Here is a 144,179-nt window from a genome sequence, read left to right on the forward strand (position 1 = left end):
TAGGCATAAGTAATACTATCAAAATGTTTGTTTTTATTTTGTATTTTTGAGACTGGAACTGATAAAACTTTCTGAATTTCCATCTTTGACAGGGTGGAGTTTCATTTCCAAACTAACAGTTATCTTTTACTTGGATAACTCCATCTGTGACAACGGGAATAAAAGGACTTTCGAGAAAACCAGTAAGAGCAGCATTGACCCTAACAAGATACAACTTCAGTCCCTGTCCTTTGGACTACAATGTGGTCTAATTGGACTCAGGCATTTACATGAGGGTTTGGAAATTATCTTACCCAACAGTTCTTAACTGGGGAACAGATTACAAGCAAAGTCTCTTTCTCTCACTGAGAACTACTGATAGAATCGAATTTTCTTTTATTTCAGGTGGGAAAAGAATGACCCAAGAGAATGGATCAATGCCCAAGGTCACTTCGTCATTAATGGCAGGATAGGACTAGAATAGAAGACTCTTCTTCCAATATAGCAGCCTGTCCACCTTATACCCAGAATTCAGATGGACATTGATTGCAGCATAGAGGCTGACTCCTTAGCTTTGGTGTTGAGAAGGTCTTTCTATCCTCATCCGTTGAGGATATTGGCTCCCAGCCCTTAGTGTCTCAGTTTCTAAACTCTTTCCTTGACCAGAATTCAGCCACAGTGAAATTGGGTTTATGTGTGAGATTACAAGTGGGCCTTACCTGATGGAACAATACCGAATGATTGAGAGTGGTTGGGAGAGACCAGTACAACTCAGCAACCATGCCATATGCAGTTAATAATGTCCTCGTGTGCGAGAGGGGGAGTATCGGTCTTTTCACTTTGGGGTATTCCTTAGTCCCAGGAAATTTGGTATTTCTAGACCTAGGAGAGCCAGGCATTAGAAAGGTTTTTTGTTTTCCAGAAAATTTCACTCAAGTCCTTCCGTAAGAATGGGATGTCTGACATTTTAAAGAGTAAGGAATCTAGTGTCTTTTTATAATTTGTACTAGTTGCCCTTCTGCTGCTCTGATAGGATAGAAATGACATGATTAAAAGATAGTTGTTCCCTTCAGAACTGGACGCCCCTATTGCTCCAGCCACCAATATTACTTACAAGTGTTTTCAGTTTATTTAAGGAAATATGCCCAGAAGTATACTTCGAATTATCCCTAATAATGGTGGTAGTGAGATAAGAAGAACAAGATAAGGATATCCATGGCTAGTTTTAAAACTATATTTTCAATATTTATAATAACTTTATGAAATATTTATAGAAATGAGCTCATTAAAATCTCAAAGTAAAAAAAGATGGTATTATGCAAGTTTGGATGCTCATAACTGCACCATTTGTAACAGCCCCAAACTGGAAATTTCTCAAGTGCCTACCAACAATGGAATGGATGAACTGTGGTGTAATCACAATAGAATATTATAGAGCAATGACAAGAAAAGATCCACAATCAAATGCAACAATATAGATGAGTCTCAAAATGTAACACTGAGTGAAAGAAGCCAGACGCAAAAGAAAACATGCTAATTGATTAAAACTGATGTATGCTACCAGGAGTCAGGGCTGTACTCGTCCGTGGAGGAGAGAAGGGGTGGTTGGAAAAAAGGACTTCTAAGGCACCGGCAGTGTTTTGATTCTTAAAGGTGCTGGTTACAGGGCTGTGTTCAGCTAGAGAGAGTTCACTTTCTGAGCTGTATACTTACGTTTAATGGAACTTTTGTGTATATACTTTAATGACTTTTTCAACAAAGGTAAATGGGCCTTTTTCAAGAAGAAAACCCGCACTCATATTTGGAATAGAAATTCCTAATTTTCATTTTTGTTAGGAAATACAAGGATTTTGGAAGCACGCCCCTTTTGTAAAATGCCAATCCAGTAATGAAATTAGCCAAACCAGCCAAAAGGATGGGGAAAGAGAAGACAAAAGTCTCAAGAAATGAGTTCCTATCAGGGATGAGACAGTCCCCTCCCAGAACTCTATGTGAGTTAGGATTTTAGAAGCAGGTCTGTCCGGGGAGGGGAGGCCTCTCATCTATCTTCAGAAATGCACTTTCCAAAGCTAGACAGCTGGCACAACAGGCTTGGTGAGTAATGAGCTCACAATTTCAATTTATTATCAAAAAATTTCCATCAGATGACAAACCTGAAAAGATACGGAGATGCAGAGCTACAGAGATGCAATATTGTCCTTTTATCCTAGCCACCTCAGGGACAGGGTTTATTTTGAAAGTCCTGCCTGTAAACCACAGGTCTCATATCTTTAGACAACTGTCCAATGGCAAGTTTTAACCCAGACTTTGTGCTTAAAGCTTTTTATCAATATGATTTATAAGTTGAAAAAGTCTCAAATCTTCATCTGTACATCATTTTACAGATCTTGGTTCGTAACTATTTATCTCTGTCGGAAATGTCAATATTCAATGATTACCTATAATAATAATTACTTAGTCATAAATGTAGTTAATAATTAAATATAAAAATTATTATTTATACATTACTACAAATCTCTTAAAAAGGTCAAGTTTTGAGAGAGAGCGAGAACAAGAAATTGCTTAGAAAATTGCAGGGAGCCTCAAGAACTTCAGTATCCGTGAAAGCAGGTACAATGGAAAACAGTTTCAAGACATTCATTTTAGCCCTAAGAGTAGCTTAAAATAAAATGATCTCAGAATGAATAACTGGTGATCGGCAAAATTGGTTTAAAATTACATTAAGTCCCAAGGCCCCAACATGTATAAGAATTCTTTGGAAGAGTTCTGTAGGAGTGGAAATGTTGCAAATAAACGTAAAAAATAAGTAGTTAGGCTACGTGTTTTCAACCCTCATGCCACTGCTGTGTTTGGAGCCAACCGTATGCTTCAATCTCTTTAATCTCCCTTTGATTAGCAATCCCAGTCTACATCAAGTGGTTAACACTGTTTTCAAGAGACGACATCAAATTGGCAGATCATATGAGAAACAGAAATGAATGGTAATATCTTTAGAGATCAAGCATTATTTACACAGTGAGAAGTGATTGGATAGACGCCAGACCCCTCCCCCCACACCTTTTCCAGAATAACCTAACTTCATTTCTAATATGATGCTCTCTCATCTCTGTGCACTACCCCCATGTAATTACAGTGACTTCTGTGTCCCATTTTCTCTTCCTCAGGGTCCCCCATTTCTGTGGTGTTGGCAAGTCTAGCCAAGGGCTACATTGCTTTTTCTGAAGATCACCAAACTCGGCATTTCTTTTCTGGATTCATGTATGAATTCTTGCGGCAATGGAAGGCCTCTGAAAACTCAGGGGAGTTCTGCAAAGTCCCAATAATCCTGTGAAAGAAACAAAAGTCACTGTCAGTGTTCGATCCTTCTGCCCATACGACATAGGAGCTCTACAGAGTTCCTCTATGTGAGCCTATTGAGGGAATTTGGAAGTCACAGCTTGAGAGGAAAAAAAAAAAAAGTTCTACTCATTAACAGGATTTTTAATGGACAGGTAACAAAGGACAGGAGTTCAGAGCACAGGTTTTGAAGACCGTCTGGCTTGAATCCTGGTTATGAGTTGTATTTATCTAGCGTTTCGGTGCTTCAGGTTCCTTTTCTGTAAAATGCATATAATAATCGTGCCTGCATCTTACGGTTGTCACGGGGAGTTAACTCATAAACACCCTCTGCATGTTGTAAAATAAATAATTCACATTCCGAATTGCAGTTGTTATAAGAAGGGTTTGGTCAAAGATAAAATCCTGATTTTTCATTAGATCTTGGAAGGGCTCAGACAGTAACTTAAACATAATAGACTTTAAATAGATACGTGTTGATTTGATCTAATAAGGAAGATCATTATTTTCTTTCTTTTTTCCAAAAGAAACTTCACAGATATCAGAAACTGGATTCAGCCGGAGTAACTGGAAAGGACTGGCAAAAAGTCAATTTCTTCTTATCTCTGACCCCAATGGGCAAAAACAACACTGTCCAACCCACTGTCGGCACCGAGCAGTATTTGTGGGGAGACCTAGGTCAGGACAGTGATGCGGAGTTGATGTTTTCACATCCACCCCAAACCAGCTCCTTCCCTTCTCTACACCACACCCACCTTCGGTTGGGAGGGAGGGCAGGGAGGCAAACAGACTAGGGAGGTGGGAAGCCCTCAAGCAACTGGCAGGAGAGTATGTTCCAATTACTGAGATCTCTGTACGTGGCAGGTGTGCTAGGTATAAATATTTGCCCTCTTATCTCCTCTAACCCATTCTCCACATGGCTGAATGATCTTTAAAATTTAAATCAAGTCCCCTAATTCCCTTGTTTGATGGGGCTTGAATGAAATTCACCCTCCTTTCCATGGTCTCCAACATTCTGATGTCTCTGGCCTACCCTCCTGGCCTCCTCATAGTACGTTTCTCTTCGTGTTTCTCATTAGGCTCAAACGACACAGACCTACGTTCCATTCATCCAACCAGCCGATTTCTTTCCCTCTTCAGGGCCTACTGCTCCTATAGACCCCACTCCCTGGAAAGATATTGCCCAGTGATGACATGATTTACTCCTCCTCAGCCTTCGTGCTTCTACTTAAATACTCCTCTTCAGAGGCTTTCTTCAAATAATGTCCCAACTAGGTCCTCCCACCTGTAGTAGTCCTATCAGCTTGCAATGATTTGTTTTTCTTTACTTCCTGACATTCACCACGCTGTAACCTGAGGGCACAGCTCTGTGCATCTCTTGTTCCCTGCTGCCCCCCGCCCCCCACTCAAGTCCAGCACAGTGCTTTGTATATTGTAGGGCTTGGGATATACCTACTGAATAAATGAGCCTGTCGCTGGTCATGGTGATCACAAGTATAGGAGGGATGGGGCATTATAAAGAAAAATACTGGTTAGCATTTTTGTGTTTATTTGCTACAATGGACCAACTATGAGAAAAGAAAGCAAGCATTTCTTTTCCTCACCCCCATTCCAGGAAAGACAGATCCATATCTAATTTCTCAAAGGCTGACTTCCTAACGTGTCAACAATTACCACATCAACTATCTCTCAATCCTCAATATCACAACTTCCGTATCGTATCCTTCGGGGAGAATGTAAACTTTGTGTGTGTGTGTGTGTGTTTTAGTATTCCTAGAGGAGTCCTAAAGATTAAGAGATATCTTCTTGGTATGGGAGTGTTGAAGTGGGGTGGGGGCTAGCGCTGGGGAATTTACACCTATTAGTCCACCTGAGATGGAGAAAGCTGGCCTCCCCAGTGCTGAGGAGGGGCCCGGTATTGGTGGGTTGTGTGAGTGACCAAGACGTGCCTCCCACACTGAGCAGGGCCCTGAGAGGACCTCTGAAAGGATGGGATGTAATGTGGGGGAGCCTAAGCATCAGGAGCAGTGGTTCCTGAGGCCCTTACCCACAACCACCAGAAGGAAATGGAGCCACCTGATTTCAGATAGAGCCCTTGAACTGCAGGCATAGCAGGAGTGGCCACGGCAGACAGGAGATGAAGGCTAATTCCCTAATTTCTGGGTCTTGGGATTCCTGTATGACTCTAAAATGGAGTATACTTAAACTACTAAAATTAAACTTCTTACCTCTCTGCTTAGGGTGGGAACTTGGAATTGAATTAATTTTCTAAAATAATAATAATAATAATAATAATAATAATAATAATGTCTTTTCTTAAATCTGAAGGTTCAAGAACAAATTCACTTGATACTTGGTCAAAAATGGTCATATATGTGGGAATAAAAATATTTTATTTTTAGTCATCTCTATACCCAACATGGGGCTCTAATTCACAACCAACCCCAAGATCAAGAGTCCCATGCTCTACTGACTGAGCCAGTCAGGCGCCCCAAAGAATAAAAAGATTTTAGGCATCAGGTGTTTGTATTAGTCTTTAGTCTTTAAGTTCCTAGGCTCATAGACTCTGAGACAGAAGCTTTGATTTATTTAATTTAATCCCCTTTCCACTTGAGGAAGCCTTATGTCCTGGCTTAGTGACAGTCATCATGGTGGCCTGATGGTTCCTCAAATTGAGCAGGAAGCTCCCTGATGGACAGGGAAGGCATCTGAGAGCCACTGACTGGAAGAGCTGCACTTTTTTGTTTTCGTTTCAATAAACTTTTCTTTTTTTTGAAGAAATGTATCCTAGATGTAATCATATGGAGACAAGTACTTCAGTAAAATGTCCAGACCCATGACTTAATTCTATAGTTGTCATAAAAACATTAGGGAAATGAAAAAAAACCCAGACGCCTCAAAGAAGGGAAGTCTTGGGATCCCTGGGTGGCGCAGCGGTTTGGTGCCTGCCTTTGGCCTGGGGCGTGATCCTGGAGACCCGGGATCGAATCCCACGTCGGGCTCCCGGTGCATGGAGCCTGCTTCTCCCTCTGCCTGTGTCTCTGCTTCTCTCTCTCTATCTCTCTCTCTCTCTGTGTGACTATCATAAATAAATAAAAAATATTAAAAAAAAAAAAAAAAAAAAAAAAGAAGGGAAGTCTTCACAGAGCACCAATGGCAGTTAGCGACATCGCGACACTCAACCTAATGTGCACTCAGCTCTCCATTTCCATTTCAGCTCTTCTCTTTCCATCCAAAGGCTTCACTCAGATAATTTGGTTCTGGATAATTAGGTCAACGTTATACCAGGATTTCGCTTACCTTCCCAGCACTCTAATTAATGTCTTATAGTTCACATCAAATCTTTGGATGGATGATGTAAATAATCTATTTCAGAAAGCGGTTACATTATTTAATCAAATGAATCCCTCCTCTTAAGAGTGGGGTTATATTTCACTAATATTATATAAGCGACTTACTTGAATTCCATTGTATATGAAAACTGTGCAGTATTTTATTATAACAGAAGATAAATGGCTTTTGTTGATTATTTCTTAAAGTGATTTACTTGAAATTTTACTTTATTATATAAAATATTTTATTGTACTGTTGTTGTCTATTTCTCTGGCAAATAACCACTTGTTTTAAAAACATCTGAGCGATATGGGGTTGAACATCAGGTGACCGAGAAGACTACTCCTGCCTGCGCTTAACTGGATTTTTTAATTACTAAATGAGCTTTTTGCAATTAATAGGTCTTCTGACAACCCTTTGTTCCTTCTTTTCAATGAATGACTTGGTTACAAGGTTAACAAGCTTCATTCATAAATAAACTATCTAATCTTTACCGTTAACTGTTGTTCATGATTTTGTTAATTAATGTAAGGTCACATTGATCAGCATATGTCCCACTATAAATTCACAAAGAAATAAATGTCTGAATAGATTCCCAGATATGAAGATGAACAAGTGCTACAAGGTCCACCAAGATCCAAACTGACATTTACAAAATATCAGAAACCGAAGCTAATATTTAAGGGAAAGAGAGGAAACATTAGTATTTCAGAGGATTTAGCATGCACATACTAAATCATGGAATAGTAGGGAACAAAATCACCATAATGCTTGAAAATGTCTACATAACACACTAGAAAAAATATCTTACAAAAAGGACTAGGAATTAAGCTCTGGGAAAAAATGCCTTGCTTTATTAGTGGTGTTAGTTCTATAGAGCGTCCTTTTATTCTGACTGGAAGATGACGTTGAGCAAATTAAGCACCTAAATTAGCACCTTTTCTGTTTAGGTAGCATACACACTGATATCACTTTGTCCCTTTGGACTAGCTTTAAAAAAATTATCAGGTATACATTGTTTAGAAGTATGACCTCTGAATAACTTTAAAGACGCATTTGCAGATTATATGGTAAATTTTAGCAGAACGGCCATTCCAAGCGACTGTGGATGGTTAACAGAAGCTGAATTTCCAAAAAAGAAGCCATTTAAATTGTGAGTTCAACTTCTAAAACATCAAGGGGAAATGTTTTTATTTTAAATACTAAAGTTTTAGAAATTTATCTAAAGTACATAAGACTTCAGATAGGAGGAATAAAACAATTACAACTCAGACCCAACAAGGTTTATGGATTCAGCTTTATATCAAGTATATTTTGCCTTCTATTTTAATACTGTGGTATTTAAGTATAATGTTACGAAACCTCCCTCTATTTCAGAAATGTTTCTACAGAAACCACTATGCACAATTTCTCAATAGCAATTCAATGTCTATCAGTTTTTAAGGCTCTTTATAAAAAATGTTTTACTTTGTACAGCCAGGAAGCAGCCTGTTTCCAAAACTAAATGTAACCTCAACCTTTTGCCAAGGAAATCCCTTTACCTCCAGAGAAAATAATAATTTCCTTGACAAAGGGTTGGCATTCCATTTACCCTTTTTAAAAAACAACACATACTTTTCTTACTATAAATGAAAAATAGTCAAAGAAGCATCTTTCACACCACAATAAAGTTGCGAATAATTTTACGTATTTTATAATAAAATAATGTGTATTTTTACAGATAGCAAATTTTACATATTTATAATAAAATTGTTTTCAGTTTAAAAGTGAGAGTAGAAAACAGTTATGTATTTACCCACATATCATTTGACCAGTGATCAGTTACTGACATTCTGATTTATCCAGACATAAGACATAAGCAACAAAACACCCTTGCCTCTCAGGTAATAAAAATTGTTGCAAAGTCCAAGTATTTACTCATGAGGATTCTTATTCTGTTCATACTTATCTAAAAATAATCCTAGTACTAATTTTCAAACACATATATGTAATAGGCACTTCTTCTATGTTAACATTAATCCTCTTAACAACTCTCATGATAATTTAATCCTAATTTAAAATATCTAGAAACTGAGGGGATCCCTCAGTCCGGGGATCGAGTCCCGCATAGGGCTCCCGGCATGGAGCCTGCTTCTCCCTCCTCCTGTGTCTCTGCCTCTCTCTCTCTGTCTATAATAAATAAATAAATAAACAAACAAACAAATAAATAAATAAATCTTTAAAAAAATTTTTAAAAATAAAATATCTAGAAACTGAGATACAGATGTTAAGTAACAGCTTATAAATGGCAAAACCATGGGTGGAACTCAAGTGTTTCTTACTTCAAAGCTTGAATTCATTTATTTTTTTATTTTTTAACCATGCAAGTCTAAGGATGTGCTTTCTGAGCTAATCAGAATGACGATATGGGATGGCAAAAGGCAAGCGATGTATTAACAGAAAACAGAACTAGGGAAGAAACAAACCAACAGGAAAACCCTACTAGAGGCCCTACTTCTAGAAGAAGCCAAAATGAAAAGTCGAAAAAGCATCACCATATCCTCATTGGTGGCTCTGTAGTGTAGGAATAAATAGCTACTCATACTGTAGCTTTTGAGGATTTCACTAAACTAATAAATGCTAAAATGTCAACCAATAGTCATAACAATAGTCTGTGTCATTTAAAAAACAAGGCTAGGTTTTGTTCAGGATATTGTGTTAATAAGGCAGTAAGGTAGAAAATGTGTTTTAAACAGAGAAATTTTAATCCAGTATTTAAGATAAAAATGTTAATGCCCGAGGGACAAATTTTAGCTATCAAAAACATTCAATTTGCAAGCTCCATTTTCTGAGAATATGCCAGGTGTACCAGGTATTATAATAATATTACTTAAATTCATTAGATTTTTATGCACACACACTTTAGTTCATGGGGATATGGAGGGTAGAGCTTTGACCTATTGGATTGTTATCATGGTTTATGTGAACTTATAATAATTGCCCTCTGTTGTCTTCAGAATTACATTCCTATGTTTTCACTTCTGAAGACTTCAGGAAGGAAAAAGACAACTTCTAAAAACGAAAACAGAAAGTTTCTTGGATAAACTACCATGGGAATTGATCCAGTGACTTTTCCTGCTCATTATCTAAAAAGAAGTTAATTTGACTAGTCTAGCTAGACTGAATTTACCTTGGATTACAAACGTAATGGGCATACGATAAACAGTTGTTGAGTGAATGAATTTTGAAAGAACTGTTAAAGCAAATACTAAATGATGGTGATTCCCATGATGATGAACAAGCTGAGTAAACCCTTTAATTTGTAAATGTGCTATTTTTTGTTTCATAATTGAATTTTTTTTTCCCCAGGCAGTATGATCCAGGCAGTATATTTATGTCTATTTTAGGAAGGGATTTTAAAACTCAACCCATTGATTCTTTTTTGTTCTCAAACTTTTCCAACCACGTTTCAAAATTTTAACTTTGTTTTTCAGAGTTCCTGCCTGAGAAGTGTTGATCAGTAATGAAGTGTTACTGTATGTGGGAAGGGGAGCACTAATAATTCAGTGCTAAACTGGATATATAGGGATCCAGGATTTATCATTTAAATGCTAGTTAGAGTGATTCTCTTCCAGTACAATGCTCTCTTAGATTTTCTGGTCTCAGGACTTTGGACTTCTTCTATCTCAACCTTCCACTCTACAGAGCATTTTTCTCCAGCATCCGGTTTGCTCTCCGACCTCCGCTTCAAGGTACTCTCCCCTGTAGATCTGGAGATAACTTTATGCTGGAAAGCCTCTAATTACCTCTAATTAAACCACATTTCTCTTTATGTTGAATGCAAATCTTTCTTTGGAATGGCTACTCATTGGTGCTAGGCCTAAACTTTTCATAGCCTCTTAAAAATGTCTTTGTGCTACCTTTAAATAGGGCCACTATTCTCTGGCATCATCTTGGAATCCATCAAGCACTAAGCATAGGTCACGTGCATTCTGAGGATAAGCGCAGTCAAGGCTATGATCATGTAAACAGGACAGTTATCCTGCTGTGTTCTGTTGATCCTATCCATGACGCTCAAAAGAAAAAACAACACCTGGATTTCCACATTTTATAGTCAGAGTTAGAAAAAGCTATTTCCAAATGTGGAAATAATGGAGTCAATATTGGAGCACCTTGACTGCTGTTCAAACCCACGCACCTGAAATTCCCTGGACTGTGAACATCTGTTTTAATGGAGTTGACGGCATACTCTGGCCTGTAGGTCCCACACCACACCTAGGGATAGGAACAGAAAAAGGAAAGTAGTGTGCTTAGGTTCAAAGATTATTTGTATGGGCAGGCCAGCTTCCTACTGCAAAAATTAAATTGGAATTCTGCATTTCTCAATAATTTACTCTTCAAATAATGTTCAGTGATAGGCAACCAGGGACATAATTACCATTAATATGAGCTGATAGTCTGTTACAAACAATGAAAATCAGTCAAGTCAAATGCTCTGCCACAACTGATTAAAACAAGAAAACTCAGCATGCAGTATCTAACTAACTATGAAATTATAACTCAAAATGATTTTCATATCTATCAATCAAGAAAGGTACAATACCTGGGCAAAGTTGAGGAAGAACAGCTGTTTGTGATTTAGGTCAAGTCCAGGAAGTAGTTTTTCTTCACCGTTCTTTTTAACATAATTTTGATAGGCCTAGGCAGTTAATGAAATAGAAACATGATGTTTATCATTTCTAAATTTATGTATAAACCTGAGCAAAAGACCATGCAGTCCAGTAATTAACCTTTTATATCAGGATCACCATAATAATGTATTTACACACGGCAACCTACAACTATTACATGGATTAGAAAGAAAGCCAGAATTTATTTTACAAATGCTCTGAAAATGTCAATGGTCAATAAATGTCAGTTGAATGGATGGATGACTTAAATAAATTATTAAAAAAATTATCTAAATGTTGTTTTGTAGGTAGACAGGTAAGTCTAGCCAGTTGGAAGAATGGGTTGCCAAGGGAGTTAGTCTGGAATTGCCATATTTAGTTCAGTTACTACTCTTAGCAAAAAAGATTCATACCAGACTTTCAATGATTCATGCCAAAAGTGAAAGGATTCCTTAAGAGCCCTTAAAAATTAGTATCCTATGATTCTAAGAATAAAGATGAGCAATTATTGTGGCACCCTGGAAGACAGGGCAAAATAGACTGAACCTCAGTTACATTAGGAATTTAGGTTACCTGAAGGTCAGAGAAGGGTCTTAATTCTTAAGGCTTTATGAATACTATTGAACAATAGTTTTCCTCTACTAAAAATATTTAAGGAATTTATGACAAACTTTCTGACATGTGTTACTTCCAATTTAATACAAATGAAAGTGATCAATTAGATAAGCAGAAGATATATTTCATTTCCTCCTCCTTGCCATTAACATAGATTTATTGAGTCTCTATTATGTAAAATGTTAGGAACATGGGGAAGACCTGAGCCTGCTCCTTTCCAGAAAGCTTACAATCTAGCAAGGGGACAGGGTATTAGATGTTATGATTTCATTATAATAAAATATTTGCACACTTGTAATTTGCTTTATTATTACAAGTCTAAACTTGTCTCAGGTGAAGCTCTTCATGGAAGTACCATCATCCCAGATTTTGGCTGCATTTTCACATCAATGATTTTTAATCTGTCTGAATATTAGAATAATCATGGGAGTATTGAGAATGCCAATGTCTTCTACATCCAGGCAAGATGGAGTGAGAGGGATTGGAGTTATCTTCCTACTGAAACAATCAAATGATGGACAAAATATCTGAAACAATGGTGTGCATGGCACTGGAAATCAGGCAAAAAAAAAAAAAAAAAAAAGAGTGATTGCTCTGACATGGTAAACAAATAAAGTATTATTACCATAATTGCCCCAGCTTATTGCCTTAAGCTTTTCCAGGGTACAATCTAAAGAAGAGAAATTTAGTTGGAGCCTAAGGGACTGTCTGAGTTGAGGAGAAGGAGCTGAGAGTTCAAGGACACAAAGAACAGGGTCCTAAGGAGGAGAAAGCTACATAGAAGAGGATCTCTAGAGATCAGATGGGCCCCTCAAGTATCCAGCTGAGTATGTAGGATGCATATGAGCACAACACCAAACACTAGGGAAGGAATTATGAGAAAACATTAGAGATAAAAATACCCAGTACTCACACAGGACAAAAATAGAAGACCTCAAGATTCACAGAGTAGGATCTTGCCTCAGCATTGGAGAATAATTGTCCCTAGACTGAGCATTACCCAGTCCCACCTAACAAGTTGTAAAACCAAGGTCCAAAAGGATCAAACCATTTCTGAGGAATCTCGTTGTGTCCAAGTATAAAGCTCAAGTACCTTTGTAGGAAAACAAAAATATCTAGCACCCAAAGAGGTAAAATGCACATTGCCTGGCATCTAGACAAGTATTGCCACGCATTCAAAGAAGCAGCAATATATGACTTTGCTGGGACTCATTCTTTTGGAAAATTTTCAGGCAGTTTAATTTCCCAAGCCTCACACTTTGATCCTTGGTCACTGCCAAGTCACAGACCCTACCAGTCATCTCTCCCACCCTGCTCTGAAACTTCCCCTTTCCGGCCCAACCACTGAGGCCCTCCTTCTTCCTTCTAACCCATACATTTCTTTTTTTTTTTTTTTAATATTTTATTTATGTATTTGAGACAGAAAGAGACAAAGATAGCAAAGGAGAGCACAAGCAGGAGGAGAGGGAGAAGCAGGCTCCCCACTAAGCAGGGAGCCCGATGAGGGGCTCCATCCTAGGACCCTGGGATTATGACCTGAGCTAAAGGTAGATGCATAATCGACTGAGCCACCCAGGTGCCCCTAATACATGCATTTCTATGGTGGACAAATAATCCTACATTCTCATCCATTGCATACAACATTCCATTCATCTTTGTCTTAAAGAAGCCTGGTTCTATCCTGGGACACTTTGTCCCCTGTACCTTCTCAAGTAGATGCTGCTCATTGTCCCACATGTGAGCTACCTCAGGGTTGGGAGAAACACTCAAAATACTCTCATTCCTTCTTGTTGCTTCCAAGACCAGTACTCCTCTACTCTTGTGAAAAATCCCTACTTTTTCTTGTGTACATGGCATCAACTAGACCATCCTTTAATACCTGCTCTAATCATCAGATAATGACATATTTTATGGAGGATTCACACTGTATCTCTAGCTCTGAGAATAGTACCAAAAACACAGTAAAGTCCCCACCAAGTATTTGTTGAATGCAAGAACGAATGGAAGGCTAAATGAGATTCTAAGGGATGTTCCATCAATATGCTCCTCTGGGCATAATAGTCTAGATGACTATAAGGCCATGTGCTAGAGCTGTATCACTTCAGTCCCTCACTGAATCATTGTAACTGTTATGCTGATTATGGTTCCCAAATATTGCTTCACCTGCTGTGAAACAGCAGGGTCCTGAGGGTCTTGTTTACTACACCAATCAATGACTGAAATAATGCTTTCGACGAGACATCTTTTCTAAAACATTTACTTCAGAGCTTATTTCTTAAAAAAAAGTTGCTTCCTCTGTGGAACTTGCATGTCTCCTCATTTCTGTTGATATGGTTTCCTCTTCTCAGCTTCTCAGAAGCCTAGATTGTTCAGCTCAACCATAACCATGTTGCCCTTTCTAGTTAACATACCTACAATTCCCTTTACCCCCATGTATTTTCTACTTTCTATTTATTGTTCATTGCCTACATTATATGTGCCTTTTGCAAAAGGCTTTAAATGAATAATTAAATATGAAAAATAAACGTTCCAACCACTAAAATGGGAAAAAATATTATTACTCACTCTGTATGCTTGGCCAATACCTCCATTATCAGCGATATTTTCTCCCAGTGTATTAATCCCATTGAGCTGTTAAAAAACAAAAGATGCGTAAAGGTCCTTACTTACATTTGGATTGTTAAGAAGGATCAACAATGCACTTAAGAGTGGATATATCTATTCTTCAGAAAATTAAAAATAGAAATATTATATGATCCAGTAATTTCACTACTGAATATGAAAACACTAACTTGAAAAGATATATTTATTTACTGCTGCATTACAACAGCCAAGACATGGAAGCAACTTAAGTGTCTATGGCGAGACGAATGGATAAAGAAGAAGGGAAATGTGCACACATACGCACAATGGAATATTACTCAGCCATAAAAAGGATGGAATCGTGCCATTCGAGGCAAAATGGATGGACCTAGAGGGTATTATGCAAGTGAAATAAGTCAGACTGAGCAAGACAAACACTGTACAGCTCCACACATAAATGGAATGAAGAAAATGAATAAACAGAAAGCAGAATCAGAACTATAAATTACAAAGAACAAACTGATGGCTGCCAGAGGGGAAGGATCCAGGGGGATAGAGAACCTGGGTGAAGAAGAGAGGGAGATATGGGCTTCCAGTCATGGAATGCATAAGTCACGGTAATAAAAGCGGAGCATAAGGAACACGGTCAATGACATTGTAATAGTGACGTAATGGGATAGATGGCAGCTGTATTTGCAGTGAACACAGCACAATGTATATACTTGTCAGATCACTAGGTTGTATACCTGGAACTAGCATAACATTATGTGTCATCTATACTCAAATAAAATAGAGCAGCAGCAGCCATAGCGACAACAACAACAAAGAGTAAATATATCTAAAACGTTCTAGCACATACATGCTGTCCACCTGCTAGGTCCCAGGAGAAGTTTCCATACTGGTACACCATGCATTGGGATTGGTCTTTAAAATTATTTGCCGACTGTTGAGTCCACCAGTCAACGAGGTCTCCATCCTTGTTAAAATTTCTGCCTGAAATATAACGATTTAAGTAAAAGGGGAACTCATTACATCAAGAATTACACTACGGTATCTTTAATTCAAAAGGCAAGGACTGAACTATGAGTGTGTGAGAGAACACTCGACTGGACAGGTAATGGGAGGATCCGCCCCCCCTTTCTCGTCCTGCATTGACAAAACCTGGACTGTGAGGGTCTGCTGTGCTGATGCACCTTAATCTGGATCCCGGCATCATACCCACGTGCTTCCCGGTAGCTCAGCCAAGGCCACCCGCTCAACCACTCCTGAAACCATGCCTTGTTTCTCTTGGATGGTTTTCATATGGACCAAGTCTATTTAATTTGGTATTTTGAGATTGAAAAACACTATTTTTATTCTGAATTCATTTCATATCTCACCCCCCTCATGAGGTACTGTAGACTCATAGTTTCTACTTCGAGCACAAAGAATTACCATTCCTCCTGGAGCTTTCCTGCTCACCCTAAATACCTTGATCTTTCCCTTTTTTGAGCTACAGTGGTATTTGTTATATGCTATGTTTTAACACTTCAGTTTATCATCCTTTTAAATAGTTGCTTATGATGTGGTGAATGAGAAAAGGACTACAAAGACAAACTCCTTGAACTCACACCCCGATTCCACTAATTCCTAGCTTTGTAACTTCGAGTAAGTCATGTGCCTCTACTTTTTTCCATTAAAAAAATTGGAAGTGGTCTTAGTACCTACCTACTTGTGAAAATTATTATATACTTGAATTGAGTTCATAGACACGTAGTAAGTCCTTTTCAAGATTGCATCTTTCCTGTCAACTTTTCTTTATATGGCTCTAAAGTTTAGTCTAGTGAAGGCTTAATTATTTTCTATTATTTTCTTCCTATCTTCTCTCCACTTGCAAACCAATTTTTGTCATCGCTTCAGCTATCACTTCTCTATGTATCTCGTATCTTTACTTCTATGCCTCTCAAACTTCACTGCAACTCTAAATCTCTTTTTGCCATTTGAGGCAGTGTACAAGCATTTAAGTGCCCACTATTTGCAAGGCCCTGAACTAAGTAAAGGGTGCAAAAAAAAAAAAAAATTCTGTCCATAAGCAGTTTAAAAGTCTTATAGGTACCTTAATTTTTGATCTTACATCTGATTTTTAGACATGGACCCTGTGCTCTAGAAGTCTAGATAGATAAGACATAAGCAACCATGAAATAAGACCACACATTATCACTGGTGCTAACAAACATCACAGTGTTTTCTCAGTGTGAATATTTGTGTCATTCTGTCAGAGTGCAAAGCACACATTGCTGAACCCCACCGCTAGAAATTTCTGGTCTTCCTGAGCAACAATTTAAAACGAACACTAAGAGTCGGATTATTAGCCAACGATCCCCTGATGACTAAATGTGTTCATGCAATAATCAAGTATAATAACTCCATTCAGGTCTACTAGGATGTGTCTCAGCCGAAGGAAGTGTCCACTGCACTTTACCATTGTCATCGAAGCCATGGGTGATTTCGTGTCCTATGACCATGCCGATACCCCCGTAGTTCAAGGAGTTAGACTGCTGGGCACTGAAGAAGGGGGGCTGCAGAATGCCAGCTGGGAAGACTACAAAGAAAGAAGATGGTTAAAGATGAAGTATGGCATTCTTCAGTGATGGCAGGCCTGGGCTGGGCTTTCTGCCTGCTAAGCTATTTTCCAGTATGTCAGTTTCACTTAATTGTACGCAAAAATCATCTGGGTGATGAAACAAATGCAGGTCTTTTATGATTGATGACAACAGGAGTTCATCCCAAAGCGGCACCATGATCTATGATTTATAATCACAATTCACTTTACAAACTCGGCTAAGATTATTTTTTGCTGTAAGGAGTTTAGAAGGAGGAGAAATCATCATCTTCATTCGGAAGGACTTTTCCCCACTGCAAATACTTGGGAGAAATGGTTATTTAATAACACAAGTATTCCTTTAAAAAAATAACACAAGTGTTCCTTTTAATGTCATCTCTAACATTTTATCCATCTACAATAGTTCGTTAAACAAACAGAACTACTCGATCAAAGGCATCTCTCAATCACATTGCCGTATGTTATTTTCAACAAGGCATCTATGGCTATTTATTTCCTTGTTTTTGGTTGTTGTCCTTTTTCTTATCACCCTTATCTGCTCCAGTGCCTCAAATATCAGACGTTTGGGAGCAGGGATTTGTGTGTCCATACATACATTTGTTTGTTTATTTGTTGAGTCCATTTTTTTTTTTTTAATTATCTCAAGCACCTAAAACTAGAATGGTGCCTGGAACAGAATAGTGCTTAGGAAATATGTTGAATAGGTGAATAATCAATTATGAATGAGTGAGCAAATGAATTTACTATGGTGTCCCAGAGACTTTACTAAATAAATACAATTATTTTTAGGACTACCTTGACATCTGGATTAACTTGCTAGCTTTCTACACTTGAATGTCACACAGACTTTAAAGTTCATGTGTCAGACATCAAAGTCATCATTTTCCCTTCTAAGCCATCACTCTCTAGACTTTATTTCTCCTAATGGCATTTGAAGGGTCTCAATCACCTGACATGAACATTTCATTTATCTTAGATAGCTTTTTAAAAATTTTTTAAATATTCATTTATTTGTTTGCTTTTTACAAAGTCTTACACGGTCTACTTAGGAAAAGATCAGGTCATGTACCTTCCTTCCAGGAGCATCTCTTCCGATTATCTCCTATGGTCTTACTGCCATCATACCACTTCATATTACTATTCCTTGTCTTAAGAGTTACTTAATTTCCTACATGATCTTTCTACTTCCTGTCTCGCCCAACTATAACCCATCCTAAACCTAATCCATCCTCCAGCCTGAATTAAAGTACAACTCTGGTCATTATCACTCCCCTGCTCAAAAGCTTTCCAAAGGGTGGTTTTGATGCTTTCTAACTAAATACAGCATCTCCTTCCCAGCCTTTGACTCCATGGTCCTCTCCTCCTCTCATAATGCTCATAACTTAACAATTTCATCTTTCATGTTTTAAAATTCTAGTACCTACTGAATTATGTTCTGTAATTTAAAAAATCTTTAGTATCAACACCTATTGCAATGTAAAACCCTTAAGGAATTGCTAAGTGGGATTCCAGGAATACAAGAGAAGGGCCTTGACCTTACGAAATCTAAGATCTAGTTTACAGAGTAGCAAATGTTGTTTTTGTTTTTTGTTTTTTTAGGTGGGGCGAATGTGGCAGATCCTTGCATGGATTTCAAAGATAAATATTAGATGTTTACGGAGGAGACTTTAAAAAGATGCCGGACAACTTAAGTGCCCTCCAGAGCTTTAAAAAAATCTGGAAAGTTGCCATAGCATCCAAAATGACAAAATAATTAGAACATAAATACTTCTGTCCTTGGAGAATTTTGATGAAAGTTACACCTCACATGTAGCTGCCTGAGTTATCAACAGTGCCAAGAAATTATTTTTAGCTTAAGGTATTAAAATTATGTGCAGTACTTTATTAACTTAAAGTGAATACTATCTCCCACACTATGTACTTTGATTAAAATCCACCCTTTATATAAAATGCTCTTATGAAACGTGCTATCAAGACTAAACATTAACTGTAAAGATCCTACCACTTTAATTATACCCTGATATGTCATTCTTCAGGCAAGTGATAAGATTTTTATGGCTCATATTAAATACTAGTCTTCAAATTCAGCTTTGCAATTTATGATTTCTCCTTTTACACTGTCAGCCAAATCTCAATGATGAGGATTTTCCCCATTAGCTTATTGCGGTTACTAGTAGACTTCACAACTGTCAATAACAACCAACTACTTAGTTGTACTTTTTTTACATTCATGATTGTCAACAAGTCAGTTAATTAAATAAGTCATTGATCCATGAAACAAAAAAAAAAATGTGTTTCTCCCTACTCCCATGCCCTCCCTTCCCTGGTTTAGTTTTTTAAGGCTGCATGCAAGCAATTCAATTTCAGAAACTTTGATATAAAGTTCGATGACAGGTAAAATCAATTTGGGGTGGAAAAAGTTCAATATTATTATTTTTTACATTAAATGGAATATCAATAGGTTTGGAAACATTTACTCTTGATTTTTAAGTCTGAAAATAAGATTCCTAAGAACACGGAGGGTAACGTTAGAAAATTTAATTATTTCAAGGTAGCTATACACCACTCAGGCTGAATATATTAAATAATCCTTGGAAACTTTCTGGAACTCAATAGAGCAAATGTATGGGGAAAAGGAGACAGTGAATTAAATACTTTTGGATGCCTTCCTCTCCAGGAAGTTGATTTTTTTTTTTTAATTGACATAAAGTGGCAGGGGTGCATAAAACTTAGAATAGTCTGCCTATATGAGTTAATAACAAAAGGTTGCTGCAATTGAATTAAAAAAAAGAAATTATTAATATGAATAACTCCCTATATGATAATAAAACAACTCTTTTGCCATAACATAGAAAGGCCAATCCCAGGAAAAATTGTACATAATCTAATTTAAGATATTTGTGTGAGGAAGGGAGGATCATTTATGAGACACATGTTATTCTATACCAATTCTAATTCTGTAATGCATGGTACGAAAATCAAAAGTTGTATATCTATGTATGTATACAGACAGGCACACGTGCAAGCACACATACACACAAACACACCCACACACTCACTTCTATCAAGAAGAAGGATGGAGGTCTGGATCTCCAACTATTTTTAGTTAAGACTATCTCCACTTTGAAGATTTAAATGAATTGTCAAAGAGAAAATGTACACATGTCAAAGATTCCTCCTCTTGCATGACACTTTCCCTTCCTCTGAACTGCTGTTATTAGCAGACAAGCATATGAAAAGACATGAACAATTTTTCAGATTTTGAATTTCTATCTGATGAATTTACCTTGGGAGTCTTTAAAAGGCCTTTCTTATTAAAAATGCTTACTGTAGCCAATTTTTGATTATTTGGAAGATAACTATTTTGTGAAAAGTTAGGCCCTTTTTTACCTTCTTTTTCCTTTTGCTGTGTGCTTCTTTGGTTTGAGGATATTAAGTTCAAATTGAGAACATTCTTTGGTCTTCTCTGATCAGGGAATCTCCAAGGTGAATCAATTTAGAGCCCACTTAAGGGTTATGGAGAAATTCAGAGCCAAACAAGGTACTGTCTTGACCTAAACTCTGTGGATCTGCTCTAGAGAGGGGCTGAAGGGATGAACATGCCAAAGTGGTCCTACAGAGGGTCCATATGGGTCTTCTTGTTGGAATGAATCAGCACCAGATCTGATAGGATCCAGGGTCCTTCCTGAGCTGGTTTAAAATGAAGCTATATCCCTTAGAGTCTACCCGAATACAGAACAAAGGCCAGGCTGTCTCTATTTGCCTTGGAATTCCATTAAAAGGTCATTATCCTATTTAAGTTCACATCTAGAATGAGTTAGATCTTACACGGACAGAACTACTAAATATCAAAAACAGGTCTTCAAAGTTGGGGTTCCTGGGTTGGGGTGGTTGATTAAGTATTAGACTCATGATTTTGGCTCAGGTCATGATCTCAGGGTCATGAGACTGAGCCCCACCATGCTGAGTGTGGAGCCTGCTTAAGATTCTCTCTGTCCCTACCCCTACCCCACACCTACATGATCATGTGTGCAGGCTCTTTCTTAAACAACAACAAACCCAAAAAACAAAGTGAAGGCTCTCCAGAGAAAGGCACTTCTAAGGGTCTGAATGGTTTCTAGGAATGCATTGCATTCTGAGTTGATCATTAAACAGACTCTGGTCTGAGCTTAGGTAATCATTGCACTAATTAGGAAATGTATTAGCTTAGACTTTGAGCAAATTGATTTTAACAGGTACACATGCCTTACTTATTGTTTACATGTTATGTAAAGAAACTTTTCTGATTACTTTATATAATGTATTTTCATGTCACATACCAAAATCAATTCCAGATGGATTAAAGATTTACTCCAAAAATAAAGACCATAAAAATACTAGAAGAAAATGCAGATAATTTCTTACTTCGGCTCTTCCTGTATTTAAAAGCAATTGGGGAAACCTATAATCAGATTTTAAAATAAGGGTTATAATTTCTTTTAAAGTTTGTTTTTTAGCTAATGATAAAAATCTTGCAGTATTTTTCATCATTTTTAATCTAATTACTAACAGAATTCAAGGAAAATGAGGTTTAGGGCGGACTTTGAGAGGTTTACTTTAGAATAATGCTGAAATCATCTTCCCTTTTGATCCTTGACTACACTTAGAAATGAAGGGCTGGACTAGGTGCACCTGGAGAAGCTGATTGTACTGTTTGTTTAGTATGTCTCTGGTAGTACTGAATCTGTTGGGTGCCTTTCTACACATTTAAGATCCTTGGTGGGGGGGAAATCGGTCTACTTATGTAATACTTAAGAAAGAATTTAAAGATCTCAAGGTCTTCTCAGGAGGAGAATCAATATATTTTTGTTATATTAGGCCATTTAGTTATTCATTATATCCTTCACTCATATATTTATTTCTACACATATTCCTAAAATATTACTAATAGTGAACATATTAATTTTTTTCTCTTTTGATTAAAAGTAGTTAAGTAAATGCAATTCCACATGGTTCAACCAAATATAACTGACTTTTCAACTTTCTAGACCATTGGAGTTGTCTAGAAAAATAGGTGATACAGATCAGGACCATCCCCACTAGAGTCAGCATACAGAATTGCCTGGAGAACTGGATATCTGCAAAGCTGGTTCTTGGAACCTTAAACCTCTTTAAGTTGCTGATGCTTAGAGAGTCTTAAAGTCAATATAACTTTATGAAGCTGTAAGAGATGTTTAAAAAGTATTTAGAAATAAAATAAAAGCACTTAGACATAAATAAGATAAACCACTTAGCCACGAATGAGAACATTGCAAAAGAAAGAAAACCACTTAGTGTAATTTGTACTAACTTAAAATTTGCTATTATAGTGAAAAGAGGTACATGGATGCATTTACTTTCAAGGAGTATATTCAATAAATCAATAACTCAGCCTCAGCTGTGCTTTTATGGGAACACTATAAATTGGTCATGCAATTCACTGTAAGCTGGTAACAACAGAGAAATACTCAAGAATTATTTAGGAATAGGCCTTACCTATCTGATTTCTGCCTGAAGAATAAAATGCATTGACTACAGCTGCTCCGCTTATCCACCTATGGAAAACATAAGAACTCGTTACAAATTATACTCTTATTATTTGATTCAATCTGCTCACCACAATAAAAACAGTATTAGTATTCCAGGGTGAATATTAACTTTCTGTTTGAAATATGATAAACAAATTAAAATTAGCTCACTATGTGAGACATCTCACTTGAAAGTATTTCTACTTCTTGAAGAATCAGAATATATCCAGGTCTGCAATCCGTTACTTCGCTTGTACAAAACCCATTCAGATGTATCTTTCTGGAATTGCAATGGATTAATATTATATTGAAATATGTTTACCTTTGTGTTCCTAATACTACTAACTATACCAACAATTTTGGAGCAGGTGACAATACTGAAGTACAAGTTGTCAAAGCTTTAGATTCATGTATATTTAAATTTAAAAAAAATTTCCTAGTTTATTTTAACACTGAGATACCCTTTGTCAGGTAGTTTCAGGTAATCTGCCTCTGATTACTGTCATCTAAAACTCTTTAAATGCAGCAGCATTCCAGCTTAAGTGATCAAAGGTATGCTTTCTTATGACCACTACAAAATGAAATCCAGGTGGTTCTTTAAGTAGATTTGTCTGTCTGTCTGTGGCATACCATGACTTAGTCTCTGTATAGAATTTGGAGATTCCATAAATACAATTCCTGACTTCAGAAGACTAATTTAGTTAAAGATGAAAAAGCATAAATACTATAAGCATAAATACTATAAGATGAGAAAATGGGGAAAAAATGGCTCCCAGGCAATAGTTTGAGGGTAGTAGTAAGCTAAAGAATAGGTGCCAACATTCCCATATCTTTCTGCTCAGATGTTATGATGACAGCATAACAATAATCATTGTTGGAATATTAGTCAGCTTTAAAAAAGAATGAGGTCATGATAGAGAGAATTATGCTAAGTGAAAGATGCCAGGCAAAGAAAGACAAATATGAAATATGATTTCACTTTTATGTGAAATCTAAAAAACGAAACAAATGAACAAATGAAAAGCAAAAACATACTCATAAATACAAAGAATGAACTAATGATTGCTAGAGAGGAGGGGTGCAATGGGCGAAGCAGAGTGGGAGTTACAGACCAGTTATGGAATGAATAAGTCACAAGGGTGAAAAGTACAGCATAGGGAAGATAGTCAATGGTATTATAATAGGATTGTATGGTGACAGATGGCGGCTGCGCTTGTGGTGAGCACAGCATAATGTAGAGAGTTGTGGAATCACTCTGTTGTCCACCTGAAGCTGAATTAACACTGTATGTCAACTATACTTCAATAAAATAAAAAAAAATCATGGTTAAGCACTTTTTTTGCAACAAGAGTAATATCCCCCCAATCTTAATAGACCATTACATAAACCTTTATACAGTCATTGATAAATGGACAATGCTTGACTTCAGATAACCTTTCAAACATCAGCACACATGCATACACTTGAGAGCATCCTATATTATTAGCTAATGGCCTCACTGTAGTTATACCACTTTCAGGGCAACAATTAGTGGGCAATTATTATCCTACTCATGGAAGGAGTTTACTGTAATTAGTACAATGAGGTTAAATCAGAACTGTTTCCAGACCCTGCTTTGCAAGGTAAGCAGTACAAAGTCAGCTGCCCAAATCAGCATTTTAGCTACAATTTCAGTAACTATTGTGGGATGTCAGATGGGAGTCCTATTTTGATCTCTTAAAAGGAACTGAGAGAGGACCATATATAAAAACTGTCTGATAAATTCTAATTAAGTATGGGTTTTATCTCCAATAACATGACTAAGACATTCATATAAAAAATTGGGGAATTAAAAAAAAATCTAGAAAACATCTCCGTAACTTTTTCTTTAGAAAGAAATTCAGTTTGAAGACATGAGGGAGATTTAGTTTGGTGTCATTGTCATTTTAAGCAGAGAAAAGCATTTTAAAACAAGATGGTGTGACTGATATATCAGTTTGTCCTAAGTTCATCACCGACCGAGTCATCAGTATTTTAATTTCTTGCAGGTTGAGGATTAGAAGCACAATAGTTGTATTTATTTTAACTCCGCTCCACTTGATTCCCACATGATTTGTGACAACTCACAAAAAGAACACACAAACCCAGGGGTATTAAGACTAAAATCAAGAGATCGGGAACTATATAAAACAAGTAGATTTTGTCTGCATGGCCAAAAAGTATTACAAAAGGAAATACTTACATAAGTAAAAATCATGATCAGGAAAAATGATTTATCAGGACCATGTTTACATATATTCACATAGCTATTACGACTTAGGGTTTAAATATGGTTCTAAGGTGTCTGGCAGGAGGGGTAAAGTGGAAAATGTGCTCACACTCCCCCTGAGGAGAAACACCATTCCTTACAGTGACTCTTTAGGAAAGCGTTCCTGTTGTGTCATCAACATTTTGACAGCAAATATGGCAGGAGATTTCATGTATAAATAGCTTAATATGATTAATTTTCATTGTCATAAAATTGATTTGCTTCCAGGTCTCTGTTGTTTTAAGGTTCACTTTCTCAGTTATGAACTGATTTAGTGACAGCATACGCTGCATGGACTTTTACAGGTAATCACAAATAATATATAAATTGTTTGGTTCTGAACTCAGGCACATGCCACAAACGCCCATCCAAAACGTTTTCTTAAAACAAGTATAGTACAGAGGGGAGGAGTTAGATACACGACACTAATGTTTCAGGTGGCAACAAAACTTGAAAGCAGGGCATAGATGAAGTTGATAAACCCTTCTCATGTTTATTCCTTTTGTAAAAATAAATGTCATACCTTTGTTCAGTGCTTTTCTGCTCTTCTGTTATATTACTTTGAGGTGCTTCAGATTGCTTTTGATTCATGTTTATAACTCCAGGAGGGAGTGTTTTACATATTAAAATGTCCACAGTGAATTACACTTTCAAGAAAAATAGATAGCTATTTATGACCACAGAACTCTCAAATAATACTGGAATTATGGTGGTTAGTTTCACAGAGCACTAGTACACTGTAGTGTTTGCCGTTTCTTCCTTGAGAACTTTCACGATGCATCATTAGACCCCCCTGGGGTGATTACTCAGATTCAAAAGCACAGGGCATACTGTTCCTGGGAATGACAGGAACTTGAAGTACTATGATTGAATCATTTTTTTTTTTAAAGATGTATTTATTTGAGAGAGAGTATGTGTGCACCTGGGGGAGGGCGGGGCAGAGAGAGAAGGAGATAGAGAATCCTTAAGCAGACTTCCCGCTGAGTGGGGAGCCCGATGCAGGGCTCGATCCAGGGTTTGATTGCAGGACCCTGAGATCCCGACCTGAGCCAAAACCAAGAGTTGGCCACTTAACTGAGTGATCCATTCAGGCACTCTTGGATCATTACATCTTAAATAAAATGATGATAACAGCTCCAGGTTCAATGGTCAGTTATGAACTATCTCACTATGTTAACGTAAAGTTAGGGCAAAGAAAATATTTTTCAAGTCAAATGGTGACGTAACGAAACCTATGTATTGTTTTGATTTGGATGCAGCCTCAAAGTTTCAGGAAAAGCTTCCATTTATGGAACACAGTAAATTTGATGCTGAAGAGCAACACAGAAAAGAGAAAAAGCACAACAGAAGAGAAAAAACCAAATGGTGGTGATTCTTGCCCTAAAATAATGGATAGTGCAGGTTACCTGAAAATACCTTTCAAGTCCAGCTGGAGGCCAGACACTAGCAGCCACCTGGAGCAGGTGTCGGCCCTGAGAGATGAAGTAGTATCCTGCTCTTTGATTTTTCTTCCAGCCTCCAATGGTCTCTGTGTGTAAGAGTTCGTGTGTGTGTGTGTGTGTGTGTGTGTGAGTGTGTGTGTGTGGTATTCAGTGAAGAGTAGGAAAGCAAGAAAGAGGATTTTTTTTTTTTTTTTTAAATTTTGGAGTCATCATTTTCTCAAGTAAACTTATTCTTGTTTGGGGTCATTCAACAGAACAAAAGAAGGGCCACTCTAAGCAGCGCGGCCCTCGAAGCTGAACTAGCAGGGTGGATGGGAAAGATGACTGAGACGCCCTTGAGAGGGGCACCAGGTGTTTCTCCTCTATCTCTTATTACCCTGAAGAACCCAGGCGGTGAGGCAATGAATGCACAAAGACATCATTTTTATAGCAGGGAAGAAAGGCAGAAGTCAACAGCCTGATCCTGCTGCCTTTTGGGATGTAATAAATCCACTGGATTGCAAAAGCACCTGGAGTGAAACTCCTCTTTCACCCACTCATGTGTAACTTTCAAACTTAAAACAACAAAATTGTTAACACCTCCTTCCCTGAAAGTGTTCAGTTTCCTGGCATCTTGTGGTCCCAGAGCAACTCCTTTAAAGCCAGTAGTACAAAACAGTGATTTTCTCTACCTGTCTCAAGTACTCAAGGAAAGGAGAATTCTCATTTTGCAACTGCAGTAACCACCAGAACCCTTTACATTTATTAACATTCTCTCACCAAGACTTCTGAGTTTCCTATATGCCTTCATTCCTCTTTCAAACCAGTCATATAAGAGAGATGACATCTCCAGTTTGCGGGTGTAGAAACGAGGCAGACTTTTCTGACCTTTTCCTGATAGTCTTAAAAACTAAGCGACACAACTCAGAAAGGAAAATGTGAATGAAGGAGAAAGAGGGGCCTCTCCTCTTCCATTCCAATCCCCCACCCCTGAGCTGTTGATCTGTACGGTATATAAAATTTCAGTTATTACGACGAATACCATTTCCTTGCCAAACTCTAAAAATGCAAGCGCTCATTTTTATTTACTTATCTTCAACACACAAAACTCACTTTTACTCATATATACTAGCAATGAACAATCCAAGAATGAATTAAGAAAACAACGCCATCTACAATCCTACCAGAAGAAGAAAACATTTAGGCATCAATTTAACGGAAGAAGCACAGGATGTGTATGCTGGAAACAACAAAATGCGATTGAAAGGAATTAAGTAAGACTTAAAAACATGGAAAAGATATACCACTTTCATGGATCAGAAAACTTAATTTTTTGAGATATAATTCACATATAACATTAGATTAGTTTCAGGTATGTAATACAATGCTTCGATATTTGTATACACTGCAAAATGACCATCACAATAAATCGAATTGCCATCTGTCAGCATACAAAGTTATGAAAAAAATTGTTTTTCATCTATTTTTGATGACTTTTATTCTCTCAGCAACTTTCATACATGCACAACACATGACTGACTATAATCAGCATGCTGTGCATTACATCCCCATGACTATTTTAAAACTAGATGTTTGTACCTCTTGATCCCCTTTACCTCTATCACATATTTAATTGGATTGTATATATATATATATATATACACATATATATGAACAATTTATATATATAAACAATTATATACACATGTGTATATATATATACACACATACACATATATATACATGTGTATATAAGTGTTTATATATCTCAAATATATTCTCCCATTTAGTAGGGGACTTTTTTTTGTGTTTATGGTTTCCTTTGCTCCTTCCTTGGCAGAAGGCTTTTAGTTTGATGTAGTCCCACTTGTTTATTTTTGCTTTTGTTGTCTTTGCTTTTGGAGTCAGATCCAAGGAAATCATTCCCAAGACCAATGTCAAGGAGCTTACTCTCTAAGTTTTCTTCTAGGGATTTTATGTTTTCAGGTCTTATATTCATGTCTTTCATCTATTTTGAGGCAATTTTTGTGTATGGTGTATTTCTCTAGTTTCATTCCTTTGCATGTGGTCATTGAGTTTTCCCAACACAATTTATTGAAGAGATTGTCCTTTTGTAGTATGTTCTTGCCTCTTCGGTCATAAATTAACTACCGTATTATATGTGTGGAGTTATTTCTGGGCTCCCTGTGTGTACCATTGATCTATATATCTGTTCTTAAGCTAATACTATACATTTTTTTTTATTACTATTGCTTTGTAATACAGTTTGATATTAGGGAGCACGATGCCTCCAGCTTTTATCTTCTCTCTCAAGATTGTTTTGGCTATGTGGGATCTCTTGTGTTTTCCACACAAATTTTAGGATTGTTCGTTCTGTTTCTGTGAAAAATACCTTTGGAATTTTGATAGGGATTGCACTGAACTGGTGGATTGCCTTGGTAATATGGACATCTTAGCACTATTAATTCTTCCAATCCAGGAGCATAGAATATCTTTCCATTTATTTTTGTCTTCCTCAATTTCTGTCATCCATGTCTTTTCAGTGTGCAGGTCTTTCACTTTTATTTTTCTCCTGAGGTTGTTTGAACATCTTAACAACAATTACTTTTAACTAGAGATAAATTACTAATCTCCGTTTCACTAAGATTTTTTTCCCTGAGGTTTTAACTTGTTCTTTCACTTAGAACATATTCCTCTGATTTCTCTTTTTGTTTGTTTCTATGAAAAGAGTGGACTTGTGGAAGAGAGGAGTCTTATCTTTCAAATTTGTCCTAGGTCTCTGTTGTCTCTCAACCTTTGTAATTGTCAAAGCAACATGATTTATTCTTTGTAGGTCCCAGTTGTTGAGGGTGCGCCAAGACTCGTCAGTACTTCAAAAGGAGGAATCTCATTTAGTACCCAGGTTCAGGTTGATTGGAAGACCCTCAGGCAGCAAATTCTAAAGTGTGTAAGTAAATGTAATTTTGAGGGACTACAATTGTAAACCCTACTGGCCTCTAAACCAAGCGATCGGCAGGTGTCTCTGGGTTATAGCTATGAAAACTGGGACTTCAGAAGAGTGTATAAGCTCCTTTTTGGTAAGTACTGGAGAGATGTAGTAAGGCTGTGGGAGAGCACAAGGATAGTGTCCCCCAGCCTGCATTCTCTGAAAGCACCTCCAGAGCCTCTAGATTTGTGGTAAACCTGAAGTCTGCCCCTCAGACTGAAGCTCTAGGACAAGCAAATGGGTCTTTCTCACAGAAATACTGGAGGTGATTTTCAATCTGCTGCGTAGTGCCCTGAGGGTGGCTGCCTGCCAAAACCCATCTTTCAAATTGTTACAGCCTATGGAATCCAGGAACACAAGCCCCTTGACCACCAGAGCCAGGAAATTAAGCAAAACCCCACATGTATACTGCATGTGCTCATTGATTTCAGCAAGGCACCAGAATAGCACAGCTGAGGCACTTTTGCGTACGTTCTCAAGGTAGAGAGAGCTCAAAATTGGCACCCACCCACCCCTCCATCCCTGCAGAGTCCCAACAGGCTCATGCCCTCTGACAGATGCATTAAGATCAGCAAATGAATTTCCTTCACATATAGTCCAGGCCCTTTTCAAACTGTTCCTTTTGTGCTGGTCCCTGGAGTGAACTGAGTCTGCAAACAAGCCCGTTAAGAGAATTATCCTGGTTCCCTCCGGCCCTTTGGGTCTCTTAGATTTAAATCATATTAGTTTTCACAGCCAACATCTCTCCATTACAGGTCCTACAGGTTGGGGCGCCTAATGTGGGGAACAAACTCCTCACTCCTCAGGAAGAAGCTCTGGATTTATGAAATCTCTACTGATGGTGGGTCACTGTACCAGGAATAGGGTTTTTGGCAACACCACCTATCTGTCTCTCCCACCCATCTCCATTTGGCCATTTTACTGTTTGTCATGAGGAAACTGCCCAGCTGTTTTTCAGGTCTTTATCAAAGGGAATTGTTCCCTATGTAGCTGTAGATTCAATGTGTCCATGGAAAGAGGTGGGTTCAAGATCTTCCGGGGCCACCACTGGCCCTTTGAAAGTGCTCCATCTAAAATTGCTTCACGCTCAGGTTTCCCCCTTACCCTAACACAATTGAGGATGCTGACTTTGCCACTACATGAAGTCATTCTAGAAGAGCCATCATGACCAGACTATAACAACAGCTGCTATTTGATGAGCACCTGAGTTCTAAGACAGGCACATTATACAAAAATACAACCCCACAAGGCAAAAATAGATGCTATTTTCCTCAGTTTATAAAGGAACCACTGAAGCTCAGAGATATGCAGGTTGTCTAAGTTTATACAGTAAATGGCAGAGCAGGAATCTTAACCCGGGGCCGCCCACTCTGTCTAACTCCCACTTTCCACCATCCACCCATCCCTTCTGATTGCAAAGCACAAGCTCTTTCCACTGTTCCACTAAGTGCAAAATTTTTACCCAAAGGTAAAAAAAGCACAGTAGGACCAAAGAGCCCCTTTAAACTATTCATTGTGGTTGCATAAGAGTTGTTAACAAACGGAAGTACTGAGTGGCTCATCCGATTACCTGAGAGATAAGAGAGCCAGGACTCCTATTCTGACGTGAAATTGGGAAAATCCACTTCTCTTTCAACCAAAAGCAATAGAAATCACTAACCTGTGTGATATATCAAATTCAGAGAAATTCCCAAACTGGGAATATATAGGTGGGTGGATCGTTTCTGTCAGAATTTTCTTTTGGTGACTTTTTTCCTGATTTAGAATAATCTTGGGATCTTTCAGGAAAAAACAGAAACTTCTTCCATCCCATAGAACCCTTAGCAATGACATAACTTGACAGGATTGTCTGTCTAGCTCATTAGACAGTAGCTCCAGGAAAGCAGTGATGTTCTTTTTTTTTTTTTTTAATTGTAGTAAGAGCACTTATCAGAAGATCTATCTTTTTAACACATTTTACCACACTGAAGTATACATTATTGTAAACTATGGGTATGATGCTGTACAGAAGATCTCTAAAGGTTATCGATCTTGCTTAACTTAAACTCTACACCTGCTGATTAATAATTGCTTAAGAACCCCTCGCCTCCAGTCCCTGCTAATCATAATTCCATTCTTTGATTTTATGAATTTGACTATTTCAGATACTTCATATAAAGTAGAATCATGCAGCGTTTTTCTCTTTCTGGCTTATTTCACTTAGCATTTCACTTAGCATAACCTCTTCACATTCATTCATCCAGGTTGGTGTATATTGCAAGATGTCCTCCTCTTTAAACGTTAAATGGTATTTCATTGCTTGTGTACATCACCTTTTCTTTATTCATCCATCTGTCAGTGGAAACAGGTTGTTTCCACATCTTAGCTGTTGAGAATGGTGCTGCAATGAACATGGGAGTGCAAATATCTTTTAGGGATCCTGATTTCAATTCTTTTGGATATTGGCTATTGGATTTATATTCTAAATATAAATGTATATTTAGAAGTGGGCTTGCTGGATCACATGGTAGTTCTATTTCGAATTTTTTGAGGAACCTCCATACTGTTTTCCGTAGCAGCTGCACCATTTTGTATTCCTTCCAATGGTGTGCGGGGTCTCCAATTTCTCTACATCCTTTACCAATACTCGCTGTCTTGTCTTGTTTGTTTGATAATAACCATCCTGACAGCACTGATGTGTTAGCTTATTGTGGTTTTGATCTGCATTTCCCTGATGATTAGTGATGCTGAGCATCATTTCATGTGTCTGTTGGCCATTTGTATGTCTTCTTTGGAGAAATGTCTATTCAAACCCTTAGCTCATTTTTTTTTTAAAGATCTTATTTATTATTCATGAGAGACACACACGGGGGTGGGGGGGGCGGGGAGAAGAGACAGGCAGAGGGAGAAGCAGGCTCCATGCAGGGAGCCCAACGTGGGACTTGATCCCGGGTCACTGGGCTCACGCCCTGGGCTGAAGGTGGCGCTCAACCGCTGAGCCACTGGGGCTGCCCCCTTAGCTCATTTTTAAATTGGCTTCTTACTTTTGTTGTTGTTGCTATTGAGTTTTAGAAATTCCTTATATATTTTGACGATTAACCCCTTATCAGAAATATGATTTAGCAATATTTTCTCCCACTTCATAGGTTGCTTTTTCATTCTGTTGATTATTTCCTTTGTCCTTTGCTGTGCAGGAACTTTTTAGTTTGATATAGTGTCACTTGTTTATTTCCTGCTTTGTTCTCAATTGTATCTCTAGGATTTAGAACAGTGTTGGGGGATCCCTGGGTGGCGCAGCAGTTTAGCGCCTGCCTTTGGCCCAGGGCGTGATCCTGGAGACCCGGGATCGAATCCCACATCGGGCTCCCGGTGCATGGAGCCTGCATCTCCCTCTGCCTGTGTCTCTGCCTCTCTCTCTCTCTCTCTCTCTCTCTGTGACTATCATAAATAAATAAAAATTAAAAAAAAAAAGAACAGTGTTGGGAACATGATAGGCACTCAGTACATATCAATGGGTCCTCTAAGCTCCAAGAGACATGACCGTTTTATCCTGGGACTCTGGAGTGGGGAAAGGCACTAGACTTTGGTAAGGCACTGCTACTATGCAGGCTGTAGAGAGCCAGGCCACCAAGAACCATGCACCAACTGAATGCCATCCCCTCAAGTGTGTACACTAGCGTGAAAGTTCCAGAATTCTTTTGCAAAATTCTCCTAGTTTAAAACTTCAACCTTTAGGGGATTCCTGGGCTGCTCAGCAATTTAGCACCTGCCTTCCACCCAGGGGTGATCCCGGGGTCCCAGGATCGATTCCCACGTTGGGCTCCCTGCATCGAGCCTGCTTCTCCCTCTGCCTGTGTCTCTGCCTCACTCTCTCTGTGTCTCTCATGAATACGTAAACAAAACCTTAAAAAAAAAACAAAAAAACAAAAACTTCAACCTTTAAATTATTTAACTCTATTTCCCCTTCCTCTCTAAAAATAAAACAAAACAAAAATAAAATCTTCCTTGGATGCTAATTAAAAAGCAAAAATGCTTTTACCCTTATCATGAGGAGCACTAACTACTGTATAGAATTGTTGAATCACTATATTATGTGGCCTGAAACTAATATAACACTGTATATGTTAACTACACTGGAATTAAGATTAAAATTTTTAATTTAAAAAAAATAAAATAAAATTTTTAATTAAAAAAAAAGCAGAACTGTTTTTTTACTGATAAAATGTATTTTGCTCACAGCCCCAAAACACACTGGAAAAACACAAAGCCTGTTGGTTTAATGGGGGCATAAAAGATGGAAAGCTAACATTTTCATCTATTATAGCATGTGTAGAACATGAGTGTTCCAAAGCAGATACCACCATGGGGAACTAGAATGATCTGTCCAAGTCTGGTCTCTGTTGTTCTGTCTTTCTGGGTCAATAATACTTGATAAGCCAAATAATCATTTTTTGTAAACCTTCCCCCTATACCTATGCTTCTGGAGACTCATTTGTGTGTCAAGTCTCCAGCCCTCTGCACCTCTCAAGTGTCCACCCTGGACAGTTCTTGTCAACTGACCTCTGTGCCACCCTATTTCCCCAACCATATAGAATAGGATAGCCCTGCATACTATTTTTCTTTTGATAATCGAGCTCACTGATGCAGGACCTCATGAGAAAGAAGACTGGCTCTAGAGATATCAGTGAAGGGGAAGAAACATCCGAAGGGATATTTTAGAAAGAAGTGAGGTGCTTCCTTACCTCTGAATAGTATGTTCTTTTTCTCTTGAGTCACTGGATGTACAGAAGCCAAGGAGGAAAACTTGGCTTTTAGCAAAACTTCCCAGTTAGGGCGTAGAATTTTAATGCTGGAAAGAACCTAAGGGATGTTACAGAGTCTAAATCAACCTGCTCATTCTATAAGAAAAGAAGCTACTTGCCTTTTAAAAGGCCATGGGTAGCAAATGACAGCATTGAGACCCCGAGAGAGGTGATTCACTGCAGTGGCAAAACTACGGTGTCACTTCACGGGGTACCCATTCATTGGCTTATTACTTTTGTTGTTGTTGTTATTGAGTTTTAGAACTTCCTTATACAGTTTGAAGACTAACCCCTTAGCAGAAATATGATTTGCTCCCTGCGATTTTTGGTGGTGTTGGCTTCTCAGGAAAAACCCCCAGAGCCTCAGCTGTCGGGCTGTGGGCCTCAGGACTCCGCTGTTTCAGGTATCGCCACCACCCAATTAGCTCAGATCAGGAAACAACAGTGGGCTTGAAGGAATAAAGGAGAAGACAAGTGAACCAACCGTTTTGTTGTGTTTTGATTCTAGTGACTCCTCTGATCACATCAATATTAATTTAAATGCTGACTTGTTGTTTCCGGAGAACATTTCACTAAGAAGTAAAGGTCTAATTGTCGTTTTAAAAAAGTGCCATCTTTGTCATAGCACCAACCACACTCTGCCTTTTATCAGATTTAATTGTTACTCACTTGCTCCTTTCCCCCAGATTGTGAGCTCCTGGAGGCGGGGCCACATGTTATTCATCTGTACACTCTACAGTGTTTAGCACTGTGCTCTGCACGTGGCAGCCGCTCAATAAAAATGCTTATTGAACTGGTTCCTGTCAATGTCTCTGTGTTTTAATTTTGATGCATAACAGCGGGAAAAATAACAGCAATGAAATAAGTCTTTGTAGTTTCTGGTAAGTAACTCCGCGGCTCAGCGGTCATGATCTACAAATACTCCCCATCACAATCATATCACAGAAAGTTCTGTCCCGAGAAGCTAACAGAATAACATCAAGTATAAAAAAACAAGAAAGGGGATCCTTTTTTTGTTGTTCTTGTACATTTTTTTCTTTTTTGAGTTTTTGTGTTGTATTGACTCTAAGCGAATAATCATGTTACTGGAAGTAAATTACTATAGATCATATCTAAGTAATTTTGCCAATGGATATTACATCCTCAATTCAGCACTACTATTATCTGATAACATGACATATTTGAAATTCTTTACAGACGGGCACCAAAAGCCCAGAGAACATAATGTTTGAGCTAATTCTGGGAACACTACGCACTCAGAAACCACATGAACCAAGCTTTTTAAATTTAAATCGCTGCCCTTTGCAGTCGTCAGCTGCTCAACTGGGCAGAAGGCCCTTTGAGTGAAATGATTACATCAGGTGTATCACATACAGACTTTCTGACTTTCTCAATTTCTTGAATCTGTTCAACAGGAAGAGCAGCAGGTGCATAACTGGTGAAGGTGCATAACTTTACCAACCATGATGGTGAAATGGTTGGATGTGATGGTTTTTACCTTGGCAACTTAGTTAACCTCATCAGCATGGTCACAAACTAGCTATTGTCTCCTTTATGGACCCCATAAACACTGAGGAAGGGTCTACATTCCGTTCATCATGATTCAAGCTCTGGTGACACAAGCACTTGGTTTCTGCTTCCAACAAGAGCTAGTGCAGGCACGAGGTGAAGAGAAAAATGCAAAGGGGGTGTTATGATTAAGAAGTGACATCCCAATTGAGCCCAACAATCTGTAGATTTCTTTTAAATGGACAAGGGCAGAAAGGGTGGTCCAAGGTAAGGGACAAGGAGGAAGAAAAGATGGAGCAGTGACTTAAAGTACTTCCTGTGGCCAGAGCTCTGGGCAACACTGCGGGGTAGGATGAATCTAAAGGAATTCTGGAGAGCTAGGGGGAGGAATGCGGAGCCCTGTACCTGTTTCATGAGACAGGTAACAGGGATATACTGAAAGGTTTTCATCAGGAAATAATAAGACTCAATCTGTGTCTTTAAAAAAATTTCTAGGGCCACAGTATGGAGACTAAGCTGAAGGAAAGTAAGATGTTCGGTGATAAGATTAGGAAAAAAATTTGTAATAACTCTGGTGAACAATGAGACATGTTTGAATTTAGTCAGTGACAGTGGAGACGGTAAGACGGAGAGCCTCTCACAATACCTATATAATATTTAATTAGCAGGTGGTGGATATAAAGGTCTTTTTTTTTTTTTTTGAATGGGGATTTGAAGTAGGTATCACTATAGATGTCAGAGATGAGAGAAAGGGCTCAGTCTAGGATGATGAGTTTCCTGATTTATGTCTTGATAGATATAAGGTGAAAGTTGCTGAAAGATATGGGGAAATAGGAGGATATGGGGAGAAAGATGAACAATTTTTTTGCCCAAAATGACAAATGCTGTGTTTGTAGGGTCAATGGACCACTTACACAGAAGTGTTCCATTTGTGTTTGAACATAGACATTTGTGTTGGAAGCTCAGCAAACGAATCTGGGCCAGGTACAAATAGTCTGTGGTCATGATGGTAGAAGGTGTCAAGAAGCATACACGTTTGCCCAGTGAGGGAAAAAAAAAAAAAAAAAAAGGTCCAGAAGTTAATTATTTGGTTAACTGACTAAACTAATTTAAAGTAATTGCTGCTTTGAAATCTTAATGCATCATTTTTCTACAGTACCCTACAATATAAACTTTACATAATCAATAGTTTTTCTAATCTTTGTCCCATCATTTGTGGGTATGGACACCTATTTCTCCTGCAAGACCATGAGGGCGAGGACCTGAGCATCTGAAAATATAATTCTCTGAGAGGTAACTACAAATTATGAGAACAAAGTACAAGCGGTGGATGTTATCTGCCTGGACAAGACACAGTGAGGATTTAAACTTGGTTCTACAGAAAAAAGTAAGGAAAACATAGTGGCTTCATCGCTGTTAGCCAGGTCCCAAACGGGCCCAAAACCGTCGCTACAAGAAACCTCAAAAAATACAAGAAAACTGTACAGTCCTGAGGATTTGATGAGATCACTGTCAAAAGTGCTTCCAACAGTTAGGAAAACAAAAACTAAATTTTAAACCTAAATTGTCAAATTAAAGCATCACCCTTTAAAAAACAAAAGGTCACAAGATTAAAAACGAACAGTATCATTAACAAAAAGGAGCGAACACCAACTCGGGCTTTCACTTGAAGTTGGGGGGGTGGTAATGAAAGAGGATACCAGCACCGGGGTCCCCACCCACGGGAAGTCCATCACAGGCAGGGGTGGTGAAGTTGAGGCCTCGGTACTATTTCTAGTGCTCCCCGGGCGACTGGAATGTGCAGCCAGAGTTTAGAACTCTTGTGCTCGACCCACAGGCAGAAGAAGGGGAAGGAAGAGAAACTAGCCTGGCATGGCTGGGAAGGCCAACAAGCCATATTGCACTTGTGATTGACTATCAAGAAGCTCATGAGAAGGACTCAAAAAGTTCTACTGAGCTTTGCATGCTACTGATGAAATGTTCATTAAAATGCTGTAGGGGTGCCCGGGAGGCTCACTCACGCAAGCGTCTGCCTTCAGCTCAGGTCATGATCTCAGGGATCTGGGATCGCGCCCCACATCGGGCTCCCCGCTCAGCGGGGAGTCTGCTTCTCCCTCTGCCGCTCCCCCCTGCTTGTGCTCTCTATCGCTCTCTCTCACACACACATAATATCTTGAAAAAAAAAAAAGTCGTACACAGCGCTCACTTGTGATCATGGTAAGGGAAGAGGACGCAGGAGAAAATCAACACATATGATGAAAGGGAATGAAAAACGCACAGTATATTATAAAATGATTCTAGAACTTGGGACTACATTAACTTCAAAAGAAAACATCAAGTAATAATTCAAGCACTATTTTTAAAATTACGAAACATTCGTCTGGTGTCACATGGGTGCAGGTGATCTTAGCTGTTTTCAGAGACACTGTCTGACAATATTTCTCCGTAGATATTTCACACAGTACAGAGAATTATTAAATGTAAGCATATGCATTTTTAAAGAGATGAAAATATTCAAACTTGTAAGAAACTTCTCAGATTGTAAACTTACCCACTGAATATTTCTTTTTTTTAAAGATTTTATTTTATTATTTATTCATGAGAAACACACACACAGAGAGAGAGAGAGGCAGAGACACAGGCAGAGGGAGAAGCAGGCTCCATGCAGGGAGCCTGACGTGGGACTCGATCCTGGGACCCCAGGGTCACGCCCTGGGCTGAAGGCGATGCTAAACCCGCTGGGCCACCCAGGGACCCTCCTGAATATTCTTTTTGATGACTTTTTGCGGGTTTCTAGACATAGGATTTCACAACTGATTCTAACACAAACCTACGCACCCATTGGCCTCCCTCCTTTGCTAGCTAGGACACTGCACATTCTCTGGCACTGGCAGCCCTGTTTTCAGAACCAGATAATGTGACATTTGCCACAGTACAGACCCTCAGGTCAGCCAAAGAAATCAGCCTCTCTTTCAGGGCACCTGACGTGTTCAAAATGCTCTGTAGGGATTGAAACGTATTCGCATTGTCATTTAGGAGTTTTGTCCAACCTGTACTTGGTTTCTCCGAGAACAGAACAGCCTGTCACCAAGCAGTCCCACATCACTTTGAGCCTTTCCTGGCACATTTCCTTCCTGGTGGTAGAGTGTACTATAGCGCGTCTTTCTTACCCTCTGCTGTTGTAATGTGATATAATCAAAGCTCACCCTCAATTCTCCTAGTTCCCAATGACCACTGGACTTAGTATTCTAAAATATTAATTTAATAAATGAATAAATGAAAGAATAAATGATTGCATGAATAACCCAAGCACCTCACTGTCCTGTTACTTTGTCCGTTACCACACAAATCAAGTTAGTACATTTATTTTTCATTTGCTCACTCATTTATTAATTCACTTTTAACTACAAACCTTCTTTTTTTTTTTTTAATTGCCAACATATAGCATAACACCCAGTGCTCATCCCATCAGGTGCCCCCCTCAGTGCCCATTACCCAGTCACCCCCACCCCCCGCCCACCTCCCTTTCCACCACCCCTTGTTTGTTTCCCAGAGTTAGGAGTCTCTCATGCTCTGTCTCCCTCTCTGTTATTTCCCACTCATTTTTTCTCCTTTTCCCTTTATTCCCTTTCACTATTTTTTATATTCCCCACATGAATGAGACCATATAATAACTATAAACCTTCTATCTGTTCAGCACTGCGCTGAACAGTCAAAAAAAAAAAAAAATAGCCCCTGTTCTCTAGGAGCTAAGAGCCTAGCAAGAAAAAAGTCAACATAAGCAGTTCTAGGGATCTAAGTGCACAAACACACGTCGATAAATATGTTAGCCGCACCCACTTAGTTGAAAACTGAAGACTGAATGGATGTTAAGGTTAAGATGAAGCACTAATGCCACTAATAAGCAGCGATTCAGAGCACGTGAAGGTGACCCTCATTATCTCCTATTTGGTTGCCACAAGGTTAAGGGAAGTGTTACGGGGCAGTCTAGGAAGAGGATGGAGCTCTGGGATGACTGACCCACAGAAAACAGGTGACGCTGAGGGCACAAGGCCATTCTGAGTGTCACAAATGGGGCCCCAGAGAAGGCTTGCAGGAGCCCTGGGTTACTTAGGCCAAGGTGCTCTTGAAAAACTTGTCCACAAACAGAGTAGAGGAAATCAGTAGTCACTGAGAGCAAACCAAAGAAATGAGGTAGCCTGAGGACACCTTAATTTAAAAAAAATGTTAAATTTTGGTTAAATCTTTGACCCATCTCTAGTATTATTGTTTTACATGCTCTTGGAGGTACTCACTCCACTGAAGGACATGGTAATTTTTTCTAACATTATTCCAATTTTACTTCTTTTCCCTAACCCAACAACGAGAACGAACATATACGAAACAAATATACGTACTCATCCTTGTCCACTTTTTCTCGGAGCTTCTTGAGCTGTTTATTTTGGCTGAACTTCAAGTTTTGAATTATGTTTTCAAAGTATTCATCTTCCCTGTAGTTCAACTATATTGCATAAAATATTTTGAGAAAATTAGTCAAAATTTTGGCTGAAAATGTAGGGGATACGTTCTTGAATTCTATCAGTTAATAAAGTTAACAGAGAGCATTAAAACTTATCAAAGAAGGATTTAACTTTAATTAGCCTCGTTCTATAGTACAGGTCACTGCTGCTCTAACTGAATCACTACTTTAGTCTATTTTTCTGTGACTAATCAAATGAAACCAGGTGTCAGACAAGCTTCCTACATGGTATTAACCCTTACATGACCGGTGAGACTGGAGCCCATTCTTACTTAGCACTTATTATGTACCAGGCACTGTCCTCAGCACTTTATGTATTACATGTTTTTAATCCTTATAATCTTACGAAGATGGGCTGTTATCACCATTTTAAGGCTGAAGAAACGAAGGCAGACAATTAAGTCACTTGCCCAAGTTAGTGAGTGGTGGAGCTGGGGTTTGAACCCAAGTAGTTGTGTGTGAGTCTTTACTCTTCTAGATTCCTGACACAAAGGCCCCCAGGACTCACATGCCACAGGCAGTTCATTTACAAGAAACAGTCAAGCTTTCTACAAATGGAAAGAGAGAGGAAGGACACTGTGGCTTGCAAACCCCCATGGTAGGCCAGTAATCAATAGATTAGGAATCACCATCATCCCCAGTTGTAGGTGAGGATCATCTTGTTGTCACCAGGGTTTCAAAGTCATTGTGGGATCCATAAGGTTGGCAACAGGACCCTCAACTAAGTCTGAAATCAATAGTGTAGCGACTTGCATCAATTCTGTTCTCTTTTCATCGTTTACATGACCAGGGGGAATAAAATCGCTTCCGGTTTTCAAATAGTGGGTTTTTGTTTTGTTTTGTTTTTAAATACAGAGACATGACCTGGTTTTTAGCCAGGGGAGGAATAACTGGAAAGTGAAGGAACACTGGAGACATGACTTTTCAGGCCTGTACAGATGTGATAAGGAGACTGAGAGCTGCCTGGTGCTCGTCACTCTGATGTCGACCCCTTGATGCACTTTAAAGGACACCAGATTTTTCCACTACTTTTCTTTCCTTTTTTTAAAAAAAGACCTTATCCACTACTCTTCAATGGAATATATGGAAACCAAAATAACAAAAACCAAATATGAAGCAGGCCAGTAGACAAAAGGCTAGAACTAAAACATAGTTTCAGTTTCAGTGTAAAAGGCTTTATATAACAAGACCTTTGGCTTTAGGCTACTTCACATAATTTTTGGCACCCCATAGCTAGAAATGACATTACCACCAGCCCCAGGTATGATTAGTGCAGTCTTCATAGAGACTTACCTCCAGGTATTCATTATCCAGTTTACTATCATTTGAAATGATGTCATCAGGATAGCCAATTCTTTCTTTAATTGCTAAGGCCTATGAAAGTTAAAACATTGAATGTAAGGGCAATTATATAACTTTCGAATGCAAACCTTATAATTGGTCCATGACTAGCAGTTGAATAACTTGATCCGTATTGCTTACAAAAATAGCATTTGACAACACTTAAATAGAGATCTTTGGAATGACTTCTCCCTGGGGTTCAAAATAAACAAAAAAAACAGCTCTGAAATCTAGTTTCTAATACCCTATTCTCGTAGACTCCAGCTTTCCCAAAATGAAAACTGACAAGTCCTTGTTCCACATATATTGTACTTCTATGAACTTTTTCCCTGAATGGCTTTTTTTTTTTCCAATTTTATAGGAGGAGCAATATTTAGAACTTCCATTCAAGGAGCTTATTATTATCTTTCCACTTCACTGAGTTGGCTGAGAAAACAGATATGGGCTTATAGGTTTAGTGCTAATATTCTTTCTGAATATCGAGTCCTGGGGTTTGTATGTTCTCTTTTGGTCTCCGAGGCCAGTGTCCCTATCTTTCCACAGCTAAATGGATGGTATTATTTAAATAAGTAGAGAGCAGGATTTTCCTTGTTATACCAGCCCACGGTTTCCACTTGCTTACTATCATTCCTAATTTTTACTTTTATTATTTTAGATGTGTTTACTTTTATGATTTCATTATTACTGCTTGTTTCCTATAATGATTTCTATTTGTATTTTTCTATTTCTCTCATTTTCCTCAAAGATATTTGAGTTTTGATTCTATCATATTACATTACATAACTTAATTATGTTACGAATCTGTTTCATAAGCACAGTATTTCGGCAGCGGATCAGACAGGGTGTGTATCAATAAATCAATTAGGTCAAGCTCGTTTTCTTGTAGATTTCCACACCATTGCCCATTACAATCAGCCTCCTCTCGAAGGTTCCTTATTTTCTAGAAGACATTTCTCCGAAGAATATTTTAAGGGACACAAACTCTACAGAAATAAGTCTACATAAAAAAGGATTTATTGTCAAATACTTTGAGTAAATACTGTGACAAAAGCACCAAGCAGGCTTCTTTACTGCAGTCTAAAATGTAATGAGTATTATTAAATACGATGTCTTGAAATCATTCCCTAGGAGCATGTAATCTAGTCTAGGATGGGACCAGGGTAGCCTTCCTACAGGAACTGTTTCTTAAATTCTTGGAGGGTGGGACTCTTTTTCATGGAACTACTTGTGGGTCACTGGCTTATGATACCACCTTGGGAAATGATGGAGCGCAATCCAGTTGGCTACATCAAATAGAACCATGTCACACATAGCTAGAACATTAGAGGAACATATGCAGCCTGAACTTCTGAAGACCTAGTCAGTGACGGAAAGATAAGTATACTTCAATGTCTAAATTCTAGATCTGACTCAGCCAAAGCTTTGGGATAGCCGAAAAAGACAGCCGTTCCATGTGATTTAATCCCAGAAAAGAACTAGACTGCGGCTTGGTTTTCCTTTTGTTGTTGTTGTTGTTGTTTTCGTATTATAATAGTTTCAGAAAATCTTTCTGTATCAGTTTGAAGAATGGTGTGTTCTTCTTGCCACCTCAACTGTGGAGGAATTATCAGGTTGCAAGTGAATATTGCTTCCAAAGCATATACAGTTTCCACTGAATATGTTCCTTCTAGTTTTATATAGTTATCAAGACAAATGATCGTAGTAAGTTTAAACCTAAGATTTCCTTAAACATCTGACACCTTTGTTCTTATGCAAGGTAGTAGAAGTCCCAACAACAGGTGCACAATGGGGGTAGATAGGAATAATTATAAAAAGGCTCCCTCAACATCTGTTTAATTGTAGATCACCATGTAATACTCAAGTAATGCATCACTTTACCTTTTCTTGACAGAAATTTATTATGTTTCTCCTTGGGTCATATAAAAATCTAAATAAGGCATGTTTTTAAAAACTGAGCTGGAAATCTGTGGTAAAAATTGAAAGGATATTTTTAGGCTTTGGTAGAATCCTTTTGGCTTTATAAAAAGAGGAAAAATATGAACCACTGGTAGTATCTTTCAGTTCTTTACTTGTTCATAAAAGATTTTCCTCTTGTTATCTAAAGACACCTTTTAAAAAAAGGAAAATCAAGGATCTTTCAAAGTTTTGAACTAAACATGGAGAGTAGGAGCTTTTTTTTATAGAAATAAATGTTTATCCATAAAAACTATTCTTGGAAACATGACATCTTGAAGGAGACTGCTTTCATTTTACGCAATCCTTGAATTTTTTTTTTCTGAATTTCCTTAAAAGTTCACCTTTTCTTATAAAGAAACTGTTTAATAGTTAGCTTCACCTATTCACTTATTTCTTTTACCTTTTCCTCAGCTTTCTTTTTCGTTTCAGCATCCATCCAAGTGAGGTCATCTAAAGTCTGAATAAAAACTGCACGGATCTGTGTAATCAAATCCTCAACCTAAAACCAAAAGAACAGAAAAGAAATTTAGCCATGAATTAATTTTTTGTAACACAGATTTTTAAAAAATTGGGCTATAAGCTGTCTTTGTAGGACTCAATAATATGTTAATATGTGCAAATTTATAGACAAACTATGATCTAAACAAATGGATATATGTGGATAATTATAATTTTAAAGGAATCTTGCCACTATCAACATTAATGATTAAATAGGTCTTACCTATGCATTAATTAAAAAATCATCTTTAGAATGCAGTGGTTTCCATGATCACAAAAAGAATTTACATAAAATAGTAATGTCATCACTGTTAGTAATTCAATTAAGCATGAAGTAGCATTTTAATAGTTTTTTTTCACTTTAAGTTCCATTTCAATAACAATGAAAATGAAGTACATTTTTTTTTTAATATTTCAAATAAACGCTAGTTTACTTTGAAAGTTTTTCAGAAAACACTGATTCTTGGTCAATCTTGCTAATAGAAGAAACTACAAATGTCCCAATCAACAGAACACATGAGTGGGTATTCTGAACACACTGCTTCTGGAAAATGGACAATTGGTTTTGCACTAGACAATATTAAAGAAAGAAACAAAACCAGACCCCTGGGGGAGTGAGGAGGAGGAAATTCACCAAGAACTAACAACAAGTTATGATTCTGAGAATTTCTGCCAATTAATAAAATTTAGCCAAATTATGAACTCTTGTAATTGCACACTGATGCAAACAACTAACTGTTAGAGAACCGTGCTGAAAATATTACCACATGTTTACTCTCTCCAGCAAATGCTGCTTCCACGTACAGCCTTCCCACAGCATTTTCCATATTCCCATTGACATAGTTCGCACAACGTCTCCATGTTGCTGTTTCTGATGTTGTGCCATAAAGGGCCTAGAGGTAAGAAAAAGGAAATGGCATCTGACCACAGGTAGATGGCCACAGTAGGGGAGAACATACATTCCACAGGACTCTGTTCCTTATGACCTCTTAACTTCTTGCAAATGTTCATTGCTTCTCCTCACAAGGCATGTTGTCTATGCCTATGACAAAATGCAATCCAATTGGATTGTTTACTTATAAACAATCCAAAAACAAGGTATATTTTCGGTAGCATATCCCAGTAGAACTTTTGGCTATTACAGGTGAATATCCTTCCAGACAGCTTTAGAAGACAACAACAACAAAATGCCCCCACCCCCCCCGCCACCACCAAAACCAAACAAAAAAATAATAGTTCCAACTGCATAAACATAAATGTGAAGTAATGTTCAACTTATGTAACAGGGGAGAAATCTGGTATACAAGAAAACACATTCCTGTTTTTTTTTAATGTTTTAGCTGAACTTAGAAGAACTGTATGTGTGCAAATAAAAGTACTAACGAAGGGATTAGCTGAAGTACGGGAAATTGAGCAAAACATCATTTTTATATTGTGTAATTTTAAAAATTTGTCTACATTTTCTTTCAAAGGGTAAATGCTAAAAATTTCAAATAAATAGTTATTTCCTTCCTATAACACCAACCAGTACATTCGTCAAAATTACTTCTTCAATCCCTCTTGCCTTCTCCCCTCACCACAGGACTAATAGGATGACTGTTTAAATAATGAAGTTGCACCCTAATAAAAGCGCTTAAGGTTGTCCCCAGGTAGGTGTAGTCTCAGTGGGTTGTCTACATCAGTATAGTCCATCTGTCTGTATATCTAGCGTGCTACAAGCACCTGAAAGTCAAATGAATTGAGAGAGATACCCTGGCAATCACTTTCAACACAACAAACAACCAAGCCAGTATTCTCTCAAGAACTGCTCCAATGACCAACTGCATCTCCTCGCAGGGCAATTCAATCGTGGTGCCAGAGGTTGGCAAAGCCCATGAGAGCTGGCTTTCCTAGGCAACATGTCCTAAATACAGGCAAGTTAACCAAAATTTGGCATGTTGACTCTTGGCAAAGTTCACCACATTCTAGGAGTGGACATGGCAAGCCTTCATAACCATGTATCTCTTTACGCTCTAAGTCTTAAGAAAAGAGATTTTTTCTTCACCTTGCGGAAAGCATTTCGGGACTCCTTGTAGTTTCGGCTGAGGCTGCTTACAAGATCCATTATGAACCGCCAGGACATTAAATTTTGAAGATCTCTGTATAAAAAAACCCACCACCCAGCAACAGAAAAGATGAGGCTGCAAAGCTTCTAAAGAGTGATATTAAATGCAAATTTTGAGGACATAGGCACTCTGACATACCCACCTGGAGGAATATTTGGTAAGAATGAGCTTAAGTTTGGTTAAATATTCTGGAGCATAAACGACCACTTCTTCCTCATTTGGAATATTAATATTCACAGTTGACATGATTTCATTTGTGAAATTTGACCAGCTGAATGGCTGAAAAAAAGCAGGCACAAAACATTCAGTAATTTTGGATTTCTCTTCTTGGTTCTAAGACTCAGTTATGGTTACGGAGTCAGACATGGGTAGGGTGTCAGGTGAACCACCATATAATTATCACAATGGTCAGTTTGAGATCCATTTTCAATTAAATCCAACTATTTAAGAGCAAAAGCAAAGCCTCCAAGCATAGACAATATACAGCTAGGAATCAAGCTCAATAGCATCTCTCTGGGTCTAACTCACATAAAAGAAAAAGAAATTTAGCTTTAAAATAAAGCTTCCAAAATAAATAAATAAATAAATAAATAAATAAATAAATAAATAAAATAAAGCTTCCTTTGTTTATGCAAAAATTTAAATGAGTAAAAAGTGTTTATCTTTTAAATGTGGATATAACAGGCAACCCATTCAAACATAGTAATACACCTCAGTGGTGATCCTGCTCTACATGAAAGCATACTGTTGTCATAGGAGAGGGACAGGAATGCTATAGACACAACACAAACGGTCCAAGGAAGCCAAACAACACATGTGAAACTATCAATATTGAGTCTGTAGGAATGCAGTTTTTGGACTTTGGAGGAGCTGCTAAAACATGATATCTTATCTTTTATTCTCTAAATGGGAATTATGGTTATTCAACTGCCCGTGGATATAAGAAAAAAAAAAAAGGCACAGAATGAGATTATGCAAATCTTGCTGAAATGCCACATTTCAGCATTTGAGAAGTTTTTACACTTGTTAGTATATAAATATACTGATCACTTATTAAGTGCTGTATACTTCTCTTGATTTCCCTTCCTGGTTTGGAACATTCTTTCAAAACATATTTAATGAAGCCCTTGTTATATTAGACAGCTCTATGTGACAAATTCCTAACAATAGGACATGCCTTTAAAAAGTGCCCCCCCCTTCTTTTACTATAATTAGTGCCAAAGAGAATTCTATCACTGAATGTGATAGTTTGTAGATCTTCCCATGGATCTGGCCTTATTTCCTAATACACAAGGATATATGCATAGTCCCCCAAAGAGACTATTACATCCTAGCTAATGAATTACTACTGTTTATAAATAGAATTTGTGAGACGGATCTTTCTTCTTATTTCTTGTGTACTATTTCTCCATCATTGCTTTCGACATCTTGATAGATGGCCTTGATGAAAATATGGCAAGTTCTATAAACAAATTATCCTTTTTAGGAGTTAAAAAGAAATCTAGTAATTTTATTATTTGACTGTCCAAGTCCAATGCCTTTATAATCATCTCTCAGGAGGATTTTCCATTTTAATGTTTTCCAAACCCTTTGCTACAAGAGTTTCTAGTATCATTGTATAGCTGCCTTGAAAGGAATTTTACCTTTGAAATTCACTCTAACTTTATATAATACAATGATTTCAAGTATTTTTTTTCACGTATTTTTTTCTGGTTTTGTCATGAAGTCAAATGGCTGGTGTCATCTAAAATCATTTTGAAGTTCAATTTATTTCAATAAATAAGTAATCCCTGAATTTTAACAAACTGTATTTCAATGTTGTAAGTTTAGAAATGGCACAATAACAGAGTACGTGGAACTTGCTACTTACCTTCCCATCAATCTCTAGTGTAAAGTTATTTTGGATCTGGGCTAATGTCATTTTGTTATAAAGAAGCATGGGATCATTTCGATCTTCAGGTTTAGTTGTAGCCTATGGATTTAATTTTCAATAATTATTTTAGGACTAAGAATACTTTAGAGAAATCTAACTCTACATGAAGGAAAAAGGAATATGGAATAAGTATAATTTAAGTGCTATTTTGCATACTGTTTTTATGATTAAAATAAATACATATCAAAAAGAAAAGTGAAATTTAAGAGATTTTAAGTATATTCAGTAATAATCATTAAGATCTGGCTGCTGTGTCAAGTATAAGATTCTTCAAAAATCTTTTTATACTTTCACAATTGCTGAACCACATAAGCAGTGTCCACAGGCCTCTTTCCTTCTAAGGCTTATGGCTCAGTTGTTTCTGCGATTGTTTTCTAAGATAACTTTCTAAAATACTGTCATCTGCAATGTGTCTCTCAAATACTGTCTCCCACGTGCTCATCGCCCCCATTCAGTATCCCAGTTAAGATCCAGACAAGAAAAACAGAAAAACCTAAAAAGCCACAATGGTTTCTGCAAGAATTTAAATAAAGCAAGTAAGAGAAAAAAATTCCTAGTACACATCATAATTATCTGAGGAGAGTGCTAGCACTCCTGCTTCTGTGACTGTCCTCCTATCCTGCTGCCTCACCAGTTTAGTATACTCTTACTCAACAGCATCCAGTTTTAATTACTTGCTTATTTTTTCACTGAATCAAAAAAAAAAAATGCAATGGCAATTCCCTATCTAGGGGTGGAAATAGGAAAAGGCAAATTTAAGTCAAGAGAGACGAAAGGCGGAAGTTCAATATGGGAATTATTTCTCAGTGACGATGGCTGCAATCTCCTCTTTAGGTCACTTATTTATTCACTGCTTAAAAAATTATTCATGAACATGTGAATGGAATAATAAGCTGGATAATGCCAAAGATACACAGGTGATTCAAAGAAGACTAAGACCTCACCCCCACCTAAGTCTAAGAGAGGAGGAAAAACACAGACACAAATGATTTTGAGGTAAGATACAACTGTCAGAGAGCTATGGCTGATCAAAGGAGAACATGGTCTAGGAAGGTGCAACTGGTAGAAACCCAGGCCAGCAAACAGTTATCCTCTAATAATTCTGTTTCTGGCACACAACCACATGGAACCCATCCAGCTGCCATTCATCCAGCTGCAGCTCCAAGCAAAGTCTGGTTCCGATTGGAGATTTTTGGTTTCACGTAGCTCCAGGAAAGCTCAAATGGCCCTCTAGGGTCTTTAGTCTTCAGGACTCTGATGGCAGTGGCAAGCGCACGGGGCTGTAGGAGCACAGACCGTCTGCAATGTCAGAGGGAGCCCTGCAGATCGTAGACAGAAACTGACCACGGGTTGAATCAGTAACCTTGATGCTGCTTAGACAGAGTTCACTCCTTGAGACTCTAGACTGTCGGGGGAACAGCAGACAAGAAAGTGCCAACTCAGACTCCAGGTTCACGTGAAACTAGAGGGAACTCAGGAAAACACACTATGGGCTTTGCTGCGAACAACCCTTCCTGCCGGGTCCTTTGAGCCAGCCTGACAGTCGGACCTCGGTGACATCGCGTTGCCATGTGGCTATGTTCAGGGACCAATATTTCTAAGCAGAGGGATGCTCAATCTTCGTGATCACCCTAAACTTTAAAATAAAACAAAGTAACACTATACACATCAAAACTAAAACAGCGTTGCTGAACACTTAGCAATCACACGCGCCCTGAGTCTCGAGGACATCTCAACAACGGTTCGACTACAAGTAGTTGGGCTTTTGGTATAATCCACTTATCATAGGTAATTAAGCGTATCTTGTTTAATATTTGTCAAACTTAGCTATGTCTCCAGGATGTCAGAAACCTAGCTCACTACAAAACTCTACAGTTTCAAAGGTCCTCTTCATGTCAATGATTCATTACTGAGCTATGCATTTCTACAGGTTGGTTAAAAAGTTGCACCTTTGACCTTTACAGTATGATAGAGAGGAAAAAGAAAGAAGAGAGTGGCAACACCATGCGATGTATTAGAGGAATTGTGTTTTACACTGGCAATTTCTTTTTCCAATTCCATAACTCTGTTCATTTCCAAAGAAAGCTGGTTTTCATCGATGAGCAGTCCTTTCTCCTTACGAATCAATCTGGCCACAGAAATCATAAAATCTTTATACGCTGTGCAAGCCTGCAAGAAATAAATAGCAATGAATTGCTGGAGAACATTCTAAGTGTTTAATCATGTTAATTTAACTTAAATTTCGTTTACTAATTTTCAGTAACACATGAAACACAGTAAAGTAGGAGTCCTTTTCTAAATCCTAAAAGAAACGACCTGTACAAATTCTTAAAAAGTCATCATGGGTTTGAGTTAGAGCAGAACAAACGAGTATCACTTTGGAAATACTAAGCAATTTATAACCATTTGGTTTGGCAATTCTGTAATTTTCTATTTTTAGTCATCATTTTAAATTGCCTTACTCAGAATGCAGTTACAAAAAACACTTGATAAACAATAACCTAGCATTTTTTCTTAAATAATAGTAAGCTCCTTTCCTGAATTCCATTTCTCAAGTTTTCTCTGCTTCCATCTATCTTTTTAAACTGTTCATGAAGAGATGGCCACAAACTCACATAATATTATCAGGACATCTTTGTATCTTTTTTGGCCAAGCAGTTGTTTTTTGTTTGTTGGTGTGTGTATGTAAATGAGACTGTGTTCTCATGAGGTCCACCAACCTGGAGATTTTAATTAATTCTATAGCTGGCTCATGTTAATATAAAATTTCTAGATTTGGATATCGGCTCTTTTCTAAGAACTTAAGTTTTTCTTGTTTTACCTCCACATGCATTTTAGCTATGTGAGGTAAGCCATAAGCTGGTTATGTTATCAACCTTTTATGGAATATAGAAATGCCTTATTCAAATTCAGAATGGCGTCAACACCAGGAAACTGAATACCACCTCCGTAAGTCTCAACCCATCTAATAATAGATTATTATTAATTAATAATAATAATAACAAATTAATTAATAGAAATAATTCGACCATTATTATCCATCAGCAATTAAAATAAATTATGCTCTCACCTTGTTAAAATTTACTAAAAATTCAACTTTCTAGCACCAGCTTAATGACAGACAACCACAACTGGGGTAGTCATGCCACACAAGTGCGGGATTAATGGATTAATGGGCACTTCTAGGTTTCTAACACCATTTCCAGGATAAATGTGAAGGAAGGTTATACAGTGCTTCACACTTTGTAGTTTTGAGAGGGTTTTATACCCCCTACTCATCAATTATCACTGAGAGGGGCAACGCTATATTCACTGTGAGCACAAAGGGCACATCTGAATTTACAGTGACTCATCAAGGGATCAAACATAAAACTTACAGGGAAATAATTATTTTATCAAGCGAGGTGTATAGGTATTCTCAATCTGAAAATCGAGAGGACAACTGGAGGTAAGGTTTAGATACGGGCATTCCATAACTTTCAATAAATGGTAAATAAACAGTTCCCCAGGAAGAAGGTTTCCCTTTCCACAGATACCCTGTAATGCTGGGGTATCTCACTAGCATTTCTATGCATGGATCTGCTACTCAACTGAGCAAACTATTTTCAGCTGCGAGTCTGTATTAAGAACCTAATCACTAAGGTAACAGGGAGAAAAGGATGTTTTTATGTATATTCTCATCCAGTCCATTCTTTTCCCATTAAAAGGTAATCAGAATTCTTGTTTCACTTGGAAGTAAACAACATGTCTGAGCTCATACCTCATGGGACCAACTATTCCAAAGTATAAGCATGCGGTGTTTTGAATTAACTATATTTCAAATAATATAAATTCATCTGCATTCAGTGGGGAATTACTACCGGCTATGAAGGAAACGGCAATTTGAATTTTCCAATATCAGTCTGCTGAGATTTTTGTTTTTTTATTCTGTGGGATGCTTTTTTGTTAATGAGGTGAGAAAGCAATAACAGGAATGCTCTCCTGCACTTCACGGACTCTGCAAACTGGTTCTACTCCTACTCCTGTATCTTTATCTTTACAGGTACATTTAAGGACTATAGAACTTGGTAGAAGGCAAGCACAAGAACTTTGGATGGTGCTCCTAGTCACTGAGTAGGAAAAATTTCTCAGAAAACCAGAAGCCTGGGTTATCACCAGCTTCTGGGATGCCTGAATATTTAATACAGCTACGTGGAATGCACCACTTCTTTTAATGAGCTCCATTACTTGGCAACTATTCCAATGTGACTGATTAAAACATGTGTCTTCGTATCTTGATTATCTCTCCTGGCTTCTAAATTTATCTAGTACCTGTCAGAACCCAGGCTTCCTCCTGCTGTGAAATCCTTTCTTTTTACAAGATAGGATCCTACCCTAAGGTTTTCATTTTCTTCCTTGAGGTACTTTGTAGATATGTAATATGCCAAATGATAGTAATTGTCATGATTTGGGGAGAACGTAATCAACATGTTTTAACATTTAAATAGTACATCGGGTAGGATATTTTTAAGATTGAAATTCAATTTTCCTCTTTTGTCACCGAGAGGGCAATTAGTTACTAGGACAAGGGTCAGAGTCGACCATCTTGACAGTCATAAGGTAGCCTGGTTGAAGCCTTCGTGCGGTGATCCTTTATGTGAAAAGGAATCTACTGAAATATCTACGTAGCCCTTCTTTTAAAAAATAAAACATTGTAAATCCCAACTCCTATAACAGCAGGTTCAAAGATGATCATTGGTTTTACATGGTTTTATGGTAAAATCCATAAGAGCAATTTTGTGAGTTTGTGAATTCTGTGCTTTCAGTGAGATGATATTTACTAACACTTAAGACCACGAATTGTCACTCTAAGTAGAACCGTCTTCATTTTGCAGGACCAACCATTGGCATTTATAAATTGACTGTCTTCGGAAACTGGGCTTCTCCTACTTGGAAAAAAGCTGGTATTTGTTGGTTGCCAGAGGGAAAGACAGCAATGACATGTGACTATTGTCCTTTAAACTTTAGTATCTTTGGGATCCCTGGGTGGCTCAGCGGTTTAGCACCTGCCTTTGGCCCAGGGCCTGATCCTTAAGACCCGGGATTGAGTCCCACATCGGGCTCCCTGCGTGGACCCTGCTTCTCCCTCTGCCTGTGTGCCTCATGAATAAATAGATAAAATCTTTAAAAAAAAAAAAACCAACAACTTTAGTATCTTTGTTTATGAATGACAGCAAGACCCAGGGATGAACAGATAGCTTTCCAGTTAGACTGGCTGATATTTTGCTACTTCAGTGTGACAACCACCTAAGGGAGGATAAGGAGTTTCACTTCCAAAGATTCTTTTCCAGGACACCCAGCTCCTACCAACTTTCTGCCTTCCCTTTTCTAGGGGAGGCATGTGGAGCATGATGTAACTGAAAAGCCCAAGAACCGTGCTATCCTCAGCCACGGATGTCCGGGGATTTTTAATAAAGTTACAAAGAAAGTTCCCTGAAGGAACCCACAGGGGACACCAAGCAGGAAAGATAGGTTTCTCATCAAAAAGATTCGTTCCAAAAAAAAAAAAAAAAAGATTCATTCCTCCTCCCCCTTCCCCATTTAAGCATCATTGTCAGGGAGCGTGCAGCTGCCAGCAGGTAATGACTGGCTCCCCCAAAGAGGGAGTGCAGATACACAGAATCACACAGCCCCTCCTGGGGACCAGAATAGGGAAAGGGCATCCGATCTGAGCAGGAGAAACACAGGACACAAGAGGATCCACTGTGGACCCGCATGGGGATTCCTTGGGGCTTTCATCAGATTATTAATGAGGAGAGCCTGGGAACTGTGAGCACTTGTGTAACTTCTAAGGCCTACCGCACACGTATGAGAAGATGCATATAGTTCTTTTTATAAACCAGGGTCAATCCGTCTCAAAAAAATTCTCTTGTCAACGCCATACAACCAAGATGAGTCTTGTCATACTCGCTAAGTCTCAAGTTTCAAAGCTCCTTTGTGTTTTGTTAAATACAGGTACCTGGACTGGGTAAAACATCCTGACTGCTAGTCACCTGGTGCCCAGAGGGGACAAAATGAGGTCAGCAGTTTCCCTCGTAGGATCTGTTTTATCAAGTCAGCCCAGCAGCAGCCGGAGTGATCTTTTTAAAAACCAAAATCAAATTACATCTAAATGATCCACCTACCCCGTCCCCAGTCACTTACTTTGTACCACAGTACCTTGTTTTGTTTCCTTTCTAACACTACTGTCTGCATTCATCTTATTTCCTTAAAGTATTTACTGGTTTCTTTGTTGTCTATCTCTTTCCATTAGAACGGGAGTTCCAGGTGAACAAAGATCTTTTCTGCCTTGTTTCCTGATATCTCTATGGCTTAGAAGAGTAACTGTCACATAGTAGAAGCTCAATAATTATCTATGGTTTAAAAAAAAAATGAATTTAAAATTTCAGTATATTAAGTAAATTTCCCTCACTTTCTAGAAGTCATCAGACTTCTATTCTCAGCCCAAGTCTGGAACAGTTTCTCTCAGCTTGTATTTTGGATAAGTGGGCAAACAAAACTCTCTCTAGGTTTAACTCAGTCTCAGCTTGCACCTGCTCATCTAAAGGACTGCAAACCTCAGCTTGTGCTCTTTCCTTCTTTTCTGGTCTGCATTTTCTCTTATTCAGGCAAGCAGATCCTGGATCATCTCTTTCTGGCTTCCAACCATCCTTGGCCAGGTTCCAAGTCCTCTATCCTCAACCCTCAAACATCTCCATTATTTATAAACTCCCGGTTTTTCTAAAAGGATTAAATTCTTCATGACTCTGAACTCCTTCTTCCCACCATGCCTCAGAGCACTATGTCCTACAGTTCTAACTTCCAGTTCCTGCCTCACCTCCCCTGGCTCTCATCTGCTACCCCAGAGGTTTTCTCACTTTTCTTTTTGCCCTGAAATGCTTTGTGCAAATAAATATTTTGTTGATGTACAAGCGCGTAAAATAAATCATGCTGGATTGTCTTGAAGTATGCAGACACGAGTGTGTGGCCCCACAGACCCTCTTCTGACACCCACGAAGAGGTCGTAGGTTTGGAAACCACCACTCTGGCTGATGCTAACATCTCAGGTGAACATAGAGCATAACCATAACTATAACCCAGGGACGCTCAAATATTTAGGGTTGCTAACCTACAGAGTTCTTTACAAAAGAGGATACGGTAACAATTAGCCTTGATAATCTACAGAGGTAAAGAAAGGGAAGCCTTGAAAACAATTCCAGTTTATGCCCAAATACAGAGTTCAGAGACTCTTCTGAAGGTGAGCGATTTCTTAAGAAAATTCAGGCCGTCATTCCATTTAGTCCGTCAGTCAATATACAAGAGCTTCCTCACATAAAGCTGGTTCCATTGAAAAATCCCAAGAATGAGATGATTACCTTTTTTGGGTAATGTCTATCTCTCCTATTGTTTTCCTTGAATAGAAATTTATACCCTTGGAAGGGCTAGAATTCTTTCAAATCTCACTACTCCTGTCCTTTGAGGTAGGGGTGTATCATTCAAGTTAATCAGAGTAGGTTTCCATTGCTTCCAACTAATGTTCTTAACTGACACATGGATCTTTTAATCTGTGAGTTTAAGCAAGCCATTTAACTTCTTTGGTTCTCTTTCCTCATTTGTAAGATAAGGGTTAATGGTTTGGACCAAACTCTAATGTCCCATTTAGCTCTTCAAGTCTGCCTATGTGCAACCTTAATTATTAGGAAAATATGATCCTGGGGCACCTGGGTGTTGCAGCTTGTTAAGCATCTGACTCTTGATTTTCGCTCAGGTCTGATCTCAGGGTCATGAAATCAAGCCCTGAGTCGGGCTCTGCATTCACCTCAGAGTCTGCTTGAGTTCCTCTCCCTGTCTGCCTCTGCCTCGCTCCCCAGCTCTCCTATAGTTCTAACTTCCAGTTCCTGCCTCACCTTAAAAATAATAAATTAAAAAAAATAAATAAATCCTTTTTTAAAAAAAATAAATAAATCACTTTAAAAATTAAATCTTTTTTTAAAAAGAAGATATATGATCCTGTCATGTAAAAAAAAAAAAAAAATATATATATATATATATATATATATATATATGTTTCTGGTTTTTATTGCCTTAGGGTATGTTCCGTCTATGTGAGAGGGAAAACAGAGTAAACAAAAAGGAATGGAGGTATTTAAATTTAGAATAACCAGATGAATACAATATGCATTTCTCAAAATATAACATTTAAAATTGCCAGAATAAAAGCACATAATAAGTTGGAGAGGCAAGAAGGTCTTTTAACAAGAGAAAGAGGTTTTTCTCTTGGAGGAAGAAGGTAAGAAATAGATCTTGAAAAAAAATGCCTCATCTATTTTCATTACTTACTGGTGTAACAGCATAAGGCATTTTACTATTTTGAATGCCTTCACAACACAAAAATTCCATTTGGAGGGTATCAAAAGCAAAAAGCCCCACAAAAAAAACAAAACAAAATAAAGTAAAAAAAAAAAAAGAAAAAAAAAAGGAAAAAAAAAACAAGCTTCCACGAAGCAGAAGCAGCAAAAGCTTTCTTAGTAATTGTGCTGTTAAAAAAATAATAATAATAATTGTGCTGTTTGCATTGTTCATAAGAAGTTTGGTTTAGGATTGATTATCTGAATGAGCTGGATATCCCCAAAAGGGGGGTCAAGGAGGACCTAGAGAAATGGGCTTAGGTATTGATTTGATCAAGACCTATGATGAGGGTCCTTCTGATCAAAGAGGGGGTGTGACCCTCCCTCATCCCCAGCCCCTGAAGCATAATCTGCAAAACCAGATTCCACGGTCTAGTTTGAAAATCACTGGCTAGAGTGCCAGACAAAGAAGCCAGACTTCCCTAGTCAAAGATGGAGCACACGTCTTGGTAAAAAGTTGGTGACCTCATGTTGTACCTCAAAACTTTTCTTATTTATTTCCAATAAAATAATGTGGGACCCACAAGTCGAGGACCCACCGAATGCGTGAATATATCTCAGGCAAACTGAATATAGCAGAGGAAGAACTGGAGATTAAAAAGAGGAAAAGTGATACACGGTTTGTAAGATGTTTATAAGATGCTTGGGCAATAGAGTCCATCAGCTACTGATGTTCTAGAGCTCACGTCTGCCCCAAAGTCAAGGTTAGGAACTAGGACGGACCTCTAAGAAATGGGATGTTTCTGCCTTCCTTTTCTTTCCTCTCTTCTCTACCATCTGTCCCCTCAACCACTGATTCATCCTCTGATTCATTCATTCAGGATTCCTTTGATCATGAGTAAGAGTCAGAATCCAGGCTGGATACTGGAAATAAAACAACAAAATCAGTGAGACATGCCACTGTTCCCACTAATTTTACAGTTTCCTACGAGGGGTTGTGGGGAGGGGAAATGACTTAAAATAAAAAAGTATCCAGAAAGCCATGTGCTATGGGAACAAAAAGGTATCTTCATCTAGTTAAAAGTTCCAGGGAAGGCCTTCATGAGGAAGTACTATCTATCATCTATCTATCTATCTATTCATTCATTCATTCATGAGAGAAACAGAGAGAGAGAGGCAGAGACACAGGCTCCATGCAGGGAGCCCGATGCGGGACTCGATCCCAGGAACCCGGTTGAGGCAGACTCAACCGCTGAGCCACCCAGGTGTCCCAAAGAAATAAAATTTAATAGTTAATTTTAAAAGGTAAAGGAGACGAGCACCTGGGTGGTTCAGTTGGTTAAATGTCTGCCTTTGGCTCAGGTCATGATCCTGGGGTCCTACGATGGAGCGAGCCCCCAAGTCGAGACTGCTTCTCCCTCTCCTTCTGCCCCTCCCCGAGTTTGTGTGAGCTCTCTCTCTCTTTCTCTCTCTCAAATAAATAAATAAAAATCTTCTTTTAAAAAAATGAAAGGTAAGGAGAAAGGAAGGGGGATGGGCAGATCCAGGTGTGTGGAATGTTCCAGGCAAAGGGAACAGCATATATAAAGGGAGCAAATCAATGCAGACCAGTGATTCACTGATATAATCATATCAAGACTTCTTCCAGCTTTATGACTTCCACTGGATGTCGTTTCGTTAGCCTATCCTTTTCATCATTTTTTTTTTTTCATGAAGCAATACCACACTGAGGAAAAAGTATTTAAGGGGGTTAACTTTTTTCAGAGACAGCAAGGCAGTGGGAAAACTAGAATCAACTTTTACCTGATAGCTGGCTAGGGATGCAGAATAGAAAATAAGTGCGGGATTACAGGTGGAAGTGACTGGGAGACGGGAGCAAATATCATGGGGGCAATAAGGAAAAAATTGGAATTTCTCCTGTAGCCACATACACTCCTCTAAGGGTCCCCCCTCCCCAAATAATGGATTTTAAAAGAGGAAGAGGGTCCTGAAGTATTCTAGTAATTACCCGTTTCCAGGATGACGAATGTCATCCCACATGCCAACTCCTTTCCACTGGCTGCTGGGAGCTAGAGCGCCGACCTGAGAAGCACCCCAGGGACCGAGGTTAGCAGGAAGGGGTACAGGGACCAGTAGCCCTCTCTACGGAAGCGGGGCAAGGCAGCAAGCATGCTGTGTGTCTGTGACTCAAATCCAGATCATCGAAGGGCACCTTATTTGAACCAATGACTTCTGGGCTGCAAATGCCAGTGCTGGGTTTTCTCTACCACTCGCTCATTCAAAGAACCCTCCTGGTAAAAAGTCCTACTCTCCGCAGTTCGGAATGAATGATCTGATGGGAGGAGCAACAGACAGGGACGAAAGTTCTAGCTCTGGTTCTACGGTTGCTTTGCTGATTGTTCCAGGGCAAACCTGTGAGCCTCAGATTCCTCTCCCATATTACTCATTCTAGATTTGATCACCGATGTGTAGTTTGGGTATAAATACCGTATTTCCCAGACCAGAGGATGCAAACTGTGGCAGGACTGCTAAATGCCTTTGGGGTCCAAGATTCCCTTTTCCTAATGAGTTTTTAGCAGAACTTTTCTTCCCCATCAACCAGATTCTAAAGAGGCACCTACCCCCATGGCCACCCACATTACGGCTACGTTCCCCAGCCTCCTCGATAGTTAGCAGTAGTCACACGACAATGTGCTAACCAATGGCCTGCACGCAACTTCCTCTGCATCCCTTATATAAAGAGGAATCTTTTCTTTTCCCTGTGGCATGAAATGTGAACAAAGCATTGGGGAACCAACTCTGACCAAATAGACTCACACAAAACACGACAAGAGGTTGATGTTAGCAGGAAGGTGGTCAAAGAAGCTGTGGTTCTTTGGATTTGGAAGCTGTAGGATAACAGGAGACAGAAATACTCTGTTGGAGCTTCACTATTTTTAGGTCTCTCCGTTACCACAGCTTAGCGAGGACCCAACTAACTTACAAACTCAAGCACACACAGGGACCAGGAAGTCCATATAAATCCATCATCATCTAAATAAAGACTGTTCGAACCTGGAGAACAAATGAAGCAAACACAACAACAGCCACGTCCAACCACTGCCGCTTGGGAATATAGGCCTAGAGTTTCCAGTCCTATGAAGTTATCGAGAGATCTGGATTCTCAAGTAAAATCTTACAATTTTTAAAATTACAGGCAACTGATCCAGACTTTAAAACCACAACACAACTACAGGTTAAACAAAAATGCCTTGATATGGACTCAAGCCTATGATGGGCCAGTTTGTGACTTGTTCTAGACTACGAGAGAGCACCGAGTATAAAATGCACAAAAATACACCATCATCTTAATGCTGCTTTTTGAGGGGAAAAAAAAAAAAAAAACTTTATCACATTAAACGTATACACTGACTGCCAGGTAATCCTTGATATCAGAGACATTAAAGGACAAAAAAAAATGCACGTATTTTTAGGATTGGAAAAACCTGATGTCTTTAGGGCACAATCTTAAATATGAAAAACATTCCAGTTGATGATGCTGACAATGAAATATAATGAGTCAAAATTCCTCAATCACCCTCAACTCTGCAATAGGAAGTAGCTCGAAAACCCTATAATAGCTGCAGCCCACACAGTAACTAGGTTTATAATGAACTCAAATACCCCACCTCCATCTGACTGTCTGTGCTCCTAATTGTGGCCTTTTTTTTTTTTTTATGACACATCTTTCCCTTCATTTCAATGCAGTGGAGCCCCTCAAAAAGATAATACAGTGAAGTTAGTCCCTGTCACTGGAACTTAATAACTATGCAAAATGGGTTTTGGCATAAAGGAATTAAGCTAACAATTTTAGCTGAGTGGGAAGTTCAGCCATCCTGCTCCACTGTCCCCCATGAGGACCATCACCTTAACTTCTGAGTTACAGAGTCGTCATGAGGACGGCACTGAGAGAACGAACACCTCTCCCAGACACCTGATACACCTCACAGGGCCGCGTGCATCCTGTGTTGTGTTTGACACCAATCAGCCCAGGCAGATGGACATCGTGTGAGGGCAGCAGGGCTCTGGGATACCACGCAGCCCTGCAGGACGTCCCGCAGTCCTGGGCGGAGGATGCCCCTTGGCCCACTGACCCGTGTTGGAGGCAGAGGCTTGCCTGAACCCAAAGTTTCCACCTCGGTAGTTCCCTGAACGTCACATCCATGAGCTCTGAAAGTGCACCGTGGGCCACGATGCGTCTCCCGGATCCTCGTGGCACCACCCGACACCATGATTCATTCATCTGCTCGCTTTTTCCAAGTGATGCCATTTATAGAGGAAATGCAACACTTAACATTCACTTTTCCAAGTGGGTCACGGGACTTAATGGACTTAAATGGTTAAGCACTGAGACCCGCACATAAGGAATTTCAAGCTTCCTTATTTCTCAAGAGCATTCCATTCATTCTGTTGAGACTATCCATTCAGCCAACGGAAGCTCAACGTGATGTCTTGGTTGGGAGTGAAGGACACAGACAGCTACGTTTAGGTCTGCCTTCATCTTTTTCATTATTTCTAAGTTCACACCAATTGCTCCTGTAGCTTTGTGGTTTTGTTTGTTTACCTCTTCATATATTCCAGTGCAGACATAGTAGTCTCTGGACGGGAGGCCAAGTCGAGGCTGGTCAATCTATAAAAAAAAAATATGCAAAGAGGAAAAGAAACGGTTCAGTTGATGTGGGACAGTTGGACCAAATACAAGCCCGGCTGTCTGTGTGCGAGCAAGATCCTAGTGTCCTTGCTGTTTATAGGGGTGACGATCAGACCATGAGTGAATGAATCCAGATGGGGCAATGGTTTCCCCACTACTTGGAAGGGTTCCACTGATGGGTAATTAGGTAATCTGGAAGATTCTGCTGCAGGTATTGGAGGAAAACCAGAGAAAACTTAAATGAAAATGCACTGGGAAGGATTTTTTTAATGCAAAACAGAAGGGACAGGTGGACAAAAACATGTTAGAATCTAACATCGGGAGTTTCTAAATGACACATTTACAGGACATTTGGCTCCCTGAGATTCTAATATGCCCTCCTGGGGGACGATCTCTTCGACTCCCACCCTTAACTGGGATGGAAAACAAAACAAAACCAAACCACCCCAAAAGTGGAAACGTCTATGGTAACTCTAGAACTGTCTGGCTGGTGGAAATCTTGCCAAAGATTTTTTTTTTTTTTAACATCCCCTACTGTAGGGGGATAAAGGAGACTCCTTGGTTCTCGCCTGCTCTGCTCAAATCCTGGCAGCTGAGCGAGTGAAGGAGGAAATGAGGCTCTGCTCCCGCGGCTCTGAGAGTCCCCGGGCCTCCAGTGAGAGCCACCTGGGCACACGCACAGCTCTGTGGGATAGCTTCCTGCACACTGCAGGGCTAGACGGGTACGGGGCACCCTAGAGCACGAGCGGGTTAGCCTGAGAAAGCCGGCAGCTATAGAGTCCAGGACAATATGAAAGAAATAGAATCCAGAGGATGGGGATGGAAAGAGCCAGAAGGTGTCACCACAGGTAGGGCTCCGTCCATTCCTCTTCCAACCTCCCAACTCTCCCTTGGACATCTCTTTATGGTGATCGTGGAGGATGCTGGCACTTAAGAGCCAAAGAAGTGAATTCTTTGGAAGAAAGGGAGAAAGAGATCTGCTGTAGAAGAGAGCTGGGTTCGATCCCTTTTATGCTTTTCATAAAAATGGTCCTGAAGATTCATACAGTTGTGACATAAATATGAATCTGTGGCTAGCAACTTTTGGGGTACTTTCTTTTACAGGAAACCAAATAAAAGCTCTGTAAATTTCATTCCAAACATACTCACTAAGTATTCATCTCATCTTAGGTAGCATCTGCAGTAAACCTAAATGAATGGCTTATATGAAAAAAAAATCTAATAAGTCCATTTTAAAAGATTATTTTACTTACTTTCACTGGAAAAAAAAAGTTCAGACATTCCTAAGTAACAACCAAAATTGTATTAAAAAAATCCCTCTTCTACGTTCTTTTTGGAAGCAATTAGAAATATCTGGTTTCTAGACTTGCATTACTTATGTAAACTAAACTATGCTCCTTTCATGAACTACAGAGAAATCAAGTGCTATTTCTACATTGGAGGCCATTTCTTTACTTTATGACATGAAGGTGCAGCATCTAGACCTATGGTAGTAGAAAGGAGAGATAAATGTCTAAAGCACAACATAAGAAAATACTTCTGGGGTGCCTGGGAGGCTCACTCAGTCAAGCATCTGCCGTTGGCTCAGATCCTGGGGTCCTGGCATCGAGCCCCGCATCAGGCTCCCTGCTGGAGGGGGGAGCCCGCTTTTCTCCCTCTCTCCCTCTGCCTCTGCCCCCATGCTCTCTCTCTCTTTCTCTCTCAAATAAATAAATAAAATCCTTAAAAAAAAAAAAGGAAAGTACTTTCAAAATTGGGAATCCAGGTATCGGGGACAGAGCATGAATTTATGGCTCTACTGCTCATGCAATTCAAATGAGAATATGCATTATTTCTAAACATCAATTACAACAATGTGTGTAGACATTTTATTAAAATTTAAAGACGGCCTTGGCCGTCGGCCACACAAACTTACATGAATTATATGGTTCACAGAGTTCTTATCATCCGTGCCAACAAAAAAATTAAGAATGACTTTTTTCCCATATTTAGAATTCAGTTGTGCAATAGACTTCTCAGCTGTCCAAGAAGTACCTAAAGCAACAGAAGGTGAAATATGCTTTTAGAAGCTGTAGGGCATTAATATGATACTATCACAACACAGGTTTCACGCGGAAATTATTCTTTAAAAAAGAAGGAAAATTGCCTTACCATATGTTTGCTCCCAATTATCCGTTGCTACTGGCCAGTCATAGATATCTGGTAACAGACTGAGCAGAGGTTGTCCGCCTCTGCTATCAATAGCAGCTTTTGAAAACAATAGAAATAGAATTCATTATGAAGTCTTCACATATTTTGGCACACAGTTAATGAAATAAAATGGAGAGCACTTACATTCATTTATACAAGATCTGTACAACGTTTTTGCTTTCTGCACTGCTACTATATCCTCAGTTTTGGGTTCCTGAAGAACATCTGAAACCGAGCATTTAATAAAATACATCAATGGAACTGCTCATTTGCAGCTATAATTAACATTTTCAAAGTAGTTCCAGGAAAAAAGCTTGCCTTTGTGTGTGTGCGTTCAGTCCCTCCCTCACCCTAAAACCCTACAGGATAAACACCGCTCACCAGACCGCGATTCCTATATTCCTAGCGCAGAACTGGGAGTTGATTTCGTGAGCCAAGTTAGATGAAAGTCTTTTGGACAAGATTATCATTATTATTTATTTATTTTTGCGAACAGTGATGCGTACTGCTCTGTCATACATAAGTTACTTTTTTTTGAAATCGAGAGTAAAAAGAAATAATGCAGAGGAATATGGACTTTAATACGATAGTCTTCTTGATGGCTGGAAATAATGATCTTCGTGTGACTGTACTGCTCATGCTCCAAATACGTCGACCAAACTCTTCTACTTGTTTGGATGTTTGAAAAGTAGCAAAAAATTGTTTTTCTACAAAGTAACTGCTAGAAGAGGGGAACACAAGGTGAAGGATGGCGGACAAGACTTCCTCAACTTCCCCAGGGAGAATGTCTTAGCTGGGTTAGAATAAATATACCTATTCCGGGATGCAAATGTGAGTAACGTCTTCAACACGGTACCGACCTGATATTGACTTCACCCCAGAGCCAGGGTTGGAAAGACACTGGAGGTGGCATTTAGTGGCAATCATTAATTTCTTATTAATGTGAAATGGCACACAGAGGCCACCCCACCTCTAGGGATGACAGAGGTTTATCATGGGGGCATCGTACGTGCCCCCCCAAGTGAAAGGGGAAATGCTGAGGTGCCAACATACCCACTTCAGCGTTACCACCCTCAGAGTGACTTGGTGGCGAGCCACAAAACCTGGAGGGGTTATCGCCTTTAATCTCCTGTGACATTCTCTGTAATGGCTTAAGAGTTGCAGCTTTAAAAAACTGGGTATGTTAAGAGAGAAATCTTTGATGCATAGACACAAACTCCACTAACCTTTCAAAACGACTTCAAGTTCATCTCTTAAAATGTCAAAGTTACTGTAACGGGAGCTAGTCTCAGGAATGACGTTGCGTTTCAACCAGCCTCCACAGGCGTATTTAAAAAAGTCTGTACAGGGCTCAGCAGTGGCATCCATGTTCTGGATCAGTCGAGCGGCTGAAAGACCAGAGAAAGAAGATAAAATGAAGGGGGGGGGGGTGTTGAAGTAGTTTGGAAGGGGGAACAAGTGCTCTGTTGTTTCTCCTTTATGATCAAGTCAACTGGCCTGACACTCCCTTTCCTTACTTAATACAACCATCAATTGAAGAAAAATGATGACTATGCGGGTAAAGTCCTCCTTCCCTTTATCATACTTGGTTGGGTGTATTCCTGAGAGGTCTCGGCCCTCCCATGGTACACCTCACCCCCACCTTCAGATAGATGAGGTTCTTGCTAGTTCATAGTTCAAAATAAATAAACAAATAAAAGAATCCCAGGCCGCCTAAGCTAGCCCGAGCTTAGGGCTGACACAAGGTGACTCTTCGCCCGAATAACTTCAGCTGCTGACTCTACTCGTCAAGGTGCTGTGACTTTGGAATGTCTCTGAGACTCTCAGGGATGTGGGATTGTTTTTTGAGTCTTTGGTTTTTTGTAAGTAATCTCTACACCCAACATGGGGCTCGAACTCACAACCCTGAGACCAAGAGTCGAATGCTCCACCGACTGAGCCCACCAGGCCCCCCTGTGGGACTGTTCATGGATTTTGTCATTGTGGGAAAGATCTGAAGCTGCCATTATTACTTCTTGGACCTTGCTTACAATATTTTCTGCAATTCAAATTTGACATCCGATTTGCATTTGTTTATGTAGAGTCTGTCCTTACAAAATTGGCTGTAAGCTCGTTAGCTTTTCTTATGTCCACTCTTTTATCTTTGCAAAGTACGATGAAAATGCAAATGAGCCCACACTGAGTATTTCCACTGTGCGCAACTCTGATGTGTCCTAGGTGCTGCAATCGGTAGAAGGATGTATAAAATATGAATTGCTGCCATTGAGGAGGATATTATGGAGGCCCAACGCCCACAGTTTCTACACCTGGAAGAGTGAGAAAACCTTCCCACTGTCCTCCCTCCTGTTTTTTTTTTTTTTTCTCACACAAGTAGAACTGTTTCACAGGAAAAACAAAAGAGCAATAGAGAATTCATCTGTATCAAGAGAGTAGAAGATCTCAAACGAGCTTTTGAAAACACTTCGCTTTCTGAATAAATAAATTCAATTAATTAAAAACTTCAAAATGTTGCTGAGATGTGTGGATTTTTTTTTTTTTTTTTCAACTGGAAATGGTTAAGTCTATTTTCTGGTCAAATCGCAAGCCCCTACTTCTCACCACCTCCTGGAGGTGTTTTTGGCTGCCACCTCTGGCTCCGTGTCTTTGACGCTAAGCTATGGGTGGTCTCCAGACCACTCCCCTCCTTGTGGCCTCCCAGGTTTGAACCTTGGGTAAAACTCTGTATTTCCCTCTTCCCTTTAGGCTTTTGGGTAACTCTTCAACTTCTTTTCCATACTCTTGTCATGATCGTTTTATATTCTCACTCCCTTTTAACTACAAGTCACCCAACTCTGCATCTTGCTAGTACCATCTCCCTACTTGTCTATTCCAGACACCTTTCACAGATTAAACTTCCCCAAATGCACTTTTACTAGCTACTCTCTTACCGGAAGAATGGCAGTGGCTTGACATTGCCCAGGTTAAATTACAAAACTCTACGATTTGGCCTCTAGATCTTTCCTAGACTAATCAAAAGTCTCTTTCTACCTTCTCTCTCTCCACCCCCCACCCCTGTTTCTTGTTTGTTTTAAAGATTTTATTTATTTATTCATGAGACACAGGCAGAGGGAGAAGCAGTGTCCCTGCAGAGAGCCCGATGTGGGACTCGATCCCAGGACCCCGGGGTCACAACTTGAGCCAAAGACAGACGCTCAGGCACTGAGCCACCCAAGTGCCCCCTCTCTGCTGTGTTTTTACACAAACTCTCTGCTCCAACCAGATGGGCTTGCTCCATGTGCCACAAACTCTCCTGTGTTTCTCTACCAGGTGCTGTTGCTTCTCTCTCCCTCACCTTACCCTTCTAAGACCTCCTCCCTTTCTTCCCAAACGCTACCCACTGTGCAAGGATTGGCATATGTCCCATCTCTTCCCTGAAGTTCCCATGACTCCAAACTTCAGGGAGTATTTCTTTCTCTGACCTCCTGGGAGCTCACGACCATACACAGTACTTAATGCTCAGATGAGGTATCTCCCTGTGGACACCTACTCTGTCCTCCTAACCATGCTGCTGATGAACTTAGCCTCTTTGTATTCCCATCACCTCATAAAAGGCATGCACAAGTGGTTATATGTGATGACCGTACTGAGTCACCTGTGAGTCCTTACTCCCTCCTCCTACACATCCCCCCTCCCCTGCTCCTGCAGGCCAGACCAGTTCTCATTCATGGCCTCCAGTCCATCCCATCCTTGCAATGCCCACTGTTTCTGCTCTGTTTCGGGCCTTCCTTCTCTTAGGCTCTATCCATGCCCTTTTGCCCAAGTTATGGCCCCAGATCTCTCCCCGCTCCAATCCATCCTGTGTGCCAGTCCAATTAGTGTCGCCATAACATTTCAGTATGCCATTTCCACTCCAAGGTTTTCAGTATGCTCCGTCTGCATTTATAATAAAGTCCAGAAAATACATAAACATATACAAATGTATAATAAAATCCACACCGGAAACTAGCATAACACTGTATGTTAATTATACACGAATAAAAAGAAAACAAGTAAAATCATAGATGGAATAAATGACTCTGGGAGAAATTAAGGAAAAAAAAGAAAGAAAATATCCACATGCCACAACATATTCTCACTCTGATATATCTAGTGAAGCTTCTCTCTCCCTACTTCTTCACATGTGCCGTCTGCCCCCACTTAAATGACTGTGTTCAGTTTCTGCTGTGAACACTTTATAACTTTCTGCTCTTGTGACTTGATGATGGTGTGTTGACCCCTATTAAAAATACCCTTTTTAATCTGTTCATGTTTAGAGATTTCAGGCATTTTCAAGGCTCAGTTCAAATCCTCCTTCACGAAGGACTGTCCTTACAAAATCTGTACCAGCTGCCATCATATTCATTTTTGTTGTTTTTGGAAAAACCATTATCCCCTCATCTAGACTCTGTGGTTCTGGAAAAGAAGGGAATGCGCTTTCTAGGCCTCTTACAGAGCTTAATGCTGTACTCCATCAAGATTTGTCAGTAAAAAAAAAACTCTAACTTGAAACATCAGGTAGAGATTAGGGAATTGACTTTAAAAAGACAGAAAAAGTAATTCCCTTAAACGTTGTAGGAAATGAAGATATGATGACAGGGGAAGTGAAAATAAAGACCTTTAAACACTTGGAGAATTACCATGTAAAGTGAAAAACCAGAAAATTGGAGCCTGAAAGAAGTGCTAACCAAAGACGTTCTAAGCATACATTTTTAGTAATTTTATGTAACTCTTGTCTTGTAAAATACTTTTAAGTATTTAAACTGAATGTTGTAGAGGCAACTGCCATTTTGGGAGCACTTCCATTTTCTTTCTCTCCCTGGGGAAATGGATGGTTTATGTCCTAACACTACGTGAAGCAATAAGCTCTGAGGAGGGAAGAACAGTGAACAAGTAATGAGTAAGTAGAACGAACAAGGACAGTAACGAACAAGCCTCACTGTCAATTTGGAAATATTGCTGCTCTTTCAAACACCTTCAACGAAAAGGAAGAGCAGTGGAGCGGCTCTATGCTCACGAGCACAAATCCACTGCCATGTGCATGCCTCTACACTCTTCACATCTCCCACAAAGGGAAAAAATGATCCTTCCCCTCTTAGGTTGAGTTTGTACTTGACACCCAGTTAAACTACGTGTGTCTGGAAAACAAACCAAAGAAGTGGTATTGAAACAATCTGTGAGGACTATGCGGGCCAGAGATAGGGAGAGGCAACCGTGCAAACTCCTTCCTGCGCCACTTTCTAAATTTCCCTTTGACCAGAGAGCTCATCTGAGCATGGGCGCTTCCAATCACTTCAAAGAGAGCTCGCTGTTCTGGTGAATATTTTGGGGCCATGGGCCAAGGCAAGTCATGGGCTAGCACTTTTATGCCGGGTCTTTGATCAGGCTTCCTTTAATCTCTTATCGTGGGTTTGATTCTCATTTTGCACCTTATCCTCCGGACCTCCTCTGTGCTGACTTTTCTTTGAAGTCAGCGGTAGACTTGTGGGTAGAAGGGCTGTAGGAAACAGACACACAACTGTCAAACTGGTTGTAATTGTTTTTGTATTTTGCACTTTGTTTTGAATTACTCAACCTCTCCACATAACCACACCTGGGCTCTTCAGATGTTTCCTTATCTGTGATTCTGACTTCTGAGTAAACAAATGTGGTTTAAAAACAAATAAAATTATTCACCTTAATAAGCAGACATAGTAAAAAAAAAAAAAAAGAAAAAGAAACGACGTAGTAAAGGCAAATGTATTGACACAGAATGTTGTTGACCAGATGTTTGTGGAGTGAAAGAAACAGTATTTATGCCTTCTAAAAATCTACATAAAAGCACAGAAAGTCTAAAAGACATTTGTAGCAGTTCTATCTGGGTTGGTGGATTATGAGTGTGTTTAATTTTGTATTAGTTGCTTATCTTTATTTTCCAATTTGTATTAGATGAGCATGCATTGCTTTTGCAATAAGAAAAAAAAAAGCATTTTTAATTTAAGAAAATAGTCACATAAAGACAAGAAAAGTAATCTTCTATTAATAATGAGCTTATTTCTTATGAATGACAATTCCAAATGTTCTAGGCTGATAATATATGACACACCATTTTTTTCCCAACTAATCTTCTTGTAACATTCTCCCAACTTACTTGACTATCAGAATTTTAAAACAAGCTCAACTACCATCTGGGAAGTTATTAATTACTGTATTCATTACCAAGGGTCCGTTGTGTGGGTATGGATTAGAAGATGCTGTATAAGCTGGGAAAATGTTTGGGATCCTTAAATCGGGCGGTCCTGTTCTGAATCCTTGGGCTTCACCACTTTTCAGTTGTACAAGATTAAGTAATTTCCCCGAGATCAAGCAGCTAGTAAATGATGGAGCCCCAGGCCTTGCACTTAGGTTCCCCTGGCTCCCAGTTCACCACTCTCTTCCCTCCATATTTTGGATAGACCAGGTGGAGCTTTGTGAGAAGCAGTGATTTGCATTCTCCCTTTCTTCTTTCTCACTCTTTATTTTCCTCTTGCCCTCCACTTCCTCCCCTCCCAGCCACTCTGTAAGCACAGCTTTTCTCCTTCCCCAATGGCAATCGTATGACCAGGAAGTAGCTCTGGGTCAAAGGTAGGAGAAACATCAAGCCTAGGAGGGTCTGTAGTACCCAGGAAGAAGGAAGAGGTTAAAACAACAACAACAACAACAACAACAACGGATGAATTCTTCACAGCAGGGCAAGCAGACAGGCAAGAGGCATGGAGCCCATTTGCACTCAAAGGCACCCCCAGAAGCACATCTTCCTGAAGTGGGCATGTAGCAGGATTCCAGCCTAACTCATTTTTGGGGGTGATCCACTGGATCACGGAGAGCGAAACTTCTCAGGGACGCGTTTCAGAGCAGTACTTTTCAACTCCGGCTAACCATGTGAATGACCTCAGAAGCCTTTTAGGTATCCAGATGCCCAAAATTCACCCCTGATCAATTAAACCAGAATTTTTGAAGTGGTCCAGGCACTTTTTAAGGCTTCTTAAGTGGTTCTCATAAGCAGCCAAGGGAAAAATCATCAGATTAGAAAAAAGAGAAACATGGAAAGTGAGGACAAGAGAATCCAATATCAGAACATAAACACAGTCTCCCACTTAGATGAATCGGGCATTTTCTTCCTGCCTTTCCAGGCTGTGTGAATGGGCTCCCATCATGACAACAAATATTTCTAAGTGCACTTCGGGCCCTTATAAGGCCCCAGCACAGTATTGCAGGAAGTCACACGTGTGTCTCCTGTGTACAAGCGCACTCTCCCCAGGCCTCCACAACCTCTCACCCCAGCCCCCTCCATGAGCCAGTTCCTGGTGTAGGAACTGTGTGAAACTGCCTTTCTTTCATCTGCTATTGTCTTGGAGGCATCCCAAGGAGACTCCTGGTGCCTTCAGGTAAATAGCTGACTTATATTTTACCTCTATGCATCCCTCTCCCCAAAACCCCAACGACCAATAGGCCTGGTTCTGGGGAGACTATCATAGCAAAACTTGCCCTCTATTCAGAATTACTTCTCTGATGGGCAAGGCTTTGTTCAAGGGACATTTGTGCTGCGCTTGACTTTCTGTTCCTCAAAGATGAGCTCCCTCTAATCTCCAGAGCCTCCTAGGCCTCTCAGGCAACAGTCCAGAGGCACAGCTCCTCCACCAGTTGCCAGACATGATGAGACATGATGAAACTCCAGTTACATTGGAACTCCTCTACATGTCTCCTCAAGAAGAAGCGATCCTTGATCTGCCTTTGAATGCCAATGGCTTCCGTGCCACAAGATCCCTCTTTCCTACCTATGTGCCCTGTTTCTATTTTTTTTTTCAGATTTTTATTTATTTATTTATTTACTTGAGACAGTGAGAGAGCATGAGCATGAGCAGGGGTGGGTGATGGGTGGGGAGGGGCAGAGGCAGAGGGACATGCAGCTTCTCCACTGAGCAGGAAGCCTGATGCAGGGCCCGATCCCATAATCCTGGGACCATGACCTGTGCCAAAGGCAGACACTTAAGTGACTGAGCCACTCAGGTGTCCCTGTACTCTGTTTTCCAAAAACATCAATAGTTTGCTAACTGAAAATAAGATTTTTGGCACTAAGCACAAGAAATATTTCAGTGTTTATACATATACATTCCCTAGAGGCTAGTGCTCTGTTCGTGTGTGTGTGTGTGTGTGTGTTAAAGAAATTTCTTCATGTGTCAAGTGTTCCTGGGAAATTGTCAGTAAAATAAGAGAAATCTGAAATAAATATGATTGCTACAAGTAGCAAATAAATAAACTGGATATCATAAAGCTCTGTGCTGTGCCATTCTACTGTGAACTTAACATCTTTTTTTTTTCTTAACATCGTTTAATAGTGGTTCCTATTTAGTATATCGTTGGTGCTTCTCCATGAGAACGAATACATGGGAATTATGAATATGGCCAATTCTTTTCATTTGATGGAGTTTGTTCTAAAGTCATAACTAACACTGAATAAGCAAGTACAGAGTCATTGACCCTTGGGGAAATACAGGGTTAGGGTCTTATGAGCCTCTGATTACACAGCATTTTCATCAACTAATCAATACATAATCTTGCTTTATGTGTGTTTCTATTTAACCAAAAGACATTTTGGTTTATATATATATATATATATTTGACTCATCAATACTGAACTCACAGCCGATAACACTAGAACTCATGACTGAACAAAACTTATCTAACACAGGGTTTTTTCTTCGTAAGGCACAACACAGCTTTCTGGTGCTCAGAAACACTAACAGCACTTCAGCAGTGTGTCTGGGAGCCATTTTAAAGTGGGAAATCACCAACAAAAAGCACACAAAAAATGAAGACTATGGCACTAACTAGACCGAGAAAAGGATTCTTATTTACAGTCCTTGTTGGACTGAAGCCGGGGGACACACATGTAGGGCAACTCCCCTCTTTCACCAATCTGCTCAGGTCTACAGATGACCTCAGAAACACTGTGGGGTTGATTCGGGGGTTACAAAAATATTTTAGCCCGTAGGGGAGTTAGCAAATAGGGAATTCGCAAATAACTAGGATCGACAATACTTTTGTCTGTTTTTCCTTTGAGATTTTTAAACTACCCAGAAAATGTACAAAATAGGCAACAAAATTAGGTGGGAAAGGATTCAAATGATTTCATCCTCAATTACTAAAATTCTATTTTAGTGTCAAACATTTTAGATAGGTTAGTTATCTATTTACAACCTAAGTGCCACACGCCCTACTCTACGAAAAAATGTCTGTCCTGACCCTCTTACTCTGCATAGAGCTAAAGTTTAGGGAATGGTACGTGACAAGACCGTTTCCAGCTTGTTCTCTCCAAATCAGTCTAAGCCCTTGGCTTTTCTGACCCCAACCATGCAACATTTTCATTTCGTTACCTTAAAATCACTATAATCAGCCTGACTTATGACTGTTCTGGGCGTGGCCAGAAGAGGTCAGAGAAATGTTGGGGTGCCCAGGAACAAATGCTCTTGTAAAGACCTTAGGACACCCGTTTCTGACCCAACCTCCTGTCCTAAATGTTTGTTTTATTAATAGACACTAAGCCTGATATTACTTATGAGGCAAATTTGACAAGTTAGAAATCTCTTTTGACAACATTCAGAAAGTATTGCTGACCTCATTCCCCTGCTGCTACCCTCCTCCCACCATCCCCCAGCCAAAATTAAGGCAAAGTCAGAACGTTTTGAAAGAACACAAGGAAAATGCAATGTAATCACAATGGGTCACAAAGGACTCCATTCAAAAGGCAGTAATGTGGAAACTAGAATCTAGGGGACCATTCCTGAAGGGAAAATGATTGAAAATTAGCAAGCACACAGACTAATGCTAATAAAAACCAAATGGTTTTTGTTACAAACATTCCGGATTCTTCCACGGTCCACTCCTCACTTTTAAATGAAATCCTTGACTCCAAATTGCTTTTTTGATACCTTGGTTACAGAAAGTTTGGGGGTGAATGTAATCTAGATTGCTGGTTTATCATTTAATCAGCCACTCCCTGTCAACCACTCTTTAAGTTCCAGCTAAACCACGGTCAAATCTTATACTAGTCTGATCAGCACTAAGAAAAGCCATCACTACACATTTGTTCAGAAACTGTGGATTTATACAAGTAGATCTGAGGGAAGCACAGTGAATTTACTCTGTAGAGCTGCAATGCTCAAGAAAGGAGACCAACTGCAGTGCCTGGCTGGCTCAGTTGATGGAGCATGCAACTCTTGATCTCAGGGTTGTGAGTTCAAGCCTCATGTTGGGTGTAGAGATTACTTAAAAAATAAAAAGTAAAAAAAGAGAGAGAGAAAGGAGACCTATTATTTTGTGTTTAAGCTTGAGGAATAGTTAGTTTCTAACTATTTTATATGTGCATGTGACCAATTTACCTTAAATATATAGACAAAAACACACACGTGAGCATGCACATACTTATAAATGTTAACCTGGAATCCATTTGCTATCAGATTTACAGAAAAACTCTCTATCAGATTCACATGTAGAGTGTAAACTACAGGATCTTCAGTTGGGTTCAATCAGAGATGCTCATGTACTACTAGTACTACTACTACTACTAGTCAATGGTTGACACGTGTCAGGCACCAAGCACTTATGGCTCGAGAGGCATTTTTCTAAATTCTTTAAAAGTTGTTTTCATTAAACTGTATATAGCAACTCTGTTTTTGGCCCCATTTTAGGACTGTAGAAATTAAGGATGGTTGTTGAGCAACAAAACCAAGGTTTGACCTCAAGCAGTGGCGGCCAGAGTCTGAGCTCTTCCGTGATGTTAAATTGCCTCTCTGGATTTAATTTCTTTTCCTTATTAATTGCTCTACACAGTGAGACACATCTCCTCTATTTTAAGGAGATCTAGGCACAGAATGACTACGTGTCCAAGATCGCCAATATGACTTTAGATATGGCATAGATCTAATTTTAAGTTGATGTTTTTAATTCAGTAATATTCACAACCAAATAACATTAAGGAATTTCAGAAGCTACACAGACAGGAGGAGATAATCCAAATTAAATTACACAGCAACCAGTTGGTGGGGGCTTTTTGATGCCCAATTAAGGTTCTAATTGCTCTATAACATGAGTATAGCTATGTGAATTTTTTCACTTCATTTGGCCCTGACTTTTAGAATTTGTTGAGATAATCACAGAAATCTCAAGTCTTATGGACCCCCAATAATAATCCTTATTTGGCTCTCCCCAAATTAGTGAAATTCTTCAGCCTTGTCTTATAGCCCATTTAAATGAATGGCTCACAGCCAAGAGCGGACAGTCAATACTTTTCCAACAGGGATTCCTCCAAAACTCACAACCCAAAACATTCTGTTAACTGAAAGCCCTGAAACTGTGTTACAGTTAAAGTGCCATAGGTCTAAAAATAATTTTCCTTTTCCAGGTCCAATTTGCATTTTGAATCCTAAAAGATTCTTTGCTAGCAAAAAGCTATTAGACAATCTACTGCAATTTAAATACAATATATCGCTTAAAAATAAGTTATCAGGGCTGCATGTTGATCATAATGTTAATGAATAAAAATGATCCTTTGTGGGGAAAGAGATTGTAGGTGATGAAAAAGCCTCCATTGTGCCCTCAGAACCACCCCCCGCCCCCGGAAGCAATGAACTGACCTACCCATGCTTCTCCCACTTAAACTTTTTGTTATTTCAGATCATGTTACTGTACAAAAATGATCAGAGCAACTTCAATAATAGGTAACTACTGAGAATAACTCAAAACATTTTACCTTTGCATCATGTTTAGTTAGAGAGTGGTACGAAAAGATCACAGCAGGGAGATAAGCTGGGTTATCAGTGCTTTTAGAATACCGAAGTCAAAATCGGTAAGACAGCTCTTCTCTAGTGAGCGCTCTTCCGTTCAGTAGGTATAACGAAATAAGCATTTAGTTGACACGGGGTCAGGTTTGCCTCCACATGTTTATATTTTTTAAGGAATAAATAGCTCTTTTATATTACAAGACACAGAGGATTATGCTAAGTCATTGGCTTTCTCCAAAAAAAAAAAAAAGAAGAAGAAAAGAAAAGAAAGAAAGAAAGAAAGAAAGAAAGAAAGAAAGAAAGAAAGAAAGAAAGAAAGAAAGAAAGAAAGAAAGAAATTTCTTCTTGTGGAGCATGGAGACTCCAACACTTCTTTTTGTTTCATTTTAACAAATATTTTCGAGTACCCTTACATATCGGACACTGTTCGGAACTGAATACACAGGTGAATACACAGGTGAATACTCCCTGCCCTCACCGAGCCTGCAGGTTTTCCCCTGAAACAAGACTGTTTCTTGCATAACGTAAGCGAACTCCCCTAATGTAACTGTCATCTAGACACGCTAGCTTCTCGTTTTTGAATTGCTAAACTTAGCCAGTATCCCGGGGACGAGGAAACCTCCAATTTTGTGGGTAACCTCAGCCAAGGAGTCCCGTGCAGCGTTTCCGTGTGCCTGTGCTTGCACGGGTGAGCTGGCCAGGAAAGGAATGAGCACGCTGTGAATGAAGCAACCAGGACTAGGGAGCCTGAAGACATGGCAGGTGAAAAACAGCAAAGCTTAAGCTAATGCGGGTCGCCCCAGAGAACAACTGCACTGGGGCGTCATTGGAGAGGGGAAATGGGTTATGGAGAGGGATGGAGCTCCCAGAGAGCCAGAGGCGGACAGAAAGCGCCCCAGTAGTGGTAATGTAGGTCCTCGAGAGCTGGAAATGCTTACCTGGGTAGGAAATGATTTGACCATTCTCCCTGAGACAGGAAAAGAGCAGGGGAGAGAAATACCTCCAGAAACTGTTTCCTTGCTGACCTGATTCTAAGCTTAGGAGGGTAGAATTAAAACGTAAACGAAACAACTGGGAACCAAGTAACTGCCTCCGCTGCCAGCAGAGGAGACAGATGAGACAGAGAAGAGCTGAACTTAGGACCCTCCCTAGACAGACACAGAGACGAGAAATCTCACTTCCGTAAGCAGGACAAAGCCACCATGAGGACACTTCTTTGCTGCCATATTTGTGTATCAGGCGCCCTAACAAACCACTCGGCCTAGACTAAGCAGTGGTTTCGTGAACCTCGAGACAAGGAACACGAGAGTAAATCTAAGAGAATAAATAATTTATTTATTCAACCCACATGTATGGACAACTTACTATGTGCCCTGCACCACACTAGCTGCTGTAAACAACGATAACTAAGACAAAAAGAGTCAGAGCTTTTATTATATGGGGCAAGACTAGACACGAGGCGACTAACCACAGTTGATATGAGAGTTATGGGTGTAGAGGGAGTGCTGGGAGGGAAGGAAGAATTAGCTAGGCAAAGGTGGAGAGAAGAGCATTTCATTCATTCCTTCATTGGCCATTCAACAAATATCTGAGTCAGGTACCAGGCTGTGTTCCCGGTTGAGAAGGTGAGCGACAGCCTTGACAAAAGAGGGCAGGACTGTAAGAGGCTGTGGGTGTGAATAGGTAGGTCAACCTCTGAAGGCAGGATGCTGAATGGATAAAGGATGAAGAGCTACATTCCCAAAGCTTCAGCACCCCAGGAGGAGCCCTGCCTGTCTTTGATGGAAGCAGACGGGTGAGAACGACTTGGCAGGGGCTTAGCCTTTGTCACCTTGGCCGGTGAAGGGTAGGGATATGATCATGGGAAAGAGGATTTACTCTTGCTGAGGCTGCAGGAAACAGCCAGCCTAGTCCTGTAAGTCCTCATCACTGGGTGTCACGGAGACAGCTTTCCTTTATTTTCTATCTCTATGGCTGGTCACCAAGTCCTACAGCATAGCATCTCTTGGACACACGTCCTGCCAAACTGGCTTATGCTTCAAGAGCTCTAGCTTGGATGGATCTTCTCCATGAATCCAGAGACCTTGTGGACTATAGAAGTTCAGCTGCTGGCTGACCTCCTCCATGTTCCATACATCACATCACTTCAGATGATTGTACAGTTAGGGGAGAGGTGGATCGGATCACCGACAATGACTAGAGTTAGAGGTAGGAGACGTGCAATTCCTGAGAAATAACTCAAAGTACATTCCACAGATTATAAAAGCAGTAATAATTGTAGGTACGCTCCCCCACCCAGAGCAAGGGATCTAATCCCAACTCTTTGCACGATGAGTCAATGACGGACATTCCAATAACGGACATCCTTCTCAATTAAGTAAGCCTTCTCATAGTAAATTATCACCATCTGTTATTTAAAAGCTTTGAAAAGCACACATGTACTCTATCAGCATCCTAAAACATTTTGATGTCGGCTTCTTTTTTCTGTTACTAAACTTGAAATAAAAAAAAAAAAAAAAAAAAAAAAGCAAACTTCTAGTGTTCATTGAAAGCCAGGTAGGCAAGATCTGAAAAAAAAAATCTTTTTTTTAATTTTTTACACATAAATTAGATTTCCTCGTATTAAATAATACAAGACAAACACCTGATTCCTCCCTCTAAGTTTTTAAAATCAATAGGTGTGGTAATTGACGGGTGATGGAAACGGCGGATCCTTGGCTTCCTGTGTTGACGTACAAAATGAGTGAGCCGTCGCTCCCTTGGTAAATGAAGAAATATCTTTCTTCCATGTAAAATGTTTGTCATGTACATAACCTGGGCTCAGGTAGAAGCAGCCTGAGCCGGTCCAGTGGGACTGGATGCTATTTTAGAGAGACTATAAGGGTCAGCAACGGGGAAGTTTCCAGCTAAGAGCAACGGAGGGATGAAACCCCACAGCAGGTGTGTGACAAAGGAGCTCTAACCAGCAGCGTGCTGATCCAAGAAAGTTCTGCAAGTTCTGGCAAAAGGTAATGAAGTCAAGAGCTAGGCCACATTTCAGTCCCAGAAGACAGGAAAGGAGAAGCAGGAACTCCGTTTCCAGAAGCAGGAAATGAGCTGAGAGTGAGGTTCCCACCCCCCCAACACATACACACGTTAGGAGCTCACAGGACATGAGACTTGGAGCCAGAGCCACTGACCGTGGCCTTCATGAGGGCCTGGGCCTGCATGGAACCCAAACAGCTTGTCACCTTTGCAAATCTTTTCACCTCTTGGTGTTAATTTTGACAACCGTAGTTAAGATAGATCATGTCAAGTTTCATGGCATCTATTTCAACTATCTTATATTCCTTTTTTTTTTAAAGATTAATATTGGGACGCCTGGTAGCTCAGCGGCTGAGCATCTGCCTTCGGCTCAGGGCGTGACCCTGGGACCCGGGATGGAGTCCCACATCGGGCTCCCCGCAGGGAACCCGCTTCTCCCTCTGCCTGTGTCTCTGCCTCTCTCTGTGTCTCTCATGAATAAATAAATAAAATCTTTAAAAAATATAAAAAGCAAAAAATATATATAAAAGATTCGTATTTGCATGGATATGAGTTTATGGGGTCTTTCAAGGTATCACTTGTGCCATTTCTTCTTGACATAGTGTTATATCCTTGCTACGGGACAGTATAGATAGTGCTTTGAGAAATTTTCCATTCAGTTAATGACTTTTGCTATATTACTTCCTTTACTTGATCCACTCAAATATAATCACATTATGTCTCTGAACAAATACAATTATTAATATTTTGCTTCTTGGCTTCTAAGTTAGTGAAATCATTAATTGCTACATACATATGTTTAGGGATAATGAATTCATCTGGCTTCAGATGAGCAGACGTATCCAAACGTCCTAATTTCACTCAGGTAATTTCATCACACAAGAAAATTAAGCCCATGGATTTAACAAAAGCTTCCTTTTCTGGAAGTATTTTTAAGTAACTATTGCATCCTCGAGCACATCTTATTATAAGTCTTTAATGATTTGGGAGTTCTTTAAATAAGAATTTCTTTGAAGTTCAGGAAAGCCTTGATTAACAAAAGAAACTATTTAAATATAGGGTTTGGGGCATATCCATCATTTTATAGTTGGTTTGCTTGTTTCTGCTTTAAGCATCAAGCGCAGAGAAACAGATGCACGGCTGCTAATTGATTTTGATTTGACTTCTCAATGATCTGGTCTGTGCTGCGGACTGAATCCCCCCTTTTTTTATTTTTTAGCTTCCCAGCTAAGGTCCCACTACAGTTAGATTCCTCTGGACTGAAGTTTTTAAGAAAGGTGTTTTGGGGTGCCTGACCAGCTCATTCGGTAGAGAAGGCGACTCTTGATCTCACGGTTGTAAGTTTGATCCCCAAGTCAGGTGTAGGGATTACTTACCTATGACATCTTTAGATAAATAAATAAAAGTTTATAAAGAGATTTTGATATTTAAAATGTGACAGTTCTGGGTTTTTTTTTTTTCTTTAATTTTGAAGGAAGATCGCGCCTCTAAGAGATGTTTAAACAAATATTTTGTTTTAAGGTAAGAAGTCACCGATTCACTCTGAGTGAAAAGCTAAGTAAAAACGAATTCATTAGTAATTCTATCAAATGGAGCTGGACAACACCATGCCAGACCATTTCCTCTTGCTGGTTGCTACTTACTCACCTGAATTATACGATTACATATGACAACACGTGAGCCAGAAGCCCTCACCGGTGTGAACTAGTTTCTAGGTTAGGCGGCCCCTCCCAAGACTCTAGAATCTTACTCTTGTCAGCAAACATTTACCTGTATTCAGAAGGATATCTCCTGCAGACTTTTCTCTGGACTAGGAAAGGTATGGGTCTGGGATGTGAGATGAAACAGGGTTTCTTAACTTCTGGGGCACCTGGATGGTTCAGTGGTTGAGCATCTGTCTTTGGCTCGGGTCATGATCTCAAGATCCCAAGATCGAGTCCCGCATCGGGCTCCCCACAGAGACAGCCTGCTTCTCTCTCTGCCTCTCTGTCTCTCATGAATAAATAAAAATCTTAAAAAAAAAAAAAAAAGAATCCCCTAACCTTCTGAACTATCATGACCTTCAGCTCCACTCTCCATCAGTCCATGCATTTTATAGTAACATCCTGATGTTACCATCACCCAGAACAGTTCTACCTTTGAAATCTTCAACTTGAGTAACCTATGCTCTGACCTTCTGATCCTTACAAGTGTTTTCCTTTCTTTATTCCCTCTATCCCTGCCCTTGAACTTCCCTGAGAAGTCTCACCCCACGCCTACGCTATTTTCCCTTTGTTTTTTTTCTCTATCCAGCCTACACTGGATAGTGCCATCATTTAAACCATCATCTCATCGAAGTATTTCATTCTTTGCCCCCTGCAAATATATCTATGCTGAGTCGATCCAGCTGCCCTCCTTTCTCCTCTAACTCTAGGCTAAGATACTTAATAATGTATTTTATATATTGATTGATTGACTGTCTCCTTTTTAATTGACCGTCTCCATTTTTTATCTTGTGAGCAGGGACTTTGTGTCACTCACTTCTACATCCTCAGCGACTAGAGTAGCGCTCAACAAGTATCTGCTGAAGAAGTTATTGGCGATGCTGGGAAAATCCCATAACTGCCTGGTTTAACACCATTTCAAATAACGGCCTTCAGTTTCAGCAGAGCGATGAGCCCTGTGCACAACCTCGCCACACACATGGCCCCGGTGAGCCTTCTTCCCCTCTACACACCGCCCGTTTCCAGCCTTCGACATTCCTGCTTTCTCCACCAGCTCAGCCCCAACGGCAGATTTTGCTTTTTACTTTACAGTGAAAAGTGAAGTAACTGGGTGATGAGCAGCACACCTCCCTGTCCTTCCCAGCCTCCACATGTATTTGCATCCAGACCATTGTTGCCTCCTTCCCCCGGGTGAGAGAAGAAGAGGGGCCCTCCTCTGTCTAAGAGGAGTCCTGCCATCTTTCCCCTGGATATATCCTCTTGTGTGTCCTCAGAAACAAGACTTACCAATTTTTCCACCTTCTACCTGAAACTTCAACTTCTCTCTGCTTTCATTTCTTATCTTATCAACCACTCAGCTGCACTTAACTCCAGCAATCTAATTTTTAACATACTCTCTTCCTTTTCCTTTGGTGATTTTACACTGCACTGGTTTTCCTTTCTACCTCCCTGACTCTGACTCCTCCTCTGACTCCTCCTCCATCTCTTTTGGAAATCTTCATCTCCTTCCTGGTAAAGCTCAACCACATCGTCCATATGATGATTCCTGAATCCTTATATCCAACCCTAATTTTGCCACATGGGAGACTCATGAGTATCTTAAAATCTACACCGTCTCAAAGGGGACTTTTTTATTGCATGTGAAAATCTATTCATTCTCTCCACTTTGTGATCATTCACACCCAGGCAACCATTAGTTCTCATCCAGATGAGTGGGCAGGGGCCTAATTTCCTGCCCACAGTCATTCTTTAGTTATAGCCAGTGATCCTTCCCAATGGTTCTGATCAAGTCATGCTTCATTTAAAACCCTTCTTTCTGTAACTTCTTGGTGCTATTAAGTAGAAGGTCCAAACACTTTAACATGCACTACAAGATCTGACTCCTGCTTATCTCTGTGCCAACGCTCAACACTTCCCCTTCCCAACCTTGCTTTCACTTCCCCACGCACACCCTCTATGGCTTAGCCCTACAGCTATTCCCTAAGTTCCTCAGTCTTGCCAGGCTCCCCCCACAACATATGCACACATTTGGGACATGGAAATATTATTCCCTCGTATGGGTAAGTCTTTGCCTCCACTTTACCAGGTGTGAGCTGGATAGCAGGAAAGCTTGAGAACGCTACACCTCTGCTTCAAATCCTTCAGATTCTCCCTGTAATGTATCTATTTATTTCCTGTAGACTTCAGGAGAAATTACAACCCATATAGTACATGACCCAGCCCCCATTTGCTTTTCCTGTATCATGACTTACTAGCCAGGTGCATCCTCCGGCCATCACGAACCACGTGCAGGTCCTAAGCTCACCAAGCCCTCACTGGCATGTTCCATCTAGCCCATGTACATGCTACTCTCTGCTCCACTGGTCTGGCAATCTCTGACCATCCCTTCAGAATGTAGTGGGTGATGTTTCCCCTTGAGAATGCTTTCCTGGCCCATTACCATCATTCTACCTGCCCACTCCCATGACTGGTCTGGCTCAGGTGCTCCTTTCTCAGACAGCCTATGGCACATTCTGTCCGTCTCTGTCATAGCACTTACCCAATCCATACAGTAACTTTGTTTCTTGGTCTTTCATGCTGACTGGCTTACCACTTTCCTAAGGACAAGGGGATACCTGGGTGTCTAGACAAGTGTCTAACAGTTAGAAGGTGCTCACTCAATGTTTTGGGGGAAAAAAATCAATAAATGAATGGAGAGATGAATGAGTAAATGAATGACTGGATGAGGAAAGAAGTGGCCCTGAAGTCTCTATGAAAACATTCATGCCCACATTATTCCTGGGAAATTCAGGAGGGCATTCCAGGTTCAGCTTCTCCATTACGAGCAGACAAACAGACCCGTGGCTCACCCACTCTTACTTAGTTTTTACTGGGTGGCACAGCCTGACATTGTACCTGTTAAAGCAATTCGTTGGTTAACATACACCTTCTTTTAAAAAAATGCAAACATCCATGTCATTCTCATGGACCTAACGTCAACTGATTTACTTAACATGTTTTTCTTCCTGACACCTCACAGAGACCACTCCACTGAAGGAACAGGAACTTTTGTGTGTCAGGGAGGAGAGATGGTTTGGCATGGGTATATTTTAAAAATCTTCCCAAATTATCCTAATAAGCAGCCACAGTTGAGAATCACTACTCTTCAGCACTTCTCAGACTTTATTGTGCACACTATTCTCCTGGGGACTCTACTAACATTGCAGCTGCAGATTCAGTAGATCTGAGGTGGGGTCTGAGAATGTGCACTTGATTTTCAAGTTTCCCAGCTGACGCTGATGCTGATGCTGTTGGTCTTAGACCAGACTTTGGGCAGCAAGGGTCTAGTTATTGTCCTATTGCCGCAGGTCTCTGGCTTATTTACTTTTAGGGGTCGAACAGCGGTGAGGGAAAGGCTAAGGGTGAGGATGTGCAAGGGCAAGCATAGCGTAACCATGTATTCAAATCAGCGTACCTGCGGCTAGGTTTTGCTTTATAGCAAACATGGGTCTAAGTGCCCATTTCTGATTGTGCTCATTTTAACTTCTTCACAGGCTGACCTGTCATCCCCCGTGCTAAGATAGAGCACAGAAGTCAAGGAAAATGTTAATAAGGGGTGACAAATTTTACCTGAGGATACACAGCATGTGCTACTCTCTTGCCGTGTCTCCTTTCCCCCTCCTTCTCTCTTCTGACCCACACTTTCATCTCTAAAAATATATTGACTGCTTTTTGATTCTCAATAAGTAGCTTTAAACAGTGCATCTGTAAGTTGCAGGAGAAAACACATTAAATGGAATATATCTGTGCATTATACCTACGGGGCATCTCCCTGAAGGATGTGTCATGTGAAATGGGCTGTCATTAGTCTTTGCTGTTTCTCTGTAAAATGAGACGCTATAATTCCAATTTTGTAGATAAGGAAAATAAAATGCAGGAAGCTAAACTGACTTAATTAAGATCACACGCTAACAACACAGGATGTGGCCAAACCTTGCAGCCTAGCTCCCCCATGCTATGTTGGCTTGGTGGAAAAAGAAGCAGTACTCTTTCAAAAGATTGGGCCTTAATTATTCATAACACTTGTATCTCTTTGAAATAAAGCTTACTACTTAACAAGCCTTTCTTCTACACGTATCTACTGCTGGAATTTGTCTATATTCTATTCATGCAATTACTAACCTATTGAAATGAATTCAAAGTGGCCTTATAAGGCCACATAAATTAACTCTTATACATTGAATGAGAAAGAAAGAAAAAGGACAATAGGAATAATGCTAATGGGCCAAACGGCATACAAAGAGGTCCTATAATTACAGGGTAAAAACAAATTTGACTCTCACTAGCAGTCAAGGTGAAAGAGGAAACATTTCACAGAACCCATACATGAAACCAACACTCTTCCAAAAGCAGGACTGTCCATGCCAACTGCTCTGCGGGAGAGACCTCAGTCTGACTTTCTTTCGATAATGGCTGGTCCACCGAGCCCTACGATACCACATGCATCTCTGCCTCCCTCTGACAGTGGTGAAACCCCAGCACCTGCAAACAACGCTTCCAACGTCCGATTCCCAAGTAATTTTAACTTCCTACTTGATTTTCTGTTTCCAAAGACTTTCATCAACATCACCCTCAGAAAATCCAAGAATAGACACTTGCTCAAATGGAGAAGCTTGAGTTATTCAGTGAAGATTGGGCAGGACTGAAAATGACACATAATTATTTCGAATTGCAGAAATGGGACTCAGCATTTAATAGCAATCAGAAGATCAAAATATAATGACTTCTAGGTGGACACTGGGGAGATGAAAAAAAAGGGACGGGGGGCGGGGTTGTTCCGCTTTGTTTTTCAACAGTTGTATAGGATTCCAATTTGCATACCATAAAATTCAACCGAGACTTTTTAATAAATGTATATGTTTGTACAAAACCACCACCACAATCCAACTTGAGAAAACTTGCACCACCCAAAAGGCTCCCTTGTATCCACTTGCAATCCCTGCCCTACTCCCAGCGCCAGGCAATAGCTATTTTTCCTTCTGCCTCTGTAATGTTGCCTTCTCTGGAAATTTCCTATAAACTGAATTGTATATAATATGCTGGTTCCTGCATCTGACTTCTTCTCCTTAACATAATGTCTTTGAGGTCCATGCATACCGTTGCACGTGGCCACTTTTTTACTGTTGCGTGGTATTCCCGTTTATGGCTATACCATATTTTGTTTATTTATCTGTCGATAGACATTTGTGTTCTTTCCATGTTTGGGCTATTACGAATAATGCTGTAGTGAATAATCACGTAAAAGTTCTTACGAGGACACGTGTCTTCATTTCTCTTCGGGAAATACCTAGGTATTTCCTAGGTGTGGAATTTCTCAGGTCGTACATAGAGAGTGTGTTTAACTTTTTATGAAAATGGCCAAATGTCTTCCAAAGTGATTCTTCAATAGTCACCTGCGATGTACTGAGGTATTTTCCATTCACACCAACAGTGTATGATGGCTCCAGGCCCCACACCCTCCCTGACACTTAGTACTATTATTACTGTTATTACTTTATCACAGCCTCTCTAGTAGGTAGGAGGTGAGGGCGTTTGAAGTAGAGAGAATATATTCCAGTTTTCAGATAGTCAAAAGTGGGGTCAGAAGCAGTCTGCCCCACTCCATCACTACACTGTATCTCCTTTTCTAAATGATCGGAGAGAATGAAATCTTTCAGGATTGAAGGGTTTGAGAATTTTCCCCTTATGATTTTTTAATTCTCTATTTTTAAATTTCCCTTAAAATAATTAATCAATATTATCAACTTGATCTTCATATTCTATCAAAGGGTTGCCAGAAAGCCCCTTGCTGGCCCACGGATTTGGTGATGACCAGAACTCTATGTGGCCGAGTATGGTGCTAGGGTCCTCATCCCAGCCTCGGCTACTACTTATACCCACTCACCTTCACTTCTAGGTAATTTTCACAGCTGCAAAACAGACTTTAGGATTCCAAATGAGCTTACCCTGCTTTGCTATTTTTTTTTCCCCTTTGATCATTTCATTCAATTTACCTATGCTTTCCATGCCTTGAGAAATGACGGCGCACTCCTGCTTAACTTCTACCCAGCAGGTAAGAAAAATATGTTACATATGCTTGTATTTATCACCTAATTGATTCCCTTCTTGGAAAGGATTTGATTGACAGATGCTAAGTTTAACCGGAGAATTTTTAAAGCAAGTATAGCCAGGCAACTGTCCGGAGAATGGTGTTGGGAAAGCTGCCCAAAGCCAACTGTCACAGGCCACATTTACATTAACAAAGGTGTGGTTCAGCCGACTTGCCACTAAGACACCTGCTGCGTCCTTATTGCCCCAAGGATTTTTTTCAATCTTAATTACATAATGAAATAGCCCCATCTCCCCCTCTGAAGGGCTGCTGCGCACCTGGTGGCCCCCCAGAGCCGGTCTGCAGTCTGCCCTGTGCTGAGCCAGTGGTGCCATTTTTCTTCATGGGGACTATCTGGGCGGGTGACAGGCAAGAAAGGAGAGACCACGGACAATAGTGAGCACCCAGCAAAAGGCCAGCAGGTGCCAAGAGACTTCACCTAGGGCGTTACCAGAATCTGACCCTCGCAAACATGATCAGGAATGTGAAGGTTCATATTCAGAATATGAATACGTTATCTCACTCTGCTGAATAGATCTTCCAAGTGAACGGAATGTCTCTTTTTCTTTTTTCTATGAATAATTAAATACCCACCAAAAGTTTGCCTCGTAGGAGAAAGAAAAAGGTTTACCTGGTGAGTAGAGAATTAAAGGGGAAAGGAAATAAACAGCTCTGAGAGGTTCCACGAACCAGTCTCTCGGGGCTACCATAATTATGCAGTATACAACCTGCACAACTGTACAGACGGTCTTTCTCTTGTGCATTGTATTGCTCGTGTATCTTAACTTGGCTTCTCTATCCCCTGGGGCATCTAAGCCAACACTGTTAGTATTTGCTTCTCTAGACCCCTTAATTCCAGGCTGTATTTGGTGTACTAAAATCACAGATGAAGATGCTCAATGTTCTCAGTAAAATAGCCGGTTTCTGGATGGATGAGAGATTTCATCTCCTCCGTCTCAGTGTGGATGTAATTATTTCAACTCTGACAGTCATCTAATGCCTCTAGCATTAGGTTCTAGCAAGAGGGGAGGCCATCTGCTTTCATCCGTACGGACACAGGGTATTAAAAATTTCATAGAGTCCTAGTCTCCCCCAGGCAACATGGAGAAGTCATGAATGTAAGTTCCAGAACCAGGCTGCCTGGGTTGGAATCCTAGCCCAAGTTTGTTCATCTGTAAAAATAACATAGAATGAGGGGCACTGGGTGGCTCAGTAGTCGAGCATCTGCTTTAGGCTCAGGTTGTGACCCCAGGGTTCTGGGATCGAGTCCCACATCAGGCTCCCTACATGGAGCCTGCTTCTCCCTCTGCCTGGGTCTCTGCCTTCTCTCTCTCTATCTTCCATGAATGAATAAATAAAATCTTAAAAAAAATGATATAACGGATAGTACCTACCTCACGGGGTCATTATGAGAATCAAATGTGTTAATACATATAAACTGCTCACAACAGTGCTAGACACATATATATTCAATATTAATTATCATTATTTTATTATATTATATTCCACTATTTTTCTCCTGTATTCTATTATTATAATCCTCTAAAAATCTGTATAACGTTCCTTCCTGATACCTCCATATGACACACCTCAATGTAGTAATAAAGTAGCAGCTTCATTTATTTACTTATTTATTTATTTACTTATTTATTTATTTACTTATTCATTCACTTATTTATTTACTTATATACTCACTTATTTGCGTGTGTATGCGTGTGCATGTTTTAATTCTTCAGAGATAGCCTTAAAATAGGGAACTATGGAGGGTGTATTAGTTCCCTCTCATTGCTCTAACAAACTGCCCCAAAGCCAATGGTTTAACTGCCAAGGCTCACTGTCTTACAGTTCTAGAGGGGTTGGCAGGGCTGCATTCCTCCTGGATGCTATGAGGGCCACCCACTGCCTCCCCCTCCCGGCTTCTCAAGGCTGCTCCCATCCCTTGGCTTGCAGCTGCTTCACTCCAACCTCTGCTTCCCACGCTTCTGTGGCCACATCCCCTTCTCTTTCTAACCCTCCCTGCTCCCTTCCCGTTAAAAGAACGCTAGAGGTTACATAAGTCCACCCAATTAATTCAGCATAATCTCCCCCTTTCGAGATCAAATTTGCAAAGTCTCTCTTTTTTCCACATAAGGTAACACACTCACTGGATCCCAGGATAGGAAGTGGGTACCTTCAGGGAGGCATTGTTCCACCTACCACAAAGGGAAAAGCCCTGGATGATCTCTTGAGATCATTCAGGCCAGTGGCCACCTCATTAAAGATGATTCTACTGTCCCAAGGGGGCCATGGCAATATGTGGAGACATTTTTTGGTTGCCTCAAGTTGGGAGGGGAACGGTTCTAGACATCTAGTGGCTAAAAGGCCAGGGCTGCCACTAAACATCCTAAAATGTGTGACACAACCACTTCCCCCAACAAAGAATTATCCAGGCCAAAATGTCAACATGATGAAGCTGAGAAGCCTTGATTTATACCATGTGATTCCTTGAAATCCTCCAAGTGGGGAAGGTTATGATGCAATGGAAGCCAGTTTGAGGATTTAGATTTACACGGAGAAGTCTGAGAAATCAGAAGCAAGCTCTATAACTCCGTGTTTTTGATGATCTTATATGGTAAATAAGAGATGAATAATATTACTCATATTACTCAATATACTCATTACCCTATCCCTTAATAGTAGGGTTTTGAACACCACCTTAACTGGCTATTTGTTAAGTAGTGTTTGTTTTATTTTAGGTTTGGTGTAATCTTTCATGCTGCTGCGTCTCCTATACATGCAAATTATCCTTAAGCATATGTTATAAACATCACTTATGTATATTATAAATATTTAAATGTACAGATGCTCAGATTTTAACGTACCTAACACCAGATACATTTCAAGACGATCCACGGCCTTCTGCAGTATTTCATTTTTGGCTTAGTATGACTTGACTTTGACTTCAAAGGATCAAAGAGTTTGTTTTGGTTTTTTTCCTGGCTTATAATTTATTTATTTATTTTTTTTAGGTTGACTCTACGCCCATTGTGGAGCTCGAACCCTAAGATCAAGAGCCGCATGCCCCACCAAGTGAGCCAGCCAGGGACTCCCTGGTTTGTAATTTAAACAAATCTGGTAATCCTTCTGAGTGGCCCAGAGAGCAACAGGCAGGTAGACTGTGTGTGAGCTATTGCAGCGATTTCCCATCAGGTCACTCATATTCAGTTTACAGGGCTGGTTAGGCTGCTAGGAATCTTGTGAGTAAGGTAGTAGGCTCTTTTTCCCAGAGCTTTATTGGCTCCATAAAGTCAGCCATAAAGATGTCTGGCTATATGTGAGTCTAGGCATGTTTCTCTCAAATGTGACATTTCAGCCCAAGCCTGGGTGTCATAACCAATGTTTCCAGTCGTGTCCACGGCGGCCCTCTGAGGCAGCTGGGACTTTAGGAGCCGTGCAGCTTATTGATCACGAGCCACGGCCTCCTCATCCACCAGGAGAAAGATTTAAGTCAGAACCAGCCTTCACAGGAACGTGAGCACCTTGTCTATCAATACCTGCTTTTCCAATCCTCAAAAACGTCCTGTGCTTGGGTTGGAATTTTCTCCCAGTCTTCTTAACATTATCTAGAATTGTCGGTAGGAGACTTGCATCCTTTTCAACATCCTTTTTTCCCCCCATCTTTCTTTTCCTTTCCAGCCATTTACTCTGTCCTTCTTCCCTTTCTTTAATACTTTGTCCTGTCCAAGAATTCCCCTAGAATTTTGTTAATTTGGAACAACTTCTGAGAACAGTAGTTTTATCTTCTATGGCAGAAAAGGTTTACGACTCAGCAGGGGACTGTGGGTGTGTGAGCCTGCATGGGTGTGCATGGGTGTGAATACTGTATCCCTAAGAGTGAGTTTCATCTTCATTTTGTTCTCCCAGGAAGAACAGTAACTATAAATAATCAAAGGAGTCTACCAGCTTGTAAACAGAGCTGAATAAAAGAAAACAAGACAAAACAAAAAAAAAACGAGTTCTTCAGCAACTTTGTGTACCAGCCACACTATTTCTAGCCTATCCATTTCTCTGCTGAGAGAAACAGTGTTGGAAGGAGGTGTTTTACATTTGGTGTGATTTCTGACCTACGATGAAAGGATACACGTTAAATACGCCTTAATGAATTGAGATTTGCCAGACACTACTTACAAAAGCCAAAGCCCTACCCCTAAGCGGTAAGTCCCATATGAGATTCCAGATTCCAGATATCACACTGCTCTTGGGGGTCGGTGCCACTCGAGGAACCTGCCCAGATCTCTATGCCTACCCAGCCAAAGGATTCCATTTCCTCAAAAAAATAAGAAAAAAGAAAAAGAGAAAAACACAGTGAGAAGGAGAGAAAGAATGAAAGAGAAACTATAGAGTAAGAGACTTAGAAGACACATCAAGCATATTTAGGACAGAGAAACTTGAAGACAAGTAGAGGTCCATACATACCAACTGGGAGTTTCTGGAAACAGGACAGGGAATGAGTGCATAAGGGTAGCTGGTAAAGAGAAAAGTGGGGCAGGGTTTGGGGGAGGAGCAGATGGTAACTCTGACGGCCTGGGCACATTCGAACTCTGGCGCAGGGACCCAGGCCATCTCCTAGGCAGGCTATCTGTGTACATTTCCTGGGGGAATACAGCAACTTCTTTTGTTTCTGGGAAGGCCCGTGGATGGGCAAGTCCCTGCTAGTACGCCAAGCAGCCATTGGCCCATGTCCCAATCAGGCCTCCCTCCAGCACCCCCCCCTTAATGTCTCAGGTGTCCTGCCAGGGCACATGAGATCCAGAATGACTACAGCAATAAAAATATCAAAGAGCAATACAGAAAAAGCAAAAGGCAAAACATTTGGAACATTAGACTTTATCACCTAAAATCCCAAGATATTTTCTCATCGTTATTTTGCAAAGGTCAATGAATAGCAAAAAACCCAGATAAAGCCATCTAATAGCAAGTGGTTCAAAATCATTAGGGACAGGTTATTTCTTGCAAGAAATGTAAACATTATAAAGGGGGCTTACAATCTCCTGCCGAGGGAGACAAGAGGTAGATACCTCGTCCGTATCCCAGGGTGCTGCTCAGCGACCACCTTTCTTCTCCTGGTCACAATGCTCTTCTTTTTCACACCACACGCTAACTGATGTGACTTCTTACAACTCCACATGCTGTCTTGGTTCCCTTCCCTGGCTTTTCCTTTCCTTGCACTCTAATTCTCAACATCTTCTTAAGTTTGGCCCTTAAAAGCTCATCTCCGTCTGGGGAGCTCAAACACTCCTACGACTTCCCGTATCTCCCCCGGACAGATCCTAAATGCACCGCATGACAGATCTTCGTACACTCCCTGTCTGTCTTTCTGCTGTCTATCCCCACTGGCGTGTAACCCCGGGCTCAGACCCAACATGCCCTAATCCATATTGATCACATCTCTCCCTAAAACAAACCTACCTCCTAACTTCTCTATTTCTCTGCGCGTTGCCACCATTCTCCTGAGTCCCATAGGTTTTAAAATTTGGCCTCATTTCCAAATCATTCATGTCCTTCATTTAGCATGTGCGTTCCACCGAGCCATCCAGTTCCCTCTTCATGTTGTCACCTAAGCTCTCTCACCCCACCACGGGCTGGCTCCTCGATGCACACCTGCATTACGGCAGCAGCCCCCACCTGCCCACACTCTCCGGATCATCACTTCTTACTCAACCCACCCAACCCGGCATTTCTGGAATCACCTTTCAGCTTTTGCCTTATTGAACGATCTGTTCTGGAAAATATCCATTGCTCCTTCATTAGGACATCAAGGCTAACGTGGATTTTCAAAGCTCTCCGTAATGGGTCCCTATCTATCAAGCCTTCCTGTTCGCTGCTTCTCAACAACAGGATTTACTCCTATTGCTCTTTCACCCTGTAAGGAATTCCCTCTTCTGTACCTCTACTTCCAAACCCCAGCCCTGTTTCGAGGGCTCCCCCAAATCTCCACTTCTCCTCCTAGCTTTACAGACTACATTTCACTCCCTTCTTAGTTCTTACCCCCCCGATGACCTGCATTGAGAAAATAACATAATGACAGGATGCTCATTATTTCAATGGGTTGATTTTCTTTCTCCAACTACACAGCAAGCTCCCTACGCTGGAGATATAGTTCTCTATCACCCTACCATACACTCCAGGTATGAAAAGAGTGAATTCTTTTTTAGGATAAACTAGCTAATTAATCTACCACTTAAATATTCTTAGATTTTCCTTGGCTATAAATAATGAGGTATAATGAATAGAAGTATAAACAAAGAAAAATGTAGAGATAGTTGCCTTTCAGCATCTGATTTACCAACGTTATACATTACTTGTAAAACTATTAAATTTAAAAACCATCTTCTTACCTGATTTTATGCAGTCTGATGACTTGCAAATACCATCTAGAAAAAGAAGGGTATATACATAAATATTTGCAATCTGGTTTTCTAATTTCTCCCTATCTTTTGTTCTTTTAAAAACTGCCAACTAAATAATCAATTCCTTAAAGCAAGAGCTAAAACCTGAGTATTATATATCATTGTCAATAGCCAGAAAAACCATAGAGAAATAAAATCGGCAAATTCTAAATTTAAATTTTTTTATTATGAAGAAAACAATGCATTTACTTTATCGTCTCTACCCACTAAGACCTAGGTCTATTAAATTGAAATAATCAGTCGTTTTAGTCTGGTAATCTTTTTTTTCTCCTATTAAAGAACCAATCTTTTCTAATCCTTATTGTGAAAAACTTCTAAGACTCAAATTAGACCTCTTGGATTCCTGTGAAGCCCTTTAGAATTTCAATGACACAACAAATTTCACTAATTGAAGTTGGCCATAAAATTGTGTACATTTGAATCAAATAAAATTTTACCTTAGAATTCTTACAGAATAAGCATGAGCGTGCTAAATATACTCGTCAATTAATATTAATAACTTAGCTGAAACATAAAAGACATTGTACTTTAGTCAGAGTTAATTGTTTCAATATACTGATGTTCCATTTTATTTTTTTAATTTATTTTTACTTTTTTAAGATTATTTATTTATGTATCTGTAAGAGACACGGAGAGAGAGGCAGAGACACAGGCAGAGGGAGAAGCAGGCTCCCCGCAAGGAACCCGATATGGGGCTCGATCCCAGGACCCCGGGATCACACCCTGAGCCGAAGGCAGACGCTCAACCACTGAGCCCCCCACGTGTCCCAAATTTCCATCTTATAAAGGAATCTTTATATCACCATCTTTAAGCATTGCTCTCCTTCCCACATTCTTTTGATAGATGAAAAAAGCGTAAGATGAAGATTCTACTCTCTTGTGCATGTCTGTGTGCACAGGTATGGGAGTAACTCACCATCATAGGTTGCATAGAGTGCGATCATTGTCACGGCGATGATGGTAAGGAGCAGGACAAGGACGGAGAGACTGATCTCCAGGGAGGTCCATCGTTGCTTCTTTGGCCTTGGAGTGCTGATATCAGTTATATCCATCTGACTTTCTGATCTGCCCATCACCTAAAACCTGTAAAAAAAAAAAAATTTAGATAACTAATAATAACAAATTAATAAATAGATAAAAATAGGAGAAAAGAAAATGTATGTACAATTTTCTAAATGCTCAATGTAGCTAAATTTAAAAAAAGGTTAATTCTTTTTAGATAGAAATAGATTTTTGTTGTTGTTGAAAGTCAGAATTTTGATTCTGAAAACATAGAGGATAGACCCGATGAATCTGACACGACAAGCCATAATCATTTTTTTTTTCGCATATATCACTGAAGATACAAACTAAATTAGAGAGGAAGACTCGGCTAAATACTCACATAAGATTCCTTCAGCAGTTCATTAGCAAATAATTGCTGTTCCATCATAAAGCAAAGTTTTAAACTCACTCTTCTGAACTTTGGACAACGTCAAAGGTGAATTTTATATCTTGGCCAGTGACTTGCTTTACAAGCATAGAAATCAATGACTAATACTTTGAGGTTTTGACTAAGCAATAATTTGAAACATCGATACAGATAAAAACAAAAAGGAACAAATACTTGTGATAGTTTATTTTTAGTCTTAAAAACAACTTTTATCGTTACAGTTCAAAATTACAGCCACTGCCGATGTGGGTATCTATTAACTGGTTAGACAACATTCTGAAAATGGTCACTCACTAAACCAAAAGTCAGTGGTTTACACCCAGGGATGAAAGATATTAACCTTAATCGATGTTGTGTGTGTGTGTGTGTGTGTGTGTGTGTGTGTGTGTGTATGTAATTGAAGAAAAAAAAAACATACATGATTTAAAAAAATCCTACACTGCAGGTCAGGGTAGTGATGGTTAAGACAGGTATTTAATTTGTATTTAAATTAATATTAGTACTTCTACTAATAGCTGACATTTATTGAGTACTTCCCACATGTCAGTCACTAGTTCTTAGTGCTTTACATGTACTAATTGATTTAATCTTTGTAAGGTGGGTATAAATATTCTGATTCTATACCTCAGGAAACTGGGGCACAGAAAATTCAGGTAATTCGCCCAACTACACAACTAGTAAGTGTCCTTTACAAAGAACACACTTGGTCACTGTTTGAAATATATCATCACACAATAAAAGCTATTCTAGATCTTACTGCAGAAGTTTTGGGGAGGGTAGGGAAATCGAGGGTGTATAAGCCTAAATATTAAATTTCATTATGTTTCTCGTAGAGGCCTTGTGATTCTTTATTGACCGTCCACCAAAGCTCAGACTTCAGTTTTTCTGCATTTGACTGTAGAAAAGAGCATCATAAACTAACAGATTTGCTGTTTACAGCTCGATACAAAGTAAGCGTATAATTTAGTCCCTAGATGAAGTGACCGCTCAGAAATACTCTTATAGTTAAAGGTCTTTGTTAAATACCCACAATTCCCTGAGTCTGTTTTGTGGAAACTGAGGCACGGGACAAAGTAGGAATCGGGTCTATATTTAAAGTACGGCCTGGGAGATCCTGCTGATAACTAGGAATTTAATCTCCCCAGTGAGTTATTAATAAGTGAACCACAACTGGACTTTAGAGTTCTGGATACAAAGTCTTAAGCATGCTGTTCTCTTGATTACATGAGGCTATAACCAAGGACAGACTATCAAATAAAAATATTTTATTAGACCATGAAAACTGTGTCTGCTCAATAAAAGCGGAATGTAATGTACCTGAATGTTAAAATGTCTTACTTAATGGTTATGTAACTCATGTTGGCTTAGTCTCACAGCCCCTGGGGTTATGATATGGAATTGCATTGATCGTGGTCCTTGGAGTTTTAATAGGGATGGTGATTGGGGAAAGAAAAGATGGGACCAAATTTAGGACTTGGACACCACACGGAGAGATTAATAATAAAAAGAATAATTTTCCCAGTTTCCCCAGAAGAATTCAAAAGCGACCTAAAGAGCATCTTGAATATTAATCACCCCGTTCCCTTTCTGGAGCATTTGTCCTCCTGCTCTGATATTTCAGAAGACAACCTAGAGAAAAGTATTTCTGAAAGAATACAATTCACTTCTCCTTTTAGTTCTTAGAAATAACAATCGGTTCCTCTAGAGCTGGGAACCAGGGCAGCCACAGGGTTAAATTTAAGTGCTCTTTGGCACCACCAGGCTTCCAACTAGCAAGAAAACTAGTAGGCAGGCGTGCTTTCTCCTTGCTGGGTGACTCTTTCCTTCCTTCTCCTCCTTACCCTTGGGATTGGGGTACGGAGGCAGCTGGGCTCTCGATGGTTGTGCACCTAATCCCTGCAGAAATTGTTACGGGGGGGGGGGGGAAGGCAGTGACTAAAGCTGTTAGTCCTTTCACTGGCACCAACAGACTATCCTCTGAATCACCTGCACACTCTCCACCTGCCTCTCTTGCAAACGCTCTGCAAAATTTTAGTCTTCTGCTCCTAAGCAGCGCTTCTGAACGGCACCGATCGAAAACAGAAATGATGCAAGTGAAACTTCCTAGTAAACTTTGTCCCTCATGTCCAGATACCTCTGCTGGATTCTCTATGTTCTTGTAAGAAAACGGGGCTCAGAATCTCGAGCAGCAGGATGGAACCTATCACCAAGCCCCAGACACTGGAATATCCACCTCGACTACACACAACCCCATTTTAGAGAAGGGAGGGGAGGGGGTCATTATACAAAAGAATACAAAAACATTATAAAGTTGATACTTACAGCTCCGTATAAAAGTAGGATGTGCCAGAAAAAAAACACCTACACGTTTATAAACCGCATCTCAATCTAGAGACAGGGTCGGAAAGCTCACCCCAAAAAGCAGACGCTTCCACAGGAGAGGAGAGGACAGAGGATTAAGAGATCTGACCCAACAAGCAATCTGTGAACTTCAGCTGGACGACATCACCAAAAGAACACACGATTCCTTTTGCTTAGGTAGAAACTGCGTTTCAAAGCAACAGAAAGCAGCAATTCTTAACACCGGTTGAGCACAGGCATCACTTTCTGATAGAGTCAAATCAGAGCACCTACAGCACCACAGTTCTGTTCAAGGGAAGTCTAGAAACCAAAGCAATTTCCATCTTCAGGGCGCTTCAGCGCTTTGGCATTCCCGCAAGTCTCCGGAGGTGCCCTAGTAACACAGTGCGTGTGATGGAAACTGAGGCACAGGAAGCAGGAGAGGCGGGTTCGCATGGAGGCTGTGGCTGCAGAAGCAGAGAAGCCAGGTACTCAGGAGAAATCACCTCCTTCTTTTTTTTTGGGGGGGGGTGGAGGACATTAATCTGCAGGTGTCCCCGGGGTGGGGGGCCTGGGATGTGGGGGTGTGGGCCCGAGGGCAGCCGGTCAAGGAAAGTCACAGCAGCAAGTTCAAGGAGGAACCGGGGAGATGTCGGTTTGCACGAGGACCCAGAGCCACGGCAGGGGGAGGCGGGGAGGACCCGCAGCCTCTGGCACCTGCTGCCCCTACAAGTCAGGTCCCACCTGCATCAGCTGGAGGGGTGGGGGTGGAGGGGCGGGGGAAACGCCGGGTTGCCCGCACCCTGCTTGCCGGGAGGGGACGCAGGGGGTCGGGGAACTTTCATCCCCGTAGGCCCCCCGCGACCGAAGCCCCCCGCGTAGAGGGCATCCCCGCGGGGCACGGAGGTCGGCGCCCCAGGAAGACCTGGGGTCATGCGCGGCGCTTGCGGCTCGGGAGAGTCAAAGTGGCGAGAGAGTTCGGAACCGGGAGGAGATCCGACAGGGACCGAATGGAAACAGACCTTGCATTTAAAAAAAAAAAAAAAAAAAAAAGGAAACCCCCCCCCCAGATCGGCGTGCGCGCTGCGGCTGGCGATCCCCAGCGCCCCCCGCGCCCCCCAGGTCGGCGCCCCCGCGGTTGCAGCGCGGACCTCCCCGGGGCAGGGGCTGCCCCCTGCGCGCCCCCCCCGCGCCCCCCCCCCGAGCCCCAGGGCGCCCCCTGCACCCCCTGCGCCCCAGGACGCCCCTCGCACCCTCCAAGTCGGCGCCCCCGCGGTTGCAGCGCGGACCTCCCCAGGGCAATGCCCCCTGCGCGCCCCCCCTTGCGCCCCCCGGGCGCCCCCCGCGTTGGCGCCCCCGCTGTTGCAGCCCAGACCTCCCCAGGGCAGGGGCTGCCCCTGCGCGCCTCCCCTGCGCCCCCCCGCGCCCCAGGGCGCCCCCTGCACTCCCCGCGCCCCCCAGGTCGGCGCCCCCGCGGTTGCAGCGCGGACCTCCCCGGGGCAGGGGCTGCCCCCTGCGCGCCCCCCCTGCGCCCCCCCGCGCCCCAGGGCGCCCCCCGCCCGCCCGGGACTCACCGCGGGGTCCGGGACAAGTTGCGGGCTCCGACCGAGGAGCCCCCCGGGCGCCGGGCGGCGGGTGCGTGCGCCCCCAGGGCACCCCGGGGTGCAGGCGGCGGGCGGGGGCGGGGTGGGGGCGCCCCGGGAGCCGCCCCCGGGCACTCACCGCGGCCTCTCGGCAGCTCCCGCGCGGGGACTCGCGGCTGCTCCCGCTGCGCCCGGGCGAGCTCGGCCGCGCACATCCCCGCGCCCCGCGCCCCGCGGCCCCCCCGCCCGGCGCCGCAGGACCGGCCGGCGAGCAGTTCCCCGCGCGACCTGCAGGGCTCGGCCGGCCTCGGCGCCCCGGCACCCCCGGCCCTCCCCGAGGGCTCGGCCAGAGCCCCCCGGACGCGGGCTCGGGGCGCCCAGCACGCAAAGCCCGGCCTCCCGCGCCTGGTCAACCCTGGGGCGCCCCGGGTCAACCTGGGCTGCAAACGATGCTCTCCGTCCGCACGGGCTCCTCCAGCTCCTCCTGGCTCCTTCCTCCCTCCGGCCAAGCTCCCTGGCTCTCTCTCTGGTTTTTTTCCCTTATGTTTTCTCGCTCCCTGCCCCCCACCCTTTTTTTGGGTTATTTTCTTGCTTTCTTTCCTTTGCTTTCCTGCCTTTCATCACCCCCCCTTCTCTTGCCCTCCTTCCTGTCTTTCACCCCCTCCCCACTCTCTCTCTCTCTCTTGCCCTCCTTCCTGTCTTCCTCTCCCTCTCTCCGCTTTCCCTCTCCTCTCTTCCTTCTCCTCCTTCCTTTTTCTTGGTCAGACCGAAAGGATGGCAAGAGCCGTGCTGTGTCCTGAGACGCCCCACTCCCGCCTCCTGCCTCTTGGGCCCCGAGGGGGTGGGTGGCCTCCTGCGGGCCTGCGGGTGCGGAGGGAAAGTCGCAGAAAAATGAGCTGAGGAGCTCGACCTACTGTGGAACCCGAGTTCTCAGGTGTCTGCACCCTTGTCAGTGTAATGGAGCCAAGCAGGGCCCCATATTCCTGTAAGATTTGCAATTCCTTCTCAAGGAAGTTTGCTTGTTTGTTTGTTTGTTTGTTTGTTTTTTAAAGAAAATACTTTTTTTCCAAAGGCAATTCCTTGGTCAAAGCTGCGCCTTAGCAGCTTGAAGTGTCCAGGAGCTCCGGAGAACTACCCTCCCCTCACGGGTGTTTTGACTGCACTTAGTCAATGCCGAGCACCTACCAGGAGCTCTAACACTGATCCCTTTGCTCTTTCCAATCACGCAGAGACACACGCACACACTGGGGAGGTCCCACCGAAATACAGGTGACTCTTCTTGAACTTGCAATGATCTGCTTTTAACATCAAGTGACTGACACTTTACATGGTAGAGCCGAAAGGCAAGGAGAAAGAGTGATGCTTGCTATGAAATAGTAAATGGAATACAATGGAGACAACTTTAAAAAAAAAAAAAGGATAAAACAATCATTAAATAATTGGATTAATGTAGATAAAGCTAATATATAGGCTTCAAAGGTACTCTCTCCCTCTCTCTGTGCTTTGCTCTTTCTCGGTGCGTGTGTTGGATGCCACTTAATCCTCACGACAAACCTAAACTTCGATGTAATTGCCTCACAAATGAGCATAAGGAACTTGGCTAAGTTAAAACCACCGGGAACTGTTTCAGCTGGAATGTGAACCCAGTGCATTCTTTTGTTTTGTTTTACGATTTTATTTTTAAGTAATTTCTACACCCAGCGTGGGGCTCGAACAAACCCCAGATCAAGGGTCTAGTGCTCTGCCGACTAACCAGCCAGGTGCCCTTGACTCCTGGTCATTTTGATTCAAATGCTGAGTTTCTGGTATCCTCATGTTACAGAGAGGACTGAAGCATATATAGGTGATTCACTAAATTTACTAAAATTCATTGTGTGAGAAATCTAGATCTTCTAACACTCTACTGCTTAATTTTTATTACTGTTCAGCTAAATCACCAAAATGTTATTTCAACCTTATGTAATCAACGTGAACTAAAAAGGAGTCAGAAAAATCCTTTTTTTTTTTTTTTCCACGTAGCCAGTCCTCAGTTTCTTCATAGGGAGCCCCATGTATTAAAAATGTAATACTTTTCTTCTCATTAACATAATAATGAATGTTGGGGGGTGCCATGGCCAGAATAATCCCCAAATTTGCATATCAACGGGAAATGCAAGTTAAACTCATGCCTGATCTTAACAATTCTATTTAAACTTTTCAAGCTACATTTTGTTTTCCAATTTGCACAAAAATTTTAAACAGAAAAAGTTCTTTTGGAAGGTAATAGAATATCCTTGCAGTTCATGAATATCTTATTACCGGTAGGAAATAAGACAGTCTGGTTTGTATATAGTGCCTTTAAACTTATAGCTGAAAGTTGAAAATAAAGATAATCCATTTAAATTCTTTTAAACATTTAAGATGTTAATGAGAACTTTTTGGACTATTCAGTTATTAAGCATACATCATAGTTTTAGTTCTGTCTTGTTGCAAGAAGAGAAACCCTGCAGGAAGCCAATTCACCGATCCACTCTTGATAGGGGTATTTTAAAGGAAAAAAAGAATGAATATAGAGTATACAGCAAAAGAAAAATACCATGGTTAATTATTTTTAGACTCCTTTTCAGCCGATAGTCAAGTGTATTTCCCATAAGAAGTCTTAATCTCATTAAAGTTTACCAGAAGTTTAAGGGTTTTATCAAAAAAGCTAAATCCCTTCCCAGAAGGAAGTGATGCAAGTTTGAGAAGATTTCTCTTTTAAGGGATCTAATAAAGAGCCCCCAGGTAATGAAACTCAGAAAACTGAGATTTACAGAGGTTGGCCAAGGTCATGCAATTTGGTGAGTTATACGGATGGAGGAGAAAGCCAGTCCTCCTGGCCACCATGCAGAAGTTATTAAGAGTGGAATGCATTGGTTCTAGCAACTTGCAAAGTAGATCCTTAAAAGCTGCCCTTGTATGCAACACTTACCACTGCTTGATAAGTTTTTTTTTTTTTTTAACAGGTCCTTTAAATGTACCACTGAGCCAGCAAGAAGGTGAAGGAAAAGCCAAAATCAAAAAGCCAGGAATTCCTGAAGGCTTGTAAGTACTAAAGATGGCACTGTCCTGGGGGTATCTACCTGTCTCTGTAGGCCTCCCCAAACCTAGAGCTGCAATTGTAACAGGGCTTAGAAGTGCCAGGGACTCCTTAGAGAGCAAGGTGAAAAGTCAGGTCAGAGACTCCTGCGTAAAGCTGAGGCCACTGAAAAGAAACATCTGTAGTGCAAAGGTGAACTGGAAAAAAGAAAAAACCAGAAGTCAAACTATTCCCACCCCCGCCCTTCCCTCCCTCGCCATGCCAAACATAAATGTTTGCTTTTGTCAGCTTGACTCAGGCAGGTATATTTATGCCAGAAAGCTTCTGCTGAAAATTCATAATCAGGCCAGACTTCAGATGGGCAGTAGGGCTAGGATTTACACTAATTATGTGGCATGAAAATTCCCAAGTTAAAAATCTATAATAAAGTGGTTCCAGCTGGACTATGCCAAACAAAAATGGAGAGAATTATTATTACTTAACTCTCACTAAAGGAACTTACTGAAAATGAACTTATAAAACAAAATGATACTGAAGTAGGAAAGCTGAAGGGACTCCATTTTAGAAAGGCTCCATCTCTGCTGCTTTCCTGCTAGGCCCCGTTTGCTCACGTTCCATATTTTGCCTCTGAATATGCCAAAGAAGTTATGTTCCCACTTCAAGGGGGAAGCAAGAAAGTTAATCGTTTTCAGAATTTTGTCCTAGGCCCCACACACCTGATAACACCTAAGTTGAGCCAGATCCCAAACACGTTCCCAGACATTATTAACGTTAAACAAATCTCAGCTAATGCTGGCATCGATACCCCTGCCTTCAATAATTCATGGAATAATACCTATTGTTCACCCAACACTCACCTTTGATTAGACCCTACCATGGATTCCTGAAGAAATACATACTCTAGATCTTTTCCAACATAAACCCCTAGCCCCGGGCCACGATGAGACCCATTCTCCTTTCCTCTCCGAGTCTTGCAGACATTCCATCTGCTATTCTCTGTCAGCCACCCTATTCGATAAACTGTTCTCACTTTCTCTGGCTCACAGTTGATTTCTAATCGAAGTGAAGCCAAGGACCTTCTTGATAAGTCCTGTGGGACCCTCCCCTGTGTTCTTGGACTCAGCCTGCCTGAGTTAATACTAGATAGATCAGATATTAAAGGAGGGATAAGCAAAGAACATAGTAACAACATAGGTAAATCTAAGCAAACACTGGCTAAAAAAAAAAAAAAAAAGTCTGGGTGTACAGATGGCCAACAGACCCGTAAAAAGGTATCACTCATCATCAGGGAAATGCAAATCAAAACTACAATGAGATACCACCTCAGACCTGTCAGAATGGCTAAAATCAACAACACAGGAAACAACAGGTGTTGGAGAGGATGTGGAGAAAGGGGAACCCTCTTGCTCTGTTGGTGGGAATGCAGACTGTGCAGCCACTGTGGAAAACAGCATGGAGTTTCCTCAAAGCTAAAAAATAGAACTACCCTATAATCCAGTAATTGCACTACTGAGAATTTACCCAAAGAATACCAAAATACTAATTCAAAGGGATACGTGCACCCCAGTGTTTATAGCAGCATTATTAACAATAGCCAAATCATGGAAAGACGTATTGGCCCAAATACGTCCATTGACTGATAAATGGATAAGGAAGATGTGGTATATGTATACAATGGAATATTACCCAGCCATCAAAAAAAGAATGAAATCTTGCCATTTGCAATGGCATGGCTGGAGCTAGAGAGTATAATGCTAAGCAAAATAAGTCAGTCAGAGAAAGACAAATGCCATATGATCTCACTCTTATGTGGAGTTTATGACACAAAGCAAACAAGCAGAGGGAAAAAAAGAGGCAGACCAAGAAACGGACTCTCAGCTATAGAAGACAAACTGCTGGTTACTGCAAGGAAGATAGATGGAGGGGATGGATTAAATAGATTATGGCATTAAGGAGAGTACTTGTGATGACACCAGGTATATGGAAATTTGAATCACTGTACTGTACACCTGAAACTAATATTACGTTGCATGTTAATTGGAATTTATATAAAACTAAAAAAAAGGGGAGTGGGGAGTAAAAAAGATCAACTAAAATACTAGACATAATGGTGTATAACTTGAGAGCTAATTAGACTTAAAGCACTCTAAGTGCTTACTGGTGTTGTTGGTGTTGTGCCCAAGATTGCGAATCCGAGAAACCACCAAGGAGCCGACACCGATGCAAGCACACGCACGAGGGTTTATTAGGAAGCTCGAACTTGGGTCCAGGTATACCCGACACAGTGGAGCAGGGACTTGGACCCTCAAGTGGGTAACAGCTGGTTTTTTTATGGGCTGGTCTAGGGGATTTTCAGAAGGGGTGGAGGAATTTTTCAAGTTCTGTTTACATTCTGACATGGGGCTTTCAAGGGCCTTGAGCTCTGTTCTCATTCTAATATGGGACTTTCTACCACAGGCCTGGGCTCTGTTGTCTTTGATACGGGATTCCCTGCCGAGGACATTCTGCAGTTTTTCCTATAAAGTTCAGCTCTTATTCACAGGGGCCTAAGATGTCTGTACTTGTGCTAATGCTAAACTTGAGGTGGAATGGCCTTGATTTTTCTCGGCCTCCACAGTTGGAAAGGAGGATAATGATACTGATTAATTTTAGATTTTATTAAATTGATTATACATGCAAAAATTATTAGTATTAACCACTCAAAGAGGGGAAATACAGTGCATAAGGTCAACTGTTGCAGAGAGAAGAAAACTAGAATTAATAAAGGGCAATCTAAAGGAAAATAAGAAAAGAGAAAAAAATGAAATATTAGAAAACACATACAGAAAGTACAAAAATAAGATGACAGGAATAAATCCAGATTTATCAATTACAATAAATATAATTGGACGTAATTCTCCAGTTATAGGGCAAAGATTATAGCACAATAGATAAACCAAATGCAGCTACTTTCTATTTAAGAGACAAACTTAAAACATAAGAGTATAGAATGGTTGAAAATGAAATGATGGATAATAAAGATATATCAAACAAATATTAACCAAAAGACAACTGGTGTAGCAATATTGTAATCAGACAAAATAGACTTAAATTTTACCAAAAAAAAAAAAAAAAGGAGAGAGAGAGTACTCATTTCAGCAGGGTAATACAATTCTAACCTTGATTACTTCTGGGAGCATACATGTTAAATAAGACAAAAAATAACAGTACAATAGGAAATTGATAATTCACCATGATAAGGATGATTTTAATATGCTTTTCCCAATATTTCACAAATCACGAGCATAAATCAGTAAGGACATAGAAGATCTGAATATCAGTACTAACAATGTGTCTAATAGAAGTGTATTGAATATTTCACCCAAGAATTGGAGAATACACACTTGTCCTTGACAAGTAATTCTTATGGAAGGTGTGGACTAGATTTTGGGCAAGGGAGCTTCTACAGGAGGTTGTATGTTAAAGCCTCCCCCTTCTCTCTTTTTTTTCTGTTGAGATTTATCTCCCTGAAGTTTGCACTTCAAGGAATGGCCTAGATAAGGTGATAAGAGTTAGTTTAGCTTGGGGGAGAAGACTTGAAAAAGAAAGAAAAAAAGAAAGAAAATCCTATCAGGTTTTGAATATCAACTTCTAGTTTGGCCAAGAATTTTTAAAAATCCTTTTAAATATCTTTCAGTTTCAGCGGGGAAGCAGTATATATTTCTGGCGGTTCTAAACACCACTCTGGACTTAAGCGGCATCCAAGAATTGAGTGCAAAAGCTATTTTATTTTTCTCTCTTTAATGAGCACTACAGACAGACCTAGGAGAGCTAACTCTGGTGAGAATCTCCACTCTTAGCTGGTTTCTGACGGTCTTCCTAGGATTTTATCCACGGGCTACAAGTGGGTTTAGAGCAGAGGGTGTATCTCCAGTATGTACCAGAATTTGGCAAGGTTTTTCATTAATTTTCATAATTCCTCAGAGTCTTGTCAACTCTGAGAGGGGTCCGTACGGAGGTTCTCCCTTCACGGTAAGGCCACTGACTTGGTGGACTTTCATTTACAGTCTTGTAGTCTCTTTAGAGTGGAAGGACAATTTAGAGAGAGGATAAATGATACAATGAGTGCTATAAAAGAGGAAAGTAGGAGTTGGGTCCATCTTTGGTTTTAGATACTTTTTGTGTCATTTTTGTGTGGGTGATCTTTTTTCAATGAAGCTATTTTGGAATCTTGAAGCCTTCTGAAGCCTTCTGCATACCAATTAAAATAGGTATCTCATTCTGTTTGTTTAATTTGGGAACACTATTTTTAAGTGCACTTCTTAAACGATCTTATCTAATTGGAACATTCCTCATAATGGCCATTGTAATTTCCCTCCCTGAGGGCTGGCAGCAATTTTGTTGGACCCTTAACCACAAAACAGAGTTCAATCCACATTTCCGTCCAGCCCTGTTTTGGGAACCCCGACCTGACAGTTATTAAGTTCTCAGGAGACAAAACAGTGAAGTCCGATTCCAGGGTTTCAGGGTAAGATTTTGTCATTTTTGTAGATATTTGTAAGTTCCAGGAGCATAGCAATTAGACTTCAAATAAGCAGGTATGCTGGAAGGTGGCACACTTAACGCCTTAGAATTTAAGGATCTCATTCTTTTTCAGCTAATCCTTTGAATCTCTTGGAGTCAAACTGATACCTAATGAAGATGTGCCACTGAGGTGGAGATAGTGCGGTGTTTTGGGGTGAACCTCATTGCACAGAGATTTTCTTAAGGTTGGCAGTTGACCTAGTGTCAATCTAACCTGTTCTGTGACCAACTTATCCTAACCTGGGAGTCTTTAGTGGCAAACATTCTAATAGCTTTTAAGTGCTCAATTCATGCCCATCAAGTTTTGTGGCTTTTTATCTTTCAAGATTCCCAGGAACACTTAGTGGACCCAGTCCAGCTTAAGCCACATCTAGTCTGATCCCAGATCCAGTCCAATTCTTACGTTGGATCCAATCTGATCTTGGACCCCAGCCAGTTTGTCAGCTGAACCCAGTCCAACTACCAGGATTTCCCAATGCGGAATCTAGGGATTGGGGAGAGAACCAATGGACCCCCAGTGAATGGGGATTGCAGACTGACTGCAAACAAATGGGGAAATACAGCTGCTGCCAGCAGTTCCCAACACGGAATCTGGGGAAGAATTCCAAACAAATGTGGAACTGCCAACTAAACTACCAGCGGTTCCCAATGTAGAATCTGGGGACAACCAAGGGCTGGGGTTCCTAATCAAATAGGGAACTGAATGGAAAGTCAATTAGTTTGGGACTTGACATAAAAAGAGTGGAGCCCAGAACTGAGAGAAACTTACCTACCGCCTTGGAAATGGCGGAAAAGGCAATTGAAGGATTCTCAGGTTACCACGCTGGTTTTTCTTGTCATCTCTGAAGCTATCAGGAGTTCGCTTCTGATGTTTGCCACTGGTGCCACCAACTCTGTTTTAAAAAATTCAGCTGAGTAAATTTGAAGATCTAATTGGCTTTATTCAATGATTCATGAATTAGGCAGCATCACAGCTAGCAAAGAAGAGAGGAGCTTCAAAGAGCTGTGCAAAATGGGAGACTTTTATAGGAAGAGGGCAGGGACAATGGAAGAGTGGGTTATGTCATCTTCCGTTGGGAACAGAAAGGGGTCTATCCGGTGGATTACTTCACTACTGCTTAAGCCAGATTGACCAGTTTAAGATTACATTCCTGGGAGGGGTTGAAATCACAATTACACTAGGCATTAAGTCTTAGTTTGCTGAAGTGGGGCTTAGCACAAGTGACTCAATTTAGGACCTATTTCTTCTTTTTTTTAGCAGCATGTATAAGAGATCGTCTTGATGACCTTGCAATAAGGAATGATTTCAAGCCCCAAAAGTTCAAAACATAAAAGAGTCTGATAAATTTAATTACAAATTAGATTCTATTTGTTTGCTAAAAAACAAAACAAAACAAACAAACAAAAAAAACCTTGTAGAGAAAATAAAAAGCAGAGCATTAAGGAAAGATCTACAACATAAAAAAATGGAAATTAATTGGAATATATAAAGGACTGCAAATAAAAGCCAGACAATTCCCCCAAATGGAATAAAGACAGACATTAAAACAAAGCCTAAATAAAAAAGATCATCGCGTATAAGAAGATACACAATCTCATTAATAGGTAAATGCCAATTAAAACTCCAATGTAGGGATCCCTGGGTGGCGCAGCGGTTTGGCGCCTGCCTTTGGCCCAGGGCGCGATCCTGGAGACCCGAGATCGAATCCCGCATTGGGCTCCTGGTGCATGGAGCCTGCTTCTCCCTCTGCCTGTGTCTCTGCCTCTCTCTCTCTCTCTGTGTGACTATCATAAATAAATAAAAATTAAAAAAAAATAAAAAATAAAAAAAATAAAACTCCAATGTAGACCCAAGTTTTACTCAACCTGACTTCTTACACATCACTGGGAAGATTAATAATTTGTACAATCTGCCAGAAGAAAAAGAAAAAAAGTCATCCTTGTAAAAGGCAAACAGTATTATGGGCTATCTTTTCAATGGGATTTTGAGCATCGGCTAGCACAAAAGTAGGAAAACTTGGTCTGTAAAGGGCCAGATAGTTAATATTTAAGACTTTGTCCACATACATTTGTTGCATATCTTTTTTTTTTCCTTTTAAAACTCCTTAAAAATATTTTAGTATCTTAGCTTGTGGGCTCTATAAAAGCAGGCTGCTTGACCACTACTGGATTTGGTCAGCCAGCTACAGTTTGCAAATTCCTGGCTTAGAGATCCTCCAGGATAATCTGACCGTATTGGAGCGTATACCCTGGGTGACTTTCTACTGACCATGCTATTTTGCAACTGGAAAAAGGGAGCCTTTATTGGAAACCAATAATAATGCAAATGCATTTGTTTGGGAATTTGTAGGAAAATGATAGCAATGGAAATGATTCTTGTTTAAACAATGCAAATAAATCTTTTCTGGCAAAGACACTAATGATCCCCATTGAAAAGATAACCCCAAACATAACCCCCAAAGATAATCCCTGTCTATATTGACAGGCCAGTATAGATTTGGAAAAAAACTACACTTTAGCAAACTATTTTGGAAAACATTTGCATTATCTGGAAAGTTGAAAAAGCACATGATTTATAATCCAGCAATTCTACTTTCAGATACGTATTCTAGAAAAGAGCTTGCACATGTGCACCTGGAGATATGAGCAAGACTTCATCACAGCTTCATCTGTAATTAATAATAATAATAATAATAATAATAATAATAATAAAACACTAGGAACAACACAAAAGTCCATTGGTGGGAGAATGGGTAAAATATTGAAATACATTCAAAAGGTGGAATACTAGGGATCCCTGAGTGGTTCAGCGGGTTAGCGCCACCTTCAGCCCAGGGAGTGACCTCGGGTCCCGGGATCGAGTCCCACATTGGGCTCCCTGCGTGGAGCCTGCTTCTCCCTCTGCTTGTGTCTCTGCCTCTCTCGCTTTCTCTCTGTGTCTCTCATGAATAAATAAAATCTTTAAAAAAATAAAGTTTTTTAAAAAAGGTGGAATACTAGAATCCTACACAGAATGCAAAATAAGCAACTGCAGTCAAATCAGTGTGGATGATTCTGAAAAACAATGTTGAGTGAAAAAGCAAGCAAATCCTGGGCAGGATTGTATAGATACGAAGAAAAGAAAGGACATGATGATTATGTAATCAAGGAAGCCCTAGATGAGTGGGTCAGAGAAACGCAAACAAGCATTTACAATAGAACATGGTAATTTTCATAACTGAGTTATATACAAAGTTCATTTGATATGTGATAGGCGACTCTTCACCGCTGGGCCTATCCGATTACTTCATCACTTAGCACTTTTTTTTTTTTATTATTCGATTTGAGGAATTCGCTAGAGAGAGGAGAGGATAAACGCATTCATGACGGAGAGAACTTAGAGAACATTCTCTCTGTCTCGACTGGTGCAGGAGATGCAGTGTAATATTTTGATGACTTCAAATGGTTTGGGGTTGCTGGCACGGGAGGGATGGCGAGGGAGAGCCCACCGAAGAGGTCGGGCCAGATCATGCAGGACTTTGTGCCTGCTGACAATGGTTGACGCTCTGTTGCAGGCCGGAGGAAGTGGTAGCACTTGTTGAGGGGGCGGGAGGGGCCCAGCTGAGGACACCCAGGCTGCGCCAGGGCTCGAGGAAAGGTGGACGGGGAGACAACAACGCGGGCAGAGACACCTGCCAGGGGCCACGCAATGATCCCCAGGAGAGCTGCTTTTTCAAATAACCGACTGACCTCAGGCGGTGAAAGGTTTTTGAGCGGAATCCACAGCATTTGGTGGGTGTTTAAACACCGAAGGTAAAGAAGCAGCAGGAATCTAGTGACTCCCGCAGTCTGGGGCAACGAGACCAACCTGCCCCTTGCCTGAGACAGGAGACGGTTGGCGGCCAGCGGTGGGTAGGCCGTCGGGTGGCTTGCTGAAATTGTCGCATGTCTGCCACGTGATAGAATCCAACAGGGGCAGGTTTGTTGCTTCCCTCACTCCCGCAAAATGTCTAAATATGTGTTAGGGGCCGGGGACACCCGGAGGCTCAGCATTGGAGCATCTGCCTCTGGCCCAGGGCGTGACCCCAGGGTCCCGGGATAGAGTCTCGCATCGGGCTCCCCACAGGGAGCCTGCTCTTCCCCCTGCCTGCGTCTCTGCGTCTCTCATGAATAAATAAATAAAATCTTAAAAAAAATATTTGTTATGGGCCAAGTGCAATCATTAACCGTGATGATGGGACAAAGAAGGCCCTGAAATGCCATAGCTTCGCGACCCTGTCACCAGGCCAAGTTTTAGACCATAACTGACTTGACTGAAACCTGAATTTCCAAATGTGGATGGAGCCCACGCTCCGGCTGCGCTGTCCCATGTGCTCCGATAGTGCAGGGCAGGACCCCCACAGGGACATGCGGCACTTTCCCCTGCATGAGGCCGTGACTAAGCTCAGTTACAGACCTGGGTCTCACCCCCACCCCCAGGTCCCTAAGCAGCCGGAAATTCCTCTATTGACCAGGTACAGAGAAGGGGGATGCACACTTGGCATCCACAAGCCTGGCACCCGTCCTAGCTTGGCGGGAGGGCTGTCTGTGGCAGGCACTCGGAGGGGGCCACCGCCACACGCTAAGGACATGGGCCTGTCACCCGCCCGGGACACCTCTGGGCTGCGTCTCCTGCGGACATCCGAGGCCGGCCGGGAGCTGAGCACCAACCGGGCAGCCCCAGGGGGAACCCAGACTGGGGACAGCTGTTCAGCCCTGGCACCGGGCACCTCGCCAGCTCTGCTGCTTTCTGACTCTGACCTTGAACAGGGGCGCTGAGTGCAAGCAGTCGACGGGGACAAGCAAGATAAAGAAAAGTAATGTGGCTTCTAAGCAAACTTCCAGGTGGGAACACTTGCATCTCACCTCGATCCAGTCACCTTGTCAATATAATCAATTCCCAACCCCTCTTGGATCCGTCTTTTCCAGGAAAAGTGCCAAATGAAATAGAAATATCTTGATGGTACTCTTAGGGTTTTTGCTTTATCCCGTAGCATTTCATTTGTGAAAATAAAGCTGACCTTTAACCCCACCGTTCTTAATCCTTTCCACCAGACAGTCACTCTTACCAGTTCAGATTATTGCATTTACCCATGTTCTTTAAGTCCTAGGGACGCCTGGGGGGCTCAGTGGTTGGGCGTCCGCCTTAGGCCCAGGCCGTGACCCCACATCGGGCTCCCGGCATGGAGCCTGCTTCTCCCTCTGCCTGTGTCTCTGCCTCTCTGTGTCTCTCATGAATAAATAAATAAAATCTTAAAAAAAAAAAATCCTCATGAAAAATCTTTAAAGTTCACCTTGATCCACACATGCATATGTACGCACACAGCGGCTTTCAGTGCACATTTGTATTATAATGTTTAAAATATCTGAATGCCAAATCCTAGGGAACACTCACTGCTGTAACTAATTGTTCTAAGACACGTTTTAATGTAAAACAACAACAACAACAAAATATTTTCCAGAATGGTGATGCGGGAATACTATTCCACAAGTTTGTTCATTGTGTGTGACTACACTGCAACTTTTAAAATTAAGCCAGAAAAAAAATTAGAGGGATGAAGGTATTAATAGGATCCATTCGACCAGGGCAAAATGCATGGAACTGAAAGCTCCAAAAACGTTCAACAATGTGCTCGGTCTTGTTTTTGCTCCTATCAAACGGATCGTGTTATTATAGAAGAGTTTTTGTCTGTCCCCCAGCCCACCTGTGATATCTACGGTTATTGATGGAGGCAGCAGTTACATTCCCAAGGGAAACTAATCTCTTCCTGTTCCCCCTGGTTGTGCCCATTTCCTGCTGCCTCTCGAGCTGGGGAAGGGAGGCAAATCCCAATAAGGTATTTCTGCTGGGACTGTCTGACATCACAAAGATAAAGGATAGGTTTAGTCACATTCTTGCTAAATTGAGTCAGTATCAGGGTATTAAAATAGCTAAAGGTAATGGAGCCTATCCCTAGTCTGTTAAACTGACAGTCTTGCTTTTTACTCATTTGAAACTCAATGGGTTTCTTTCTGCTAAGGAATTCAGGGTCAGATTAATTTCCCCGGTAACTCTTTGAAGTGGGTGTTAATAAAATTAAAAAAGGTTTCTCCATAAAGTACGATTTTTCTCTTCCTCTCATATCTCCGATAAATTGCTAAGGCACAAGTTCACACGCTAGCAGGGAGTGATTAATCGTACTCTAAAGTCTCAAAGAAAAAGGGTCAGGTTAGTACTCTTCCATTACAAGGATGCTTACCTTCCGTCCAAATCAGTCTCTTGGGGGCTCAGCCTGGAAAAACCTCTCTGAACTCTGAGTCCCCCCCCCCGCCCCCCACTAATCCTCTCACCTTGCTGCGGAAAAGCCTTCCTTAATTTTCTCCATTTTTTCTAGCCCTGTGATTTTTTGGTAGAAGTCTTCAATACATATATTTCACCAACTTTCACTTCTCAGTTGCACAACACGGAGCTACCACTGGGCTCTTCCAACCTTTTTTTCCCTCCATGTGTCCACTGGACCAAGCATCTTTCTTCTCCTTTCATCTCCCTACCATTTCTTCCTTGATTGCTCTTATCCGTCCGTTTTTATAATTTCGTGAGGCTTATAGACTCATAACTAACTAACGAGCCTTCGTCAGTTCGTCCAGCCCGTTTCCTGAGCCGCAGACCTACTTTTGCTTCCATTCGCAGGACCCTTCCCAGACCCTGCTCCTGTGACCCAGCCAATTTTACAGAATCAGCATTGCCCAAGTTCATCGAGCCTTGGCACATCCAAGTGGTCTTTCATGACTTCTTCATTATAGTAAGTTCCCGCGTCCTAACATGTTTAATCTCTACAGGATCTCTTGGATTCTTTCCCTACGTTCCATTCCCAAAGCCAACATTAGCCAGCATGAATTCTTTTCTCTTATTTTTTCCTGGATTATTATATCAGTATTTTAACTATTATCCTTACAAAAAAAAAAACCACCCACAATTTTCATCTTTTCCTTATCTCAATTCATTGTTTACTTTAGTCCCTGGTTGACTGCTGGATGAGGAAGGGAAGAATTATCCCCTACAAGTTTAAGAAGAGGCATGGCCTTATCAATGTCTTGCTTTTAGACTTCAAGCCTTGAGCTGTGAGACAATACATCTCTGTTGTTTTAAGGTGCCAGTTGTGGTACTTTGTTAAGACAGCCCTAGGAAACTAACACTGACATCTAAGGAGCTCATTAAATAGATTGAGGGGGGAAAAAAATCTTCCAGGTGACAGTACATTCAAAAGGGTAGAGAAGCGGAGGGGTACCTAGAGGAATCCTATCAAAGCAACTGAATTGCTTAATTTCAACAGGATCTGTGTAGTTCAATGAATAATAAACATACAAACAAACAGTGCGTGGTGTTCCATTATTTCACACAATGAATGTGTACCTCAGAATGAACAAAAGAAATGAGACACAAACCTTAGCCTCTTTTTTCTTTTTCCTGAGCCTGTCTCTTTGTGCCTCTCCTCACTGAGTATTTTGCCAATTGGAGGATGCATACTGTTGTGAAATATGCCTTTTTAAAAACCAAAAAAAAAACAAAAAACAAAAATAAAAACAAAAAATCATGGCTTCTAAACATAAGCCAAACACTTTATTTGGTTTTCAAAGAAAGAAACAGGTATCTCTTCCAATATGGACAAAATACTGCACATATTTTAATTACTGAGAGATCTTTTACAATTTGACACCTTCCTCATGGGCTTTCAAGGGTAATTTTGGCTCCACCTAATTTTTGCCTATCCAGATTTGAGGATCCGACTCTTTAGTAAGACTTAACTTTATTGTAAAAGGTTATCTAATGTCCAGTTTTCTGTTCCTAAGGCACCTCAAAGTTGGTCACTCATCACCAGGGAGATGCAAATGAAAACTACAATGAGATGTCACTCCACACCTGTCAGAACGGCTGGAATCAAAAACACAAGAAACAACAATGTTGGTGAGGATGTGGAGGAAAAGGAACCTTCTTGTGCTATTGTTGGGGGCACAGCCACAGTAGGACACAGTATGGAGTTTCCCAAAAAAATTAAAAATAGAATTACCCTACAGCCAGTAATCGCACTGCTGGATATTTACCCCCCAAAACACAAAAACAACTAATTCAGAGAGACACATGTACCCTTATGTTTACTGCAGCATTATCTACAGCAGCCCAATGATGGAAGCAGCCCAGGTGTCCATCAATAGATGGATGGATAAAGAAGAGGCGGTGTATATAAATAATGGGACATTAGTCAGCCACTAAACATAATGAAATCTTGCCATTTGCAACCACATGGATGGAGCTAGAGAGTATAATGCTAAGCGAACTGAAGTCTGTCAGAGGAAGACAAATACTATGTGATTTAACTCATATGTGGAATTTAAGAAACAAAACAAATGAGCAAAAGGGGAAAAAAGAGAGAGATGGAGAAAGAGACCAACCAGACTCTTAACTACAGGGAACAAACTGATGGTCACCAAAGGGGAAATGGAGGGGAAGGGTGAAGCCAGCGGTGGGGATTAGGAGGGCACTTGCGATGAGCACTGGGTGTTGTATGGAATTAAAAAAAAAAAAAAAGACCTCAAAGTTGGAGGGTAGAGTGTAGGTCATCAACAGACCAGCAATTTTTATTTTCTTTACCAGGCCAGGGAAATTCTGAGACAGCTTAACAGAGGTTTTGTTTTTTTTTTTGTTTTTAGTTTTTTTTTCAGAGCTTATTCACATATGACACTTTTAAGTATAAAAAAGAACTGCCCCATATATTAAATAGCTACTTATATCATCCACATCAAACAACATGTGTATGGGTGTGTGTGCATGTGCATGTGTGTGCACCTACAGTGGGGAAACTGAGATGACGAGACATCGAGGAATTCTCTGAAGTCATAGGACTAATCATGGGAAAACTAGGATATGAATTCATATAGTCTAACTTTGAATTTAGCATTTTTCCAACTTGAGTATGATGATTGTTCTCTCTCTCTCTCTCTCTCTATATATATATATATATATATATATATGATTTTCCAGCATGGAGTTTCTCCACAGGGAAAATTTTGCTTTCCGGGCTACATTTGGCAATGTTAGAAGACATTTTATTTTGAAGGGGTGCTGGTGGCATCCGGTGGATAGAGGCTAATATCTGAACGTCTTACAATATATAGGACATCCCCTCAGAAAAAAAGAGTTATCTAGTCCAAAATGTCAGTGAAACCGGGGTTAAAAAGATGTGATTAGGATTAATGGCTAATAATAAATATGATTATACCATATGCTAAGAAATAATTATTTCTAAGCAGCATTTCCTTTATTCTTAAAATATCCTTGATTAAGTACCTAGTATTCTTAGGGCACCTGGGTGGCTCAATATTTGGGCATCTGCCTTTGGCTCAGGGTGTGACCCTGGGGTCCCGGGTTTGAGTCCCTCATTGGGCTCCCCGCAGGGAGCCTGCTTGTCCCTCTGCCTGTGTCTCTGCCTCTCTCTATGTGTCTCTCATGAATAAATAAATAAAATCTTTTTTTAAAAAAAGTACATAGCATTCTCATTTTACAAATGAAGAAGCTAACATGGAGAGATGAATTTGCCTCAGCAAGTGACCAGGGCTAAAACTCAAACATGGGTATATTTGTGGCTAAAGGCTTTACTTTTAACAAGACAGTCTAACTATCTCACTGACCGGAAGGTCATCATATGGTAAAATGTGATTCTAAATAACTTTTCTGTTAAGGATTATTTTATGCTTTGGTTGCCTTTGCCCGACAATAACTATTGTATCCTTTATAAGACAATGATGTGGTGTAAAATTTGCTGAGATCAATTTTAGTTGGCAGACCAAAATCAATCATATAATGAACACAGGATCATGTAATCCTGCCCGAAAAATAAATGTCCCTGCCTGATTTATACCTGGAAGAACAAGAAATGTAATTTTAAAATCCTTTTACCTCTTTTAAGATAAAATTTATAAGGTACTTCTGTGGTCACTCGGCAGCTTTTATCCACCTATATCATTGTTGAGAAATTCCTTTTTTGTTTTTAAATGACTGAGAGACCTTAAGAGTTTGAATTAAAAAAGTGGTCATCAATAATAGCAGGCCATGTAATTCAGAACAAAATTCCCACTGTGAACAGCAGAAAAACAAAGGAAGAGAATATGATAAAACAGTGAAAAGAACCATGGGGTCAAGATTCAGGAGAAAGAGGTAACCCAGAAAGTGAGTCCTCAATTTGGGCTATTTTCCTCTAATGTCACATATTAGTTTCTTTCTTTCTTTCTTTTTCTTTCTTTCTTTCTTTCTTTCTTTCTTTCTTTCTTTCTTTCTTTCTTTCTTTCTTTCTTCTTTCTTTCTTTCTTTCTTGACTTTATTTATTTATTTATTTATTTATTTATTTAGAGAGTGTGTGTGTGCAGAGGTGGAGGGGAGGGGGAGAAGGAGAAGCAGGCTCCCCACTGAGGAGGGAGCCCATATGGGGGCTCGATCCCAGGGTCCTGGGATCATGGCCTGAGCTGAAGGCAGAAGCTTTCCCCACCGAGCCACCAGGATGCCCGTCACATTATCAACTCTTGATGAGGTCCGAGAGCCTGAGATGGGCAGGGCTTTGACGATTTTGTACAGCAAGAAGGAATCAAAGGACACCAGAGCCCACCACAAGAAGGAAACTAGTAAATCCCTCTGTGCTTTGTCTTAAAACCTCAAAAGGATATAGCCTAAGGAGTTGGGTGTACTGAAAACCATCTGCCCCTTCCAGGACACTTCATACAGCTGTTTTCACCTTGGCACATCTTTTCCACATGTTGTTTGCAGAGCCATCCTTTTCTAAGACATATCTCAGACGAAGCTGTGAAAGATTTGGAGTCTGTCTGTAGCTCTCCCCGAGTCAGGCCCCCTCCCCTCCCCACCACCATGTTGCTCCTTATTGTCACCAGGACCTTCCGACTTCCCCTTCAGTACAGACATTGGTGCTCACTCTCTGTCTGGGAAGGACCTGAGAGCTCTGGAAATGATCTTGTTCAAACCCCCTCATTTTGTAAACGAGTAAACTAAGGACCGGAGAGACCAACCTATTTGCCCTAAATGATCTGCAGGAAGGTAGAAATGCCCGTTGAAAATTAGTAAACCATCATAACCCTAAGTATTTCGTGTAACACTTTAAGAAAGCTTCTAGCAAAGGCAAAGGACCTTTAGTAATGGGATTTCAGCTTTCAGCCAGTCCAAAGGGACATTCACAGATCAAAGAGGTTGTCTCACATAAATGAAATTATGTAATTTTGCTGCAACCTCTCAGAACCTCATTTTTGTCCCCAGCCTCCCAAAGGGCAGGTATAAAGGTCTGTTTTGATTAGTTTTTAAGATTTTATTTATTTATTCATGAGAGGCAGAGAGAAGCAGAGACAGGCAGACAGAGGAGAAGCAGGATCCATGCAAGGAGCTCGATGTGGGACTTGATCCTGAAACTTCAGGATCCTGCTCTGGGCCAAAGGCTCAACCATTGAGCCACTCAGGCGTCCCTAAAGGTCTGTTTTTAAAGTCAGTAACCTATGATCTCATGGCCCAAGGTAATTTTAGGTGGCACAAAAAGTATCTGTGGCCACATTCTATCTACCCTCACTCTTGCCACTCAAGAGAGCAATCAACCAATTACTGACTCTTGTTTTGAGATTCTGGGTCTAGTCTCCAGGGGCCAAATATATTCAATGACCTTTTTTACTGAATTCTTATATTATTAATTTTTTTTCATTTTATTTTCTTGTGTTTACTAAACTAGCTGTGAATAATGAGAATTTTTGCTTCTTTCATATATATATACATGATTTATTTTGTTCTTTTTAAATTGAATTGACCGCATATCAGTTTTTATTTCCCTAGAATTTAAGAATTGTATATTTTTACCCTATTGATCTATCTTTGATTTTTTAAAAATAAATCCTACATTTTATCATTTAATACACTAGTGATTTATTTCAGATAGTGGCATCTTTATTCATAAATGAGGTAAGGCCTATAGTTTCTATTCCCTGTGGGAGGCAGACAAGGTAATGGTTAATAGCTTGTCTTCTAGAGCCAAGTCACTGGGTTCCATCTCAGTTCCACTATTTACTAATTGTGGGATCTTGGAGAAGTTACCTAACCTCTCTGTGAATAAGTTTTCTTATCTGTAAAAGGTGATAATAATAGTATCTATTTCATAAGCATTTTGTGAGAATTAAATGAATGTATATTCTTAGAACACTTACAATAGTGCTCATTATACAAAAAGTTCTTCATAAGCGTTAGCGATTTTCATGTCATTATGGCCAGGTTAACCTCATAAAACACACTTGGAAGGGATCCTTCTTTTTCCATGATCTGGAAACACTTAAAAGGCAGAATAATTATTTATTCCTTGAGGATCTGAAATAATTCAGTTATGAAGTCACCTGAAACCTGTATCCTTTGGCAGGGGGCCGAGGATTACTCTTGGACAAGTTCACATTTTCTTTATCTTCTTGGAGTTGTTTTGAATATGGGAGGCTTGCTAGAAAATTACACGTACTATTTGCAAAATATTAAGATTTTTCAAGTGTATCTATATAGTGGTTTTGCCTTTAATCTTTTCCTAATGAGATTTAAAATGTACTTTTTCATTTGTGGCCTTTTCAAAGAGTCAGGTTATGGTTTTGTTTATCGACTTATTCTTTGCTTGTCCTTTTTTTCCCCATGTAATTGTGGTGTCATTCCTTAAAATTATTTTCTCTTCTTGGGTTTTTCTAACTTACATTAAATGCTTTAATTCGGGGGTGCCTGGGTGGCTCAGTCAGTTAAGCTTTCTGCTCAGTTCATGATCCCAAAGTCCTGGGATCAAGCCCCAAAGTCCTGGCCCTGTGCTCAGCAGGGGAGTTGTTTCTCCCTCCCCCTCTGCTAGCTGCACCTCCTGCTTGTGTTCTTTCTCTCTCTGTCAAGTAAACAAACAAATCAAGTAACCAAACAAAATATTTAAAAAATAATAATAAGTAAAATTTGCTCTTTGATACAATGCTGGCAAATTGCTTTATTTTACTTTATTTTTTAAAAGATTTTATTTATTTATTCATGAGAGACAGAGAGAGACAAAGACACGGGCAGAGGGAGAAGCAGGCTTCATGCAGGGAGCCTGATACAGGACTGGAGGATCACAGGATCACGCCCTGAGCCAGAGGTAGATGCTTAAGCACTGAGCCACCCGGGCATCCTGGCAAATTGCTTTAAAAGTGCAAAGAAATAGTTAAGGGATGTGTTCCTTCTCTTTTTCTAATATGAGCATACTATATTTATATGCTATTTATTATGATTATATTCTCATTAATCGGTTAATTAATTTACACATATTTATTTAGAACTAGATGTTGTCTGGGGTGGTGGCAATGGGCATAGGCAATGAAGAATAAACAAAACAAACATTGCCTTCAGGAAGAAAAAATGTGGTTGGTTAAATGTGCTTTGAGGAGGCCGAGATGCTCTTCCTCTTTCTTGGATCTGAACTGGAGAGAATGCAGTTGCCTAACAGTTGGGGTCAATTATGATCAGGATTTTTTATTAAAAATGTAGACAATTTTAACTGGACTGAGCACATGTATTATTATTATTGTTCTTATCAATAAGGATTTATACGAGTTTGTTTTAATCAACTACCTACTGATGCATCGTAGAATATATGAAAGCTAAGTAAGCTGGTGTCCTCTTTTGTTTTGTTTTTTTTTTTTTTTTTTTTTGGTGTCCTCTTTTGTTAAGTAAACTTGGCCTAGGCTTTCAGAAGCAAGATGTTTAAAAAAAAAAAAAAGCTATATCCTAGACCATTCCTTCTCTAAAAATCAAAAAATTAAAAAATAAGTCTAAAATAGCAACTGTAAACAGGAATGAAAGAAAATTTTAGTACAGCAGCAGGAGTCAAGCAAATAGATAGAGAACTTAGCCAGAAAAAGAGAGGTAGAATGTAATAGGCATTGTGAGGATTCCTTCCTCCGTCCATCCTGTAAGCTGCGGGGGGAAAAGATGAATTATATCCTAAAAAATATCACTGATCTTCACCCCTTCACTCCTCCCTGCCCCTCCCACACAGTCATAATTTGAAGAAAAATGAATGAATAGAAACGTCAGCTTGGGGAAAACTCTCAAATCCTTTGAGAGTACGAAATATAAACTCTGTCTACCAGCACAGCAGAGGCAGGCAAGTCCGCTAGGGATCCCCCAACGGGAGGTGAGCTGAATACAGAAATCCAAGAAATTGTAATAATCATCCAAACTACTTGGTCTTTTAAAAGTGCTTAGGGATCCAGTATAAAGGATGCCGAATGAGAAAATAAGATAAAATCATCTGAGGGAAGATGCACTTGGAGAACTGTAGGTGAAAGCCAGTCAATTTTCTTTTCTGTGATCCAGCCTTATGGTTAAAAACAAAAAAACATCTGACTGGGAAGAGATTGTGAATAAGCTAGACCTAGGAGTAGCTCCATGTTAAAAAAGAAAAAAAAAAAAAAAGCAACCAAAACCTAAATCCCCCAAATCTGTGGACTGACTAGAAGGAGTGAACCAAGGCCCTGAACATTTTTTTTTTAAGGCAAATGAACTTTTTGTTATATTTTTTGTACAACATACACTTAGGGAGTCATAAGTGCACATCTCGATGAATTTTCACCAAGTTAAGACATCAGTGCAATTACATTAAGAAATGGAATATTGTTAGTGCCTCTGAGGTCCCGCAGGGCCTCCTTCTAGTCACCTCCTACTTGTCCTAGAAGTACTCGGTATTCTAATTTCTGATCCCATAGATTAGTTTGGCCTGTTTTCAAATTTTATATAAATGGAGAATTCGTGCAATAGATTCTGTATTAGTCTCTTTGGGCTGCCAGGGAAAAACATAGTTGACTTCTGGCTTAAGCCACAGAAATGTACTTGCTCACAGGTCTGGAGGCTGGCAGTCCTAGATCAAGGTTCCAGCCAATTCGGTTTCTGGGGGAAGCTCTCTTCCTGGCTTGCAGGTGGCCGGCGGTCTTCTTGCTGTGCCCTCACATGGCAGAGAGAAAGCAAGTTCTCTGGTGTGTCTTCTTCTAAAGACCCTGATCCTATCAAGTTGTGGCTGCAACACTTACAACCTCTTCTAATGTTCACTGACTCCTAAAGCCCAAATGCAGTCACATGAGGTTAGGGCTTCAACATAGGAATTTTGGGTGGACACATTTAGTCCATAACAGATTCTCTCTTCTTGCTCAACACTGTTTGTGGTTTCTGTTTGTTCTTTTTTACTACTCTATGTTATTTTATTGTGTGAGCATATCACACCCCCCCCCCCCATTTTATAGTTGAGATATTTAAATGGTTTCCAGTTTGGAAGTGACAGTTTATGTGTCTTTTAGTGAACACATGAATACATTTGGTGAACACATGAAGATAATACCGACGTTGGGTATGTATCTAGAAGTTGAATTGCTGGGTCATGGAGTATACATATGATTCAGGTTTAGTAGATAGATACCACCAAACAATTTTGCAAGATGGTTGAACTAGTTTATATTAGCAATATATGAGATTTCTGATTATTTTCAATCCTTGCCAACTCAGTCATTTCTATTTTAGTCATATGTTTATCAGCCAAAAGATACTCATTGAAGTCTTTAGGCCATTTTCATATATCGTGAATTTCTAATGATGATATAAGAGAGTACACAGGCAAGGTCATCTATCTGTGATTGTTCATAGCTGGACTTAATTCTTCCCATTCATGCACACAATAAGGGAAATGAGGGCATTTGTACCAAAGCTCTATAGAATAAAAAATTTGGTCTCAGTAACATGGAAGGAAGACAAGAAGAACATACCAAAATTATTTAGGACCAAAAGAAGGTTTTGACAAAATTTCAAATGAATAACAATGAAGGCAAAAAGAAATGGCATGAAAGCTACATAGTAGCACTATAATAATAATCATTAAAGAAAGAATTAGTATTAAAAATTCTAACATAACATCATGCATTAAAAAAAAAAGATCAAAGAAATAACAGTAAATTGCATTCTGCATTAGTATCCTAGGGCTGTGATAACAAATTACGACAAACTAGGTGACTTGAAACAACAGACATTTAATCTCTTGGAGTTCTGGAGGATAGTTTCTGGTGATTGCTGGCAATCCTTGGCCATCCTCTCTATCTGTGGACCTATCAAACTAGAAACCAAGTTATCTGCTTTGAAAATATAATGTAGGTCAGGCATGGGATAGACATGACCATTCCTAAGGGAGAAATTAGAAGGACAAAAGGAACCAATGGTCTCAAGCAAGTCTGAGACCCAGCAGGGCAAATTCCATTAGATTCAAGGCCTGGAAATAATCATCTAAGGCTTGATGTTCTATCTTCTGGGCCTGCAGTGGTGGCCTTACCCTCTCTGACCTCTGTCTTTGTATCTGTAGCTCTGCCCTGGAACCATTCTGTTTTCTTGAAGGTCAGCACATATTTGCAGCCAAGTAGTTTATCAGCTTTTTTTTTTCCTTGTAGAATCTCAAATGCCTGACAGCCTTCCTTCACTTTATCCCATCCCTGTTCCTTCTTAGTCAAGGCTGATAGTGTTTCTGCAGGTATAATATTCTCAGAAGCCTTGTTAGTCTCCCATGGAATTCACACCAGTCCATGCCATCATACAAGAAAGTCCTCCACAGATCTTTCCTGGCTTTGATTTGGGATGGGTGATTTGATCCATGAGTTATATACCTCATCTATTCAGCAAAAGCTCTTCTAGAATCCTTGGTACTGCCTCTAGAACATACTATCTAGGTAGGCTGAGAATTTTCCAAATCATTAAATTCTGGTTACTTTTTGTTGAATAAGAATTCCTTTCTTTTTCTTTCTTTCTTTCTTTCTTTCTTTCTTTCTTTCTTTCTTTCTTTCTTTTCTTTCTTCTTTCTTTTCTTTCTTTCTTCTTTCCTTTTTTTTTTAAGTTCCTTTCTTGGTTTATCTCTTTCTTTTCACATTTGGCTATCACCTGAGCAAGGAGACACTACATTGAACCTAATACATTTGCTTAAAAATATCCTCAGCTAGGGCTGCCTGGGTGGCTCAGTCGATTAAGTGCCTTCCTTCAGCTCAGGTCATGATCCCAGGATCCTGGGATCGAGCCCTGCATCAGGGTCCCTGCTCAGTGGAGAGTCTGCTTCTCCCTCTCCCCACCCCACCCTCTGTGCTCTCTCTATCTCTCTCTCTGTCTCAAATAAGTAAAATAAAATACAAAGAAATATTCTTAGCTAAATATCCAAGTTCCTCACTTATAAACTCTGCTTTTCACCGAACTATAGAACATAAATCAGCAAAACTTTCTGGTGCTTCGTAACAAGAATCATGTTTCTTCCATTTGACAATAACATATCCCTCGTTTCCTCCTGAGACCTCACCAGAAGCAACTTTGGTGTTTGTATTTCTACCCAATATTCTGTTCATGATGACAGATGTATTCTCTAAGGCGATAGAAGCTTTGTCTACTGTGCTCTTCACTTCCATCTGAACCTTCCCTTGAATTGCCTTCAACACTCATATTTCTGCCAACTTCCTCTTCAAAGTATCTAGAATTTTCTTTTTAAATTTTTTAAAAAAATAATTTATTTATTTATTTATTTATTTATTTATTTATTTATTTAAGAAAGAGAGCAGGAGGTAGAGTGAGAGGGAATCTGAATTAAACTCCATGATGAGCACAGAGCCCAACGTGGGGTCAGTCTCATGACTGCAAGATCATGACCTGAGCCAAAAAACCAAGAGTCAGATGCTCAATTGACTGAGCCACCCAGGCATCCCAAAGCATCTAGCGTTTTCTGTGAAAATTCTTCCAGACTCTACCTATTTTCCAGTTCCAAAGCCTACATTTTTAGATATGGATATTTGTTACTATAGCAGCTCACTTTCAGTACCAAAATTGGTATTTGGGGTAGTTTCTTAGAGCTGCCATAACAAATTACCAAAAGCTGGTGGCTTAAGAAGAAGAAGAAGAAGAAGAAGAAGAAGAAGAAGAAGAAGAAGAAGCCTATTCTCTCACACTTCAGGAGTTCAAAATCAAGTGTCGACAGGACTGGTTCTTTCCAGAGTTTCCGGAAGAAACCCTCCCATGTCTGTCTCCTAGATTCTGATGGTTGCCGGCAATCCTTGGCATTCCTTAGCTCATAGAACTACTACTTCAATCTCTGCATCCATCTTTACATGGCCTTCTTCCCTGTGTCCCTCTGTCTTTTTCTGTTTTGAATAAGACAGTCTCATGGGATTCAGGGCTCCCTCTAAGCCAGCATTACTTTATCTCAATTATTGGCTTAATTATATCTTCAAACACCCTATTTCCAAATAAGGTCATATCTGAGGTTCCAGGACACATATAAATTTCCAGGACACAAGTCAACCCACTGCACACACCATAAGAGATCTGACCATAAAAGAATTAGGAAGAACCTGATTTTGGCAAAAAAAAAAAAAAAAAAAAAAAAAAAAAAACGAGAGAGAGAGAGAGAGAGAGAGAGAGATACAAACTAAAATAGTGAAATAGCAGGAAGATGAAATGGGAGATTTCAGGGCTGAGGAAGCAGGGTGCTTACTACAGAAGTAATGAATAAATTAGAATTAGTAAGGATTAGAAGAGGCATGTCAAAAACAGAGTTTCTGAAATGGAGGAAAGGTTTGGGATCATCACAGCGATCTCACATAAAAGCAACAAAGATTAAAGCAATTAGAGGACAGGTCATAGATGTGGAGAACAAAAGTCAACCCCACATGAAGATCTTCAGTATCTATTAATAAGATAACTAAACACTAGGGTAGAAAAAAAGTTATTCTAAGATAGGATAATGAGTATTCTTGTAAGAAAAAGGAAGACCTGAAACTATGGAATAAAAGGCCCACAGCATTCCAGGAAAAATTAATAGGTGTTCATTAGCAAGGGATATTCTGCAGAATTTACTGAACTTTGAGAACAAAGAATTCTGCAAAAATATAGATATAAAAAGGCTATATTTGGGAAATTTCAGATTTCCTTAGATTTTACAGTAAGGCAGTCTCTACACAGCTCTGAGGAAGGCGTTAATAAAAATGTTATGAAAGCCTTGTCATGTAAGCACAAAGGCAAAGGATCTTTATTTGTTTGTCTGTTTTTAAGTAAGCTTTATACCCAATGTGGGGCTTGAATTCACAACCCTGAGATCAAGAGTCATGTGCTCCACTGACTGAGACAGCCAGGAGCTGCTAAGGCAAAGGTTATCTTTAAACAGATGCAAAAATCTCAAGAAATAATCTTACTAAAGCCCATCTCTCCCACTCATCACAGTGAAAAAATGCTGCACAACAAATGAACAAAAATGTTCTCAAGTGCTCGAGGACTCTAAAAAGAAACAAAAGCAGAGAGATGGTGAAAGAGCAAAAACAGAGTGAAGTGTGCCACATGGAGTGAGTTTCTCATTTCCTTATGAGTTTATCCTTCCTCTGTGGCCCTTCTCTAAGAGTAGTCCCCACAGAAATCAGGGGAAGGGGCTGCCACAAGCTGAGGAGTGTGAGTGAAGGGAATTCCTGGACAGGAGAGAAGTGGAGAAGGGAATTTCTGTTTGGGTACATGATTCTACACATGTCTCAGCCTAGCTCCTGGTCTCTGTGTGCACAGGTCAACCCCCACATAGCAAGGCCTTCAAGAATGAAGCTGAGCTTTGGGCCACAGGTCTCAGCCTCACCCTGGAATAATGCCTCCCTGGAACAATGTCTACACAGGAAAGACCCAAACAAAGGCTTAAAAAGATCTGATCTGAAAACAGGACTACTCAAAAAATTCTCATACTAATCTATGAATGCACAGGCCAGACCTGAAAGAGATTAGCAAAATCTCAGAATATTGAATGGAGATTGGAATTCCCACTCACAAAAATAAGACCAATCTTACTGTTTAAGTCTTTTTTTTTTTTTTTAAGATTTTATTTATTTTTTCATGAGACACAGAGAGAGAGAGAGAGAGTGAAAGGCAGAGACAGAGGCAGAGGGAGAAGCAGGCTTCCTGCAATTGATCCCCAATCCCGGTATCATGCCCTAAACCGAAGGCAGACGCTCAACTGCTGAGCCACCCAGGCGTCCCCTGTTTAAGTCTTATTAGTTTCTCCAGGGGATTTAAACAGGGCCTATAGTCTACACAACAACTTTCACAATGTCCAGGATGCAATAGAAAATTATAGTATATACACAGAACCAAGGATATGTGTCTAACTCTCAAGAAAAAAAGGATGAACAGCTGTCATCCTTGAGATGTACTGAGGTAGTGGGAGCCTCGGGGACTTTGATGCAGCATGGCGTAGAGAAAACACTTCTATAAAGAATGGAATGAAAGAAGTCTCATCAGATAAGTAGAGTCTATCAAAAGGGAATAAAAGGAAATGTTGAAATGATAACTAAAATAACTTAAAAAGTAAACTTACTGATAGATTCACATGTTGAATTGAGATGACAGAGGAACAAGTCAGTAAACTTGAGATTAGTCAATAGAAATCATCCAACCTGAAGAATAGAGAGAAAAAAAATCTTTTTTTTTTTTTTCTTTCCCCAATCGGGAGAAAAAACCCAACCAAACAAACCACTTCAGCTCTCAGGGATTCATGAGACAATATCAAAAGGTCTACAACATGAGTAGAGTCCCAGAGAGTCAGTACAAGAGATAGAGAGAGGCATGAAATAGTGGCTGAGGGAAAAAAATGGCTGAAACTTCTCAAATTTGTTGAAAGTCATAAATTTATAGATTCAAGATTAGCAAGCCCCAAACAGGATAAACTCAAAGAACATCAAGGAAAATAAGAGAAATAAGAAAATACTTTGGACTAAATTACATTTAAAAGACAACTTATCAACATTTATTTTTTTTCTTTTTTCTTATTTTTTTTGCAACTTATCAACATTTATAAGATAAAGCTGCGCTGAGGGAAACTTACACCTTTAAATGCTTGATATTAGGAAAGAAGAAATCTAAAATCAATGCTTAACATTCTGCATTAAGAAGCTAAAGAAAGAGCAAAACAGATCCAAATTCAGTAAAAGAAAAGAAAAAATAAAGAAAATTAACAAAGTTAAAAGTTGGTTCATTGAAAAGACCAAGAAAATGGACATACTCTTAGGTAAAGTAATCAAAAAAAGGTAAAAAGATGATAAATTGTCACGATCAGGAAGGAAAAAGAGATTAACACAGAGCCTACAGGTATTACAAGGATAATTAATTTGAAAAAATTTCAAACCACAACTTCCTAAAAGTTTACACTTTTTTACTAAGGAGACCTTCTGGTAAACAAAATATCAAACTAAACTTCTGTAAAACATAGCAGTGGTATACACTAAAAAATGTTCAAATAGTTTCCTAGATAATTACAACCTGATTTAAAAGTGTTTCAGTGAGAGGTACCTGGCTGGCTGAGTTGTTAGAGCATGTGACTCTTGATCTCAGGGTTGTGAGTTCAAACCCAGCATTGGGCAAGGAGCTTACTTAAGTAAAATTAAAAAAAAAAAAAATATATATATATATATATATATTTCAGTGAATAGTAAAAACAAAACAAAAAGCGTCCATTACTAGTTCGGGAGAAACATGATACCAAAATGTGCCCCTTGCTCCCTAAAATTATAAACTATTCTCACATATAATATTGATACAAGTATCTTTTAAAATTTTGCAAATACTATTAAGTAGTGAGCTAAGGAATACTACTTCTTGACCTGGTGAGGTTCATCCCAAGAATGCAAAGATGTTTACACATTAGAAAACTAATTAATATAATTACTCATAATATTGGCCTAAAAAGAGGAAAATAATCAGTTTTACCCTTTTCAAATGAAGATACTTGACAAACACTCAGCATAATGAGTACTTAATGGAGAACCACTATAAACATTCAAAATAAAATCGGGATGAAAGCAAGGATTCCTAAGGTTAACAATATTATTAATATTATTCAGGAAATAATAGGGAGTACAAATTAAACAAGAGAAATAAATAAGAAGCATAAACACTGGAAGGAAAAGAGAAAAGAGAAAAAAATGATCATTTGTGGGTAAGATGATTATCTACCTTGCCAGTTTAAAAGAACCACATATAAAATAAATAAATAAATAAAAAATAAAAGAACCACATATAAAACAACCTTCTTACAATTGATAAAATAAATTTTAGCAAGACGTCTGATCTCAAATTAATATACAAAGGTCAGAACCTTTTCTTTTTTTTTTTAATTTTTTTATTTATTTATGATAGTCAGAGAGAGAGAGAGAGAGAGAGAGAGAGAGGCAGAGACACAGGCAGAGGGAGAAGCAGGCTCCATGCACCGGGAGCCTGACGTGGGATTCGATCCCGGGTCTCCAGGATCGCGCCCTGGGCCAAAGGCAGGCGCCAAACCACTGCGCCACCCAGGGATCCCCAGAACCTTTTCTAACAGTAAACAATAATATGTTGGATAAAAAGGAAGAAAAGATCCCATTCACAATGGTTATAAACAAAATAAATACTCAATAAGAAATGTATAGAATTTCTAAGACTTTTATGACTACATTTTTGAAACTATTGAGATTGATAAAGGAAATTAAACCTCATTTGTGGATAGATAAAAATGATCAAGTAATCCTAATTTAACTTACTAATTTAAGTCATTCGATCTGATGGAAATACCAAAAGGTTGGGGGGGGGGGGAATTGGACAAAATGTTATCAGAGTAAACTTGTGAAAGTAAACATACAAATATAGAAAGGACAATCCTGGAAAAGAAAAGTAATAAAACTAGTCTACCAGGTAATAAAACATGTAATCAAATTAAAATACCTAAAAGAGTTTAATACCAGGAAGAAAAATACCTAGGAAACATAATAAAGGATCCAGTGATTGGTGCAATTATTTATAGAAAATTAGCATATTAGGAAGGTGCCATATCAAACCAGTGGGGGAAAAAGATTCATAAATAACATTAGAAAAATTTGCTAACGGTTTGGAAAAAATAACATGAATAAATTTCGAATAAATAAATAAGTATATTTGGAATAAATAATGCTTAATGTGAATATCAAAATAGTTTCTAAGTACATCAAAGATTTTTAAATAAAACTATAAAATTACTAAAAGAAAAATTGAGTAAACTTATATACAATCTTGTTATGGGGAGGCTTCCTAGGCAGGACACCAAACACCAAAGCCACAAAAGTCAAAAAATTGTACTTGCAGGAAGATTCTAAACATAATTCTGTAAAAAAAAAAAAAAAAAAAAGTGAAAAGACTAACTTGGAAAAGTATTTGTAACAGATAAAGCTTACGAATGGCGAATTTTCTAAGTTTCCAAATGGTTTATGCAAATGGCCACATAAAAGAAAATGAATGCAGAAAAACATACAAATATATGTAGAAAAACATGCAACGGCATTAAATACTTGGTGGAAAAAATGTAAATAGCAAAAGACATGACAACATACTCACTTTCATTCCTAATTAAAGTCAACAAAAGCAAAACGTTGGTGATCTTTTTCACCTTTCAGATTAACAAAATCAAAAAGGGTTGCTATCCAGTGTTAGGGAGGGTATGGAGAACTAGACACGTGCAGACACTACTGGTAGGAAAACAAACTATATCATTTCTTTGAAAGGTATTGTGCCAACAGTTAACCAAATCGAAAAAAAATGTGAAGATTCAAATTCTCGTTGACATACAATGCAACTTGCGTAAAACATTAAACACATATATGTATATAAACGTGTGTATCTTTCTCGAAGAGACATTTTGTTTTTATCATATACAGATTTGTTTACAAATTTTTCCTTTTTTTTAAACCATTGCTCTCTTGTTTTAAAATTTTTAAATTTAATATTAATTAATTCACATATAGTGCATTATTAGTTTCTGGGGTAGAATTTAGCAATTCATCAGTTGCATTTAACACCCAGTGCTCATCCCATCAAGTGTCCTCCTTAATGTCCATCACCCAGTTACCTCATCCCCCCACCCATCTCCCCTCCAGTAACCCTCAGTTTGTCTCTATCTTAAAACAAAAAGAAATTAGCCAGGCCCCTACCCCTCACATCCTCACAAAAGATGAGCAGGCGGATGGAAGGAATTCTATTACTGAAATTCTCAGCAGCTAGTTTGCTTCCTTTTTCCTGAACTTATCTGGCAGGAGGATCTGAAAGAGCAGTTGGGAAAAGCTCTCCGTTTCTGAGTGTCTGAGCACATTATCTCCGTGAAGATGAAAGCCAGCATGGTCATTAAGACGGCCAACTCCATTTGACTAATTTCTCTAAACTCCTGAATTGAAATACTCTTTTGTTAAAATAATCTTTCGGAGCTAAGTAGAGTTCTTGTAAAATGACAAAATTCAGTTGCAAGAAGATTAAAAGAAGTGGTTCAATAAAAGTTTAGAAACATTCAGAGTGTTTATCTCTTTCCTCATCCCAGATTGAGACAGTGTGATGCTACCGACAACCTCGTTTTCTCTCTAACTCTACATGACCATACCTTTTAGTACCTTGATACACAGCCTTTGGGTCTTCATCTTTTAAGATGTGGGTCCTTGCGAACTTAATTTTTTTTCATTTTCATGTCTCTTCATCTCTAGCTCTTTGTCTTCTATTAAAATTGAACTCCCTCTTCGTTCTTTTCATTCCTTCCTCTAACACACCACACTGAGCACTTCTATTTAAATAGAGACCCTGGAGTTTGAAGACAATTTCCAAAAGGGCTTTGGGTAGCATGATATGCCTTGAATACTCTGCAAGATGGTCTGAACCACCATCTCAAACATAAAAGTGACTGCTGCTGGTCTTGATTGCTTTCCCTTATTAGCTTTATTTATCTCATGGCAAAATCCTTCTTTTCTCTGAAAACTATATTTATGGATCTTTTTAAAGATACAGAAGAGTTTTGTATTATAATAAGTGCAATGTAGCCTTCTGCTACCCTTCCATGTAATCACTTCTGAAAATTCGCTGCAAGGGAAATAAATAGTCAAGACACCAAAGAAATTGTGACCTTTGTAGGTGTTTGGCTTCTGTATGATCTTTATTCTGGAACCAGGTTTAAGGACCTCGTCATCACTATATTTAATATCACCTGCCCATGCATTTTGTATCATATTGCCTACTTTTAAATTCTTCTATCACTTGTCACTGTCTGGAAATATTTTTTGGCATAATCGTATGTTATCTGTCTTGTTCATAGATTGGAGGCCAATTTCCCGTGAAGTCAATGAAGTTTAAGCTTTAGAGCCCCTGTCTTGCCTGGGGCCCCTGTGAGTGCAGAGAGTTTCTGGAAGCTATGGAGTATTCAGGGTGAAGAGGTGAAAGCAGGCTGCCATCTGGACGCCTTAGCATGTAGGCCTATCTAGGAACTTGCTTATGGATATCTTAGAAGAAAGGGACCTGAACTTCTAACGCCCAGAAAGTGGTTGGAATTTTTTCCTCTTCTTCCAAATAGTGAATACTACCGTATCTGATTCTGCATCCAGAAATTGTAGGGTTTTCTTTTGCTTTTTTTAGAGAGGGTGTGCCAAATTACATTCACTGAAGGTTCTACAAATGTAAGCCCCGTGAAAAGGCCGTGTCTGTTGCTTTCATTATTCTAACCACAAGACCTACAACAGTGCCTGAGCACATAAGAGATGCTCCATAAATCTTTGTTGAAAAAAAAAATTAAGATAAGGGAGATCAAGAAGAAGAGCAGCCCAAGACTGCTGATCTGGGGACAGATATGGCTTATTTAAGGAGCTGTAGAAAGTTTAGCATGGTTGGAGCATGTGGAATGACGAGAGAGAGAGAGAGAGAGAGAGAGAGAGATGTTGGAGGCATATGCAAAGCTCAGAATTCTAGGTGCATTGGAGTATTTTAAACATTTAGACAAGACTGGCTTTATTTTTTTAACGACATGAACACCTTTTCTCCCCTCCCCCTCCCCAGTTCGAGTGTAGTTAACATACAGTGCTGTATTGAGACCTGACTGACTGTAAGTAGATGGTCTTGGTTGCTGCTTAGAGAATGGGTTGGAGGGAGAAGAAATAGTGAGAGCAGGTCTACGGGGCAATGATGGTGGGGACATGGACCAGAGTGACAATCAGAGAGGGAGACTGAGATAAGAGTTTTAGGATGGATAGGGGAGACCAAAGCAACAGCATTTTCTCATGGACTAGATGTGGAAAGGGAGAGAGGAAGTCACAGTGGTTGGTGGAGTTTTGTGTTGAATAAGATGCTTTTTCTTATGTTGCACAGTGCAGGGCAGAATGCAAACAGAGAGAGGGTCTACACTTGGTGTAGCCACGTTCCTTCTGTGCAGAAATTTACATCTCAAGGGCAGATTTCCCTAATGCTTTGAAACACAGATTCAAAATAAACTAGCACTGTTTTTTTTTTTTATTTTTTAAGATTTTATTTATTTATTCATGAGACACAGAGAGAGGCAGAGACACAAGCAGTGTTTGTCAAAACAAACAAACAAACAAACAAAATAAACTAGCATCGGTCTTGCCTTGACTTTTATCCTCACATACAAATTCTAAACAGTTACTTAAAATTTCTAAATCACGACTTTATAAGGCTACATGGAGGAATCAAGATAAAACAGAAAATTTTAGTAATTTTCCAAATGTATTTCATTTCAAATACAGACTTGAGAAAGGACTGGCCAGGCTTTTTCTTTTTTCCTTTTTTTTTTTTTTTTTTGGAGATAATTTTGAACTTACAGGACATTGCAAGAATACGATAAAGAAATCTCAGATATTTTTTTGCCCAGTTTCCCCCCAAATTATTAACATTTGTTATATTTGCTCTACTGTATCTCTGTCTTGCTCTTACTCTCCTTTTCTTTTTATCTCTTTCTATGTATATATGCATATATACATAATATATATCATGTATGTACACATATATGTATGTCTGTATATGTATTTAATTCTATACTTAGATATTATTCTCTTTTTGAACCACTTGAGAGTAAGTTGCAGACATGATGTCACTGTGGATACCTCACTGTGGATTTTTTAAAAACAAGCAAATTCTCTTCCACAACCACTGAAAAATGATCAAAATCAGGAAATTATCTTTAATAGAATACTATAATTTAATCAATCAACTTCATAGAGATTGCTTTGGCCGTTATTTCAAAATTCAAAGACCTAGCTTAATATCTTTTCCCAACAACGTTATTGGAATAAAAATGGGCATTTAAAAAAATGAGAGGCATTTTTCAGTATCAATTGACTGAATCTTGTTTTAAATTTATGATCATTACCCTTCAAGCAGGTCCCTGGTGCTACTTCCTGGCGATTCTGCTGGATGTCCTTGATCTATTTAATTCTCACTCTCCTAATTGACATCTTTTCCATTTTTGTCACATGGCTACAACTTTCTTGCTTGTCTTTACTCTCAGCTGATGATCTAGCTTTTTATTTCACTGAAAAAAGAGCAACCATCAGAAGAGGACTTCCACAGAGTCTCATCCCAAAGCCTATCAAATAGGGACGCCTGGGTGGCTTAGTGGTTGAGCATCTGCCTTCTGCTCAGGTTGTGATCCTGGGGTCCCGGGATCGAGTCCCGCATCACGGTCCCCACAGGGAGCCTGCTTCTCCCTCTGCCTGTGTCTCTGCCTTTCTCTGTCTCTCATGAATAAATAAAATCTTAAAAAAAAAAAAAAAAAAAAGAAAGCCTAGCAAACCACCTTGTACCTACACCTTCTGCCTCATTTTCCTGCCACCATGAAAGAGTTCTTTTTCCTCCTACATACGGCCCACCTTTCTTTTGGTGCTGGGTCTGGTTCCCCTCCTCAAGTGCCTCCTCCAACATTTAGGTTCTGCGGTTTTCTCTCTCCACTTTCGAGTCATCAATATATTCTTCATTAGATCATCCCCTTGACCCTATAAACGTGACTTCATCTGTCGTTACCACCATCGCTCCCAGCCACCACCCATTCCCCTTACAATAAACACTACTGAAGAGTTTTGTACACTCACTATCTCCACTGCCTCTTCTCTCCTAGTCCCTTGGGCCCACTCCAGCGGGGCTAATTCTCCCCTACATCTCCACCCCAATTGTTCTCACCAAGATCATCAGTGACCTGTGTGGCCAGATCCAATAATCATTTCCCAAGGCTCACTTCATTGGCCCAGCAGCAGCATTTGACACAGTTGATCGTTCCCTCCTTTTCGAGACACTTTCTTCACTTGGCCTATAGGTTACTCCTTTCTTGTGGTTTCCCTCTCTTGCTCGTTGCTTCTTTTCAGTCTCCTTTGCTAGTTCTTCTTCTGAGCTTTTCTTTAGGTCTTTCCCTCACATGGAATATAAGAGAGTTAGAAATTCGTTTTGTTTCCTCTTATTTCCAGCACCGGGAATGATGCACTCAATAAATGCTTATTATTTTGCTAGTCGCGTATGACATAATTTATATTATTTAATATATGCTTAATATGTAAATATCTTAAACATTAACTATATTTATTTTAGATATAACATATAAATTATATTTTTAATATTAATAATCACACAAATATTTGTTGAATGAATGAATGAATGGATTTCTTCTTGAGGCAGTATACACACATATACATTTTATGTTCTCTCGCTTCTTTCTATGGAAGTTTTATTTTTCCTCCTGAATCATCTGTCTCCATTGTTGCTTGAATGTCCTCATCAGAGTCAGCAAATGCTTACAAGCACTGTCGCACTCCCTTTCGGAGTCTACGGTAAACATAAGTGATCCATTCTAGTTTCTTCAGCACTATTATGACCCCATGCACTTTACCATCCTGCTCAACGCAGAACTCCAGGCAGCCACCTCTAATTGATTGGATTTGGCAGGAAATGTGAAACCTGTTTGTTATCCTAGATGTAAATTCAAACTTTCTTTGGTTGTTGTTTTAGGCTTGGTTTCCAAACTGACCAAAAGACATGGACCCATGGGGTAAAATGGAAATCACATGCTCTTTAAAGTTCTTCCAGCTTTGCTGAGAAGCACCAAAGAGGCAGAGAGTGCCTTAAATAATGACTACTGCATATTTTATTAAAACTCTAGGGCTTTAGTTTAAAAATAAAACTCCCAGTTCTCCTTCATCTGTGCCTTAAAAAAAAAAAAAATCTCAATTTAATTGAATCATTCTTTCACAGCCTCCTAAAATCTAATTGATCACAGATCTCAAAGGCAAGTGCAGAAAACCCTACAAATTTTTGCTTCCTTGTACATAATGAGAGCCTTTTATGAACCACACTCTGTACCTCTTCTGAAGTGAGAAGACTCCAGGAGGCCGGGGAAACCTTGTTTCCACCTTCTTGCTCCCAAAATCAAACTGATAACCATGGTCCTTGTTTCTAAGGAGGTTTTTGAATGTAAGGTAAGATACTTAGTATTACCAGGGGATTCCCACCAGGATAAGAAAAGTAAACCTGAAAGGAAAAATATATCCTCCGCCACGTGTCTAGAACTCAGAAATTTACTCAGATGGTTGGGGAGCATACTGGCCCAATCCTTCTTCTCTTCCTTTTTATGGTCTCTGTCACGACCCTCTGGTCCTTGCTAGACAGGCAAGGTGTTCCTGTGTTAACTCTTCTCCAAAGACCAGTTCCTCAAAACCTGAATCCGTGAAGTTGAGAGGAAGATGTTTCTCGCACAGGATTTTGAAGGTCATCTTTGTCCTCGTGGACATTCTAAAAATCTGCAGCCCGATTCTTTAAAGCAACTGGCCAAGTTTTCTAGATATGTTAACTGAGGTACTGCTCTAACGTTGGTGTCGTTATCTTCTGTTTAAGGACTTTCTTCCAATGTAGGTATAATTAAATTGCATATCACCTCAAATTTATTCTGGCCCAAGGGAAGGAAGTTGCGTGGGATATTCATTAATTTTTTAATTAGCCTTTTGGTGGTTACTGACCTCTGATAGATTAAGTTTTTTAATAGAACAAAGATATATTTGTTCATTGTATTCACTAGAAGCTAAATCTTCTCTTTGAAGTGCTCATAGTTGCTTCATGGCAGCATTTTCTTATTTGTTTAATCTGCTATTTCAGCCTTGAATAAATAAAATTTTTTTGGGGGGGGATATATTAATTTGCAAAAAGCTGAATATAATAGACTTAGCCTCAATGGTGGACAGCATTGTTTATTCTACATCAACAATACGTTCCGAGTGTCTGGCGTATTTGCGCTTATCCTGTTCACACTGGGTCAGTAAGAGACAGTGAAGAGTGATAACTAAGGATCATGTTGCTTCAGCTTGACTTTTGATACTGGACTTTTCAGACAGTCACTTCATTTAGAGTGACTGTGGCTTCCACCTCCACTTTTTTCCCTTTCTATAAAATGTGGATAGCCTTCTTTCAAGGATGTAGTCAGGTATTAGGCTGAAACACGGAAAGCAGATAGAAGAGTATCTGGTCCACTGCATGGTCCCCTTGCTAAATGTGCCAGCTACACCTGCTTCCTTGCTTCTCCTGATTCCTGTATTTATTTATTTATTTATTTATTTATTTATTTATTTATTTATTTTCTCATTTATTATTTATTTATTTATTTATTTATTTATTTATTTATTTATTTATTTTTGGAATTCAATTTGCCAACATATAGCATAACACTCAGTACTCACCCCGCCAAGTGGATTCCTGTCTTTAGATTGCCCTCCTATCCCCTCTACCTCCAGATCTTTCCACAGCTGGCTCATTTTCAACATTCTCAGCTGGTGAGGAATGTAACCACCCCGTGTAACTCCCCTCTCTAATTACAATATTACATATCACCCCATTTTACGATCCTCATAGTTTTTATCAATAGTCACTATAACCTTGTTTTTCTGTTTACCTGTTTATTTTATTTCTCTCCTTTGTAGAATTGAAGTTCTTGCAGAGTAGGGATATTGTCTATTTTTCTTTTCCCCAAATCCCCAGAACCTAGAACAGGGTGTGACACATAACAGCAATCAAATGAATGAATAAAGGGTGGTTGTCCCCTCTTTCCTCTGGCTAAGTCCACTAGCATTCCAAAAGAGAAGCAGAATCATCTTTTTAGTGTGGCATTTACCTACCCATAAGTAGACTGCTAGAAATTAGTAAATAGAAGGACACCTGGCTGGCTCAGTGGTTGAATGTCTGCCGTCAGCCTGGGGTGTGATCCTGGAGACCCGGGATCGAGTCCCACATCGGACTCCTTGCAGGGAGCCTGCTTCTCCCTCTGCCTGTGTCTCTGCATCTCTCTGTGTCTCTCATGAATAAATAAATAAAATCTTAAAAAAAAAAAGAAATTAGTAAATAAATAACAAAACAAGGCAAGGAAGTACATCTCTCTTTGTTTGATTGTGCTGATTAGGAGTAAAAATACACTGCATGTAAAAGATTCATTACATTCGTTCAGTCAGTAAACCTATTATGTGAGCCCCTATTATGTCCTAAGACTTGGGCTAGTTATTGGGGTTAAAATGCTTAAGAAGAGAGTTCATATTTAAAAAGCACCTAATATAATTGGCACAGTAAACCATTTATTCACTTAAACTTGTGACTTTTACTCTAGTTATACCTTTATGCTTTATTAAAATGCTAGGTAAGCCCAGGCCAAGGGATTCTGTGGAAGATAGCTTGAGGCAAAGAAATCTGTAGGGCAGTGACATTTGAGCTGGACCTTAGAGACAGAGTGGAGATTTCCAGGGTAGAGAAAGAAGGAAGGGTATTCAAAGAATGCAAGTAGCGTGAGCCAAAACCCAGAAGGATCCTCCTCCTCCTGTGTGCTGGGGATAGGGAGGTAGTGGGCAGGAATCAGCCAGTAGCCTAAAAGGCTGAACATGTGTGGGGCGGGGGGGCAGGGGGCACCGCTGGTGGTGGATGGCAAGACTAGAAAGGTAAATTGAAACCATGAAGAACCATAAATATCTTGCCCAGGGCTTAGACTTCAAACTGTAGGTAATGAAAGTATAAGCTGAATCAGATCTGCATTTTAGGAAGGTCATCACGACGACTGTGTTGAGGAGGAGAGGGTTTCTAGAAAAGGAAAGAGACCAGAGACAGTGAGAGATTAGAGCAGGAATCCCGTCTAGTAGTCCAGGCAGGAAGCCCTGATTCAGGGAAGTTCAGTAGTAAAGCATCAAAGAAAGAGATGAATTTGAGGGAAATTCAAAAGATCTCCGCCAAAGCAAAGAGGAGTCTGAAATAGCTGAATATATTGACAAACACCAGGAAGGCAAAGGGAAGAGCTAGGCCTCGATTTTTGGGATGTTGCTAGTGAGGTGCCTCTGAGGTGTCTAGGCTTACAGACCTGTTGAGAAGCTTAATGTTTGAATGAATGGTTGTTAAAGTTCAAATTGGGGAGGGGGTGGTCAGAGGGACGGAATAAAGTAGTGAGTCTGTCGTGAACCTGTTTCGTTTGGGGACATAAAGGAGGAAAGAGGAGGATGCGTCATCGACGTGCCTGGGCCTACGTGTTTTTATGACTTTATTTATCGAGCATCACACCCAGACACTGAGTAACTAATTAGGTTGTTACTCAAGAGGCTTATTATTATTATTATTATTATTATTATTATTATTTTACTGGGAAGAGCAGGAGTCTGATTCCGCTGTTGCCCTTGAGCACAGCGATGACAGGAACAGTTTGATCCTCAAATAGTGATCATTTATTAATTGCTGACTATAGGATGAGCTCTTTCCACGAATCAATTCACTTTGTGCCGTGGGTCCGATCCTTGTCCTGTCCTTTTACAGAAGAGATGAAGGCAGACAAAGAGGGACTGGCCCAAGTCATGCAGCCAAGCAGTGGTCCAAGTGGGACTTGAAACCTGGCACCCTGGCCCAGGCCAACCGTTCCCCTCTCAGGCCCATCCTGCAGCATATTGCAGCGCCCGTCAGACTCTGTGGCATGCCCTTGAACCCCGGCCCATGCTACATTCTGGAGTGACAGGGTCTTCAGTTCCTTCAGCCCCTTGATTCTTCTGACGGCTGAGCTGCAAGGGCCTCCATAAACAGACACTGGGCTGGGATCGTGCCCCTTTTGAGGGCAACAGGAAACAATCACCTCCAAACCCTAGGTGTTCAGATCTTATAGTAGCAATTTCCACCCCCCAGAGAGAAGCTCGGGGCCCGGAAGCAGTAGACCAAGTCCACGGAGGGGCCCCTAAAATTTAAGTGTCCAGGGCTGCCCTGGCCGGAGGAGCAGAATGTGCCCGTCCTCTTCACACAGCCTCCTCTTTGGCATTGCCACTGTCTCTACAGGTTGCAAGAATCTGACACCTGGTGACTACTAATCTCTACAAACATCTGACGCCACCCGGTGTCTACGTTGCCTCTCCTTTGACCTATGCATTGCTCCCAGTTGCTGACTTACTGTGCACCTGGGGCCAAGACTCAGAAGAACCAATCACGCGCCATCACCCTTTAGCAGCTAAGCAGAGGCTTTCTGTCATGTGTCCCAGCTGTATGTGTCCTCTCTGTTGGGAGGCATGTGACGGCCAATCTTTAAACAAAACAACTGAACTACTCACAGTCAAGAGCCGGGGTAGTAGATAAGCTCCTTCAAGTTCATGGACAATATATCCTTGTATAGGCCTCGTGGTTTGCAACGGGTCACAGATCCTCCACGGCCGCCCGAATTCCTGCTGAACAAGGAAGCCCACTCCTCAAGGTCCAGCCGCCACAATCGGTGTCCCCAGTTCACGGCCAGCGTGGGGGCGGCATCATTGTTCCTCACACCACAAAGCCCGCGGCCTTTATATTCCCACCGCATTCCACGCTGACTCACTTCTAAGGAGGCCTTTGTGCTCTTATCTCAGGGGCCTGCGAAGCTGGAAAGTCAGTGCCCTGCACACTTACCCCCGTGTCCACACGCAGCTCAGCCGTCTCCGGAGCAGAGTTCTACTTTCTTGGCACGCGCCCACCTGGCCCCTGATCTCTGAGGTCTGGGGTGCCCTTGCCTGAGGCCAGCCTGGGCCTCTCCTTTGCTGCAGCCCTGCCCTCCCGTCCGGCCTTGCCCAGAACTCGGGCCTGGCCACTGACACAGGGATGCCCCACAGTACCCTTCCGTGACTCAGACCTTTGGCCCCAGGAGGCTTTACCCCCCCCCAATGCACTTCATGACGGTACTTTCACTTTTTTGATTGTTGTTTTCAGTCTGTCTTTTTTTTTTTTTCCAAAACAAAATCTTTTTATTTTTAATTTTTTTAAATTTGTAAGTTTTGGTTTTATTTAAATTCAATCTGCCAGCACATAGGATCACTCCCAGTGCTCATCTCGTCATGTGCCCTCCTTAGTGCCTGTTGCCCAGTGACCCCATCCCCAAGCCCACTTCCCCTCAAAACTAAATCTTACTGAGAGATTCAAAAAGTCAAAGATATAATATTGAGGGCAGATTTGGACGCTGAGAGCTGAAGTCCTTATCTGGCTCCTCCTCTGAGCAGGAATCCTCCACCAAGGAGTGAAGACACTCTGAAGAGGGACAGCTTGGCAAACACCTGATCAAATCAACATCAATCTCCTTTCTTCCTTCCTTCCTCCTTCCTTCCCTCCCCATTCTTTTTTGTGTCCAGAAGGCTCTACTTTTCATTTAATAATCTTAAAACATCCTCTCTGGTTCATTCTGAGAACATTTTTTGGTCTCTTCTTTGTTAATGGATCCTTCAACTTTTCCATTGTCTCCAAAAATACTGATTTTCCTGAATTCACAACATTTCCCTGTGTTTCCATTCAGGACTTTTGCTTTTTTAAATACGTGTTTACCGAACACTTATTGTGTTCTCAGTCCTAGGAAAGCAAACATCCTTGCCCCCCTGGCGCTCCCGTTTGGGCGAGGCAAAATAGATGGTCAGCACGATAAGTGAGTAAATTATTTGTTAGAGATTCATAAAGAGTAGAAAGAAAAGTAAATAAGGGAGGTGAATAGGCAGCGGAGGGGAGGGTTGTCTCCGTTTAAAATCTTGCACATTGCAGGCCGTGAGCAGTGACAAAATCTTAGGGTTAGCAGCATTCCAGGTAGGGAAGTGCTCAGGCACCAAGGTCTTGGGATGGCCATACATGTGGCGTGTTGGGCAAACAGCAAAGAAGGCACAGTGGTTAGAGGCTTGTGAACAAAGCTGAAAGCAGGAGATGAGTTCAGAGGGACAGAGGCTAATCTCAGAGGGTCTCACAGGCCATTAAAAGGAGCTTGGCTTTGGTCTTTGTGAGAATGGGAGTCCCTGGAAAGTTCTGATGATTATATGCCTTGGTTTATACTTTCCAAGGATCACTCGGCTGCTGGAGTTGAAGAGATTGCAGTGGGGCAAAGATACAAACACAGAGGCCAGTTAAGAGGCTATGACTTTAGAAAGTCCTTGACTCTTCAATTTATCTCAACTAATACACCGTTGGCCCCTTACTGTATTCCAGGCACTGAGTTAGGTGCAGGGGGAGGGGAGGGAGACAGCAGTGGTTAACAAGGCTCATTAATTTCTTTGATTAGTCTCCTTCCACATCAAGACTCTTCACTAGCTTACAGATGTGTATCTTCTCCACACTCAACAACTCTATAATTCTTTCATCCTGTGCTCCCACTTCCAGGGAAGAGATGCAAGAGAGAAGTCTGCTGCGAAAGGCCTGCATGCAACCTGGTGTCCTTATGAAAAGAGGAAGCTTAAACCCACAGAGAAACACCAGGGGCATGTGTACACCGAGGAAAGACCATGCAAGGAGGCAGCAAGGTGTCTGCTATCTGTAAGCCAAGGAGAGACCCCTCAACAGACACCAGTCCTGCCGCCATTTTGATATTGGACTTCCATTCTCCAGAACTTCGAGAAAATAGATTTCTGTTGTCAGCCACTCAGACTGTGGTAGTTTGTTACACAGTCATGGTTCAAACCATGCAAACTAATACACTATAGTAAGGCAAAACAATCACTTGGATGATAGGAAATTAAGAGGACTTTAGGAATATCGAAGGTAACAAATGGAATATACACATGTACACACACACATACACGCACGCACATATATACCCATACATCCATGTATATAAAGAGAAAATGAAATTAAAACAACGTCTTGATTACTGCATTTTAAAAACAGCTACATGGAGCAATGAAGTGTATTTAGTGTGACCCTACAATTCCACAACAAACTTTTCTCAGGAAAGGCTTCTCTGCGAGGCTCAACTTGCCACTGCAAGTTTGTTCCAATTAACATGACAGACGGCACACTCCTATTTACTGTGGAGTTGTATTAAGTGTAGGCCCATCATTTGGAATCGTTTTCCCAGAAACGGTGACAAAAGCAATGAACCCTAGCAAAACAGTTTCACTCCGCGTGGGTGGCTTTCCGAAGGGCTTTGTCTGTTTCCACCATCCACACAGGCCAGATGATAGGAATCCTTTTCACCTTCAGAAATCTGCTTCACTCTTTGTATTAAGGGGCCTTTTTTTACTCGTGGTGGAAGCAAATGCACCTACACCTACTTTACTTATACCCTCTGCCATCCTCCCTCACAAAGTAATGATTGTGAACTTTGAAACAATCACTTAAATATATGTGTGTGGGGGTGAAGGATTTGCAAATCAAATCACATAGTTCAGCTAAATATAGCCTTTGTCAGAAGAAGTAATTTGCGAGCAAATACAAATTAAGAACTAGAATCCACTGTGGGCCATGGCTCGGGAATAGTGTCTACCGTGTTCAGAGAGTTTTTAGATGTGCGACCCTTGTCCATGAATCCCGACTGACCCAGTGAGGGACAACTCTTGAAAGAAATCACCACTATGTCTTGAGTGGAGGTGTCATTCCATGTTACCATGTGGTTCTTGAAAAGGTGAAAACAATCAGATTGAGCTAGAATGACTTTGGGGGTACGACCAAGACACGAGAGAGTTTAATGTTTTGTGAGGGACTCATCCACACTTACCTACGAAGAAGCGACTGACATTGTCTTTCTGCTCAAGGATACGTTCCTTGTCATGCTATTGTCCGTACAGTGGAGCAGGCATGAGATACCCGGGGCGCATCCCACTTCTTCGTGACATATCAAAATTTCTGGGCAGCAGGAATCTCCACTTTGGGAATCAGCTCACTCTTTGCTATTATGCTTTTTTCTTCAGAATCCCGGGATCTTGTATGAAATTGAATCTGTTGCCCTACATTTGGAATTTCATTCAAATGCAGTTTTCCCTCAATTTTATGGGCATGTCTACATGTACTCATTCATGTGGGCATTAGAACTTTTTGATAGTTTGCTGCTGTCTCTCCGTGAGGACATCTGCATTTAATTTGACCCTGATCGGTCTTTTTTGCACTTTTTATTATCCCTTCTACATAAGAGTGGCAGATAAACACATCACCAAAACTCTGATAATCAATATTTTCCTGTTTGATAGTAAATGTGCTGTTTGTGCCGTACAGAGCATCCTAGGTCACATGTCACAAGGCTACCCTGGCTGGGTGACCACACACACTTGCCTTTCTTCTCACTACAACAGTAACTATAGCCTCAATAATTACAGCAGACCTTTCAGTAAATACAGTATAAACTTTTAAATTCAAATGTAGGAGGTACTTCCTGCCTAAACGTAGCATTCTAAAATATCGTATTATATTCCATTGGGAGGTATTTGTTGAGCCTTCCTACTATGAATGAGAGAACTTCTGGGTACTCAATAATGAATAAAGCGTGTTTCTTTTCCTCATGGGTTTATATTTCGGTGGGGAACTAAGCAAACAACTAAGAAGGAAATCAAGATAAATAAAATAATTTCAATTTTTAATGAGCTCTATGAAGCAAAGACAAAGCATGCAGGTTCAGATTTTTATACTCCATGAAAGGCTTTTATGGTGAAGAGTAACAGGATACAATTTACACCTTAAGAAAACCCCTCACTGGTTCCCTATAGTAGTGAGAATGGCTCAGAGGCACAAGAGTGGGAGCAGGACACAGATGGAAGGTTGTGTGGTAATTTGGACCCAAGATGAAGGTGACTTGGTGCCAAGGGGATGGAAAGATGAGTGATACGGTGGCAAGGGGATGAGAGACAGGGAGACATCAAGATTGTTCCCGGGGACCTGGCCTGAGGACCCCACTGGATGGGGAAGCCATGTATGAGGTGAGAGAGTTTAGGGGGCATTGAACTTGTTGGAATCGAGGTCTCTGTGGTGCGTGATGTTGAGCTGGCAGTTTGGGCTGTGAGCAGAGTTCACAGGAAATGTCATAGTGGGAGGCACAGAGTAGCATTTGTCAGCATATTCCTGGGAACGATAACCTCAGCAACGGAGAGGAACAGGCTAGAGAGAAAGAGAGGTCAAACACTAAGAGCCGCCTGGGTGACTCAGTTGGTTAAGCAACTCCTTGCAGCTCAGGTCGTGATCCCAGGGTCCTGGGATGGAGCCCTACGCTGGCTTCCTGCTCAGCTGGGAGTCTGCTGCTCCCTCTGCCCCTCCCCTGCTCATGCTTTCTCTCTCTCAAATAAATAAATAAAATCTTTTAGAAAAAGACAGTAAGAAGGAAACTAGCTCAGAAGCTGCTGTTTTGAGGAAGAGTGGCATCTAATGGTGCCAGGAGATGAGTGAGATGAAGACAGAGAGATATCCTTGGACCTGAGAGGTGCCTCTGATTCCTGACTTAAAATGTGGATAGCAGTCGTCCTTACCTCATGGGGGTTTTGTAAGGAATTAAGGGCTCTAGACAAACAAAGCCTTTCGAGGTGGGCCCAATAGGTTTCATTCAGCCTCTGCGCATGCACTGGGTGGCAGGCACGGAGCTAGGCATGGAGAGCTGAGAGTGGATGAACCTCCTGTCTGACCGGACAGAGAGACGAGGCAGACAACAAGCAACGATGTCATGAGGATCATAAAGAAAAATGAAGCACCGTAAGGGGGATGAGGAGAGCACAGCGTGGGTGAATCCCTTTAAA

General features: G+C 40.3%; 1 protein-coding gene and 1 long non-coding RNA gene across 6 annotated transcripts; one reads left to right on the forward strand and one right to left on the reverse strand.

Annotated features, from left to right (window-relative positions):
• Positions 1 to 2,074: 2,074 nt before the first annotated feature.
• Positions 2,075 to 98,287, reverse strand: MME (membrane metalloendopeptidase). 5 transcript variants are annotated; one of them, XM_072792202.1, is made up of 23 exons: positions 98,135 to 98,287; positions 93,261 to 93,427; positions 92,273 to 92,308; positions 64,452 to 64,613; positions 63,370 to 63,450; positions 63,187 to 63,282; positions 62,951 to 63,069; positions 60,949 to 61,014; positions 50,014 to 50,148; positions 47,917 to 48,018; positions 46,189 to 46,325; positions 45,986 to 46,079; positions 44,706 to 44,834; positions 43,844 to 43,942; positions 41,440 to 41,520; positions 40,025 to 40,128; positions 22,612 to 22,670; positions 16,957 to 17,076; positions 15,355 to 15,488; positions 14,478 to 14,543; positions 11,231 to 11,326; positions 10,826 to 10,902; positions 2,075 to 3,304 (listed from the first exon to the last, which is right to left on the reverse strand). In XM_072792202.1, exons 2-23 carry the CDS (start codon positions 93,415 to 93,417, stop codon positions 3,205 to 3,207), a joined length of 2,250 nt encoding a protein of 749 aa, XP_072648303.1. In that variant the 5' UTR covers positions 93,418 to 93,427; positions 98,135 to 98,287; the 3' UTR covers positions 2,075 to 3,204. The 5 variants fall into 5 exon arrangements, with proteins under 5 accessions (XP_072648303.1, XP_072648304.1, XP_072648306.1 ...); XM_072792203.1 differs by lacking the exon at positions 98,135 to 98,287 and adding an exon at positions 97,839 to 97,936; XM_072792205.1 differs by lacking the exon at positions 98,135 to 98,287 and adding an exon at positions 97,691 to 97,795.
• Positions 98,288 to 100,682: 2,395 nt separating this feature from the next.
• LOC140613800 (uncharacterized) lies at positions 100,683 to 114,231 on the forward strand. The gene is made up of 3 exons (XR_012014691.1): positions 100,683 to 100,762; positions 112,009 to 112,120; positions 113,169 to 114,231. It is a non-coding gene; the product is annotated as an uncharacterized lncRNA (long non-coding RNA).
• The last annotated feature ends 29,948 nt before the right edge of the window (positions 114,232 to 144,179 follow it).

This window comes from Canis lupus, chromosome 22 (assembly GCF_048164855.1).
Source record: "Canis lupus baileyi chromosome 22, mCanLup2.hap1, whole genome shotgun sequence".
In the NCBI taxonomy this organism is placed as follows: domain Eukaryota; kingdom Metazoa; phylum Chordata; class Mammalia; order Carnivora; family Canidae; genus Canis; species Canis lupus.

What these genes read in the sequence shown, in the direction of transcription:
- MME (XM_072792202.1), bottom strand. Translation starts at nt 93,417, where the DNA reads ATGGGCAGATCAGAAAGTCAGATGGATATAACTGATATCAGCACTCCA. An exon ending in TGGAAAAAGAAATTGCCAGT is followed by an intron (nt 48,019 to 50,013) that starts GTAAAACACAAT and finishes TTAAATCCATAG; the next exon opens with GCTACAACTAAACCTGAAGA. An exon ending in AAAAGAAAGCTGAGGAAAAG is followed by an intron (nt 41,521 to 43,843) that starts GTAAAAGAAATA and finishes TAACTTTCATAG; the next exon opens with GCCTTAGCAATTAAAGAAAG.